At 44.8% G+C, this 102,487-nt stretch overlaps 2 protein-coding genes across 3 annotated transcripts; one reads left to right on the forward strand and one right to left on the reverse strand.

Moving 5' to 3' along the window:
• Window positions 1–38,370: 38,370 nt before the first annotated feature.
• LOC146964187 (cysteine-rich motor neuron 1 protein) lies at window positions 38,371–72,818 on the forward strand. Of its 2 annotated transcripts, none has more exons than XM_085767480.1 (15): window positions 38,371–39,088; window positions 43,156–43,317; window positions 43,602–43,775; window positions 51,188–51,430; window positions 55,355–55,540; window positions 58,305–58,508; window positions 59,408–59,536; window positions 60,034–60,187; window positions 63,580–63,701; window positions 64,916–65,134; window positions 66,294–66,509; window positions 68,180–68,401; window positions 69,186–69,308; window positions 69,751–69,929; window positions 70,360–72,818. In XM_085767480.1, the coding sequence occupies exons 1-15, from the start codon at window positions 38,791–38,793 to the stop codon at window positions 70,546–70,548; spliced, it is 2,820 nt and encodes a 939-aa protein (XP_085623606.1). In that variant the 5' UTR covers window positions 38,371–38,790; the 3' UTR covers window positions 70,549–72,818. The 2 variants fall into 2 exon arrangements, with proteins under 2 accessions (XP_085623606.1, XP_085623607.1); XM_085767481.1 differs by having other exon boundaries at window positions 55,355–55,534.
• A 748-nt stretch (window positions 72,819–73,566) lies between these two features.
• Window positions 73,567–101,743, reverse strand: eif2ak4 (eukaryotic translation initiation factor 2 alpha kinase 4). Its single transcript, XM_085767479.1, has 39 exons — window positions 101,366–101,743; window positions 101,112–101,227; window positions 100,198–100,300; window positions 99,918–100,091; window positions 98,189–98,269; window positions 97,945–98,096; window positions 97,767–97,867; window positions 97,502–97,659; window positions 96,381–96,919; window positions 95,405–95,520; window positions 92,922–93,076; window positions 92,374–92,813; window positions 92,220–92,286; window positions 91,724–91,813; window positions 91,512–91,634; window positions 91,318–91,422; window positions 91,077–91,137; window positions 90,903–90,982; window positions 90,707–90,808; window positions 90,561–90,611; window positions 90,209–90,445; window positions 88,655–88,730; window positions 88,222–88,343; window positions 87,831–87,880; window positions 86,884–87,052; window positions 86,148–86,264; window positions 85,942–86,007; window positions 84,619–84,789; window positions 84,403–84,537; window positions 84,051–84,158; window positions 83,568–83,696; window positions 80,382–80,468; window positions 80,115–80,224; window positions 79,965–80,023; window positions 79,550–79,653; window positions 78,313–78,381; window positions 77,320–77,364; window positions 76,223–76,338; window positions 73,567–73,985 (listed from the first exon to the last, which is right to left on the reverse strand). The coding sequence occupies exons 1-39, from the start codon at window positions 101,492–101,494 to the stop codon at window positions 73,928–73,930; spliced, it is 4,971 nt and encodes a 1,656-aa protein (XP_085623605.1). The 5' UTR covers window positions 101,495–101,743; the 3' UTR covers window positions 73,567–73,927.
• Between the last annotated feature and the right edge of the window lie 744 nt (window positions 101,744–102,487).

Raw genomic sequence — 102,487 nt, forward strand, 5'->3', positions numbered from 1 at the left:
TTTTCACAGCTACACACAGCATTAGGTTTCACCCTCACCTCCGTCTTGATCCTTGGTACGGAGGAAATAAGATGATGGGTTTTGTCCGCTCTGTGTGTGTGTGTGTGTGTGTGTGTGTGTGTGTGTGTGTGTGTGTGTGTGTGTGTGTGTGTGTGTGTGTGTGTGTGTGTGTGTGTGTGTGTGAGTGTGTGTAAGCACATGTGCTTGTTCTGGCATATGTGCATGATTGTGTGTGTTTTCTTATGGTGGTTAATCTTTTCTCTGCCAAACCATAAACTCCACCCACCCACCTACTCACACACAAAAACACTCCTGCAGACGCACACATCTTCTCTCGACACACTCGCTTCACTGAGGCAACCTCTATAAACAACAAAGCGAGAGGGGGAACAATGAATAATTCATCAACAGGTCCTCTGTAACTTTTCCCTCTGCAATGGTTATGTGATAAATAATTCTGGGCACAATGATAGAGGGAAATGATTAAGCTAGACTAACATTTGAAATGTGTTGCTTCAACTGCTGTGGCAGGAAAAACAGGCTGCCAGGGTTTGGCCAACACAGTCATACAGTGACTGTAGCTCCAGTGGCTTAGAAAGAAAAACACTGGGTCAGAGAGGGAGAGAAGGAGCTCACACTGATATGAGTAATGGCAAACAGCTGCTCGGGGCGGCCCGCTAAAAATACACACACACACACACACACACACACACACACACACATGTGTGACAGGTGTGCATGTGTGCGCGTGTGTCTGTAGCGTGCGCTGCAAGCTTCATTTCATAGATGAAAAGATAGATTGCATTAAATAGATGGTTAAAATCCAAGCGTGAAAGATTGTGTGCCATTATTTTTCAGAGGAGGGAGAAACAGTTGGAGGTGGAAGAAGCAACACCATCATGTACCAGTTCTCCACCTCAAGAGAATCCACTCCAAGGCAGATATATTTAGATTTATATAGCCAGCAAAATGTTTCTTAAAGTCATTTGCATAGCCTCATTTGTATTTATGATTAATCCTGCAGTGTCTCTGTGTACGTGTGCTTATATTGCTACCATACTGTCTCTATAGTATCCCTTTGTTGTTGTAACCTTTCTTTGTGTGTTCTGTATAATGTTGAGTAAATTAACTCAGTGTAGTAGAACTGTATGTTGCTCTGCTGTCATGCACGTCTTTGAGCACATTCAGTGTTTGTACTCAGCTTCACAGTTCACTCTTAATAACCCTCGAAGCAGCAGTTGACAAAACAATCCCTGAGTGGACTTGTCAGAAACTGATGCTTGATTGATGCTTCAAACTGGGATCAATAGTTCACACAGCAGGCTGGACTCAACAGCAGCTCACTAACTCAGCCTTCTCACCTCTTGAACATGTTTAGCACCATGAGAGGTTTGCACATCTGTAGTTCAATGGAAGCTGAAGTGAAAACTTTCAGGTGAAGACTGATTCAGGTGGTAAAAAGCGCAAGTAATAACTAACTAATGCTAGTTTGCATCGTGCAAGATAGTTTGATATAGAAAAATTAATTTCATGGTACACATGTTATGATGATTTTCAACTTCAACTTCGACTTTATTGTCCCCAGAGGGAAAATGCTTTGCAGGCAGGTACTGTAAAAACATAAAACATAGGAAGCACATTTTAGTTAGTTAGTTTCAGTTTATTTCAAACATGTTAAAATAAATAAGGGTAACGCTTTACTTGACGCCTATCTCTAGAATGCATTTTAACCATACTTATAATGAGTTACAATGCAGTTATAGCACTGTATAACTATAGTTATAAACACTCATAAATGATCATAATGCTTTATAACAATAATCTTAACACACTATAAAGCATTTTATCATGCCTTATAAGGTCAGGTATAATAATGCTTTATAATTGTTAGTAACTTGCTGACAATGCCCACATCGATAATGCATTATAAATATAGTTATAATGTGTTGTAATTGGCTTATAAACGTGTATGACTATAGTAATAAACACTCATACATTATCATAACAATAAGCATAACGCATCATAGAGCATTTTATAATGGCTTATAAGGTCAAGTATTATAATAGAGTTATAATGCTCTATAATGTGTTATAAGATCTTATGATAATGTATTATTGTTTATAATGATAGTTATACAGGCATTGTCAGCGAGTTACTAACAATTACAACGTATTATAATACCTGACCTTATAAGTCATGATAAAATGCTTTATAGTGTGTTATGATTATTGTTATAAAGCATTATGATCATTTATGAGTGTTTATAACTATAGTTATACAGTGCTATAAATGCATTATAACTCATTATAAGTATGGTTATAATGCATTCTAGAGATAGGTGTCAAAAAAAGTGTTACCGAAATAAGAAATAACAAATTAATAATTCACAGAGACAGATGAAAAATGAAAATAATTGGATATTTCATATCCGACAAAGGAGTAGCTACACCAGTTTGGATACAACACTGTAATGGGTATAAGAGCCTACACAAATACCCTGGAGGGCAATCGCTGTACTATCGTTAAACTGTTGAAAAAATAGAGTGTCATAACTATTTTTAAAATTTAAATTAAGTTGAGTAGTGGCTTGTGTTATAACCTGGTTATGTATTTTCATCTTTTAAAAAAATGAGGATTTTCATCTTTCTACATCTAACAAAGTCGTGTTTGTGGCTGAAAGATGTTATTTTAGTAACCACGGCTACAGAGGTAGGTACACCGCTGGCGGTGCCTGCACCATGTTTAGACTGTAACCATGACAAGATAACATGGCATGTTTCAGCAGACACTCCTATAGGCTGTATCAGAGTTGAAATAACAGCCTACAGTATATGGTTGCTGAGGTTGGACGATTTGTTGTGCAACACAAATGTGCACCGTCTGGTGACCCAGTCTGTTCTCCTACTGGTGGTCTAACAGCACCCTAATGATCGGAGGTGATACATGTTGATGGTGGTGACATACAATGTTATTAGATAGATGTGAAACTACTAGCTCAAGTTCAACCTTTGAAGAAAGAACAGCTTTTCATTTGCTATATCAGAAAGGAAACACATATAGTAGCTACAGTACCTACAGTCTTTGTTTGTTTCCAAGGAAACTCCATAGCAAACTCTAAACCTACAAAATAACAAACAACCACAGCTGTCACATTCAGTGTAGTGGAGTAAAAATACATTATTTCCCCCTGAAACCTGAGTAGGAGGAGAAGTATTAAATAGCAGAAAATGGAGAGATAATTACTTTCAACCACTGCTGTTCTCATCCTCGTCAGTGTTGTTGAAGTTAAAAACAAACAAACAGACAAGCCATCTGAAATAATGTAAACTATGGAGGTTCCTGGGGTTTGGGATGCAGTTTCACATCTCATCCTCTCTCTCTCCGTGTCCAACTGTCGGCGGGAACCCTGTGGAAAGGTCCACAGTCCCAGTAACAGGATCTGGAGAGGTAGGGTTTGGACACCAGGCAGCAAAAACAATCATCTGGCTTCTACTGGGAGTCGGAGCAGGCCCTCCGCCAACAATAACCACTCTCTCATCAACCCAGGGAGACAGAGAGAGAGAGAGCGAAAGAGAGAGGGAGAGAGAATGAAAGAGCAGCGAGGGGGAGTAAAACGTGTTTATCTCTGGTGTGTTGTGTAGGTGGCTGTGAGCGTCTTCACTGATGCCTCACTTGGGGCATCGAAACGTCTGAGGGACTCATGTGCGACCACAAAGAGGCTGTCTCATGACCTTTTGTTCTGTCACACGCACAAACACACACATACACAAACCGTCACACAATGAAAACAACACCAGGAGGTATCGCTCACTGCCACCGCGCTCCACACGCACACACACACACTCACGCACACACAAACACAACCACATCAACGTTTAACAAAAAAAAGTAAAATAATCTCTTATCAAGGACACATTGTAGCTTCTTCTCGGAAGGGTGAACTTTGAGTTTGCTTCCTCACACGCCCTCACCAAGCTCACACCAGACAACCACAAGGCGTTTATCTGCCTTGCTGAAGAACTCATACAAAAGGGTGATAAGGTGGTTTCTCTACATGGCTGTAATGACTGTGCATGTTTCTGGAGGAAGACCTGCTCGTATTTGGGTCTATCTCCAGTGTGCAACTGTTTTGGAAATTCGTAAGTAAGAAATATGAAGAAAGCATAACAGCACGCACGCAAACAAACACAGACGTAAGCGAGCAAACAAATTTAGTGTCCATATCCTGTTTTCTTTTGAATCTCTTCCCGTGCATATAGCTTTGTGTGTGCCTGCTTGTGTGTGTGTATGTGCATGTGATTCAAGTCTAACTAAAGGGATTAGGAGGGCCTGTCTTAAATATATTCTGTCTGGTTTCCCCTGAGGCCCTCTGGTGAGGACAGATCCCTGCTGGAGACCGACTCTGTCTGCATGAATCACAGCGTGGGTGTGTGTATGTGTATGTGTGTATGTGTGATCCTGCGTGTTTATATGTATCGGACTTTGTTTGTGCCTGCCTGCTTGCTTTGCCGTCCGTCTTATCCCTATTTCCCTAATTTCCCTCCGTCTCTGTTTTATCATTATTCTCAGCCTCACGGCCCAGAACTTCACCCAGAGGCTCCCTGCTGTCAGTGTCGTGTATACACCTATTATTAAAAGGCTATACTTTTGATTGGGCGAGTCGCATTGAAAACTGCTGTAAAACACCCCATAAATACACACCTGTGACCACACGGCAACTACTCACACTGGTACTTATGTGTCATTTGGCAGCTGCTGCTGTGCTACTGTTCAGACTTGGAAGAATTACATTTAAAGCAATTTGGCACCACTAATGTCTTGATTACCCAGAAATCAGTTAAGTCACCACTTCTGGTTCCTAACGCCGGTCTGTTCACAGCTCATTAGAGAGGAGGTGGGGAAAGCTGTCGTCGTCCAGTGGCATGTGAAGTCCACTACTCTTTGGGAACAGTCCAGTTTTTTTTGTTTTTGCAAATCGGCCCATTGCCATAATCCCTACAGTTTTAGGAGTAGGTTCATTACCTTTATTTGTCGGTGCAAGCTGTTTTTAGAACGGCGGAGCAGAGCCACGAGCTGCTCAGAGCTACGCTACGGAGGCTCATGGAATTTCTTGGTTTCCCTCATCAAACTCATCAAATACACAATCCAACAGCTCCAAAACGCTCTGGTGGACAAGTTGTGACCCACACATTCACCACGCTATGAGTTAATAATGGAAAGTTACAAGAGTTACAAATGCAGAGACTGCTTGCTGAAAAACTGCTTCTGACAGGAACGGGCAGCAGCTATTTTGCATGAATTTACCTCTAAAACAACTCTGTCTCGTAACGTTCCGTTATTATCTCATAGCGTGGTGAATGTGCAGGTCACAACTTGCCCACGAAAGTGTTTTGGAGTTGTTGGATTGTGTATTTGATGAGGGAAACCAAGAAATCCCATGAGCCTCCGTAGCGTAGCTCTGAGCAGCTCGCGGCTCTGCTCCGCCGTTCCAAAAATAGCTTGCACCGACAAAGTAACGAACCTACTGCTATGACTAAAGGGATTATGCAACATGTTGAACTATCTCTTTAATGACATTTCTTGAGCTCAAAGAGTTTTTATTTCATCATCTTTGAACAGGAATTTGAAAATTTCCTTTTGATAAAACAGCATCAATGCGTCTTCTTTTTTTGATATTAACAGGAGATTTTAGGCAATTTTGTGTCACCTAATGGATTGAAGTTATCCTTTAAAATTAAACCTGTGATGGGTTTCTGCTAAAGTGTCATTGAATAAAGGAATCCTGATACTCATCAAGTAGAGAACAGAGACTGCTCTTCTGTCTGATACAGGCTGTGGTGTTTGCCACTTGTGTCAGGGTTTAAAAGTTCAGCAGTCAGACAGAGGTTGAAGAGGGTGTTGCTGCAAAAGAAAAAAAAAAAAACATCTGTGGTCCTGAAAGTCTGAGTGTGGCTGAATATTAGGCGTGTGCACGTTATGTGCAGAAGCAAGTGCGACCCAGTTAACTTGGCTGCACTCAGACTTCCAACTGACACTTGTACAGACTCTTATCTCCTGTGTCAATCTGCAGGTCTGAGACCAAGGGGGTTAAGTCTGCGGTCGTTCCTGTCTTTCGATGTATCACGGCCCGTTTTTCACCACTGATCCACTGACCTGCCTGCTGCTGAGTTATAAGCTACACTCTCCATGGTTAAGACCACTCACTTATCACCACATTCAGCCCTGCAGATCTCAGTGTGAGGGGTGGGCGGAGGGTTGGAGGGGGGTGGGCTGCTGCTTTCACATCAGTAGAGTTTATCATGATTCAGACTGAGTCTTACACTGTGTTTACCTCCCCCGGCTCTCGCATAGACACACTGTACCATACTGTACCTAACATCACAGTGGATTATTAGATGTGTAAACAGTGAGGAGTGCAGAACGTCTTTGGTGCAGAGTTGAAAGGCAGAGCTTGTGTAGAGGCGGCTGTGGATCTCGCTCAGACTTGGAGTGAAACAGACCTTTCCTGTACAACATTTGTGGTCTGTTTCTGGTTATTTCACGAATGTCAGGTCACAGTGTTCCAGTGAGGTCCATGGCTGCTGAGAGGATTTGTCACCGCAGCAGGGACACATCCTGCTGACTGAGGACTCAGAGGGAAAATGTACTAGTTCAATTTTTACTGTGTCTGTCAATGAAATAAAGTTTAGGCAACAGATCAGAATCAGTAGAAGCGTGTGCTAACTGCTGATTGTATTCATCTGGTAGAAGTGTTGGAATGAGACTGAAGTGAACATGAGCATGCTAATTTTTTACTTATGGCTCTCGAGGTTGATTTAGAAAACAACAAGTCTGTGCACTGTAAACCAGGCAAAGCAAGTTTGCATCTGTTACAGGTTTTTTTCTCTCTCTCTCTCTCTCTCTTACCCCCCTCCTTCTCCCCCTCTCTCTCCTTCTCCCCTCTCTCTTCTCCTTCCTCCTCCGGAGCCTGCAGGCTCTGCCCAGGCTGTTTTGATTTTGCAGCGGGTGAGTGGCAGCCTCGACCCCACCTGACCCCCAGCCCAGCTTCTGCTGATGTCAGCATCTTGCAGCAGATTGGAGCATGCAGTTTTTAAACAAAGCCCCAGTCTCGGCCCTCCTGAGGGGGGCTCATCCACTCTATTCCTTAAAGGGACCGTACACCACTTCAACCAGTGGCTGGTTATGGTGTGTTTGCCTTTTTTTCCTTCTTCTTTTTTTTTGTCACAGCACGTGCTGCTGTTGTTCATGTCTATTTCACATGGTGAACCTAGCAGTTCTGATGTCAGCTTGCTGGTGTGGACTGACACTACTTTGTTGCATAAGCAATAATTATCTTCTTAAGGCGAAACACAACAAGTGAAACCAGTGACAGCCAAGCCTGGTCAGGATATCCTGCTTTGGCCTCTTTTTGTCTGAATGAGCTCTCTGTGGAGGAGAAACTCAGCATTATGAAACCTTCTCATAACTTGTCGTCTTATCTTTACTGCCTTTCTTCTCTCCCTTCTTACCCACACTCATCACATTCATCAGATTTATTGGCCTTTTTTTTTTTTTTTTTTACACTACAGAGTCAGAGTTTGGTAAACAGTTTTCCATTGTCATCTGTGTGCAGGTTTAAATAATTCCTTCTGTTATTAAATCAGTGGGCTGAAATAGCCAGAAACCTGCACAGTAACAAGTTAATGACCATGCCGTGACTGAATTGCAGCAGCTTGATATGTCTCAATAGTGAATGCAATACAAATATGCAAGTTTGGGAGTGTTTTTGTGTCTTGTGGGTTTTGCATGCTGCACTTTCTGTCTGTGGTCAGCTAACAGTTGGAGAAAATAAACCACACACACAGACACATGCACACTGCCATGATGATTCATAACAGATATAAGGGCATCATATCTATCTATCAGACATAGCAATAAGCAAAAAAAAAAAAACCGGCAGCCTACGCCCGTCAGTCTGCACAGGAACATAAAGGAATGAGTGAGTGCACAAAGAGGAGATCAGCATGGTTAGATCAATGTAAACATCCCATACAAATTCACACACACACACACACACACACACACTGAGGTCACAGTGCTGGCATGTCGTCTGCACCTGACCCAACTTCATTGCCCCTGTGTGCCCTCCCTGGCTGAATGTGTGTGGAGGTTTTGTGTGAACAGCTGGGATGGAGACTCCAGGCTCCAGGGCCCAGTCATCTAATATGTGCTGGCTGGCCCCGAGGTCTCCAGTCCTGAGGATACACCATAAAGAAGCTCTTATCTGGACTGGGCCCCTTTACATTGTACTGCTAATAAAACACCACAGAGACTCTTTGACTGTATTCTAAATCCTGGCCATATTTTAGGTAACACTTTGAGATCAAAAGAGTGACTCATTGAGGGTTTTGCCATCTTAATCTTTCTGTTATTTGTTTGGCTCGGACAAACTCTCATCCCTCCAAATGAAATTACACATGATGAATCAGTTGTTTCATGGACAACTGTCCTTCTCCATTAACTCTCCCAGCAGTATAAGGACTCCATTCTGGCTTGATAGCGTCAGAGTTATTTCAGGCTTTCAAATGTGGAATGGAGCACATCAGTCAAACGAACCTCCACACACTGTTTGCCCTTTGAGTCCACTCAGTCACACAGGATGATTTAAGGCCACCGCTTAAGTGTAATGCTACTATCACTACAGATCGCTGTGAATCACACAACAAGTCATTATCTAACACTGGCGCCACTGTCAGCGAAGCCACACAACACAGCTGACCATCTCATCATGGGATTCCTATTAGTTTTTGATTAGAACACTCTGGGTCAGTACACGTGTGTGGTTAAGAGGAGCATGGCAGAGATTTAGAGGGATATGTTAAAGAAACTGCACTTTAGATTCTCAAGATATAAAGCCCAGTTTTGATACCATTTATAGCCTAGTCATTGAATTGATTTGCATTCTGTCATGTTCTTTCTACGTGGGCTACTGGTGCAGTCAGTCTTTCTTGTAAACTGTGTAGCGACGCACAAAGCTTCCACTGAAAATGATGTGGCACTTCCTGAAACTGAGGTCACTCACAAGTTTATATTTGCATCCCACATTAAAGCCCCAGCTTTTATCTGTTTGAGTGGCCCTGTGAACAGATGCACCTTGTTGTGCTGCCACACCGACTTCTGATACATGCGCTCTTTTGAAGGGAAACTCTGTTACCCACCAGTAACCACAGGTGTCGCCAAACGGACTAAAGCTCCGTTCAGACCTGCATTAACATGCATCTCCAGTGATCTGAACCCATCACAAGCGGTCGAGTCCAAGTGTGTCAATCCACACCTGGCTTTAAAATGCGTCTCCACGTGCATCTCTTCTGCTCTAGATGGAAATAAACACGTACATGTTATTGCTTCTACACACTGAACATACAGATCCACTGTGTTGAGAGAGAGAGAGAGAGAGAGAGTGGGGAATGGAAGGATTGACAGAGTTAATCAAGCTCTTATGATAAAATACATTTTTTCAAAGTAGCTATATATTTTTTGGGGGGGTTTTATTGCCTTTAATTGATAACACAGTGGAGAGAGAGACAGGAAATGGGGAGGCAGAGAGGGGGAATGACATGCAGGAAAGGGCTGCCCGATGCGGGATTCGAACCGGGGTCGCCCGCAGTGAGGACTGTAGCCCCCACCGCCCCATGTTGAGGCTACAGTCCTCACTGCAGGCGGCCCTCTACTAAGTGAGCTAAACGCCACCCCATAAAATACATTTTTATCCATTGAAATAGCTGTGTTTCCGCTAGGACTTTTATTATAGTGATGGTAAACTGCCCACCAATCTGTACTCAGACTGTGTTATTCTTTCACCTGAGTTAACGAGGTGTAGACGAGTGAGCTGACGAGAGGAGAGAAAAGAGAGCAAGACAACATGATGCCTTGATATGACGACCCCGGAGGAAGGACTCAGCTGTGATGGAAAAGGACCTAAAGCGAATCGAGTACAGCTCTAACTGTGTAGTGGAAAGGGGTGCAAAGTAATGCTAACTGGTAGTGGAAACCCTGCTTGACATTGTTTTAACATCTAAAAAAAAGAGTTATCTTAAGCTAATAAGTCTACCTTTTCTCCGGTAAGTCACTGCCCTATTTTCAAAAACGACACTCCTTTAACTCTCTGACCTGGTGCCTGGGTGTTTGACGTGATGTCACTTTCAAAGCCGCACTCTTGCATGTAATTAACGTCGGCCCGCCACTCCTAAATGAATTTTTTTTTTAAAAGTTTAGTTCATAATAAAACTGTGTCAGGATCAATCAGATTGGGATTCAGAAGAGTCGGTGGTCTTTCAATGTGGTGCCACGCTGCCAACAGAACCTGGATTTAGAGCTGACACTTCTGATCATTATCATAATGCTGGTTAATACCAGGTACAAACAGGGCCTTGGCTGAAGCTGATGCACCCGATACTGTATATGGTGAGGAAAAATTAATCCGAGCTAATAGTAGAGTGAATGTTAGACTTACATTTGCCAGAGGCATCAATCCATTTGCCCAATGTGTCAAGACAATTTCTCCACATCAACATAAAAGCTGATAATATGTCAGTGTTGTGTTTGCAGGTTGGTCACACTGCGCCCCCAGTGGCAAGAAACATCAGTTACTGTGTTTTTAAAGATACCCAGAATACCCAGACCTGTAGGCAAAGGCTACATCTGGCTGTAGCTGGGTGCTGGCTGTTGGTGCTGCTTCGCTGCAGACTTTGGAGCCAACGTGTCTTCCACAGAGGTAGTGGTGGAGTGAGGCAAGTGACACTTGACCTTGTGGTCTCAGACTTGTTTTTCTAGCCTCCAGGCCACCGCTGCTGCCTCATATACAACACATAACTCTTTCTCTGTCTAGTCTGCCTTTCTTCCTCCTGGCATCTCTCCCGTGCCTAAAGCCGTCTGAACAGTCGCAGGAGATGACTCTGTCGTCCAGATCTCAGAGGAGGCTGGCCGATTGTTTTAGATCCTAATGAGCTGCTTATAAAAGCGTTGCTTCCTGTCTTTCCTTCCCACATTTTTTTTTTACAACTGTACTGAGTCCAAAATCAATTCCACCAGACAATATTAAGGAAACATTTCAACATTCTTATAAAGTTGATGCCTGTTCCCTCGGAAAACTTTCAGAAAAAGTTTTCCCTTTGAATCTGTGCCATGCTTTGCCCTCTGCGGACACCACAGAACCTCAGGAGAGTGGAGGGGTGAAGGTTGAAATAGTGAAAGAGAGTAAGAGAGGAAGGGTCACTGCTCTTGGCACAGTCCAGAGAAATCTGAGATCTAAGACTGCGAATGTGCCCGTGGCATTTACACTGATCCATTGTGTCATTTTGGGACAAAGGGACATTCTCAATGTCTTTAAACACTGAAAACACAATCGTAAACTCAGACACTGTTTAACTTAACCTTTATGTACATAGACACTTACTGTTCTTGTGAACATGATTTGCTTTGTTGAAGCTGTGTATAACCATAGATACATTGTTGCTGCATTTAGCCAGTGTGGGCTGTGTTCCTGCTGCGGCTGTGATGTTTTATTGGCTAAACAGGCTGGCTTTAAAACAGCCTGTCACGTCTGAGCACAATTAACGTAATAAGCATCTAATATTAAGAGTCATTACAAAGGGGCTATTAAATGGCAGAGGTGGTAACCGCAGTGTGACTCAGCACACACATATACACACACACATGTACACACATGTAATTAAATCTCCCATCCCAGTACAGTGAGCAGCCCTACTGCTGGATTCATGTCCTGACATGTACCCCGACCTCAGCAGAGAGGGAGGCAGCCTGGGGCTTGAATCCACACTTTAATAAGTTGTAACTCTGACACGCTGCAGTGGCTACAACCTGCTGCTGCCAGCTATCATTGTGAGAGTGTCAGAGTGATTTTAGAAGAAAAAATAATAATAAAAAAAATTAAATAAAATCCCTCAATTTTCAAAGGTATCCCCACTGGAACGGGACACAAACAGACGCAGCCCATGCGGAGTGAGTGTGTGTGACTGACATACGCTGCTTTTGAAATAACTCTGTCTTTTGGACTTGCGTTGCCCTCTCCTCCAGCTCCAGCACAATGTGCAACATAAAAGCCAGCCACTTCAGAGAGCTTGTTGAGCTTTCAACTTCAGCATACGCCTCCTGAGACCTCCACTCACTGTCAGAGCGCTCAGAACAAAGCACGCCGTCCACACGGCAGCCGCTGGAAACATTAGGCTGCAGTGTTTGTGTGTGTGTGTGTTTGTGTGAGGCTGTGAAAGATAGTGAGGAGGGCACGCTGCATTAATGCACGGAGATGCTGTTTCATTAAGTTGCTATTTATCCTTGTTTGGTTTCTAAGACGACTGGCATTGATTTGAATCGTCGTGTTGATGGTCAAATGCTGTTACACAGAGTGAGTTAGTCATAGCTGTTAATGAAATTTAACATGTCGCTTGTCCATTTGTCATGGACTAGATGCTTGTGCAATGATGCATAATATTACAATGTAAAATAAACAAGTCTGAACAGGCTATTGGCAGTTTCAGACAGAACTTGTCCATTAAGAGATTAAATCTCAAGCACCATCAAATGCAACCATAATACAAGACAGTTTGTGTGTTTATAAGATGCAGAGAAGGAAGAAGAAGAAGAAGAAGAAGAAGAAGAAGAAGAAGAAGAAGAAGAAGAAGAAGAAGAAGAAGAAGAAGAAGAAGAAGAAGAAGAAGAAGTAGCCTATGATGGATTGATGACATTTATTTTCCTTCAGTGACCACAAACCACATTGTAATGTGTCATCAGTAATTGATTGCCATATTCAAGTGTGCACCGGTGGCCACCAACAACACGCACATAGACACAGAGTGGTGTTTACAGTATGAAGACGTTGCCATTGCTTTGTTGCCCTCCACATCGTACCGACTGTAAATTGTTTGTACAGGCAATAAATGACACGGTGAGAGTATATGGACAGCTGGAGGAGAGAAACTGACTGTGGCAGAGCTTGAAAGCAGTGATGACAAAGATGACTATAAACACACCTAACAAAACTGTAATCCGCGCTCATTCAACCTAATTTGTCCCTTCCTTTTATGTTGTCCTTGGCTTGAACGCAAACAAGTTTTCAAAGGGAGCGTTTGACCCATGCTCTGCACCGTCCTCCCACACACACACACACACACACTCTCTCTGTCTACCCCTAGCCAACACACTCTGGTTTTTAAATCTCCTTGAAGATGGACACATCAAAGACAACAGTTGGACAGAGTGACCTGGGCTGACCACTATGACTGGAACCTAGTTTCTTTAAACAACCGCTACAGCAAGCCATGACTGGGCAGGTCACTTGTCTCACCACAGCATAGTGGGGGTGGGGGGATGGGGGGGGGCTCCTCTCACACCTGCACTTGTGCAATTTCCTCTGCGCTCCTCAGGTTCCTGCGCTCCTGTCTCTTGCAGACATGTAGCGCTCTTCTCACCTCCCCCCTCTTCTTCTCATCAGTCTCTCTTTGCCTCATCTGGGCGGCATTAGCAGGGCTGCTGACACGCACGGCTCTAGATAGTCTAGCAGCAACGTGCAGACCTGCTAAGTGTGCCAGTGGAAAATTCTAGCCTGGACCAAAAACCCCCAAAGCCAGACCACAACAATACTGCCACCTGGCTCAGGCAGCGGTGGAAGAGCTGTCCCAGCAGGACCCCCTCCCCTCCCCTCCCCTCCCCTCCCCTCTCTCCCTCTTCGGCCCACAAGAGTGCAGTGAGTGGTGGGGTGAGCTGACAGGAGGTGGGTCCTGACCCGTCACTCAGGTTGATGCATTAATCTGTTGACAAGCCCGGCTGCTCCCACAGCTCAAGCCTTCTCAGAAGAGACTGTGCTCTGAGCAAATTGGCCGTCCTCTGCAGTCAGAGCTGGCCTGACTCAGATCTATGGGCTTAGCTGTTACCTGAGTCGAGTCGGGCCAAGAGGCCGCCTTCCTCCCAGCCTGTTCCCCTAAATTATAGCCTTGCTCGGTTCATAGCGCCTCAGGCCAAAGTGTGTGTACAAATGCAGTGGCTAACTCGTTGCTTTACACATAAACACAAGTACAAGCACCAGCGCACAGAGGAAAACACAGAAAGAAAGGCGAGGGCCGTTTTTTTTTGTCCACTTATCTTTGAACACAGTGTTCCAGATCATCAGTTTCAGTGGCCTTGCATGTCCTCCCCTCCACACACAACTGTAAGCTGTAATTATCCTGTAATATAGCTGCCAGCAGTAAATGCTCAATTGTTGTATATTCCTTGAGGAAGAAGCCCTGAGGCGTTCCCACAACCTGCACTCACACCCTACACACTCTAACAAATGATGTGCTGGCTCAACGTAAAAAAATTGAGGTAACAATTTCCATGGATATTTTTAAGTTATTTCAACTTAACTAGTATTAAGTACATGCCACAAGACTTCTCTAGTTAGGCCAACTTAATTACTTAAGTACAAGCAACATGATTTCCCTTGTCCTCTACAAGCTTATTTAAGTCAAACCAACTTAATTTTAATTGTGTTAAAATTACCCCTTTTAGTTATTCTAACTTATTTATTTTCATTTCATTCTACTCAGAAATGTCCATGGAAATTGTTACCTCAATTTCTTTTAGTAGTAAGAACGTATTTATCTAAGTCAGAATATATCACACATTGAACTTTCAGTTTGATCTAACTGTTTATTCAAAGACAAGTCAGCATCTCACTCTACAGCAACAAGACTGAGTGTATATGATATAAAAAAAAGTAGCATTCATAAAATAAATTAAGAAACTTACAATATAAAATATCCCTTTAAAACAGTCTTTTGAACACAGCATACAATAAATTAGGAAACATACAATATAAAATAGCCTTTTAAAACAGTCTTTTGAACACATTTTGACAGTCATACTCTTGAGTCTGATTTTCCCATGAATGTTGACTCCAGGGCAGGCTGACAGTGGTGATCTGTCTTAATTCTTGGTTTATCTAAATAAAAAGAAAAGGCACAAATAAGTACAACATGCTAATTTATACAATTTGCACACAAACTACTGCAAAGAAATGGCAGTGCACACTCATGCTATTCTAACAACTAGCTTATACTGTAACTAGTCCTGTGGCATCTCAACAATATTTGTTTGTCAATGCAGTTGACAACTGCTGACAGAGAAACAGCATCTAGTGGTGAAAAACGATTTATTGTAGCCTACTAACTGTACTGATAGCTGTTGTGAATAAAACGAGTCAAGATTGTACTCACCAAGCTGTAAAGTTTGCAAATGGGTGTCTCCAACTCTGTGCTCTGGTCACTGGTGTCTTTCCAATCCTGTGCTTCCAACAGGCATGCCGCATGGTTCGCACTAAACATGTAGCAGTTAGCCTGTACTCAACTTCTAACAAAATACAGACACAGATTTTTAAGTTGTGCTAACTGAATACACCTCTATGTTAAGTTAAGGCAGAAATATCTGTTCAAAATTCATGTATTATTGAGTTACGACAATTTTATTTATTTTCATTTAGACCAACTTATCAAATTAAGTTATCAACTCATTATAATGTATATGCATAACAAACTTAATTTTTTAAGCAGAAAAAGCTCTTGATTTTGAGCTATACAAACTAACCCCATGAATCACTTTTTAGAGTGCACTAACACATCATACACTGCTGTGTATGTGGTATACCATGAGAACGTCTACCAACATTACAGCTAGCTTCAACCACAGCTGGTGGTAGATGGCAGAAATCATCCATCAAAACACCTTTGATGGATGTTAGGTTTGACCTGCCTCTGTTAACTCATCAATGTTTTTTCTCACAGATAAAAATAACCCCCAAAAATACAACTTTCTTTTGTGAATAATGAAATACTCTTAAGTTTCTGAATGTCATCGGTAAGTGAATTTAACGGGGCTGAAATGAAATTACACACTTGTGTGGTCCTGCTTACTGCCACATGGACAGAAACAGAAAGAGTACAGTACTACATCTCCATTTAGCCCTCAGCCAAGACTACAGTATGTTACTCCTTACACAAGTAAACAACTTTTGCTATCATGCATCTGTGAAGAGTGATTATAAATCAAAACATGAGCAGAGTTTTTGGACTGTCCACTAAATCCCTCCTCATCTGGCCCTACTTGATGAGTCATACATAATTACATATATTGTGTATTTATCATCTTGCAGAAAGCGAAAATTTCCCAACTTAACTTGTTCTTGTTCTTCAAACACAACTTTATTGAAACTGTGTTCCTCAGTTGAGTACAGGCAGCTCATGTGTGGAGCAGCACTTAGTGTGGTTGATTTGGTGCTGGTAAGAGGCCTGTCATTAGGCTGTCACACTTAACACGGTGAAATGTCAAGTCCCATCGCTATCAATAAGCTAAGTAACAATTTTCTAAGTTTCATTCCAGATAAAGTGGCCATAGGCAACAGTTATACGATTTTATCTCTAAGAATAAAAATCCATTCAAACTCTGCATAACTCTATTCTCTATGGAACGGAGTCATAATGTCTCTTCTTCCCCAAGGGCTTCTGGGAGTCAGGTTAATTACAGTCTTTCACACTTTAGAGAAAATGGGACTTTCTTACAGATAACGTGATCCACTCTGATGCAGTCCCTTCCATTTCAACGGAGAAACAGATCTGCAGCAGCAGTGAAATTCAGTCATGGCTGTCATGTGAATTATGCATCACAGATCACAGAGCATCACACCTCACAGTCTCAGAAACACTTTGCACTGCCTGTGGAGCACATGATGACGACTTCAAAGCTGTTTACAGAAGGCTCCTCTCTGGTCCAGGATTTATTGTTCATTCATTGTGCATTGATTACTGGCTTGTAATAGAAGCCCCGACATTGTTATAGGCACATATGTGTTTTCTCCCTTCTGTAATATAATTTTTCTCACCAAAGCTGTAAGTGTTGTATTTAGTATTCATGAGTGATTTGTGATCAGTCCGGTTTGTTTACCACTGAGGTCTTATGACAGTTTTGGATAGAGTTGAGAGATCTGGTTGGATGAACTGTCAAAATCAATCTGTTTCTATAGCTTTTATGACTTGAGGTTATCTTCTGTTATTAGTGTGGTGTGGTGTGGTGTGGTGTGGTGTGGTGTGGTGTGGTGTGGTGTGGTGGTCTGGGTTCAGTTCATCTAATGTGCTTCCAAAAAATACAACTCGGTGAACTTCTTGCTTACAACACATGTTTGTATAATGCTTTAATTTTTTACAGCATTTGTTGAAGGTATATAGTGTAGCCAGTTCAAAGGACAAATATTAACAAATAATGTTAGTCTCTTTGTTACACGCTAATGCTAGATGCAGCTATTAAGATACCATGACTGCACTACCAGTCAGACCAGCTCCTAAAGCTACACATACTGTACATCATATCAGTCTACCACTCATTGTCTTTCCACGTGATCTGACAACTATGTGGTTGAGCCTAATCTGTTATAATGGTATTTAACTGTCTGACCAGATCAATCAAAAGATTTTAAGGACTCTTCGCAGTTTACATGACACAAGTGTATTAGTTCATGCAGTTTAGCCAGAGCATATTGATTTAATGTACCACAAGTACAGAACATATGCTCTTGTTGCTCAGCAACACTATATATCCACCATCTTTCATACGGTGGATGGAATTTTGCCGATTTGTAGAAAAGAGATCATCTAGTGATGAGATCTCACCAGCCACCATCCCTGTCAATGTGTTGATGTTCCAACCCAAGGCTCAGAAGTCATGACTGTACATTACTACATGAGAGCTCAGCAGTCACGGTTCAGACCACCCATAGATTCAGTCCTCATCTTGAACTCAGCTACACATCTGTGAAGTTTTGTGAGTGGCTGTGAGTCAATCACACCGACAGGAATCTGTCCACACACATATTGACACCTGCAGAAGTACTCACAGCCACCTCCAGTAAGTGGCAGTACATTAGATGTCTGCAGCCAGGAACACATTTAACACGATGACACACACAGACTCAAAAGGAGAAAACAATACCAGCAACGCTGCCGAGAACAGAGATGCAAATATGAGTGAAAAAAATGTTGAAAGAGGAAACCAAAGCTGAAAACTTCTCTCTCTTTGAGGACATTTCTAATGCTTTGTGATAATTTTCAATTTCAAGATTCGCTTTCAACCATTTTCACTTTCAGAACTTTTTCAGAATCTTACATGCCCTAAATTAAGTCTTGTATTTTAGCTGAAGAGAGCAAGAGCTAGAGGGGGAGTAGGGATAAGAGAAACTGGTACAGAAGGAGACAGATAAGAAGAGAGAGATGTCACAGACAGAGACAGAAAGAGTGTGTGTACAGTCAGTGTTCGAGGTCTGGAGTCTTTGATGTTGGCCGAATAGTACCCACATGTCCAGCCCCTCTCTGCCAGGAAATTACAACTCCGTCCCCCTGGAGCCCCGCTGACTGCTGCGAGAAACACTCTGTGTTTGATGTTCTAAAGAGGGATCTCCAATGCAATTTAGCCTTTCATCTCTTTCCTCCGCTTTTGTCTGTGATTCATCCAGACCCTGGCAAAGTTACCAGTATTTTCACAAGTCAGAAGTAATATCACACTGTTTAGTCAAATAAATTGCTTGTGAGAAAAACAGAGAAATGCAACATTAAACACGAGGATAAATCACTGCAGACTCATATGTGTCAACAACAACAACAAAAACCTTCTCTCTCACCTCAAGGTCCAATTAGTAGCTCTTCTGGGGCTTTAAATCATATCAGAATTTCTCAAAATGTTCGTTTTTAAAGCCACTGTTTTGTGTTTTTGACCACATGGGGGCAGCACAACAAACTTTGTCAAACATATCAAAGGATATGATTGAAAGCTCCTGAAAAGCCACATATCAAACAGACTTTAACACAGGATGTGTTGTCAACTGCAGTTTCTAGTCATAAAGGCCTTCGTTTTGGAGGCTGTATCTTTTGGCTCTAAGTGAGGTGTGCTGTGCTGACTTCAGCTTTATTAACTAATTGTGGTGACCCTGAGCTAGCCAAAATGCAACACCCTCTTTCCCCTCCACCCTCTCGACAAGTGCAGTCCCCCACTCCCTCCCTCAAGCCTCTGTTTGGACCAGAGCTCAGCTGATCTGCCAGTGTACAAACTCTGGGTCCAACATCTGTCTTATTTCTGTTGTGGAAACAGTTTGGCACTTGGTTTGCATTGGACAGGGTTCAGTTTTCAGATTTTATACCCAAACCAAAAAAAGAAACTGTTTTTTCGGGATTCACGAGCCATCACTGATGGGTTTCATGGAGGCACAAACAGCTGTTTTGTGTTGCCCTCCATTTGCTCTGAGCTTTATTAATCAGCTCTTGGTGATTTATGATACTGAAACAGTCTTGCATTGGACTGAACGGGGAGGGATTACATATAGGCTGCAGGCTCAACTCAGGAGGGTGTTTGCCTTTGCACTGAGTGGGATTACAGTTTTTCTCGATTGCTAAGACACATTTCTCGAAAGCTTCTCTCATTTTCTCTAAACTGTGAACACAAACTCCAATTTTCAAGCTACATTCACAAAACCTCAGACTCTTCTTGCAAAACCAAACTTTCACCTCAAAACAGTTCAATCTGTGCCCAAAACTGAACTTTGTTGTCAAATCGTGCCCCGAGTGAATCAAAATTAAAAACACTACTGAGCAGTCACTAAACACTACATAGAAAAATAGAAAACACAACGCTCAGCACATGAAGCTGTAGAAATAAATGTTTATCGTCCACTGTAGCTAAATGCATGTTGCAAAACAAAAAACCTGTGCATTTACACTGTAGCACTTCTCTCCTTCCCTTTTTTTCACCAGCCTCCTTCCCTCTCCACATCCATTTCATCCCCTTTTCCTTCTTATTTTTTCTTCCCAGTTCATCCCTCCCTCCCTCATCCTTTCTTTCTTCACCCTGTCGTCTCTCATCTTCTCCTCTTGCAAAACAAAATACCTGTGTATTTAGCACTTGTACATAGTACAAAAAAAAGAAGTACAAAAACCAGAAATCTTGTGCATTTACACGTAGCACTTGTACAGTACAAAAACAAACATAATCTTGGGCATTTAGCACTTGTATGCAGTAAGCCTACGTAAAAAAAAAAGTACAAAAATATAGAAATGAGAAGTGCATAACTCAGCCACAGCATCATTTCTCTGTACTGGATCAGGCCACAGGACTTCATCCTGAACTGGCTTAGGCTATGTGTGCCCTCACATCATTGGACACAAGTGTTATCTATTTTGAGTTGTTGTGTTCAACCGGTGAAACTTGTGCTTTACTTGTGTTTGACTTTTGCCACCTGTGCTCAGCATTATGCAACACAGGTGCATCACAATGAAAATGTGTTGGTAAGATGTGTCTAAACAGGTGAAAGGTGCTGATGGTTTTGTCAAAAGAGTGACTGATTCAATCAGTGGGTTCAGGCAACTGAGAATTTGGTTCAGACAACAGGGTTTAGTGTTTTAGCAATTGAGAAAAACTGTAATGTTCAACAGGCTGTTGTTTGGTCAGAGGGAAGATTGCTTTTCAAATGTGGCAGCGCCCCACCTCCACTTCATATCACCACCACATCCCTCTCTGCCCACCTCTCTGTGACTGGTGTTTGCAACATTCATGAGGTTGAGTGGGAGGGCCAGGTGATAAAACCAATGTTTTTCTACTCTTGGTTTATTCCCTCTAATGTGACTGTGCGTATAATCCTTTTAGTAGTGAGGAAAAATAAATAAATGTGACCGTAGCGGATGACCCGACTGTTTTGAGGAGAAGGAGACCTTTTCATGATTTGGCCGCGAATGTCACCACCAATGTTGACATGGATTTATTTGGAGACACAGGTTTTTCTTTTAGACCTGGACCTCAGCCTGGACTCCCAAATTAAGTGAATAGCAGCTTGGCTCTGGTTGACCCTGACCAGCATTAGACCTGTCCCCTCTGACTCTGGTTAAATAGCCTCTTTGTAACTCTGCACCCATAAAAAAGCAGAATATATCAGACTAATAGCAGTGATGGACAATTGCCTTCTCTGAGGTGAGGCAGCTGCCTTTGACTTCAAATGCAAGCCGAAAGTGCAAAGCATGGGCAAGTTGCTTATGTGTGCAGTCACAACAAACAGTGTAATTAGCAGGTCAGTAAGAGTACTGATGAATGATGATCAGACTGACAATATTTGACAGTGTGCACGTATATCATCATTACCTAAGCCAAACAACAGCAGTCCATCTATAAGTGAGTTGTACTTCTCCTAATTGTATACGATTGGACTGTGCAGCCAGGGGATTTGTTTTGAGTTAGCCTCAACCTGAAACATATGGAGGACTATAATTTCTTGGCAGGCTAATGTGGCAAGTGCCTGACCTCTTCCTGTGCTTCTTTTGTTCTGTGAGGGGCTGGAAGGTATCAGGGGATTGCTTATCACTCTGACACAGGATGCCAGCAGGGGTTCATGGTGCAAGAGGGGAAGTGACAGTGTGGCACTTGCTTGTTTTCATGAGGAATGAGGCGATATTGTGACACACGGCTGTGCACCTCAACCAAAACAGGAACCGCGATGACGTCCCCAAAGATTGTCAAATGCAATAGGTATTTTTTTTCTGAATATTTGTGAAACACAGTTGTGCTGAGTGTAGCTCTTTTTAAGGTTGTTCGCCGCTCATTGTTTTTATCCTCACCTCGGTTACAACATTCATTGTATAACTGCACGAGACAAGTGCACGAAACATCTCAGCAGCAGGAATGGGGCAGACACACAGTCATGTACTGGGTTTGGGTGTATGTGCCTGACGAGGGGATGTGGTTCTCAGGTCAGGCACAGACAAGGGGGTTATAATCTCATTCTGTCACAGGTGCATTTCCCTCGAGTATCTGTGGTTTTACTCACACGATCCACACAGCTGTGTGTGTTTGTACTCTGTGCGCAACAAAGAGGCGACAGCTGCCGGAGTTTCAGTAAGAGAACTGAGTATAGTGACCAAAGTGATTTCTAGAGTTTGTGGGAAGATGCATGACTGACTTCTGCACAGAGGTGTTGCTATTAACTGACGCATGGCCTTGACTTTCTGCAAGGTGGTTCTTTCTTATCTTTTATTTACAAAGCACTTAATAACTTTTTTCATACGTCACTTACCGTACTATAACTGTTTTTAACCTATCCCTCCCACCTACACACATAAACACATGCACTAGAGGTAAGTATAAATATAAAACTGCAGAGAGGAAACAAAGGGAAATATCAGATTAAGTAAGTACCTAACAAAACTTGATTAAATGTCCTTAGTTACTTTCCACCAGTGGTCCATCCAGATGACTTCATAATTTCAGTAAATAGTATTACTCAGTCAATTCAACCCAAACCAGCATTAATGAGAGGAAGGATCATCAACATGCAACACTGTAACTTTGCAGAGGACATCACATTCTAGTTTAAAAGTCAAATACATAAATGTCAAACTAGTAAAAAGCTGTCCAAGAACAAGAGGAACACATCATGTAGAAAAAAAAAGTCAAAAGTCCAGCAGCTCATAAATCATAGCTGAACATGTTTGTCTTGTGACTGTTCTCCACAGAAAGAAGAACAGAGGTTAAAGCTGGTCAAACGTCTCCGCCCCCGTGACCTCTTGACCCCTGATCCTTGGGTCCCTTCAGTCCTCAGACCCTGGGGGTCAGGGGTTTGACCTCACTCACTTTAGCTCAGCGGGCTAATGGCCTGCCACTGTCACTGGCTGCCACAGTCTGACAGCTCTATGAGGCCTCATCACAATGGGCAAACTTGAGAGGCGGGGCAAAGAGCAGGCAAAGGGGCTTCGTCTGTGCACTTCAGATCTCTATATGCATTTGTGTGACACAACACTGATTTCTGTTATGCTAAACACACATGAACACAGAAGCCATAGTTTGAGGCATGAACACAGAGGGTTTGTGTGTTTATCACCAGTGAAAGCATGTGGAAGCATGTAACCCACAGAATATTAAAACAAGGGCGACTCTGGTGGTTATACGAATGGCAGTGCAGAGGGAGAATTGTGTGTGTCTGTGGTAAGAGGTCCTATGATGTTGAACAATGGTTCCTCTTCATCTGATCATGTGGTGTGTGTGTGTGTGTGTGTGTGTGTGTGTGTGTGTGTGTGTGTGTGTGTGTGTGTGTGTGTGTGTGTGTGTGTGTGTGTGTGTGTGTGTGTTTGTGTGCACGTGTGATTTTGTGTGCAACTGTGTATGTGTCGCTTGCGGTGCAGCTTGGTCACATGAAAATAGTGCTAATGAGGGACTACTGTTCACAGCTGGCACCAGTGGTCAGACCTCTGCTACGCACACACACACACATACACACACAACCAGAGATTTGAAAGTTAGCCAGGAAAGAACGACAGTGGCTTAGATTTTCACCAGGTTTCATACGTAAGGTAGGTTACTACATCCTGTCATCATGACTGTTGTCAGTTGAGAGCTTCAGCACACAGACACAGATGAAGTGTAGCCTACAGGTATTGGACACTAATGTTGATTTAGATCTTGCAGGCAGCAATGATGGCAGTGCTCTGTACATTTTTGGCCCAGACTGAAATACATCAACTACTGTGACATGAGTTGTCATGAAATTTGTAACAATATTCATGGTGCCCAGCGGATGAATCCTTAGCGACCCTTTAGCTTAACCTCGAGTGTCACAATAAATGATTCCCTCATTTTTCGGAAATGGCAACCAGCGGATAGGTTTTTATAAAACATCATCTTCTGGTCACAGTTTGATAGGACAATACTTTTATTCATGACTAAATACACACAAACACTGCGATATGTGCTTGTAGCAAATGTTAGTGCCAGCCAAACTAAGACAGGCCTTGTGACAGACAAACCTAGCAGCCTGCTAGTGACAACAATTTATTTTTCAGGACCATACCTAAGCCAAAAGATGCTTATAATTCTACCATGTGACCAGACACATGAGTCTACATGAAGGCTAATAATGTTGCTCTACGCAATAGTTTGCTAACATGCTAGTCTAAAACAACACTACAGGACGGTAATAGGGAGAGCCTGTGTATGTGAGTGTCTTGACCTTTCTCTGGCTTTCTTTATTGCATAAACAATATCACACTTAATGACAAACATTAAAAAGAAATGTTTTCTCTCAAAAGTTGCTCACATAAATATGAGAGAAATGTGTGGTTGTTTAGCTACAAATTATTACAAAATGTTCACCAGCTAAAGTTACTACTTTTGTCTGTTTGCCATGTGGAGCTGAGCAGCTTATTTCATGTTCTGTTCACTTCAGTTTTAAGGAGAGTGAACCAAGTTGCAGCTAAATGATGAGCTGCCCAGACCAGTGAAATAATATTATTATAAACTATACTGTAAATGAGAACTCTAAATTGTTCCCTTTGTTTTAGTGCAAAGAAGTATATGTATAAGATATTTAAATTTAATGAACTATCCTTTTACAAAACATATGAGCAAGATGAAATTACTTGGGAAAAATAAGTGCAACTTCAACAATATCATGCCTCTTCTATGTTATTTTTACACTACACACACCCAGATTTTACCCTCTGACGGGCCAGTTTTGGCCAGTGGGCCATACGTTTGACACCCCTGGTTTAGAGGATGCACAGACTTAAGTGACAAATAATTTTCTGTGATGACTGTAGTCACACAGTTAATGACCCTTTTCACATTATTACATAGTTTCCACATTTGATACAATGTTAATCTGAGAATATTGCTCACAGCTGATCTACATTATTAGTCAGAGGACAAAACAAGATTGAATAATGTCAGTCACAAAAGTATTCAGTTTAATGCATCAATGTGGATATATTTATTATTTACGTGACATTTATGTTGTAATATGGTGACTTTCCATTGTTAATACATCCATCATTTTGTTTTGTCTGCTTTTGATTGCAGGCTACAGTACATGGATCAGTATAGGAGCAGCCACAAGGGGTTTTAGTTATGGGTTAGTTCACACTGAGAGTATACACTTAAATGTTCTCACAAGAACACGCATTCACACAAGTATTCATATTCACATGTGCACACCAGCACATACTGAGATACAGGCAGCTGAGGGCCCATTGTAACCGTTAGTAATCACTGTCCCATTAGAGGGCTTTTGGCCATAGGGGGTTGTTTTAAAAACCCTAATCCCTTGTCCCAGCAGGAGCTTTTGCTGGCCATTGCCCAGCATCCAGGTGATACATAATAGGAGGGCAGTGGATGCCATTTTCTGTGTGTGTGTATGTGTATAAGTCTGGCTCACAGAGTTTTCTCATTGGAAACTAGCCAGCTGACAGCATTTGGCAGTGCCTGTTGAGTCTTTGTGTGAAAACTTTTCTCAGCCGGAGAACCAAACACACTGCGTAATTGTTGTTCGTGTCATACACAATCTACTACAATGTGCAGTTATTGCAGCCAGATGAAGATGGATCTCCCATGTTTGAGTCATTTCAGAAAACAAAGCATTTCAGGGCTTCTTTTGTGTTCGTTTGCTCTTCTGATGCCTAATTAGAGAGTTAGATTAAAGCAGCCAGCATGACTCAAGAGCAGCCGTCTCATCCCGGCTCCTTTTGATGGAGGGGATCCGCTACTTTAATTACCGGTCTTCATTCACTTATGTTTCACTCAAATTGCTCTGTGGTCACATGATGGGGATTAGCAAGTACTCGTGGTCATGGTTGGTTGTCAGAAGATCACATGGCTTCTGAAGCTCTGATCGCACAGATACACTAACTAACACAACACTTTCCCTCCTCAGCTTCAGCTCATTAACATATTATTCTGCCTGATGCAACACAAAATGCTCAAGAACTCAAGGCTATCAAAGATCTGACTTTTCTGTCTTCATGTCATTTATCAAAGTGCATATGTAAGAATCCCATGCTAATAAAACAGTGTTAGAGAAAAGGAAGGGGGGAATGAAATATTGAACAAAACTGCACAAAAGAACTTTGGATTTCTTCTCTGGATCCATGTGTGCTTCTGTTGTAACTCTGCTCTTCTGTATGCAACATCAGATCCTGCAGTTTGTCCATATAGCACACTGGTCAACGCTAAGGAAACCTAGGAGAGTGATCGCTCCTTGGCAGTATTTCTCCTAATGAAAACCATACACAATTCCCCTCGCCAGAGGGGAAGATGCAGTGCTGTGGAAACAGTAGATGAGCCCGAGGCCACGAGTGATACATTGCCGCCTAACCTTGAGGGACTGCTTGGCTGACAGTGGGATCAGAATAGTGCAATCAATGCCACATGCTGAAAGGAGTGAATGCATGCAGAGTGGGAATCCATCACATCTCCGTGACAAGACAGTCTTAAAGTTATGTTTCTGTTAAGAAATGTCTTGATATGGGGTTACTGCGTGTGAGTGTACACATGTGTGCAGGAGCAGAAATACAAAACAAGTGAAACAAAAGAGGAAAAAAAAAGAGAGCGAGTGCGGAAAGGCTATTAAAACCATGTGTTTGGGGCAGTGCCATACACCGAGGGTGCCAGGAAGGAGAGATGGCAGAGTGATTTTGCAAAACTGTGCTCTGGCTCTGGGTTTGAATCTGGGAGAGAGGTGACATAGAATTAAGACTTGAGGAGCAGAGATGCGTGGGGGGAGGACAGCCTGGCAAGCTTTGGTCATGGGGATGTGGAAATAAAGTTTTACATCCCCAGCTGTTTTATAGTGCCATTTACTAGAGAGCAGGTGCAAGGCTATTAAAATCTCCCTTTACTAGTAAAATCACATCAGAATGAATTACACAGCCGGTCTGTGTGACGACAAATAAGGAGTCGAAGCAGGGCAGTAGCAAGTGGAGATGAGGAGCAGGGGAGAAGTGTGGAGGAGTGGGGGAGTAGTCACACAGGGTCAGAGGGCAGTGCTGCAAAAGTTGAATCACCTCAAGTTCACAAACTTATCTGTTGTTCAGCTGAAGGTTGGACTCTTTGTCTGACTTCTTGTGCTGCACAGAGATGTGTGTAATTACTCCCTCAATTTCATACACGCATGCATGTGTGTATCTCCTCGCACACAAATCAGTGAGAGAGAGAGAGAGGCACTCCCTCTCACGCAAAGAGCCACGATTGTGTCAGTGCATCGGGCGTCCTGCCAAAGAGAGGGGGAGTGAAAAAGTTTAGGAGGGGGAGGGGCTCACAGGTGCTGAGCCTTAAGCCTGGGGGAGGAGTGGAGGAGGGAGGAAAAATCAGGGAGAGACAAGTGGATACATTAGGAGAGAGGAGAGGGCAGGGAGGGAGGAAGCCAGCAGCTCCTCCAGAACCTTCTCTCCTGCTCTGTTATTCTCCTGTGAGGATGGGTAAATGAGGGCCAGCACACAGTTTTTACGAGTGCATAACAGCCAGTGGCCTCAAACAGGACAAGGAAGCCAAGAGCACGCCAAGGCCTGTGACAGAAAAGGGCTCAAATGGAATAGCGTGACATCCGAATGTGTCAACAAAAGGAACTGCAGCACTTTCTAAAGATATCCGAGCCATGACATATGCCTGCCCGCTGCACCATGAATGCTTTCCGTGAGCTCATCCAAAAATGTGTGTGTGAGCGGAGGAATCGGGCTCGACATCAAAACGTACGTGTTTTGAAATATAATGTGCAAAGTTTCTTTGTATTTCAACACTAGTTCTCTCTTGCTTCTCTGGCCCCCACCTCAACTCCGAGTTCCATGCACACATGCACACACATTAAATTAACCCCTCTCAAAAAGAAAGAGAGAAGGAGTGGGGGCAGTGGTGGTGGGGGTGCGCGGGGGGGGGGGGGGGGCATGCTGGTAGATTGTATTTGCTCAGCAGAATTTAATATGAGCGAGCTGGAGGTGCTTTTCTTCTGGGGCCAATTCCCTGGAGACACATCCATCTCTGGGAGATGGTTGGGAGGACAAAGGAGGACTGCCCTCAAGGCTCAGCCCAGGCCTGCTTAAACATGCACACACATACACACACATTCACATACACACTCAGAGCGTGATCACACACGCAGATATCAACAGTTTCAAGCACACACATGGACGTGCACACAGATGCATGTATTCACACAAGCGCAGTGCTCAGACAGAGAGCGCCTTGTCTGACAACAACTACAGACTTGGTCAAACAGAGGGGGAGGAGAGGAAAAGTTGAAAGGGACACTGAGAGGTAGGGATGTATATTATAAAGTAAATGGATGAATTAAAGGAGAAGGCATTTAATAGAAAGTGACATGGTGGATGGAGGGGCTTGATATAGGTGGGGGCTGGGGGGGGGCTGAAGAGGAAAAATAAGAGGAGAAAAAGGGAAAGTGAGAGGAGGCTGAAGTGAGCAGTAATGCCCCATGACAGCGCTGTCAGTATGAGGAAGCAGCATGAAGACTTGTTTATATGCAGAGTTGTGGCAGGCTTGCCAGGCTGCTTGTGCTGCATTTTACCCCCCCACCCCACCCCCCACCTCCTTACAGTACACTCCACCAAAATTAACTGAACTGTCAGCAGCCGTCAATCATCCACCTGTCTGACAGTTGCCAGCACAGGTAACAATGGGTCGTATTCTCTGACATTTTACGATACACTGATAAAATGGAAACTTGAGAGCAGAATCTAAAAAAGCAACTCCTTCACATGTATCCCACTGACTTACCTCAGCTTATCAAAACCAACTGCAACCTATTATACAAATGTAATATGTAGTTTAGGGAATTGGGTAATTGTGTTTTGGTTAGTTGGTATAAAAAGTCGCGTAATCACTCTAGTGCGAACCCCTTGGAGAATTCATGCCCTGGAACAGCCCCTGGCCCTGCTTAGCTCATTTCCTGTTCCTGGCGGAGGCAATGAGGGATAATAAGCTCTACGCTACGCTTACTGCTCTTGATGATGTGGTCACGCAGCTCCTCATAATACGGCAATCAGAGGGGAGTTAGAAAGAGAAGGGGGCAAGACAGAGAGCTGTCTCACTAAACCCCCACCACCCCACCCTCTCCAATCCCCCTCTCTGCTGTGATGGATGTGACGGATGGAGAGAGGGTTCCTCCGGAGCGATGGAGGAAGACTGTGTTGAAAACATGTCATCAAGACCACAAAATGTGATGCAACTGAAAAGGGATCGCTCATCTTCAGTGTCTGAAGTGACGGCTGGGGCGAACCACTCCTCTGGTGTGGTGTAGCGTGGCACAGACAGCCAGTCAGATATAAAAGCTGCAATCCCCCCCAAGGAATATTGGCAAGACGGGGCTGTTGTCGACGGAAACTCCAAAAGATCACATTTCTAGCCAAGAGGTGGTTATACAAAGCTGTCAGACAACTGTGATGGGTTGTGAAGAGACAAATAGGAGTGTACACTGTCAGTCGCCAAAGTGTGCGTCTAATAAAGTCACACTCTTTCTTTTTTTTTGTCTTTTTTTTGTCTTTTTGGGTTTTCAAAACAATTACAACAAGCTATAACGCGTAAAACTTTGCTGCGGCTGTTAAATAAAAAATACTCCACAAAGAAACCAATAAAATGAGGGGGGATGTGAGTGATTCATATTACAATCCTGCAGCTTGAACTAAACTTGAGTGTGATTGCTACCGCAGCTCCACCCCCCCCCAACAGCTCTCCCAAAATCATAAACAGATCTTCAGCTATTCTACAAATGGTGGTTCTGCCTGGGTCACACTGAGCCCAGCCGGGTCGCAGATACCCATGACCAACATTATTACACACTTACCCAATTACCTAGTAAGCCTGGGGTGGGGGAGGAGAAGAGTGGGGCACACACACCACACTCATGCATATAAGAGCGTCCACACCACCCAGGGTTAGCAGGAGGCTACAGGGTCGTCAAGTGCACAGACAAGTGTGGAGAGTGGATATTGACAAAGTGCACTGAGTTGTGACCGGGCTTGGCCTCTTCCCCAGCTGGCTCTGGGCCACGGTACAGGTGCCACTCCAGATCAACCCCCACCTCTCCCCAACACACACACACACACACACACACACACACACACGCCCTGCACCCCGTCACGTATCGCTCTCCAGCTACAGTGAGCCTCCACAACAGGTGCAGTAGGTTAGGCTGCAGGCCCCGACATGCAAGGAAACAGACTGTTATTGTGGGCCTTCCTTCCATCATCTCCCTCTCTCTCTCTTTCTCTTTTTTTTCCTTCTCTCTCCACCTCTCCTCGTCCCAACAGCCCCAGGGAGCAATCGAGAGGGTCCAACCTGAACATGTAACCTGAGCGCAACTCCTCCGTATTGTGCAAGGATGTTGAAAAGAGGAGGTGGAGGGAAGCGGAGGATATGTTGCACATGCAGGGGATTGGGCGGCTTGGCAGCGTGTGGTGTGTGTGTACTTGTGTGTGTGTGTGTGTGTGTGTGTGTGTGTGTGTATTTAGTGTATTTTGGAGGCAGTAAATACAAGGAGCGTGAAATGATAGATTCCCAACCCTGTGGCTGGCTCTGGTGCAGTCAGTCGCAACATTAGCCACACTGCTTTCACTTGCTGACAGTCAGATGGTAATTCATCCCAGCGTCTAGTAGTGACAATATAAAAACACACAAGAGCGCTCTGTGTATGCTGCTTGCATGCATTCAGCTGTGCATACAGATGTACATAAAGTTAAAGGCACAGTGCCAGTGGAGAGAGAAAAAACACCCCAAACAAACACAAAGTTAAAAGTTGCCATTCACAGTGACTGCTCTCTACTGTATTTTTGCACAGCAAAACTCTGCAGCCTACTGCATTTCATTATGAGAAATCCAGATGTGCTCCTTGGCTGCCAGTGAATGTCTTCAGCTGTGTATGACACTGTTGCTGGCCTCCCTGCACTGAGCGCAGACAGAGAAACGTCGCCTCAGGCAAAGCTTTCTGCTCTCTCTCTGCCATCTCTCTCTCCCTTTTGCTGATCTCTCTCTCCTTTGTCTCTTTCTTTCACCCTCCTCCAATTACTCACACTTCTCCCCGTCTCACCTCTCACCTTTTTGTTTCCCTCCTGCTCTGAACCGTCTGGTGTTGCTTTTCACCTTTCTCCCTGGCTCTTCCTCCCTCTCTCCTGCTCCCTCTGCCACTCTTATCGCATCATCTGCAAAGACAAAGTTGGTCTGACCAGTGACAGGTATAGTCAGAGGGCATGTGGGAACCTGGCTCCAGAGAGTCTGCCCCTATACCTACTGACACCGGCTCTGCCTCTCTGCCTCTCTCCCCTCTCACACACACACACACACACACAATGTCTTTTTGCAGCCTGCATGGAGGACAAGTCATGTCAAATGTCAGCTCGCAAATTAGTCAAAGTCTTCAAAGAGAGCGAGGTGTTGCTAAGATCTGTCGAGCCAAACATCAACTCAGTCAATGTTTTGAATGAGTAACACACCTCAAGGGCTCAGAAGTGACATTTCAAAGCTGTGCTGCAGTCCATCTTGTCTTCTTCTTCTTTTCTTTTTTTTCTTTTTGCTGAGACATACACAGAATATTACGAGAGCGAAATTGATCACAGAGTCATGGCTTTATATGAAACTGAACTGATTTTACACCAGTTTAAGTTTCAACAGTGATCTAAATGCACACCTCTGAGCCTTCACACGAGTGTTCTCTCTTTCTTTGGGGATCACTGTGAGATATTTAGTAATAGTAAAAGTTGTAACACTTTCTTTGTGAAGTTAACACTGACCCTTCTGTTAGTTCTTCTTTTCTTGATGATCAATAATCAGCTCACTGTGCTGTGAAACTAGATTCTTACCCACTTCTTTGCAGTTGACCTTAAAGAAACCCGCCAGATCGCTTAGTTGTGTCATTGTGCCCTCTATTGATGTAAACAGGCCATTACAGAATGAAAATAAAATAAAAATGATCCATTTCTATTTAAAACACTGTATTATGTATCTATCTCATCATCTTTATCTCCCAGCTATAGCAGTAGTTCACCAAAAGCATCCAAATCCACATGATCATCAATAGGTTTGGTTAAATAAAATTAAATAAATGCAATTGTTAAGGAGCAAGATGCATCAGAGTTCACCTAAAGCAGACCTGATCCCAGTGATCTCAGTGACCTCAGCCAGACAGGTCACCTGTGATGGCTGTTGTTGGGCTGCACAGTGGAACGGCTCTGCCACAGCTGACAGCCCACTGTCTAGACAAAGAGCAGACCCCTTCCTAGTATTGTTTGTTGGTGGTTAGTGGTGGGAGAAAAACAGGAAGAGTGTGTGACTAAGCCAGTAACAAAAAACAAAAAAAAAACCTGGCCCAGGAGGAATAAAGGCTTCCTGCCTTTAGATGTTTCTTCTCACATGAGCTGTGAGGCAGGCAGGCAGAGTTATTGTCAGGTTGATGTGTCTCGTGATAAAATGAGCCTGAATACCAACATGAGGTGAGTCTCTGGCTAAGCTGCAATACCTACATTGCATCACATGGTGGCAGCACCACATTAAGAAACAAAGAGGTTATTTCAACAACTTTTCTCAGTTATTGCATGTTAAGACTTAACCCCAGCGGCTCTCTCAAACCCAGGTTTACTGACGCACAGTACTGTCAAAACAGGATATGTTGTGGATCGCAACCTGTGCATTAATAATGCCAAATGAATTCAGAATTTCTGTGGCATATCTTATTCTTTTTCAGAATGATGGGCAAAAATATCTTGCAGGCAAGACTCAAAAACAGCTCTATAACTTTAATGTCATCACCTTGAAGGAAAAGCTTAATATATGTCTATCCACCTCTTAGATAAGAAGATTGATACAACACTCATTTCTCTACAGTAAATATAACTGAGGCCAGCTACCAGTTAGGTTAAATCATGCAGCACAGAATATATATATATAAATGGTAAATGGTCTGTATTTATATAGCACTTTACTATATCTGTAACGATACCCAAAGTGCTTTACAGTACACATTTTTATACATATATGTGTGTCTGTGTGTAATTATGAGGCAGACTCACTCTATGGAGGGGGTCATTCCTTTTTTCTTGGAGGCTCTACTGTAAAGTAAGGTTAGCTGCTTCCCTGTTTCCTGTTAGGCTAACCAGCTGCTGGCTGTAGAGATACAGATAATCATCTTCTCTTCTAAATCTAAAAAAGAAAGTGAGTAAATGTATCTATTTCCCAAAGTGTTGGAACATAAAGCACAAAAAAGGTCTTCACTTTATGAAAAATAATTACCACAAATCACCATCTCCTTCATCATCCACCCCCAGGAAGTAAAAGTTCATATCATCTGAATCTCGTTTTTATGTCAAGTAAACAGCAAGTCTAAGGATTTTCAGAGGTGTTGTTACACTCTCCCTCTCATTTGACCTGTATCTACTTTCCTTTGGCCCATGTGACGGCAAGTACGTACACGCCAGCTATGGTAATGATGTCAGCTCGTTGCTTCACCTTCATAAAGGTCAGAGAACTCGCACATTTCTCGCATTCTTGCTCCTGCTGCACGTCCTTCCCCCCATGAAGACAGGAGTAAATCTGTGTCCCAGACATAACATTAAGCAGTGATCATTTTCCCCTCACAAGGTGGTTGTTTCGCCTCAATGTTTGAGTTAGTGACACTGTAATTATGTCAGAATTTACAGCTGAAACACAGGCGGCGACATTCCTCTGCCAGCTGGAGGTCTGCCTGTAAACCTGGCACCTTTACCTGAAGATCCTCCCACAAAGCCCACTGAAGCCACTGCAATTATCCCTATGCAGCCACAGGTGGATGTTTTTATGTGGAAAGGCAGAGCAGAATTGGATCGTTAAATTAAGAGGGCAAACTACAAAGAGACAAGGTTAATTGTGTTTCATTAATAAGCTTCATTAGTTTAATGATTTATTATGGAATAAACAGTGCATAAGTGCCTTTTACCTCAAGATGAATGAACCACTATATTCAAACATGAGCAGAGAGCATGACAAGTATCTCAAAGCAGTTTATAACAGGACAGAAAATCTGGGTTACAGCCTCACCCTCTACTCATGTATTGTAACCGTACACCCTCCAAAGCTCACAAGTTCACTAGTCTCAACAATCCCATGTATGAGAGGGAGGAACACACTGGGCAGGTGATGTGGGAGTGGGACACCAGGGATCTGTTTTGGTTCCAATCCACCAAGGAATTCAGCGGAGATTTAACTTCTGAGGGGTCCACTTAACGTTAACTTAACCCCCCTGCAGCACGACAGGAGCGAGCAAGAATGCCACTTATTCGTCAAACGAGCTGGTGGCAGGCTGATCACTCCGCAAGGTCACAGGATCTGGTGGGAGAGGGGGCTGGAAGGGAGAGAGCGAGAGGCCCAGCGTGATCTACGGCCAGAGGATTTGAGCCATGACTGCAGGAAGGGTCTGGGGCTGAGTCATGATGACTCAGGGTGCCAATCGAACCCAGAAACCTCATGAGTCGTTGCAGCCCTGATGATGTTGGTTAAGAGAAAATGTTGACTTGACTAGGAGTTGGCTCGAGCTATTCTACTTTATCCATGCTATCACCAACAATAACACACTGATATTTACCATCTTAGCTTGGCTTGTTATCTTGTTCTTTTTAAAAACTGCACACCATACTGTATGAAACAGAGACGGCAGGGAATGCCATTGGTTTTACAGGAATTAAATAAACCAAATGGAAGTATTAGACAAACTGAGATATGTTAATCTCATAAAAAGAGAGAGTCAACTGATCACCTAAGTCATTAGGGCATATCCTCTTGGAACCATGAACAGTCTCTAGCTGTTGAGATATCCCAGCCTGGATTGAACTGACAGAGCACCATGCTGCTGGTGTGGCTAAAATAAAGTTGATCAATCCCAAGTATTTGTGACAGGTGAAGAGCTTCTCCTCCAACACTTGTCCAATCAAATCTCGTCTGTCTGGCACCGCCTCATGAAAACAAGCGAGAGCAGATGATAACACAGATAGCAATAATTTATATGTCATTATATATGATGTATATATAGAGAGAGATGTACCACTCACTAGGCAACCAGGCATCTATATTTATTTACAACCTTTCCCCATTATTCTACAGACTACAAGGACAAAGTGGCATACCTACAGTAACCCTCTGGGCTGTCTGAACTCACTGAACCTTTTAACGTTGTAGCAGGGGCTGCTTACAGCCAGAAGGAGAAGGAGGAGACTCATGTATCATTGTGTTGCTATTCTGCTGCTGTGATGACACTGGGGGTTCTGTGAGACGGGAAGAAGAAGACTGCAGGAGACCTGACAGTGTCAAAACACATTATTATAGTCCCCGCAAGGAAAACAGCAACTGGACCAGACCTCACAGAGAGAAGGAGAAAACACAGACTGTGAGAGGAGAAAGGCTGAAGAGAAAAAGACAGGGACAGAGGAGAATAGAGGCCATCAAAACAGCCAGAGGACAATATGAATAAGGAGAAGAAAAAGTTCAATGTTTTTGGAAACCACACCTGGGGATCGGCTCTGATCTCTCCTAAAATGAGTTACTCTTTCTGTTGGATTCCTCTGACTGTTTCCGAACAGTTTCTGCAAAAGTCCAAACAATCGAAGAGTGCAAAGTGAGAAACAAAAGCACTTGAGTCCCTCTGGATGGCAGTAATGGAAAAGAGTAATCATCTGTGTCGATTATTTCTTCAATATGGTGCACAGCCGTCAGTTTCAAAGGGAAATCGCTCTGTTGCGTCTGTTAATCATTTTGGCTCTTTTTCTGAAAGGTTTCACTTTGTTCACACCTCTTTATCTTGTTTTTCTGTTTTTTTGTCCTATTCTGGCTGTTTGGGTTAAAAAAACAGATGACCTCATCTGTTCTGAGTTTCAAACAGGCCATTCATTAGTCTATGTGTTGCTTAGCCGCACTCTAAATGCTCCATATTTCCGCTGTTTAGTAGATGTCTGAATGGCTTTGAAACTCTTTCAACTGTCAGTATGCATTGCCATTATGGCCCCCCTCACACGCCCCCACTCCTCACCCCCCCTACCACCACCCCTTGGCCTGGATCTGAAAAGTATGGCTCAGGCCAGCACCCTGCGCTCACAGATAAGCTATGCAAGGGTGATAACCACCACTGTTCACTTGGAGAAAAATCCTCCAGAGTACACCCTGGTGACTTGTAATCAGGTGTGCCGCACGCTATCCACTCGACGTGCACTCAGCTCGTTCTATCACACTCCTCATTGAGCCCCGTGTCACCATCGGCCTCGCACTGCCTGCTGCCAGTTAGTTCATCTCCAAACCATCATTCACACCCATCGACATCCCAGAAACACCTCCTCACCACCGGTCTGACGCCTCTTCAGCAGGAGGGTGTAAATCAGCCAGCTGCCTAGGGCTGCGGAGAAATGAGAAGCAACAGGAGTGGGTGACAGTGAGAGGTCATCTAATCTGTGGGACAGAACCTGTTCCCTCCACCCCCACCCAAACCCAAACTCCTACCATCTGATGGAGGTGGGATAACTGCACCACCTGAAGCTGTATCCACAAGGATGGCAATCATCAGAGCAGGGACTACAGCGTAGGAGAAGGTGAAGCAGGCGCTCCTGCTGCTGTATTTTCCCAGAGATCTGTGACTCAGAGCGTCATTAGCACACACACACTACAGTTACTAAGACCCTGCAAAACGCTTTTCACTGCCCCACCTTTTCCTTCTGTTTGCTCCATTCAGAGACTCATGCAAAGTCACCAACACCCAGGCACATGGCACCCCACCAGATTGTGCTCTGGTCTTAGACAACACTGCACGACACTGATCTAATTAGCCATGTTTGGACCTAATTCTGCACTTATTTGAATGGTACACAAAGTCAGAATGATGGATAAACTAACTCTGCTGTTTGATGTCACATTAAACAATTGGGAGGTTTCCCAAACACCACATCAATGCGATGTTGGACACAGTGCATATGTTCAGATTGAGTCTAATGAGGGTGTATCCTAGTTTGGTGCCACTCATTGTATTGTTTATTCCTGCCCCTGATAGGAAGAAAGACGTCTTTTGTGATCTCCCTGTTGCAGTTTCACACAGTGTAGATAGATAGAAAGAAAACCAGACGGTGCTGTGGTGACTTCTCATCTGGCCAGAGTCAAACCTCTGGTCCACCACAGCAGGACGAGGGCCCTCTGAGAGCAGCCAGCTGGCCCCGTTTGAAAGCACATCACACAGGCAAATAGGTCAGCGCTTGCTGGGCCACAGCCTCTGTAAGTGAATGGAAACCGAGGCTCTCCAAGGTCCTGGTCTAATCTGCCGTCGACCAGCAGTGGGTGTCCGGCCAGCGGTCAGTGGGTCGACCCATCTGACAAGAGCTTTAAGGAGGGGAACGGGGCGAGGGAGGGTGGAGGGCAGAGCGGGAGGACAAGAGCCGAGTTGTGTTGCAAGGGCTGATTATGCGTACTGCAGGGCCGGTTTCCTGCATGTTGTGTTTGTGTTGGAGCGGGTGGCTCCAGGCAGATGTTGCAAATGAAGGAGGTGCTGTTGTGTGTTGACATTATGGGAGAAATCATCCCAGATGACATCTGATTGGTGTTTGAAGAGGAAATGATTCCAATGAGGAAGAAAACCCAGCACTGGACCCTCCTCACACTTCTCACATGTGATGACTTTCTTTTGATTGGTTTCCATTTATTCTTATTATTTGCTCAGTTGCGGTCACCTTCATGTAAAACATACTGACGTGTTAACCTAGACCGGCTTGTGCCATAAATCAGTAAAAGTGCTTAATATCTTTTTTGCAGCCTCTGGATTACTAGTGCCGGTGACATTGTCATGTTCAGCCTCCAGCTGTGTCCTCTGTCCCCCCCATGTACACCATCCATCTGTCAATGTAAGCACAGCACCACCCCATCACACATCACATGACCTTTTACCTCCCTGAAGCCACCTGCATACACAATCTAACACCTAAAACACAACTAAGCACACGCTCATGCACACACACAAAAGGTTAAACTGTGGAGTGATATATGGCCTTGATAATGTCTGATAGGTTTTATTATGAGGCTTTGACAGACTTAATGGCTGCATTGTTGAACCGAGATAGAGAACAATAACTATAGTGGTGACAAGAGCCATGTGACATAAAAAAATATATGCTATTCTACTCTACCGCTGTGGTTTCATATACCCAACTACTTTCTGGTATTGGTCATTTCTGGATTCATGGGTGCTAACTGTGTGAATTCCAAAAAGTATTTTTAGTTAATAAGCTTCAAATTTGTAAATTGCTTTCAAAATTACCTTCATTGTTTCTCTAAATCCCAGAGCACGAGGCAGAAGAAGGGAACTTGCATTCGAGACATTCAAAGTTGCATCATTGCGCAACCCGGAGACGAGTTGCGAGCGGAGATAAATCCGTTCAAATCCTCCCTCCTTTCGCTTCTTGTGACTGGTCGGCTCCCGTGTCAGTCAGTGGGGGGGAGGGGTGCACCGCTAATTTCTATATGCCTGTATGTCAAATTAGAGCTCAGTCAGATTGTGTTCTGGTGTGTGGCTGTCAGCAGCGAGCGAGCCTCAGTGGACGTGTCTGGGATTTCTGCGTGTGTGTGTGTCTGTGGAACAGATGAGACGCTCTGGACGTGCGTCTACCTGCGTACACTGACTGAACCAGCTGCCTGTGGATATTCGCTGCCCTGCCACTGACTGAAGACGCATCCGCACACTTCCAATCCAGACTCGTGGTATTTTTGCTCTTGGAGCGAGCTGCGGCGTCACAAACAGCGCGCCCCGAGGGGAGAGACTTCTTCAGCAAAACTTTAAAGGAGACTTTGGGTAACTTTGGCACCATCCCGGCAGCTCGTGTGTTAACACCGCCGTGAGTTCATGTGGTTTACCGTCTGACACAAGCGAGGAACGATTTCTCTGGGAAACTTAACAGAAGGCGTTTGAAAACATGTTCAGCAAGTGTTCCGTGGTGATACTGAACGTCCTCTTTCTGGTGCGGGCGCTCTCGGCTCACGAGTGCACGCCGTGCAATCTCCGGACTTGTCCGGTCAAAGCCCCGCACGGCTGCGACGGTGGCCGGACCTTGGCCAGGGATCCGTGCGGATGCTGTGACCAGTGCGCCCGGCTGGAGTGGGAGCCCTGCGGCGGACAGGACTGGACGCACGGCTACTGCGCCCTGGGTCTGAGCTGCGCCTCTGTTAACAAAACTGGACCTGCCACAATCCCAGAGATTGGAGTATGTAAAGGTGAGTGAAAGTGTGTCATCTGTGATATATCCAAATTGTCTGTGTGTTTGTTTTTGTTTTTTTATTTATTTATTTATAAAAAAAACAGAAGCAGAGAAAACATATTAATGCTGCTGTTGAGTGTGCATCAAAAGAACTGTAGGTAACCATCAAGTGGCTTGAGGGCATCACCATTCAGCTGTCAGTCCAGCGCTGACTGCAGTGATTGTGTCACTGTTTACCTTGTCTGTGGCAGCCTGGAGCAGGTCCCCAGGTCTGAGGGGCTCTTGACTGCCAGCAGAGGAGTCATGTTCAGCTGCTCTTTCTTCCCCTCAAAGCTTCATTCACTCTCAGCTTTGAGGCGCTACAATAAGTTTGGCAGCAGTGATTTGGCACCAGGTTACACTTGAGCTCTAGTTAGGGTCCTGCAGCTTTGTGTTTCACAGCTCAAAGAGACTTTCAAAGGAGGGGCGGTGATTGGCACCCAATAATGAGGATTGTCTTTTTAAACTTTGAATACACAGTAATTTAAGAAATGTGCAGCCCCCTTTTTCCATTCTGTGTATTGTTTGTGTGTGTGTAATGGTTTGACAGCGTGATTGCAATAGTCTCCAGCAGATTCTCCTGTGACTCCACAGTGCTGTGCTGTGCTCCGCTCTGCTCCTCCTGCCAAGCAGAGCTGGGCTCTTGTACAGTGGATGTGCTCATTTTACGCATAATTTGAGCAACTTTCGGAGCTTCAAGGAGATGCGCCGGGTGTCAGGTTCCTCACAGTTAATGAAGTTTAGCAATGGCCTTCCCCCTGAGGAGCAAATAACCGGTGGGAAGACCCTCCACCCCACCCCCCTTCCCTCCATCACCAGCAGCAGCTCCTCCACCTGCACCCTGTCCAGCCTGTTTGGAGGTGATTGAAGAAGACTGATGGGATTGAGAGAGAGAGTAAGCAGCTCTCAGTGGGTGTGTGGATCTCCTGACCCTGCCCTCCCCATCATCCATCCGCGGGGTGGTCCGAGCTCCACGAGGAGTTTTTTTTTTTTTACCAGGGGTCTCCTCCAGCCCTCGGGCCTTCCCAGGAGACGCCGCTGCTGATTGTGCCCCGTGTACAGGTTATGGGCTGGCGTCTGGAGGACATCTCTGCAAATTAACAGCTTTGGAGTGAGTGGGAGGCCTAATGGCTCCTCTGATTGAGTGGTGCCTGTGGTCCCGTGACTCCAGGGGCCTCGGGGACACGCCGCTGACCCCTAAATCAGACACATACACACGCAACCTTAATATCCCAGAGGGTCTAGGTGGGGGTAAATCAACACCTCCCCGGTGTGTTTTCAGGGGCCACAGTAGGCAGGCTGCTGGAGGCTGATCCCAGATTTCCCTCCTCTGGCTGCGAGGGTCTTAAAGTGATTAGACTCGCAATCAGGAGTAGGGGGTAAATGTTTCCGCTTTCTGATCCCCCTGCCTCTGCTCACAGTTTTGATTTTCTGGGTGGTCAGAATCTGTTAGAGTGGGGATGCAGCAACATCAAAACACCTTGGTAATGCATCAGCAGTCAGTTTTTATTCTGTTATCGTTCACTGGTGTGACAAGATTGAAAAACGTAGTGGAAACAACAATTGTAACCGCTGGGGGCTCCTGCTGCCAAGGGGGATCTGCAATAGTCATTGCACGTTGAGTTTTCCAGACTTGAAAATGTTATGTAAGAAACCGATATCAAAAGGAATTGGAAATGAACTGTTAACCTTGTGTTTTTTTTAAACTGTGGAAGTATTTAATGGCATGTTTTGTTTCCAGTAATCTAAATGCGTTTGAAACAGAGTAACCAAAAATAACTGCATGAGCTGCCAAGCTCAATACCAGAGATATTCAAATCAAATTTTCTCATGAAAGGAGTTTGGCATTTTAAATGCAGAAGCTGACAAAAATACATAAAAAGTGAATGAAATGTGGAGGTCTCAGGTTGCACCTTGTGTGTGATGAGCCGTCCAGGCTGCTTTTAGAGAGAGGCCTTTGGTTTTACACCTCATTGTATCGGCTTCGGCGATCGCCCTGTCACTCAAGCGAAATGATTCAGTCTTTGCAGCTGACTTGTTTTGATGTTCTCATTGTGTTTCTGTGACTGGCCTCCCACACCAAGTTCCCCTGAGCTCCACAGGCACTTAACATACCACGTAACAAGAGTGTCTGTCTTACAGGGGACGCAATGTCCACTGCACTCCTTCACATGCCTGCTACTTCTCCCTTCCTCTGGTATTATCTAATGTTTCAAAGACTTCCTTTTTAGCTCGCTATCAGCCAGAGGGCCTCTAGAGGTCAGCTTTCCCATCCTGGCTCAGGATGCCAAGACATGCAGTCTCAGTGGCTAAGAGAGGAATCCCCCCAGGGATGAAGCCGTAGACCTTGGCTAGAGTCATGCCAGGCCAGATAATAGATTACCAGGGCCAGACCAGATCGGACCAGGGTCAGGCTAAAAGGCTGAGACGGACCAGCTCGGAACAAATGGATCCCACCGGGGTCAGGCTAAAATTAGATAATGACACAATGTTTTCAGTGTCCAGGAGTTCATTAATTGTTTTGACTCCTGCCTCCTCCATGTGCCAGATTCAGCACCCCACACAGACTACCTTCATCTCAAATGAAAATACCCTCCCAGGCACAGGAAAGCCTCAGGATGGAAAAAATGTGGAGGTGAGGATCATTCTAAGGTGAGAGGAAATCACAGGGAAAGTTTTGGTGCAGTTTATTGAAAAGGGTACTTGTCCCCCCCCCCCACCCCACCCCTCTGGTCTCACTGGCTGTCTGGGAGAGCTATTAACAGAACAGGCTGGCTCAGGTTAAAGGTAGAATTACCCTCACCTCTCTCATTAGCTGCTGGTTACCATATGGCTGGTTAGCACCCTGCATCACCCACCACTCATCCACATTATCGACCCAGAGTTGGGGAAAGTGTTTTTTTTGCTTGTTCCTGCACACTGATTCACTTAAAACAGTGACATTTGTTACAGTAAGAGTCTGGCTTTCTCTTGTAGAGGAATCTCTGTTTCAAATTAACACGGATCAACACATGTGATTTATTACGATTTACAGCTTTTGAGCAGCAATTCTTTCCAATCACTTTTGCTTCTCTGCCCCCCTCCGACTGAGAATAAAAAGGAATCTCACTGCGTGGTGCTTTATTTCAGGAAGGATCGCACCAGTAGTCAGGTAAATATACTATGAGGTGCTGGTGTTTATCTTGGACAGTTAAACCTTTTCCTCTTGTGCATTGTTCTGGTGCGTAGCTGTTTGGAGAAGAAAGCCGGCGTATTATGATAAGCTCCAATCACGCTCCCATTCTGTTGATGTGAGGCCTGGGATCTAAATGTTTGGGAAGGGGTTACTCTGTGTTACAGTTGGTCTCATCCTGTTTACTCTGCTGCCACTCAACAACAGCCACGAAGCAGGGCAATGTGGGGCTGTATGTGTGTCTGTGCATGGATGTGAAAGGAATACTGTGGTTAATGTGTACGTTGGGGCCCTTTTTAATCTCCAGGTTTTTGGTGGCTGTTCAGCTCACATGGTGCTGATATTATACCTCCATGCATTCCTTCCTGTCATTAAGTTTTGTCCCAGTTGGACTAAGTCTGGAGGTGCCATCTCAGGGGGGGTGTGAGGCTCGCGAGGCCAACGAAACAATATGCGGTGTATGGTGCAAGTGGCGCTGGTACAGAAGAGGCGTTTCTGGCAACCAGCAGAGATGGAGGCCCTGGGAGGGCCCCATGCTGTGGAACAAAAGCAAACAAATGGGCTCAATGGCTCAAGTAGCCTGGTACAATGAGGAGGGGAGGGGGAGGTGGCAGCCCCCAAAAATACACTGGTCAGTTCAGTAACGGCCGTGCCAGGGCAGTGTGTTGCAACAGAGAGCCGCGAGCTGGCTAAACCCTCGGCCGCTTTTGGGAAACAAAATCTCGGTCTCTGGCACATTCAGACATGTGATTACACTTCACCTTCAACTCTGTCCAAAGTCTGTTTATCCACAGAGCGAAGTGCACAAGAGAAGTTCATGTTCTTTCCCAATCCTAATGTTGTCACTGATGCCCCCCGTCCCCTCTTTGCAGTTCTCCCTGACCAACCAGAGGCAGGCCTGGAGGACGATCGCTGTCCCCTGGTGACGGGCTGCGACAGAGCCGGAGGACAGTGCGTGTGCGACGCCCGTCACTCCTGCCTGGGCTCCTTCTCCTATCAGGACCAAGAAACCTGCATGAAGGCCAGTAAGTCAGGTGAGCCCCCCCCCCCCCCCCTCCTTCCATCACACACACATGTTGACACACACACAAGCACAGAAGTGGGGGATAATGCTGTCCATTGAGAGGGGCTAATCCATAACAGATGTGGCTCTGAGGTGACTAATGCTACTTACATATCATAGTGATGACACACATGCTAAGGCTTTGTCTAGTGGTTCCCCACTCACCCTTGAGTGGTGCCATTGTGTGTGACTCAGTGATGACTGTGGTTTGTGTGTGTGTGTGTGTGTGTGTGTGTGTCAATGGCTGGATTTCAGAGGGTCGGAAGCACGAGCACCGGGAGAGACACAGAGAGAAGTATGTGGGACCATCCAACCCGGCCTGCATGTTCTCTGGGTGTAACCTGACCGCCGAGGGCTGTGTGTGCGAGTCTCAGAGCTGCCACCACCACTTCGCCTACATCAACCGCAGCCAGTGCCAGGAAGCCGCAGGTAACCTTCAAATGACCTGCAACTGGAAGTGACAACCACACAGCAGGCATCCAGCAACTCTGCTCAGCTAATATAGAGAAGCATTGTCTGAAATAGATACAAATATGACGTAAATCATTTTTTTTTGTGCAACATCTGTAAGATTTTAGATTTTTATCTTCCTCTATGTATAATAGTGATATAAAGTGCACCACAGCTAATAGGTTTTGCTTGTCTCATGTACAAATCACCTCTGGGTGGAACATTCCTTATGTCCCGGCTCATTATGCCTGAGGGGAAGCATATTGTCACTGACCAATGAAAACCGTGTGAGTCTAAAGTTGGTCAACTTCAATTTTAAGCATGAGGGGCCCTAAAGTTCAACAGCTAAGAATCACACAGTTAACCCTTTTTTTATCATTCTCCCTAAAAACCCCAAAGCTGAACATGCACACCACACTTCACAATACATGGAGGAGAGCCAGATCGCATGATTGATGTCAGGAAAAGAAAACAAGAGAGAAAGATGTAGAGAGTGAAAGAGAGAAGGTGTGAAGCCGACTGACGTCACAGCAAAAACAGAGATTGCCTCCATATGAATAACGTAGCCTACAGTACAGAGAGGCAGATGAATGTTTGCCCCCCACGCAGGGTGTGGGGGTGGACGGTGGGGTGGTGAGAACACCTCTTTTTTTGAATGAACTGTGAGAGCAGAGGAATGTGCGATTGCCTCCGCTCTGAGCCGGCTCCCAGATCGACACTTCTCAGTGAAAGATGTTATTGGCACGACGAGTTGAGTTTCCTCATTTGGATGGCGAGGCGCCTGCTGCTGCTGGATGGGCAGGCGTTAAGTGTCGGCTGCCCCCCTCCTGAGTGACATTTGCAGAATAGAGCGGCAGCGCCACCGGGTGAACTCGATGAACCTCTGTGTATGTTGGGTAAACCTCATCTTAGTGGAGCCGGCGACGGCGTTCCGAAGCGACGGAGAGGTGGCGAGCGTTATTGGAAAACGGTTTGGCGCTATGGTGACGAGCAGATTAAGCCAAAAGCATGTGACTGCGCCTGCCTGTGTTTTATATCCCCCCCCCCACCACCACCACCACCTCTCTCCGTCTCCTGACATTTTCAATTGAAGAGGAGATCGAGATTATTTAGTCTACAAATAACAGAGGTTATTACAGAACATTTCCAGTGCAGCTGTGTGGATGCTTACTCGGTAAATCCCACAGGAAGTGTGTTCATCAAACATTATATTGTTTAGACGTATCATCACCGACTGTCTAGCGCTCCAATGAAAGACTCCGGTGCGACTCTTCTGTGTTTTGCAACTGCCTCCTCTCAAAGTCTGAGCCCGATGGATGACAGTTTAAACTCACACCAGTGAAAACTGTAAACAACATTTTTCAGCAGCTTATGAGTTCTCACCACAGCACACACCCACCCCCTTCTGATGGCCCCTCATTAAGTGAGAGACCAGGATGTGTGCGTCTGTTGTGTCTGTTAAGTATGCATCATGTGCATTGTGGAAATTGTGGAGCGACGCACTTATCTGCAGCTGTTTTTATATATAACTGTGTGTGTGTGTGTGTGTGAGAGGGTAAATGAGGCTGTATATGGGAGCATCTGAGCCTGCGTGTCTGTGTCTGTGTTTGTGCATGTGTCTGCGTGTGATAATTATCTTGTTTGTCTAGATGTCTCGGCAGAGATTTTTCCTTTGTCTGTCATCAGCAGGAGCTTCCTCTGCCACCGGCCTCTGACTCTGCAGTTAGAAAGGATCGCTGCTCGCTCACTCTTGTAGGACTGCATGGTGACAGGTTACAGCGACCCCCCTTCCACCCCCCACAGGCTCTTATTCAGTCTTTTAGCTAAAGTGTGATGGAAAGTGCATCCTGTAAAGTTGATCTCATCTGCTCCGTGTCCCAAACCTTTGGATCCTCTTCTTGACACTCACACATGGATGCAGTTTGGCATTTCACTTTCCCTCTGACTCACTCAGTGGTCTTGTCACTTTATCCCTCCGCTGTGACTCACTGTGATCTGTTAAAACTCAACATGTTTTTTTTTTTGTTTGTTTCTTTTCACCTCATCACTGCCGGCTCTTGATCAGCTAGATTTGCCGCCGGTGCACGAGACGGCTGATGTAATTTGGCGGCACATGTTCAGTCAGAAGCAACGCGGTGCTCGAGACATATCACCCACATGTCGGGGAGTAAAGAGGATGTGATAAGTGAAGGAGAAGGAAGAGGGGGAGGGAGGGGGGAGGGAGGGGGGAGGCAGACGCCGGAAGATAGGAAATCACAACAGAGGCCAACGGTTTTGTTGAGGTATTTGTGTCAAGCACAGGCCCTCAGAGCCTTGGTGGGGTGATGTTTGGTAATTTTACACTCCGAGACAGTTTACATATTTCATTCATGATAAGACCCCTAACGGCTATTTCAGAGGAATTCCCTGCTGTCGCTCTGCTGACGGGAACAGGCAACGGCAGTCTGGGGAGGGGGGGCGGCGGCACCCGCGATGATGTCACGACCCGTTTCTCACAAATTCCACGAGCCCACCTATGCCACCTCGGTCCTGCCTCTCCCTCTGCCCTCTGTGAAAGGACTGTTAGTTCAGCTCGGCTGCAGCCTCTTTGTGGCAGGGCTGTTCCAGGCCGGCCAGACCACTGGCTGGAAGGGGAGCGAGACGTCTCAGTGCCGTGTGTGTGTGTGTGTGTGTGTGTGTGTGTACGCTGGTGGTGGGAGGAGGGGGGGGGTTAGTGATTTCTAAGAGGAAACAAAACTCTTGTGTGGTAATCAAGACAAAGAGCTTCCCTTACAGGCATGGTGGGACTGCCGTCATCCCACTCAGTCCTCATGGTCAGCCGCGGACCAAACCAGCCAGCGTCTGGCCAGCAGGGAGGAAGCCAAGACACACACACACACACACACATGAAGACCTGGCTCTAACCTTCAGCCCATTCACTAAACGGAGGTTGAAAACCTCAGCTTATTGACCCAACCATAACCATTAACAAATCAAAGCCGCCTCCACTGCAGCGCAGGTCGACTCCTGTTGTTCCCAGACACATTTACTCCAATCACCAGACGTTCTTGTTTCCCCTTTTCCCCTCTTAAAGGGAACACGTCCATATGGCTGGGATCCATATATAACTCAACTGCTTCTTCCACAATTTATCCAACAGCTGTCCACACCCCAGATCTCCCATAGAGTGTTTTCTACATTTGTTACAGATTATAATTTTTTTAGGTACAGTCTCCTCTGAGAGGACAGTACACGTGACATCTGTTTAGTTTTGCTTCGCAGTGCTTCATGTATATCACCCTGGAGCACGTTCACCCTTCATATATGCATTCTGAGCCAGATACAGTGATAGACATAGCCTTTATCCTGATAGAGTCCCTCGTGCTCTCCGTCACCAGCCTAATCTCATTGGCCATCGGACGTTAAAGGAAAGGGTGTGTTTCAGTGGAATGCACACATGCTTAAGTACACTCGCCACGCACACGCGCAAACACATACACCAATGCGCAAAATGTGCACCCACACGTGGACATTTTGTCATTACCTCACCCCAAACACGTCGGTTCACAGCTGCTGCAGCGGCGGCGGCGCTCAGGACACTGAGATCACGTTTTTTTTTTTCATCTGCAAATATTTAGCCAGAGCCAGAGACGGCAGAAGGCAGCGCATGCCGACACCCCGGCTACCTCGGGCTTCTGACCACGGTGTGAAGTTCCCACCGAGCGTTTCATCCAGGTGACCCCGTCTGCGCTCTTTTGGCCCAGAACCTCCTCCCAGACCCGCGCCACTGTCCTCACACACGCCGACGCACACACACACACACACGGCGAACAATGGCGACTTTCTCGGCCCGCGACTGCTGGTGGGCTCCGGGCCAGGCCCCCACAGCTTATGCGAGAGACACGGCCCTGATGTGTCCCCCTCACGGAGCAACTTTATAAAACCTGAGGACAGACCAGAAACCCACGGAGGGCAGCTGGACTGAGACAGCTTTGTTCTCCTCTGACTTGCTTCCAAAGTCAGTCGGTGAACAGAACTTGCATTGTGCACTTTTTTTTTTCCATGAGTAAACTCAGGCTGTCAACACAGCGTCCTCTGCCTGGCTGAGCCGCTCCGGTTCGGAGAAAGACTGCGCTCCTTGTATCCGAGCTTAAAGGGAAGAGAGGGAAAAAACCCCATTTAGGACTGAGGTGTTTTTCTTTCTTCACGGAGCTGCTGAGATGCCAGAAATATGCATTGTTTACAAAAGAAGTTGTTCTGCGGTATGGAAGCAATTTCTGTATCTCTTCCAGACCAGCGTCAGGTGTGTGTGTGTGTGTACTGTACCTGCGCGAGTGTGTACGTTGTTGCAGGTTGTTGCATTGAGGTCAAAGGTTTCCCATTCTCTGCTATCTTACAGTTGTACAAGAGCACATGTTGCCTAATCTGCAGAGAGAATTTATCGCGCATACCAAATCAGCCCTTTTGTGTTTGTGCAAGCTGGAGTATGGCCACCATTGTGATATGAAGATTGGTTCTGTGGTTGCTGACTCACTAATTACAGCCATTTCTGCTCTGAGATAGAACCCAAACAGCGCAGGATAAAACCCATTTGCTGCTGACTTTTTCCATCCTCCTCCGTCTGCCCATTGTGCTTTTAAAATGTGCCTGCTAGAAAATTATATTAATTGGACTTGCAAGGGTCTGGACCATTTCCACGGATGGATACAATTCTATTCATTTGAATGACAATGGTATGTCTGCCAGCTGCTTTTCCCAGCACACTCTAACCCCGGCCATTATCATGACTGAAAGAGTAATCAGCTTTCTCCGGGACACATACAATACACAGAAAGTGTTTTTTTTTTTTTTTTTTTAACGTTGTGCAGGATCGTCCCAAAGCATTTTTTCGACGGCTTTAAACAGCGCAAGGTTTTCATATGCAAAACTGGTTTTCAACTGAGCAGCGGCAGACTGCGTTAGACTTTTATTGGAAGTAAAACATTTGCTAATCAGCGCTTCCAACTGAAGTTTATTTAACTCCAGCATAGGACTTAGGCCAAGAACCGTTAAAAGGCTTGTAGCCTCCCTTAATTCAAGGGTTTTTCCCTCATTTTCTATGACACTATTCAGCTACGAGGTTTATCAATGAGCGCTTTGTGGTGGCCCTCACTGTTCCCAGGTTGCCTGAGCAAACAGTACAGTACAGATACCTCACACTCCTGCTGTATTTATCTGGAGCCAGAAAAATTCAACATTTCCCTTATCCTCAATTTCATCTGTCAGAAATCTTACCCCCACCCGCCAAATACAGCAGTCACAGTCTTACAGCACCTCAGCTGGGTGTTTACTCTAGGTCAGGTAGACATCAAACGGCTACTTAACCGCAACGCCGGCCCAGCGTCAGGTCGAACTCGAAACCTGGATGGTAGTGAGAATGTACAGAACAAGAGGTCCTGCTCTGCTGAGTAGGGGGGACTTGGCACAGCAAGGGTCACTATCAGGGGATCAGGAGTCTGGACCCTGAGCTGCTCTCCGTTTCAGTTTCCCCATCTGGTGGGCAAAAACCAAGAGGGATCCATTTACAGGTCTTCAAATGTCAGGGATGAGGCACATCCTCTGAGAGACTTGTGTTGCACGGCGGAGCCAGCACCAGTCTGCTAAGACCATCAACAAAACTCAGCTTCTGGAAACGCCACCAAAAAAAAACCCAGAGCACTGTTATGCAACCGCTCACCTCAAAAACCATATGTATGCAGAGATTCTTCAAGTATTCTGCACAACAAAAACCTAATCACTTAACTTAATGTTCTTCTGTGAAGGTCTTTTATTGACATTTCCTCCTTTTTTACATGCTGATGATGATGATGATGATGATGATTTAAACCAGTCAGTGCTGCCATTCCACTCTTTCTCTCAGCTGTCAAAGTGTGTGTGTGTGCGCTGGTCTTTTAGCTGGGGATCTGGGAAATGACTTAGTGATTGACCATTATAGGTCGGGACACGAGTCTGCTCTCCCTGCACTGTATACATTACAGTGACACTGAGAACCAAAATAAACACATCTCTTTGGTTGGGTAATCCAATCTTTGTAAGGTAGCTACTGTTCTCATACAATGTCTGCACAGAGGGGCGCTCCACTTTTCTTTTCCTGAACGGGCTCCAAAATACACCCCTGAATCCCCCCCCCCTCCTCCTTACTGCCCAGATTTCCAGTGCCCCTTGCACTTCTTTCCCACCTAACAAGGGGTATCAGAGCTATTATGTTGGCTCTGGCAAATGAATAGACAAACACATCCTGGTATGCTAAGTGAAGGGGAGATTCTAAACTGGCATGAAGAAAGGCTCTGTCGAAAGTTGGCCGGTATTAATGACTGGTTGTAGAGCGCGAGGGGGCTGTTTGGATTGCGAGCCGGTCGGGCCGGGCTGGGTGGGATCGTCGGAGCGTAGACAGGATATGCAGAGAGCCTTGTCGTGTCTACAGCGCCGCTCTCACTCCTCCGACAGGATGCTGTAAAGCTGTCACGGACCGAAGTGAGGGATCTGATGACTGTGCACAGAGTTTGTGTTGGGTGACTGTGTGAACTCGGCTTTGAGACCGTAACATGAGCAGAGCCGTTCTGAAGTGGCTCAACTGACACTGCGAGGAGGTGGCAGCCCACACACACACACACACACACACACACACACACACACACACACACACACACACACACATATATACAGTATATATATATATAAACACACATGCACCCCCCTCCTCCTCTGGAGAACAGTGTGGGCACTGTCAGAGTCCAGAGCAGTTGAAAGTGGTGTCAGAGAAGAAGAAAAATTAAAAAGATGCTGAACCTATGTCACGTTTCTTTTTGTTTTTTTGGTTTGTTTTGTTTTTTTAAAGGAATACTTAACCCAAAATCGATAATTCACCAATTGTCTACTCAACTGTCATGCCAAAGAAGGGTTTGGAGAACTTTCGTAGTTATCACAACATTTTAGGAGTACCAGGGGGGGTTCAGCTGGCAACGGATTTTCATAATGATGGCGGATATAGCTCACTTTTGAATCATCCAAAACACACTATGAAACATCCAAATACCTCCATACTGCTTGTCCATACTGACCCAAGTGTCCTGAAGGTACAACATGAAAAAGTTTTTTCGGAAAAAAATAATTTGATCTCTGTTTGCGCAAGATTTGCTGCGAGATCGAACAGAGATCAAATTATTTTTTTCCAAAAAACTTTTTCATGTCCGGACCCCCCCTGGAACTCCAAAAGCGTTTTGATAACTCCAAAGGTTCTCCAAACCCTTCCTTGTCATGACAGTGACTAGATGATTAGTGAATTGTTGATTTTGGGTGAAGTATCCCTTTAACATGCATGTTCTGTTTGCTCACTTGCATCTCAGTGTGAACCATGTCTGTGTGTTTTCCAGAGGAGCTGAGGTGTGCCGGGGTGACCTGTCCCGCCCTGCAGGTGCCCTCCTGCCCCCACGGATCCGTCCTGACCAAGAGCTACACGCCCCCTGCCGGCTGCTGCCCCTCCATCCCTCCCCAGTGCACTTGCGACCCCGGCGTCTGCCACAAGCCCCAGTGCCCGAGCGGACAGCGGGCCGTGCCGCTCGGCCAGGCCAGCGGTCAGCCAGGAGACTGCTGTGATGTCTTTGAGTGCCAGAAAGGTGATTACTACACCGAGCTGCACAATACACATTCTGTTTGGATTGGTCTCCCACTGGGGGTAGCAGTGGCGCAGTTGGTGTGAGATTCATCGCCTTTGAGGAGGCAATTATTTTCCTCAGGAGTAAGGTTTTCCTCCCTGCTGACCAAATGTCCACAGATGAAAAGGAAAGCTGCTGATTGGATAATTACCGTTGGGCTGTTTATCGGGCTTGGCCGATGCCTCCTGGGGTGGTAAGGGGGTTGGGTTCCAAGACGTGTTTTTTTCAGCCAGTGTAGCCACAAATATTTATATTGCTTAGAACATAGTGGGTCTTTCTAAGCAGGTTGCTGCTCTGAAATGTGCCTGTGCACCGTTTTGCCACCGGATGCGAGAGAGACAGTAGAAATACAGGAAGAGAGGAGAAAGGGAGAGCAGATGTGGAGGATCATTCACACACAGGGAGACTTCAGCACTCTGCCGTGGCCCAGAGGCAAACCAGGAGAGTCAGGAAGGCAGGGAGGGGACCTGCGGTATTGGTCTGTTTACTCTGCGCTCCCAACAAATATTCGCTGTTTTACCAACAGAACAAATTCCCATTCTGGCCCCTCCACATGTATAAATGAGTGCCGTGTCCTGGAATTAATGGACTTAACGAGCGCAGTGACCAGAAAAGTGCTTAGGCTACGAATTTGCTCAACAGAAGTGCAGTGTCAAAGGGTTCCTGTCTGGTCACACATCCAAAGGGAAAAGGTTCAACAGTTCATTGATGGGAATGCTTTTTATGTGCTCCAGTCTGCCAGTGGGGAGGGTAATCGAGTCCGGCAGGCCAGCGGGGGCTGAATGGCAGCCGTGGGGGCCATGGGATCAGTGTTTTGATAACAAGTGTCTGCTGCTCTTTGGGCCTGGGGCTTGATGCCTTTTGTGCTGCCTCCACTGTCTGTTAGGCCTGCATGACTGCGCGCCGTGTCAGAAAGCTCCACAGACGGGGACACGGACAAGGACACGCACTGGGCCCCCTAGTAGCCTCCCCGGTCCTGCAGAGCCCCCCCTCCCCTTCCCCTTGCCTGAAAGTACCAGCTACAAATACTGTACCTTACACATACTATGCTCCTAGCTGCTTTTCAAATACCATACCTATCCTGTAATGGAAGGCACTTTAACACGGGCCCCCATTGTCTGTGAGTGTGAGGCTTGGACTGATTAACTTGTTTCCATTGCCCACTTGGCGGCGGGCTCATATTTAGCCCGGGTCAGTGTGTGCAGTGACAATAAGCTCCACCTGTGAGTTTTGGCCTCCGTCGACAATAGACTCTTTCCACTGTTGGCCGGGGAGCGGCTGTATCTGGGTGGCAGAGCGAACCTGGCAGCCACCGTCCTGACCTCACGTCATCTGATGTTACAGATGATCCTGATGTTTATCAACACTTTGGCTGGCACATAACTCTGCCCCCCTGGACACAGAGCAGGTTCCACCGCGCTCACCGCACATGTTCCTTTGAGACCCGCGCCAGTGTTGAGCAACAAGGCTGAGATCAGCACACTAAGTGGTTCTCCAGGAGCTCAGCTTGAGTTTGTTCGAAACACGCAACAGCCTGATGAGTGGTTGTGTCGATGACAGAGGTTTAACTCGTATTTCTACCACCGATCAAACGTATCACAGCAGAGTTGATTTTAATGAATCCCATCGCTGTTAATCTATAGACAGAGTCACGTTCCCTTGTGGTTTGGCTTTTTTTGGCCTGTAAACCACAAAAAGCTCCAGTATGACAGCCCATTATGAATGATTTAGAGCAGCCTAGGTCAGTGTTTTATGGCCCATCCATCTCCACATCCAATCCTCATCTCAATTTAGAGAAGACCGAACATCACAAAGCATGACTGGAATTTAGACTCAGTGCCGCAAGTTGTTTTAGGGATTACCATTAACAAACACTGCGGAAATCACATGTGAGCATCCCCTCATGTGACTTCCTATTGCTTCTGTGAGCGTTAAAAAACGTTGCCCTGCCTTTTGATTTCGACCAGCTAAAGTGCTTATTGCATTTTCTCTGCTTGGTTTTGCTGCACGCAAAGCATGGGCAGCAGGAATACTGAGTTAGAGGGGGGGAGTGGGAGAAAGAATGAGAAGGAGGAGGAGGAGAATAAAAGATGAACAAATCCCCACTCCACTTTCAACTCCATTGGCCCCACCTGCTTCGTGTTAGGGTGCAAGCGCCGGTTGTCGGGAGGCACAAGGTCACCGGCGCAGACGCTCAAAGGTATGGCGTACAGATGCCGCCGTGACCTCCGCACTCGTTCATACACAGCAGCGGCTCCACATCTGGCTGCATCTGCGCAATACGTTTACCGACTTAACAAGCGCAGCTTACCCCTCTACGAGTCTGGAGACGTTCTTACATAACCGCATTGCCTCACTTCCCTGGTGTCGCACCATGTTTGATGAGAAGTTGCTGTGTGGTTATTTAAGATCTTATAATGTTAAGTCACCCCGAACTGCTGAGTGAACATGTGATGTATAATTACCGCTGATCGCGTCATGCTGCAACCTCCCTGTTAGTTTGCCAGATTCTTTTGTTTGCTATTTATTTAGCTTTTCTTTGTCTTTGTTATTCTCTCCACTCACATGTACACTACACACATCCATGCCAGTGCTCAAACACCTCAAGTGTGCAAAGAGCAGGTCAAGCTTTTCCCATTTGTGTTCTGGCTTTACTGGGCCAGTTTTTTTCTCACACACAAGATCAGACCTTGGTTTTCCGGCAGTGCTGTAACTAAGCTCGTTTTATTTCATAATAGGTTTAATGCAGTTAAAAGAGGTTCTAAGAGTTTGAATTCTTTCGGGGGAGGCAGCCAGAGCACTGATTCACTCCACCTGCCACCAGCACACTGAGCCCAGATTCTGCCAAAATCCTCAGACCCACTACTGTTTTCTTTTACTCTGCACCGCAAGAGTCCAGCGCCTTTTCAAGACTTGATAGATCCCTGTGAAATCCCCGCTCATGGACCCGGCCTCATTGTCTGATAAATGCCATTCCACCTCAGAGGCTTAGCCTCAGCCGTCAGTGTCTACCTCAGCACCATTTGGCCTCGGAGAAACATTTCCATCAATAGCAGGAAAAATGAACGGATGTTGATGCGTCTGTAATTGATTGTATACAGTAGCGACGGCCTCTCACTGATCAATCTTGACACTTGTGATGAAAAGTGCATTTTTCTGTCATGAAGTCATGAGGAGATGGATCTGGTGTTAATCTGTTCTCTGCCAAATGTGAGGGACACCTGACAGAGCACAGTTGAGTGAGTGTGTGCTAAATGTTATCATCCCCACATGGTGCTCAGTTTAAAGGGATAGTTCAACATTTTGGCAAATTGCCCCATTGCCATAATCCCTATAGTTTGAGGAGTAGGTTTGTTACCTTTAATTGTCGGTGCAAGCTATTTTTAGAACGGTGGAGCAGAGCCGCGAGCTGCTTAGAGCTACGCTACGGAGGCTAATGGAATTTCTTGGTTTCCTTCATCAAACTCATCAAATACACAATCCAACAACTCCAGAACGCTTTTGTGGACAAGTTGTAACCTGCACATTCACCACGCTATGAGATAATAACAGAACGAACGAGTTGTTTTCAAGGTAAATTCATGTAAAACCGCTGATGCGCGTTCCCGTTGGGGGCAGTTTCTCGGCAAGCGGTCTTTGCATTTGCCTCGAAAACAATTCTGTCTCGTTCCATTAACCTCCGTAGCGTAGCTCTAGCAGCTCGCGGCTCTGCTCCGCCGTTCTGAAAACAGCTTGCACTGACAATTAAAGGTAACAAACCTACAGTACTCTTAAAACTATAGGGATTATGGCAACGGGCCAATTTGCCAAAATGTTGAACTGTTCCTTTAAGGGTTGTGGCATCTGTCTGATTCTAATTCCTCTTTGCCTTGTTCTCCTCCTCAGTCTCTCCCAAGTGCGTCCACAACGGGAAGGAGTTCTCCGAGGGGGAGGTGTACCGCATGGACCCCTGCTGGCTGTGTCAGTGCAGAGGAGGAATCTCCTTCTGCTCCAAGGCAGAGTGCGCGGAGCTGGACTGTGAAAACTTCTACATTCCTGAGGGGGAGTGTTGCCCTGTCTGCATAGGTACATGTGTGTATTTAATGTTTTACTTACATATGGCGACTCCATTCTTCATTTTGCCCAACATGACACAGTTAACACTGGGAGATTCTGATTTGCAGTTGTGTTTTTGAGGCCACTGGTGATGTGGCATACAGAAAGCCTGTGCAGCTGGCTGCCAGTGTGGAGAGTAGATGGAGGAGGGGTAGAGGAGGAATCAAAATCCACCTTGCCTGACACTTACCTCCAATAACCCTACCTTAATGGCTTCCTCATATAACCAGCCTCTACAGTTGTTAACATACCTGGCATAGAAGAAGCGCACTAAAGAACCAGCCAAGGATTCATTTCCACTGGGGAGACCTAGGAACATAAAAAGCCTCTTTTTTAGAGTGTACAGTTTGGCTGTGTAAGATCTGGCTCAGGCTTAATAGTGGGGACCCACTTAGAAAAACACATCTGCTCCAAGCCAGGTAGAGAGCTCCAGTATGTGCACTTTAGATTGTTAAAAAAACGGGGTTGCAGCGCATATGGCAGCCACATTACAGTCTGCCAGAGGCCTGTGGATGAGACGGTAGCCAGCGTTGGCCTCTGCCTGCGTGGCTACACTTGATCGGGCAAATGAGAGAGAGAGAGAGAGAAAGAGACAAAGACAAAGAGCGAGGCTGCAGAGAAGATCATGTTAGGTCAGTGTTGGAGGTACACCTGGAATGTGCAGGCATTTAGATGGTATGGAATGCTTTCATCTTTTTTCTTATGGAAAGCTGCTCATACTTACTGCACGGCTCGCTGCAGAGAACATTGACTGGAATACTTAAAGTCTGGATTAAGAGGTGTACAGTATGTAGGTTACGTGGTTTTGATTACCCCTAAAGCTGCACTACCGAGAATCACATCAGATACACTAAGTGGGAAGGGGTTGCTTGCGATGATGAACCCACAGTGAATTATTACCTCGCTGCAGTTCCTCTTACCTCTATTGCATATAATGTTTTGGGTTTTACAGCCTACAACTTAACTACTCTGGATCATTCTTACCAGTAACATTGTTCACAGCAGGTCAGCCAGCTGCTTTTAACAAAATAAACCATAAAGGAAAGTAAATATTGGACTGAGATTAACTAGATGGTCATAAACATAAGACCAAACGTCTACTCATTTTACATTGTGTTATTAGCTTTTGCTATTTGATGACATGTTGAGGCCAACAGACAGATACAGTATGATAGGTTCACCTCACCAAGTAACAGCACATCAGTGCTGTGTTTGCAGCTTGCACTAAGTCACCAAAAAATCAATGGAGGCAGCTTTAATCAAGAAGTGATTTACCACTGGTCGTCATCTATAACAGTATGTTATCACAGCTTCAAGAGTATCACTTTTCCTGAGAAAACACCAGGATTTGTCAAATCTTTAAGAATTAACAAAGTTATCTTGACTTGGGTGTGAAGGCAACAACATTTTAACAGAAAATAAACTGAAAGAAACTCTTACAATTGCACTATGGGAAGTGTAGGCTTTTAGGAGGATATGGAGTGGTGAGGAGAAGAAAGAAAGAAAGAAAGAAAGAAAGAAAGAAAGAAAGAAAGAAAGAAAGAAAGAAAGAAAGAAAGAAAGAAAGAAAGAAAGAAAGAAAGAAAGAAAGAAAGAAAGAAAGAGCTCAGTTGTATCAGTTTCAATCACTCTTGTTTTAAATCTTGCAAGTCTCCCACCTTCATGGAGGTGAAATGCTAAAATCCCAGATTGACCCTTTTTTAAAGTTTCATCATCGGGGTCATGGGGCTGTATTTGGGAAGTGTGCACAGTGAGAGAGAGGGTGAATAGATCCTGTTCAGGTTAATCACAGCCAGATGGATGGAACCCAAACAGCCAGTGCTCAGCTGGGATCAGATGGGTTAAACAGGACTCCTGTGTAAAGTATACAGCGCCCTTTCTCCCTCTGACACAGATCAATAGGATGTGTAAACACACAGATGTATCTACACACCTTCATTTGTTTCACTCTGACAGAAAATGCTGAGACCACCTTCTAACCTCTGGTCCCAATAAAGGTGGAACAAAAGCAATTACAGCTGTTTATTGTAAGCGGGGGAAAAAAAGCCTCCACAACAGGACTCGGCTCGATACGTCACCTCACGCTGAGCTGAACGTCTGCGCTGATTAGCTCTTAAACTGTCAAGCTTTATGGTTCCTACTAATGGCTACAGAACCAAAAGAAGTGCTTTCTTTGCTTTGGAGTGAGATTTATGGAATCGAACGCCGACCTGGCCGTTGACCTTGGTGGTCACAGCTGAAACTCCCAACGATGAGTTCAGGCTTTTAGCCAAAGGGTGAGCAGACACCATGGAGACCGGCAGTTATGAATGTCATCACCCTCGCTGTGTTTCCAATTATTAAATCTCTCTCAGGATGACAGCGATACCCCGAACCTCGTCCCGTCTCATTTCGGCTTTAATCCCTACATATGTTGTTGCAGAGTCAAGAGCCTCTCCCCACTTCCAAATGTAAATAAGTCGTCCCAATTCAAACATGTTTCGCTCTCTCGGCTCTTGGTGACAAGCCAGTCTCGGTATCATGTTAGCTCCCTCACGGAGTATCCTACTTCCTTCAGCTCTGTTCTCACTCTGTCTCCTGTGAGCTCACTTACAGTAGATGAAGGTGTGTGTGTGTGTATACATTGGACTGTAGCTTTGGGTTGAAGTATTCGTGATAGCCAAACCAAACTATACATTATGACTGTGTCTCACTTTGTTCCGTCACCCATAACACCGTATGTCTGCGTCTCTCCTCTCAGATGTGGAGCTGCTGTCGATGGACAGCACGAAGGCCAGCTGCTGGGTGAATAACAAGCTCAGAGCACACGAGGAGCAGTGGAAAGAGGACGACTGCACCTTCTGCCAGTGTGTGGATGGAGAGCCCCACTGCACGGCCATGGCCTGCAAACAGAGCTGCCAAAACCCTGTCAAGATCCCCGGAGAGTGCTGCCCTTTCTGCGAAGGTATGAGGAGCCGCGTCGGTGTTCAAACCTTACACTTTTACATTCATCACATCTAATATATCGGTGGTATCTGTATGAACATTAGCCCACATACCACATGTAGGAGGCTCCAGCAGCTCTGCTCCAGAGGCCGCGTCGCCATGGGCTCATTAAAGAGGAGGCCACAGAGCATTCTTCAAGCTGCAGGGTTCTTTGTGTTCCTTTATTACCCTTGCCCGCCAAAATGAGACCCACCTGTGTGTGTGTGTGTGTGTGTGTGTGTGTGTGTGTGTGTGTGTGTGTGTGTGAGGCTGCGGTGTACTTTTAACACAGGAGGCTGCATAATTGAAGTGGATCCTTTTTTTGTGAGCGTAATTAGTAACGGCTCGTTGGGCTGCTCCTCCCACCGAACGTGGCGAGAGACGTTTGACGGGAATAGCTATGGTGTGTGTGTGTGTGTGTGTGTGTGTGTGTGTGTGTACTTGTTTATCGTGGTTTCTCAATAAAGCTGGCCCCGATTCAAGAGGGTCCGGGCAGCGCCACAGTCTGACTCCAGTCCAGGGGGACACTGTGTTAATCCCAAAGCTAACACATGAGAGACATTCAACTTATTAATGGGAAACAGTTCCACACAATAACCCAGAGACGTACAGTATAATCCCCCCCTCGCAGTGCGACCCACCCTGGGGTAATTGCTCTACATTTATCTTTAATCACTGTTTATTCCAAAATAAGAGCAGTGTAAATAAGTAGCTATTACAGTTGGCACAAACAGCATAGGAGAGGTATTACACCTGCGGGGATCTTAGCATAAACCAGGAAGAATTCATAACGGGATCATTTGTTCTTTGCATGAGAGCCACAGTAGTCCAAGTCTGTAACAAAGTTCTCACCCTCCATCTCCTCTTTTTGTTCACCAGAGCCGTCTTATGAGACCGTCAGCCCCATGCTTTGTCCTCCCCTGGAAAACTGCTCGCTCTCAGGGACCGAATGCCCCTACGGCTTCCAGCAAGACAAAAATGGATGTCTGCTCTGCCAGTGTCTCAACAGTAAGTTTACTTCCTCACTCACTCCATGTTGGACCTAAAGGGTTAAAGGGATATTTCAACATTTTGGCAAATTCGCCTATGGATATACCGTGCAGCTTACGTCTCTGCCCCGCCAATCTAAAAACAGCTTGCGCCGACAATTAAAGGTAATGAACCTACTCCTAAAACTATAGGGACAAATTTGCCAAAATGTTGAAATATCCCTTTAACGTTTCAGGGAGGCGCGAACATGATACATTTCCTTTGACTTGCTGATTCTTGCATCAAAGCGCTGGACGTCCAACATTGCATTTACCTGTTTACTTACGCTGTAAAGGAAACTTCGGTTTTGACATGTTCATATTCATCACCACATATTTGCATCCATGGCTACAGTCTTTGCAAAGTTCCCTGTCGCAGGAATGTTCCCGCGAGCAGCCCCATAGCAACTCACGCCTTCTGCCTTTTGATGGATTGTTGTGCCCATGATCAGATGACCTCTCCCTCAACTCTTCCAGATGACTCCTGCCCCGAACTGGGAAAATACTGCTCCCTGCAATGCCCGATGGGATACGAGAGGGACGATTTTGGCTGTGAGGTGTGCGAGTGCAGCATCCCCATGCCCAAGTGCAGACCTCTGACCTGCACTAAGACCTGCCCCTATGGATATGTGTGAGTACACCCACTGACCCCTCATGTGTAGCTGCGCTCATCCGTCATCTGTTTGTCAGCCGGTTTTAAAGGCATCTGTGGCTGCGAGTGACATAGCATGCACACACTTGAAGCAGCTACACACTTTGCTCTTACATACTCATAGGACAGAAAACCTTAGAGAGATATTTCAACATTTTTGCGAATTCACCTATTGCCATAATCCCTATAGTCTTAGCGGTAGGTTCATTAACTTTAATTGTCAGTGCAGGTTGTTTTGAGATCGGTGGAGCAGACGTGAGCTCTGCACAGCGCACGGTATTTCCATGGCTCCCTCATCGAACTCATCAAATACACAATCCAACAACTCCAAAACGCTCTGGTGGACAAGTTGAATGTTAATGTTAATGGAACGTTACGAGACAGAGTCATTTTCGAGGTAAATACATAACCGGAACTACATTCCCGACATACGTTATACGTTATTATCTCATAGTGTAGTGAATATGCAGGTCTCAACTTGTCCACTAGAGCGTTTTGAGGTTGTTGGATTGTGCTTTTAGTTTGATGAGGGAAACGTGGAAATCCCATGCAGCTCGCGTCTCTGCCCTGCCGATCTCGAAACAGCTTGCACCGACAATTAAAGGTAATGAATCTACTCGTAAAACTATAGGGATAATGGCAATAGGCGAATTTTCCAAAAATGTTGAAATATCCCTTTGAGCATATGGTAAAGTTCTGAAAAATAAAGTAAGAATGATCATTTTCATACTGAACAATGTACAATGTGGAACAGATTCCATAAAGTCATTTTGCCCCAGTTACCACCTGCATTTAATTTTCTATGGTTTAATAAGTACAATGCAGCAAGAAGTTCAATATGTATATTATCATGTGGTGCTCAGGGGCCAGTGTCTGTTAGTCATGTTCATTTGGAAACACTACAGGCCATTACAACAGTAGTTTGGCATGCATGATCAAAGGGCCCACCTTGGTGGTCAGTCCCAGGTCGCTATGCAGGTTTGTGTTTGAGTAATTCACTTTGCGGTCCACACTGGCCTCTGAGCCCCCCTCCCACCCCTTGCAACTCCTAATCCCATTTAACCCAATCAAACATCTGGAAGCGCTCTCTACTGGGATGTTTGGTCCCCAGGCACCACTCTCGTTTCATAAATCATCACCCCCATCTCAAAACAACGATCAAAAACACATCACGACAAAAGCGGCCTTTATGAAACGTGTACAGTTTGGGATTCTTCTGGTATCTCGGCCGCGCTCTCTGGAGCCACAGCTCAAGATGAGCCAGAGGAGGAGGAGCAGGGAGAGGAGCAGAGAGGAGAGGAGAACCTTGTGGGGAAAAGAGGAGCAGGAAGTTCTGGCTTTATCCTTCATAAGCAGCTGTTTAAGTCCACCCTCAGAAGTCTGAAATCCTCTGAGAGCTTGCCAGCCTCCCAATGCAGATCTGTGTCCTCACACAGGAACCCTGCATGCAGCCACCACAAAGAAACAAAAGGCACAAAGGATCACTGTGTTTATACTGGTTGTATTGATGACATCCTGTGAGCACTGTAATGTACATAGTCAGAACTGAAGGTGCAGGGACCGTGTAGAGAATGTGTAGCCATTGTGCTGAACCCCCCCCCCTCTCTTGTTTTAAGAGTCCAGATGAAAGACGCTCTCAGGATGGCTCTTATAAGGGAAGTTGTTTTTTTATGGAACATCAGTGTGTTTTCCGTCCTCCATAACTCAAAAACCATCATCCCGACCACATGGGTCATGAATGGCATTCTTCTGGCCATCACGGTTGTGGCACACTGGAAATTGTGCCGAGCCAGCAGTCCCAGGGCCAGGGGCCCCAGCGCCTCCCCAAGCCCCTCTATCCCCCTGGAGCCCAGAGCGCTGCTTGGCATTCCACACACCATCTTTAAACAAAGCCTTGCTGTAAGGTCGCAGCTCTTCTCTGTCTCTGTATTTGTACAGTGAGGCACTGGCCAACCCTCACAATGTTGTTTCAAAAGCTGTTATTGCTGTTTCAGCATAGATAGGGAGCTCCGTCTGCTGAGCCCGACGTGCTCTGTCCACTTTATGAGACACAGCGCCGCTCATGGGGTCGAGGGCTTCTTTTATTTATGTCGCCCTGGAAGATGAAGATTAATGGGGTAATTACCGAGGCCAAATGAGACCACTGCCTCATTAAGTAGGTATCATCACTTACCTGGAGGGAGAAACGGAGAGAGGGAGAGGATGAATCAGTGAGGGAGGAAGAAAGAGGGGGTAGAGCAGAAGAGTAGTATAGATACAGGTCATTCTTTCATCTGGTTTGGACAGTTTATCAACCTGCAGGTTATCCATGTTTTATGAGACAGATAATTGGATCCAACTGGTCTATTTCCAGCCCCTGCTGCCCTTTGTACCACTCTCCCCTCTCTGTATGTGAGGATATCCCTTTAACCCTGCTCCTTCTCAGGTTTCTCCTCTCATTTAAGATTTTCCTTTTTGTTTTCTTTACAAATAGCCATCGACTGATACATAAACATCAGAAGAGACTATCTGTATCTCCCCTCGTGCTTCTCCCCAATCAGCATGCCTACATTGGCTCTTATCTGGCCCCTGCTCTTGTGTGCTTTTATATGTCCGCCAAAGGCTTTCGGAGCAGTGGAGATGGCAGCAGGGAGAATTGAAAGCATCTGAATTGGCTTTAGATTTCTCCGTTTGGAGTTTTCTGGGTTGGTATGATGTGCAAACCGCAGGGATCTCACGTGTTGGCCTTTTTATTTGGCGCTCTTCAAAGGCAGCTAATATAGAGACGGGGAAAGCAGGTCCAGATGCTGATTATGCCAGACTTGAGCATCTGGGTCTCTGTATCACAACACCATGTTGCTCCACAGACGTCTCTTCCATCTCGCAGCTTTAAAGGGGACATAGAGTATATTATGGAAATATCACTTTTTGAAGGCTCTTTAACATATATTTGGGTGTTTGTCTTGCCTTTTGGCCCCCATAATGTGAGAATTGACAAGAAAATCTGTAATTTTCAGGCTCCCTAGGTTGAAATCCATGTGGTTTTATGAGCTGGCCCCTCAGTCCCTACCTGGGACCGGTAGAGGGGGTGGGGTGGGACAAGCAGTGGTTCATTTGCATTTAAAGGGACAGGCACTGAAACCAGCCGTTCTGAACAGGGCTGTTTTGAGAGGATGAAAAGAGCTGTGAAGTTTGATCCTTGGTATTTTGACCAAAGCATGTCACAGACATGTCTTTAAGATACCTGGGAACTATTTTAATTTGTGGAAAAGGGGCATGATATGTCTCCTTTAAGCTCTGTTCGCCTGCTGCTGCTGCTTTGACTTTCTAACATGCTTTTCACATCCCCGAGTTCAACGTGCGTCATCACGTGTGTGTTTGTGGCTCCGCAGGAGGAACAAACACGGTTGCGAGATGTGCCGATGCGTCAAGTGTCCCCCCTTCACCTGCGACAAGCACTGCAGCGAGGGCTACCGACAGAACAGGAAGGGCTGCTCCATCTGCATGTGCAAAGGTAACGAAAAAAAAAAGCCAGCCTCTCTGTGCAGCCTGAGGTCAAACGCTTGGTTGTCATTACATTTTTCTCATGTGTATTCATTCATGGTCTCCTGAGAATGAGCCCTGCTTATTGTTGCAAGCTCTTGACCTTTCATGTACCACCACCAGACCATAACGCACATTCATAGATTATCGTGACATTTACTGAATACGCTCCCCAAAGGATAAACCTTATCACAATATACTCGAGCAGTTTAAAGGGCAGAGGATGGAGGATGGAGATTGTTGAATTTCAGCCACTAAGCCACAGCTTTGATTTCCTGTGACCTTTTTGCCGCTCCGCCACAGAGACTTTTATGTTTGCTTGTTTGGGTTTTTGTCTGTGTTTAGTTTTTTTATTTTTTATCCAGGGTCAGTCTGTGCAGCTCTAATTAGATTCCCTCAACCCTCAAGTTTAAAGCAAGTGTGCAGATGCCCATATTTATGCCCCGCCACATTTCATGTGATGTGTTTATTCTGCCAGTTTTTTGCTGGATTATAAATATTTCACTCTGAAATATACCAGTGGCTTTTCGTGTATGGTGGGGTGATCAGTGCAGCTGGTGCCTCATCTCCAGAGACACACAACACAGCAGCACCGCCTGTAAATAAACCACTGTTTACCTGATTTTGAAACTCTTGGATCAGTCTCTTTACAGACTCCTAAAATATTAAAGCACAGGAAACTTTTTTGGGAAGGAAGTTATTTTAGTGTGTTTGTATTTTTGAAAGATTTAAATAGAAAAGAGGAGGCACCTAAACTGTGCAGCATTGTTCTCTACAGCCATGCTGAGTTTAACACACAGTTACAGGCAACTTGGTCTCTACATAAGGTGGATGTGTCCCCAGCTACAGCCTTTTTAGTTTTTTTGTCAGTTCAGAGGAAAACATGGGGAAATGATTGAGTTTTATTTGTGGTTGGAACATAAATTCATTATTGGGAAATAAATATACAATAAAGGAAGATCAAATATTTCTAACAGCTGGATATTCGAGTACATGGAACCATAACCACCGAGCTCTCACTTCAGCCTCTAATGAAACTGGACCGAGGACAATAACACTGACCCTTCTCACTGTAAATTTCAGATGTGCTCAATGAAATTTCCACAGCAGGCTTCTGTTCCTTTTCTCAACAAGTCCTCAGTCCCACTGCAGTAATGTCTGTGCTTTTCATGTCTGTGTCTCCAGAGAGCGGCCATGTCCCCAGCACCACCGCCCCGGCACCGACGCCCAACTACTGCCTCACCTCCAACGGGCACCGATACGAGGAGGGCGACGGCTGGCACGACGGCTGCCGCGACTGCTACTGCCACTCTGGACGGGAGATGTGCGTCCTCATTTCATGTCCCGTGCCCAGCTGCTCCCATCCACTGGTCAGGCCCGACCAGTGCTGTCCTACATGTGAAGGTATGTGTCTGCAACTTCAACCTGACGTCTTTCATCTCCGGGATTAAAGGATGATTTCTGGTTATGAGTGTTATTATGAAGTTAAGTATGTGAATACAGAGTCACAGAGAGTCTGAGAGACACTAGACAGTCAGGCAGGCTTTAGAGAGCTAAGATAACCCCAATCCAAACTAAGGTTTTATGGCTCCTCTGCTGACCATACATGTCAGAGTTACTCACTCACTGATTTCTTGTGCAATGGGGGATTTTGGCATCATAATGGCTTTCACTGACTGTTATGGCTTCATAACAGCCAAACCTGCTGTGTTCTGATCTCAGCCTTTACACCTTTTGAGACAGTGTTGTCATAACCAATAAAAACGGCATCCAAAACAAGAAGAAAAAACCCTTTTTTCTAATAAATTCTACCATCGGTAGAAGGTCAATCTGAATTCAAGAGGCAAGCATCACGTCAAAACAAGTCACGTCATTCAGCATATCCTATTGTATAGATTAAAACTTCGCTCTTCAGAATTGGATGCAGTTCGGTCACTTGGATGCGCGCACACACATCTGGCACGACACGGTACACGGTTGCCCAAGCAACTCATTTGGCTGCGGATCATTCGCTGGCGTTCGCTGGCCACTTCACCTTGCAAACACACACACAGTCTCTGTCTGTTCCTCTAAAAATGGAAGGCACACTGATCCACACCCACACCTTTTTATCCACAGTCCCTCCAACTCATGCGGGATATTTATGGAGGAGTGACTCAGTTGGCTGTTTAAATATTTAGGAGTGAAAGAATGTCTACAACTTTCAGAAGCTACACACACTTTGCAGTCGTGGAGGGGGGGGGGGGACAACAGGCTTTAAGTCTTTGCAGATGTCCGCTGCCTTGCTGGACAGAGCTGTTTTCAAATAAATTAGTGTCAAAACAACAACTTGGACACCGCCCCAGGCTTCTCTTAAATGGACATGAGTCTCCATCCTCATCCCAGTAATCGATGACTGTGTTTATTCTCTGAAGATCTGTTTCCCTTCATTGTCGAACATGTTTTGCTCAGAGCCGAATGAACCAATGTTTATTTGTCACTGAAATCAGAATGCAATGTGAACTTTATAGCAGAACACTTATGATCGTTTCTTTCCCGCCCTTCTCCCTCTTCTGTACTGTAGATGAGTCGGGCAGCGGCCAGCCAGAGGGGATGGACATGGTGGTGTGCAGGGCACCTGGGGGGGAGTTCTACGTGGAGGGAGAGACCTGGAACCTGGACGAGTGCACGCGCTGTACCTGCAGGAAAGGACGTGTGCTGTGCGACACAGAAGTGTGTCCACCGGCTCTGTGCCAGACACCAATCAGGAACAAGGACACCTGTTGCCACATATGCCAAGGTAAGATAAGAAAGAGCCAAGTTTATTTATTTTTTGGTATTTTGGAAAGAATGGGTCTAATCATTTCAGGCTAACGAAGGGGTTGTCAGAAGGAGACGTATAAAGTTGTTTTAATGTGCTATCAGCATGTGGCTTTGGAAGGTCTTGCATGTTGCACTCTGTCGGGCAGTTTTATGTCAGGCACACAGGCTCATAAAGAAACCAGCCAGGACCGGTTGGGTTTACATAGTGATCCTCCAGGCAGGCAGGCAGGCAGGCAGGCAGCAGCACATGTGGACTGCTTTCACCCAGCGGCCCACACCAGAGGTTCATCCAGCTCTAACTTTTTGCAGGAAAGGCAAGAATGTAACTAATCTGGCTGCATCTGTGCCCGCGCTGATGGATATGGGAATACACTCTGACACAAACGTCAAAGGCAGACACAAAACCACACGCATATTTTATTTAGAACTGCACCCAAACACTCGCTCTCATCTCTCTCTCTCTCATACACTTAACAACAACATATCCCAAGCACTCCCAAGCATGAGGCCCACAAAATCAGCAATGCATGACTGCGCCTGAGAGCTGCTTCTTGGGAATGCCGGCAGGCCTTATCGCTGCATCTCCCCTGACAAAAGCAGATTGTCAGAGGCCGGCCTTTGATATATGTATGGGCCTGGTCACCAGGAATGTGGAAATAAGACACATCTCACTGACAGGGCCCTGTGATGTATGGGGTACAGTAGGGTAGGGGGGGTGTGCACATGCTAATTAAGTCTTTGGTCATGAGAAAGGCCATAGATCTCAGGCCTGCGTGGATCTGATGGGAGAGGGAGATAAGGCCTGAGGCTGGTCTGACATCTGCCATATGGAGTTACTTGTGTTTGTGTTTAACATACAGTAAAGCATCTTATCTGTAAAGAGCCAAGTAACATTTATGGATTGAGATGTTATATAGCAGGGTTGAATGCAGGAGGCCTCTCCGCGCAGTTCGGCGCAAGTCAGACTGAATTAGGTTTTTCACTCGATATTAAACTATATTGCTAACTTTACACTACATTGAAAAGAAGCTGGAACACAGCTAAATGTCTCATCTTAAAGAGATAGTTCAACATTTTGGCAAATTGGCCCATTGCCATAATCCCTATAGTCATAGCAGTAGGTTCATTACATTTAATTGTCAGTGCATGTTGTGTTTCGATTGACGGGACAGAGATACAAGCTGCTCAGCTAACGCTACGCTACGGAGGCATAATATTTCCAGCTTTCCCTCATCAAATACACAACCCAACAACTCCAAAACGCTTTTGTGGACAAGCTGTGACCTGCACATTCACCACACTATGTCTTCAGAGTCAAATGCATAACCGAAACTTCATGTCAGACACGGTTGCTTGGCGGAGTGATTTAAAAAGCAAGTAGTTCTGAGTATTTGCTTCATGTGTCGTAATGTTACATAATTATACGCCGATGAGGGAAACGTGGAAATACCGTGCAGCTCGCGTCTCTGCCCCGCCGATCTAAAAACAGCTTGCACCGACAATTAAAGTTAATGAACCTACTCCTAAAACTGTAGGGATTATGGCAATAGGTGAATTTGCCAAAATGTTGAACTATCCCTTTAACATTTGAACTATCCCTTTAACATTTCACCATTAACCCTGTTTTGTGTGTGTGTGCTGCCACAGAGGAGACGCTGAGCCCCTTGCTGCCAGTCAACACCAGCCAGCAGGAGTACTGTATAACCAGCGATGGCGACGTGCTGCTGGCCGGAGACTCCTGGAAGGCGAACGCCTGCACCAGCTGCACCTGCAACAACGGCACCATTCAGTGTTTCTCCCAGCGCTGTCCGGCTGCCAACTGCAGGGTGCCCGTCTTACGCAAGGGCCAGTGCTGCCCACACTGTCTCGGTGAGTATTTCGGTGCGTCTCAGCAAATAGAGAGCCGCCCTGTGCCAAAGTTTGCCTGTAGACCGGAGTGTTACAACACTAAAAATACATGAAAAAGTGAGTGTGCAGCTTATATTGGAAACTAAAATGTGGTTTATGTGACGGCTCCACTCCACACAACTGTCAAAGCTGTGCAAAGCGACCCGTTCTCATTCTTTCTTACCAGCGGTCGGAGGCCAATCCTGACGCTGGGAAAGTTCTAATTCATAATGCTACATGTCAAAAAAAAAAGGAGGGAGTAACTGAGAAAATGCCTGAACGTGTGTGTATGTGTTTGTTCATTAGACCTAGCCACTCCGGCGCTACATGGGCAAACACAACCATTCGTAACAACATTCCATGTGACACACACACACACACGGCCGACTCAGAGTGAAAACATTCCTCGAGCATCCGCACATTCACACGTGTTTCCTGTCCCCGGCTGAATCGGCCCACAACACTCTCTCTGTGGCGGCACAGGAAGGCAAAGCTCCATGTCAGCTTTTCCTATAGAGGAAAACGGCGGCATAGGCTCCCATTGTTCACGGTGACATGAAGCCGTTTCCCCGGGCCCTTTTGTTTTTGTTATTTCCCCAGTGGAAAACAGAATTTTTTTTTTTTTTTTTTGACGTAATGCCTTCACAGGGTGCTACGCTGGAAGTTAGGAGGACGGTTCTTGTAAACACGGCTTATCAATTGAGAGTTCATACAGTAACTCACAATGAGATGTGTTGTAACGGGTCTTGAACCCTGTCTTTAACAGAAATCACCACCTCGGTGCCGGTCATGGTGTCGACCAACGCCGCCAGGACGACGGTCACGGCTACGTCGGAGAGCGCGGCCTGGGTCACCACTGTCACTGTGCCGCCCATCATCGCCGAGACAGGTACCCGCTTGTTACATCTCCAGCTGCTGGGCCATCCCTCCACAGATACACAGCTAATGTCTTCATTACTCATCTCCCTTCTCTTTCACACACCGCCTATTAGTAACCCCATCCTAGTTATTTGGCATCATGGTTGTACTCTTCCTGCCAATCCTTGTGAGTGTTTATACTAACGTGGGGGGGGGGGTGTTTGGAATGCCTCAATAAATCAGTGAGATATAAACTAACTGAAACAATAATGATAAATGGACGTTGGCTAAACATGAGCTGTGTTGGATCCTCCAGAATTAATGTTTCATTGTTGAGCTGCCTGCTTAAACAAAGAAACAAGCTGTTTTGAATTTAGATTTGATACACTGGCAGGAAATAATAATGACAGTATTGGAAATGTGGACTGATGGGAAGCTCCAATTTAAAAAAAAATGCTGTCTGCTTCCCACAGATGAGCCAGGTTTGGGTGAGAATTACCCCAGCCAAACGGAGATGGCGCTCATCTACCAATCAGCCGCCTGGATCCTGGCAGGTCTCCTCCTGGCCATCATCATCTTCCTCATCGTGGCGTTACTGATCAACAAGAAGAAGAAGTGGGTGCAGATGTCCTGCTACAGCGCACCAAAGAAGGTGAGAAGCACTGGGATAAAAAAGGTGCTAAATTATGCAGACTGCCTCTTATAAATAGCAGCGGATGCAGTCTGTGTGTGTGTGTGTGTTGGTGTGTGTGTGTGTATGTGTGTGTGTGGGTGGGTCAGGGAGAGTTTTTGCTTGATCCTCCACCTTCTGCCACAGTCGGTGGTAAACCTGTCATGACAGCAGGATTAATGTAGTTTTCCTTTGCCCTGCACTTTCAGCTGGAACAAGGTCACGTCTGTCACGTAATCTCCAAATCTACCATGAAATGAGATTACAGTAGGGACTGTTTTCACAAGTATTACTTTAACGAGAGAAGGCTCATTTAAGGTAGATTAGCCAGCTTTTCACGAGCTTCTTTCTGACGACCTTGTCACCGGTTCAAACAAATTCCCTAACTTGGTTTTCCCTTTCCCCTCATCAGACGGTGATCCTGAAGAAGCACGTCAACAAGAACTCGGTGGTCTACATGGAGCCCTCCAAGGAGAACAAGTTTCAGAACGTGAAGAACGACTGCGGCATCATCCACTTCTCCCCGGACATGGGCTCCCCCTGCGCGGACAAGATGACCATCCCCCGGGCCAAGCTGAGTCACAACTGGACGTCGCGCTAGAAGCCGCGCCAGCCGGGACTCTGCAGCTCGGAGCTGTCCGGCACCTCCCACTCTCTCTTAACTGCTGTATCCGACGTGATTTCACGTGTCCGCGCACAAACCGGGCGCCGCCACGTCCCCACCGTTTTTTATTTTTTTTGACAGTAAAAACCCGAGGACGCTCTACGAGAGACAAATCAAGCGCCCTCGGTTTCTTTCATCATGTGTCCATATTCTTCTGTGTTTGGACCTTTTTTGTTTTCTTTTTGGGCAGAGTGAGACGTCGGGAGGTGGATGGACGGGGTGGACATGTAAAGGACACGGCCACTCTGGGGCTCTGCTTTAAAAACAGAGAAGGAGGCAGCCAGAGAGGCTCCTCTTGTCAGAATCAGACTTTGACTGTGAACATTGTAATATTGTTGCTTAGCGTTGCCTCCGTTTGAAACTGGAACTCGGAGGCAGTAAGAGGAGCATAAAAAGCTTTAGGAGAGGAGTCTGGGGCTGAGTGCAGCAGTGCTTCGTGGATGTAATTATCATCAGCAGCAGCAGCAGGGAGGCCAAAGGAACTGATAATGCAGTTGGATCAAATGGAGTTCAGCAGCCAAATCAAGTCAACAGGCTTTATGTAGACCCCCAGATCCAAACCCCTGCTTTAGAATGTGTGGTTTCCATCTTAGTTTTTGTATATTTCTACAGTATTTGTACTAGTTGTAGTTGTTATCGGCCACCTCTTGTTTTACTTTTATCACGAGTGTCTCCATGGGGCCAGACTGAATCATTTTGAAAACATTCCCCACCTTAAGGATGTCGTGGAAGGACATGCTTCCCGTATAATAACCTTGTTTCTACCTTCAGATGACCCGAGTCATTCCATCCATACAACAAACCACAATTTGTACGAAACGCAAAACGTTAATTCTCTCTCTATCACCGGTCGGCGATCCAGCAGCCAAACGTCTTCGACTCTCCTCTCAGCCTCATCTGACCCGGGCTCCTCCAGGAGGAACCGGCCCCTGTCAGTTGTAATTCATCATCTCAGAAATCGCAGTGGAGTCGGAGTCGAAGCGGAGCGATACTCATCCAGGATGAATGTCATTTTATTGACAGTAGACGAGAGAAGACGGCGCCAGATGCTTCATCTGGACCGGTGAGGAATGGCTTTGATATCACGCCATGCCTCACTTCTTAACTTCATTCACAGCTCTGTGTGTGCGCGTGTGTGTGTGTGCGTGTGTGTGTTAGGTGGAGCTACTGTTCACACCGAATGTTAGTGATGGTTAGTTATTCTTTTTTTTTTAAAGCCTTAATTCTATAGCCTTAATGCTTTTTTCTTTGTTATCTTGTGTTCTTTCTAATAACTGTGTTAGCCAATATCATCAAATACAAAACAGTAATTTATTCTCCCATTATTAAGATGAACAGATAAATGCTGTGCAGAGCCGCTGATGGTTCTCATCAGCTCTTCATATACTGGTGACTTGTGTGATGTGGGGAGGTGAGCGTTCAAGGGGAGCCTGTTTGTAACTGTACATAATGGTACACATTACAACATCAGAGCATGTTAAAGAGACGTAGCACTTTTTCTTTGGAGCCAGTGTTTTTTAGAAAGCCCACTGCAGGATTCTTGAAGGGATAAAGGCCCTAATCAGGGATTTGATAGGCATATTAAGCACACCACTTAAACCACTCAAGTGAACACGCTGTTGCAGCTACAGGCTCCGTACCAATCTGATCAGTATGGAGGAGGATGGAATCTGAGCAGCATTACGAAACAGTTTTCATAGGAGAAAGAAGAAAAAAAAAGGTTTTGGATCGGAGTTCTCAATCCATTGCCAATTTCTCGATACAAAGACCATTCTGATGCCAAAATTGGTTGGAGACCAATTAATATTGAAGTGTTTTAGTAACAGTAGATTTGTGTCTGTCTGAATCATGACCATGTGCTTTAAAATGAAGAGGTGACTGTAAAAGCTTACGCAATTCTTTGTTCTTCTATGTGTTTAAAAAAAAAAGTAGTTTAAATTAGTAGAACAGAAGAGTACCTTATTTATTTTTTCACATAGCTTTATTTATTAATACTAAACTATAGTTTGAGATTTTTTTTTTTTCTTTTTTGAAAAATGAACTTTTGGTAGCCAAAGCTGCTGTACATTGTAGACCATTTACCATTTCTATCTGCTATATTCTATACAACCTTATTTATTTCACTGTTGCAGACTTTGTAAATATGTTTCCTAGATGATGAACTGTAACATTTACACTTATTTTGAAAAATAAATGTGTGAACCAAAGAGGCCGCTGTGGATTTCAATGATACTGAAACTTGGGTGGGAGCATAAAGTCCCCTAAAGTGCTGTGATGTCATCCAACGTGGTATCTGTTAGTGGTTTTTTTACTTCACCCACAGATTTGCAGACTCATGCACATCTGGTTCTGAACTCCTGCTCCAAATGGGAATTTGTCTTCTCTTAGTTCCTTTGAATGTGATCGTTTTCTCCTGCTTACCATGGCTGCTCTCTTATCTCAGTAGCACAAGCAGATGTGTTTAGTGTTGGTGGCTTGTTTCTGAGGAAGAGGGGGGGTCCTTTGAGATTTAAGCACTAGCGAAGAGCAAGTAGACCTCTCATCCATCCGACGGGCTAATAAAACGCTGGAAAACGTAAAGACAACCAGCCAAAGCTGGAAACCTGGATAATCCTCAGTGCAGACTGCACCGTTGTTTTGACTTGTCCATCAAAGCTGGCTCATAAACTTCAAGGTGAGGAAGTTCCTCCACAAGGATCAATTAAGCAAACAGGAGAGTCGGTTCCCAGACCCTGAAAATGTAAAATCCTGCAATTCAAAGCCTCTGGCCTTCTGAAAACAATAACTGAAGTACGAGTATGAGCTGAAATAAGGAGATCATGATTTTATATGGATATGGATATGGTTGTAAGCTATGTATATTATCCAGACCATTAATCACCAGGAAACCTCAAAATGAAAACAGCTGTGTTCTCACAGAAGTAGATAGAAAGCACACATCACTTCACAGCGTGTGGGAAACATTGATTTATTCTGACTGTCCATCTTGTTGCTAATTAGAAATGTAAAACTATTGTATTCATGACACATAGTCTTCAGTAAAAAGCCCTTTCTCTTTCAAAAACCACAAGTCTATTAAGGCAAAGTCCGGTAAACCTCTACTTCTGTTTTAAGGAACTCGGATTGGAGTTTGGGGAAAGTTATGGAGTTTTGGCTGAATAGTTACCATTCAACATTATTAGAAAAAAAGTCTTTGGGGCTCACTCTTTCCACATGGAAAATATATGAACTGATCAGTCTTCAAGAAGATTCAGTAGGTCCATGGATGGAGAAGGTCTCTGAGAAGATACAGAGCTGGTTGTGTCCACCTTGGTTCTCAAAGCAGGATCTTGTAGTAGTCGTCCTTGTAGCTGTACAGGACCACCACAGCCATCCTGCAAGAGGACATCCGTCATGTTAAAGGTTTAAAACATAGAAAAACAAAAACAAATACACTGTGGAGGGTTTCCACATCTCAGTCATGTTACCATGTCAAGAAAAAACTAAAACTTGCACAGAAATAAACATTACCTAAATACTGAAATGGAAAATCTATCTTACATCTTCTTTATGGTCACGATCACTCCATTTATTTCTATAGATTACTTAATTATAACATAATATAAATTGCAATTTAATGGTCATTAGTTCATAATTAAAGTGCAGTTACTTAGTGGAGCCCCAAGTAATGTCACTTAGTCATCACAGTGTGATTTCAGTTTGTTTTGGTTCATGTCCAAATACCTGCAAAGCTAATGACATCAATCAGCCACAGTTGAGCTTATACTGTAAGATTTGAAACGTAGGAAACTGGAGTAATTACTAAACATGTGTTAGCATGCAGTATTAGCATTTAATTAAACTGGGGCGTCACATCCAAGTTTGAAAGTTCTGATATACAAACCAATAAAAACAAAGACAAAATCTGTGTGGACATTGTTGTCCTGTGTTACTGAATGTGAACTCAAAAAATATGAGGTTCTACTCACAACACAACCTTCTCTAACCATACAAATTGTTAATTTCCCACTGCAGTTTGAGCTGAAGAGAAAGTGAAGTGACCGTGAAGCCTTGGGGCCATGATTAGTTCCTGGTCTTCTGCAGCCAGGTGACTTCAGCTCACTCACTCATCTGGCCTCAGTCGGCCTTGCCCCACATTTGACGAAAACAACCAAACAAACATTAACTGTCGCACTAAATGTTTCCATTGTTGCCTCCATGATGCTTGTTTATTGGTTAAGAACCCCCCCCCCCCTCCCCTCCTCTCCTCTTTCAATGGCAAATCTAACACACAGCAGAGACAGGAAATAAAAACCAACTGTTCTGCAGAGGGAGATGGGACAGCAAAGAGCGAGGCTTTGATTTCTTTTGTTTGTTTTGTTACCATCTCATTCATGAAAGAAAATCCGTTGAATCCCTGGTAGGTTGGCTCTCTATGGGCATTCAATAGCATCTTAACACGAGAAGCTCAAACACTGAGGATTTAGTTTGGGATTTGAAAAAAACATTTCAATAGGAAGCTTGGGAATATGAAGCGCTCCGTCCACAACCACATGAGTGGAAGACGTTAACCCCCCCCCCCCCCCCCCCCGGTGCTGCAATCTTGGTGTCAATCAAACTTGGGTGTTAAGACACAGACATCAGAAGACCAAACAAGGAAAATCCTTCTCAAGATTTCACCTCAGGAAATAGGATCAACTGAGGATTTAATGTTCTGCAAGGCGGTAGTTATCCGTCTAACAGCTCTCTTTGAAGGGCTGACTGTCACTGTTACACCTGGAGTGTGTGGGCTTGGTGGGAGCACTGGAGTGGCAGCAGCCCATAAAAGGAGGTTTACCCCTAAGTGGTCTTTAATGTATTCTGCTGTTTGCTTCGGGTTTCATTTGAATAAAAATAACAAAGTGAGAAGTGGAAGGAAACGTGGCAGTGAGCGGAGAGACGAGGCTGTGGGTGTCTGGCTCGTCTTCCACCAGGGCTCCTGCTGAGACGAGACGTCTCATGAGCATTTGTTCAGAAAATGTCTGTACCGGATCAAGTTCCTGTTTTTTCTTCACTTATGGGGGGCGAAGTTAAATTAAAAACATTTGACTCTGAAAGTGAAAAAGTGAAACTTTCACTTTTGGGTCTTCCCACAATTTTTAACAGTCTGATTTGTTCCAGATTTATTCAAGTGTTCTTAGGTATCAAAATCATTTCTGTCATTCGTTAAAATCCAGAAATGTCCCAAGAACCATCAGATAAATTGGCACAAATTGTTGTATTGACGTTCGTGGCCCCCAAACAGTGAATCCTGCAGACTTTGTGGTGAACAAAATGTCTTGACAGCTTTTGGATGGACTGCGATCAGATTTGATCCAGTCACGTTCATCACAGCTGTAATAACTTTGGCGATGAAGTTTCAATCTACCCTAAACACTTAGATCGTGCCTGAACATCATCATTGTGAGCCTGTTAGCATGTGGATGTTAGCATTTAGCTGTGAGCACCGCTGCACAGCCTCACAGAACCACAGACTCTTCAGTTTCATCCTCACTAGATTCTAGATGCCACGCTGGCTCGTCTTAGCAAGATCACTTCATGTGCACAAATGTCACTACATGCAAACATCTCCAGATCAAAGATGCAGACTCACTTTTTCACAATTTTGAATTGGTGGATTTCATCACAGATGGATTTCAGGTAGCGCTGCTTTGGGAGACGAGACAACAGAGTCTTCACGCTGCTGTTGAACTGCTCTTCATTGTCAAACTGAAAAAACAGAGAGAGAGAAAGAGCAGAGGTTAACACACACAACACGGTGCGTACAAGCAAAGTGACAAAATGCTGCAAAAACACATCGAACTCAGTGACATTGAACAAAGCCCGGTGCAGTTGGTTTTTACTGTCAGAAATAGTGGCGACTGTCCAACGACACGCCTCTGGAGCCGTCGTTTTCTACACGTCTGCTCCCACTTCAGAATCACAAAGGCAGAATGCGTTTTGTAAGAATGAATGGAGTTCTTCATCCGCAGCCTCAGAGTATATTTTTGCATGTCAAGTGTAGCAGAGCAGCGAAGCTACAAAGCTACAGTGGCTTTCTACATTTCCTTAGCTCCTTGTGTGACTCGGGGTAATTTAGCCATATCTAAAACAGGCCTTTCCTGCACGCCTGGCTCTACACACTGTGTATTGTCATGTGTTTTATACACCAAATGTGTTTTCTTTGACACATGTGCTTTGAGGCGCTGACTATATAGGTGGCCCATTCATTTATAGAGTGGAGGCTTTTGCTTATATAACACCAGTGTTAAAAGAGTTTTCTTCATGTTTCTTAGCACAGCATAATTAAAGTCTTCTTTTAACCCTACGCTGAAGGGAACCCGGGTTTTTATGAGTGTAGTTTGGTCAGGAGTTTGGAATGTGAATATTAACACCCTCTTAAGTGTGAGTTTTTGTAAAGCGTATTGCATGTCTGTTGCGTATGTGAGCCTTGTTAAAGGAGTGGAACGTATTGACCCTCCAGCAGGTCTCCCTGGCTGCCAGAAAAAGGCCGGGGTGTTCCCTCACACCGCTCCTCGTCGGACAGGACTGTACGGAAGGAGACGGGATCCCCTCTTCCTGTCTGGAACCCTGACCTCTATTGGCCGTTCTTTCCACTTCCTCCTGCTCCCTCCCCACCCTGCGTTACAATGCAGCTTTTTTTATTAACTCTGCAGTGTTCTTGATGAAGCCAACGGGGGGGGCACCGACCTCCAGAGACAGGAAGTTGATCAGCGTTTCCTTCAGCAGGTCCACCTGTGGGATGGTAAAGAACGCAACAAAACAAGCAAGGTTACGCTCGGAGCACAATGGAGGCTTATCTCCCACTGCAACCATTAACACAAACTGTACAGAACAACAAAGGTGTCACGCTTTTTGACAGGAGGAGGCCACGTAACAGCCGAGCAAGGCATTCATGACCAAACTAAAAATACCAACTGTTCAACAGGTTGTGTAATTCTTTCAACACAAGATAATCCAGACCACTCTGGCATCAGAAAATTACTCATAATTCAGATTTCACAATGCTCTCTCTGGGCTTGAAAGCACTCCATGTCCCTTTTCCAGGAAGGGACTAATGACCCCCTGGGTTTATCATTGGAAAATGAATACTGTTGTGTGACTGATGGACGCGCAGGCTCATGACAAGTGCTGACATGCATCGGCCAAGAGTTACAGCTCAGCATAAGTGCCTACTGGAATCAAGGTGATTATGGCTGTTATGGTTCAATAACTCATATTCACTGTTGTGTCGCTGATTGGTTCCAGAGCCACGACAGGAATGACACATGTATTTAGAAAATGCTACAAATGTGGTAAATAGGACACGCAGAGATGATTTACACTGAGATTATCTGGCCATAAATCTACAGCGGTACCACAAATAAACTCAATATGGCAGCCATTTACATCCCCTGAAATGACACACTGGCTGCCTTCTGTTCAGTGTTCATTGTTCTGGAGCCAGCAGAGTAGATTCGCAGCCATCTTACCTCCAGCTGGGGATTTTAGCGCAAGGCGAATAACTATAAAAGGGCTGCTCCCAGTGATGTTTACTGTTTTAGCTATCAAAAGCTTTTTTTTCCCTTGCTGTGTGATTTCACACATGAATTCAAGAGATAAGGTGGGAGAGCTAAAATAAAAAAAGGGGGGTGGGGGGATGGGATTGGGAGGGATAAAGGGGTAAACAAACAAATGACTTACCGCCAGAACCTCAATGTCATTGCTCTTGTTCTGCAAATTGCTACCAAGATTCTTTAATCTGGTTTGGATCTGGAAAAGAGAGATTCAGAGCAGAACAAAGGGAAAGGGTGGGAAATAATCAAAATTGTTCCCATGATCAAAATAAAACGGCAAGGCAAAAAAAACCCCATCTTTACATGCTTTTTATAAGCAAACAACTGGCCTGGCCTCAAGTTTACAGGCACCACATTCTTTATGGCCAACGCAACAATGTTTAGGCCTGACACGCACAGATACATGAAGAAGAAGGAAAGACGGTCACATAGAGAATACTGCCATGCAGAGAGATTACAGAATACAGTACTGGAGACCACTCAGGGACTGTAATCCACGATATATAGAGTAGAGCACAGGTATAACAGGGCGACCTTTCTTTATATCCAAAAATAAACACTAAACAACTTCGGCTTCAAGTCAGTTTTCACTTTTCAGGCCTCAGTGAAGCTACGTTTTTATAAAATGTTTGAAAGAAACGTTTGAGCAAGTAGATATGAAGACTGCAGTGTTGTCTGAATGTCCACTGGTAAGATAAAGATGAGTAAGGTTAAAGGGATAGTTTAACATTTTGGCAAATTGGCCTATTGCCATAATCCCTATATTTTTAGGAGTAGGTTTGTTACCTTTAATTGTCGGTGCAAACTATTTTTAGAACGGCGGAGCAGCTGGTCAGAGCTAGGGAAGCCAGGACGCTAATGGATTTCTTCGTTTCCCTCATCAAACTCATCAAATACACAATCCAACAACTCCAAAACGGTCTCTCGTAGCGTGGTCATAGGTCTCTATCTCATAGTGTGGTGAATGTGCAGGTCACAACTTGTCCACCAGAGCGTTTTGGAGTTGGATTGTGTATTTGATGATGAAAGTACTTTTGACATTGACTCTGACTTGACTTTGATGAGGGAAACCAAGAAATCCCATTAGCCTCTGTAGCGTAGCTCTGAGCAGCTCGCGGCTCTGCTCTGCCGTTCTAAAAACAGCTTGCACCGACAATTAAAGGTAACAAACCTACTGCTATGACTGTAGGGGTTAAGGCAATGGGCCAATTTGCCAAAATGTTGAACTAACCCTTTCAGGACGATGGTTGGAATGATGCATTGACTTTCTAATGTAAGGATATGAAGAGCACCGAGTGTCCTCACAGTTATACAAAGACCAACATGTGTGTGTGTGTGTATGTGTGTGTGTGTCCATCGCAAACCTGAGTCTCGTAGCGGCGTCTAGCACTGGAGGAAACCTTCTCTGGGCTGATGACGTTCACATTCATGTTCATGGTGCCACTGCTTCCGTGCTGCTCTGAGGAGCCTGGAGACAAAACCAGATGTTCATTCTCACATTTCTTTAGACCAGAAGACTTTTTTTTTTTACATTTTCAGTATCTACCACTTAATCACAGCTCTCAGTCAGGACCACAATGACAACTGATCATCTCTGCATAACAAAGGTTTAAAGGTCAAGGTTCTGATGCAATACTAGGATCAGTATTGTTGTGAGTTCTCTGCTCCATGCAGAACAGAGGGAGGACTGTTTTCATGCAACACTAAGGACTTGGGGTTACAAACGATACAGCATACAGGAGCTGACGGTAAACAGGAAGATGGGGCTGACTACGGTACCTGTGGTGCTGAGCTGTGATGCTTTGGGGTTCTGAAGAGACATGCCTTCAGAGGTTTCTCTGCAGGAGCACAAGGACAACTTTTATTAGAGCGTCGTCTTCACATCGTTCACAGTCACCAGAGCAGCACGTTCCACCAAAACCTCTGTACCTGTTTCTCTCCTCGCAGAATTTGGTCCGACATTTCTGAATGATGTGGTCCGCCAAGTCTGTCTCAGGAATCCTTTTCTCCGACTGTCTGTCCTTCTCAAAGGATTTTACCTGAGGACAGAGAATGAAATGTCAACCTTTTCATAATTCCCTCTTATCAAACAGTAATCTGCAATGATATCAACAGAAAACTTGTTTTTGAAACCTGGTCTGTTGCTGCAAATTAGACTTTTCTGAACTGTATTGAACAATACTGGTGCTGGTTTACCTTCACATAGTTTCCCTCCTTGTCTGACACCAGAGCCATGCAGGTGATGCCAGCCAGCCTACAGTGGTCCAACAACGTCTCCTGAGACTGAACACACAAAATGACAAATTGAACACACACACACACACAGTGTTGGTTTAAAGGGACTTTTTGTAAGTTTTCTCTGCAGCTAAACATATAGTTCGCTGTCAGGAGCGGAAGATGGTGATTGATGCTTGGCAAGTCATTGTTCTGTTTACAAGACAAGAGGTTATAAAACTCGCTCTGAGCAGAGCTACATCTTCAGGGCAGACTGGAGGCCACAGTGAGTCTCTATCAGAACGTGAGGAGACAGGCTGGGGCTAGCAGGTTAGCATGCTAACTTCAGCAGAGGAACAATGTGATAGAAACTGGGGTTAACATTGCTGTTGTTTTCCACCACTGTGGTGAGTAAGAGAAGGAAGCTGATGCTAAACAGCTGTTGTTACTGCTGATGCTGGTGAAGTAGTAATAGTGAAACTTACAAATATCTCATTCAAAACACGTGACTCAGCAGAACCAGGGGTTATTTCTGAACATACAGAGGACTCTTCATATCTACACACATGAACCATTGACTGCTGCTAGAATCCTGCTGCATAGGTTTAGGAGGAGCTCGACTTTTGAGAACTGCAAACTGCTGATAGTTTGTTGCCCTCATACAAGTTTCACAGTGTTTTTCCATTAAATAAATTATATGTTGACTCGAGAAAATCCTTTGTAATTACACCACTGGCTAGTAAATAAAGTGTCACACATGCTCATAGACTGCAGTTAGGTGCAAGCAGGCACTGAATAGAAATAAACACAGGCTGCTAACAGCAACCAACAAAGTCCATTCACACATTGGCAATATACAGGCACATTTCAATAAACTAGAACATGATGGGGGTCAGCAGTCTTCTCCATGATAGTGCAGCTACTGAACCAGAGACCATTTAAAGGCTCAGGAGTTAGGTTACAATACTTTTCACAATATTCTAACTTTTGATTTACTGATTTTTGGGTTTATCATTACAATTAAAAGAAAGATCTAAGAAATAGTTCAGTCTGTGAGTAATGAATCTATATAGTATATTAAGTTTCACTATCTGAATTGAACTTCTGAAATAAATGAACTTTTCTATTATATTCTAATTTATTGAGCTGCACCTGTAAATGCAATTAATTGCATGTAAATTGCTTCACATCTTCATATATTGTACCTTTACAGATTGGAGCTCATTCTCCCAAAACCTCACTACACTACAGTAGTGTGCACCGTGCATGGGCTCACAACCAAAGCCAATGTCTATTCAGGTAGTATACTCATCCATGGCAGTGCACATGTACAAGTAGCCTATGTTGTATATGTTTGGGTCGGTCCAAAATATTCTCATTAACTGTATTTTTCCTTCTCTGGAAGAGCAGCTAACGGTGGAACAGAACAAACCCAGCAGTGTACCACAACTGTGTGTGTGCATAAGGTTTAAAACTTCCTCTTTTTACACAACATTCTCATTGACAGAACAGACTGAGTCAAAGGGAAGTGACTGCCTGGAGGCCAACGGGCAGCTCTGGGCCGTGTGCCTTAGCTGACCCTATGTGTTAGGGCTTTGCCATATTTGGCTAATAAAAACTAAAGAGTGGAACCGTCTCCCGAGGATGAATTAAAGCTGCAGATTCCATCTGTTAAGAGTCCAGCATGTGAAAGGTGTTAACAAAAAGTCTAGGAAGGAGGTCCGAACAAGGCATTCTCACCGATCTCGCCACCGGTCAAGGCACCAGCCTGCATACAAAATCAAGAACGCACACAAACACTGTTGATAATTTGCAACTTAATGCCAAACCCAAGCTTTCCTAATTGCTTCCAAGGGCTCAGGGGAAGAAGGAAAGAAGGAAGCCAATCATATTTGTCCTGGGCCAGAACAAAAGACAATGAGGACCATTAAAGCAAATACTTGAACCACTGCAGAAGTGGAAAGTTAAAACAAGACGTTGTAAAGAGTAGAGGGAGGAAAAAACAAGGAGCATTTAAAATGTGGGCACGGGGCTATGCCAGAAGGCGTTTTACACAAACACACAAACAGGCCTGAGATCAGTTTGTCACATAAACATGAAGAATGTGACATAGGCATGGCATCTGGAGTTTTGGAACAGAGTATAAATAAGTTCACTTTGAAGGGACTGATCTGAGCCCGTTTGTTCTCTAATTACAGCACGGTTTGCGCTGACAAGAACTCTACAAAAAAAAGCTTTATTAGAAGCTTGTCTAACAGACGATGTCGTGTTGCTCCACGCTAACGCAACCGCAGCTCGTTTTCTGGCATGTTCACTTTTTCTGATACGGTTACGAACGATGTATCTGTTGCTGACGGACAGGAGGCTTTTTCCCTCAGGAACGCAAGTCAGGTGTTCCCTCTATGGGTGGGCCGAGGTTACTACAGGTCAAGAAGTCCTGGGGAGGTGAGCTTGCTATTGGATTTAAAAACTCACAAACACAAGAGTTTACACATGCAACAAACACGAGGGCTCAGTTACATAATCATTAATGGATAAACAAAAAAAACCATTGAAATCCCTCTGTGCTGCTCTACCTAAATCCTCTTTCTAGATCTTTTTTTTTTTCCTCTTTCACGAGTCCGGAAGCAACAGAAAGGGAGTGACTTAGTGAGCAGTGGACTGTTTCCTTTAGCAGAGATATATTTAGGCTCTCGCCTTAATGGGTCTTACTTAACTAGGGTTTAAGTAACTGTTATGCATTTATACTGCAATATTGCTTACACACATGCCAACTCTCCAAGCTTTTTCTAAAATAATCTGATCCGAATCACAGATGTTGCTCCATCTTTTATCCAAACAGTGACACAGAGACAATTCTTGAACGCAACAATAACATTGCAACACTTTGTGGATGAAGATTTCACTCTATCCCACTCAAACAAACAAGGTGTTAATGTTCTATGAAAAGAAGCAAAGTATTGGCAGCGAGGAAAAAGACTGCTGGAAGTGAACGCAACTGCAAACAATGCAGGTTTTTATGACCTCGGGGAGTTACACAATGCATTTTTGGTGCATAACACGGAATAGTAAACATAGCTTTGTAAACAGGAAAATCCAAATTGGCTTAATTTGTGTTTTTTTCTAAACTGAATCCAGTCAAACAGTGAATGCAGGACTGCTGCTAACCTGTGAGACATCATAGGCGATGTCCGCAGAGATACCGGTGCTCCACAGCTTCTGAACAACACTGATGGCTTTGGACATTGAAGAGTGTCCCACTGGGACCACGAGGGCATCACAGGAGCTCACTGATGGCTGAAGAGAAAACACAGAGAATGTAAACAAAACAAAAACAGTCAAATAGTGGAAACATTTGTAATAAAGGAGTCATTTCAAAGTTCGTCTCCATCTTTAAACTATATGCAGCTTTCATCTGGGCATCGCTTCCCAATTCTGAATCTGGAATATAGAACATGATGCTCCTCCAGAAATAACTTAATGGCGTCAAGAGTCACAGTGATCATAGTTATTAACATGTTTCTAAAAGTGGCTGTGTGGCGGCCGACTGCTGTAATAAGGCATCATTAAATATGAAACTCTGCCTGCTGCTCCTTCATTACAATAATCAAGAATGTCAGATCTCATTATGTGTGTGTCTCTGTCTCTCACCGGCTCCTCCATGTTGGCAATAGCAGCACAGACTTTATCCAGGGCCACACTGGCCCCTACTGCAGAAGGGACTGGTACTGTGTGAGCTGGCCCTCTAAACTCCATGATCTAAAAGCAGAAGAGAACAAACCATATGAAGATACCACATAAGACTGCATCATATGGAATTAATGTAGCACAGACAGAAGACCTAGATTCAAGGTGGAAAAAAATATGGTTCACATATAATACATACATACGTGGAAGGAAAAGATTTGCCCACGTAAAATAATAGCTGCAGATTTTTGCCATATCTCCAAACCACTTTTATGAGTTCTAATATGCAGAATGATGAATGACTGTAAGAACCTACCAAGTGGTCGTAGCGCCCTCCAGCAGCCACTATATCTGGCACAGTCCGCTTGCGTTTCCTAATAAAAGCCACAAACTGGAAGATGACCCCAGAGTGGTGCTGCACCTTGTAGACTAAACCTAAGTTGACCACCACCTGCAGAGGGGACAGGTCTACGTTAGAAAAAGAGAGAACATGAACACGCTTTCAAGCTGCATTTATCTATCTAAAAATCACCTGCAGTTTAACTCCCAGTCTGCGCAGAAGCGTTGTGAGCTCCTCCAGGTCCTTGAGGCCCTGCTTGGCGAGCTGGGTGACGGCGGTCTTCTGTTTGGTGAGTGATGTCAGCAGTGGCGCCAGGTCCTGTAGATCCCCCTTCTGTTCTATGTATTTGTACAGTGTCTGCAACTGGGGTGGGGGGGCGGAGGGTAACAAAGAGGGGGAGAGACCTCAGTGAGTATGAGCGTGCTGCTGGAAGGCTGATTCAGGGTTCACGCTCTCTTGAAATCATTTTCCAGGACATTTTCAGCTGCTACAGTCTGACAGACATGTTATTACACCATAAACAAACACCCCCTGTCCCATTCATGCTTTGAAAAAGTATTTTTGTACCTTTTTTTGTATATTTAACCAGTTTGTTTCAATGTTTATTCCTCTCTCTCATTCTCTCTCCCAGAAGTCTGATTTAAAGGGATAGTTTAACAGTCAGGACCTGCACATTCACCACGCTATGAGATAATACGAGGCAAATGCAGAGACTGCTTGCCGAAAAACTGCCCCCTACAGGAACGCGCATCAGCGGTTTTGCATGGATTTACCTCGAAAACAACTCTGTCTCGTAACGTTGTGTTATTATCTCATAGCGTGGTGAATGTGCAGGTCACAACTTGTCCACCAGACAATATTTGATGAGTTTGATGAGGGAAACCAAGAAATCCCATTAGCCTCTGTAGCTTAGCTCTGAGCAGCTCACCACTCTGCTCCACCGTTCTAAAAATAGCTTGCACCGACAATTAAAGGTACTGTAACAAACCTACTCCTAAAACTATAGGGATTATGGCAATGGGCCAATTTGCCAAAATGTTGAACTATCCCTTTAAAGATGTGCAGTCTTTGGCTCTAGCTTATCTATGAAATGACCTCTTACATCCTTAGAAATTATGACAAATATATCACAAAAACATGTTGTTTTTTTGTTTATAAACCAGGCCTATAACAGCTCTCTGCTGCTCCTCGATCTGTAACACAGCAGAAGAGACAATAGGACCAATCCTGGAAACATTAATCAACTCAAAATCTCTAGTTTTCTTTGGAATAGAAATCCTTGGTGGAAAAAGTCAAATAGAGCTCTAGTAGCTGATGTCATGATGTGATGAATAATTTTCCAGGACAACTCGAGCTTTTCCAGGACATTTGACTTTTTTTTTCTAATTTTCCATGTGTTTTCCATGACTGGAAAATTGGTCAACGATTTTCCAGGTTTTCCCTGGTTTTCCAGGACACATGGGAACCCTGCTGATTGTTTCTACGAAGAGGTCACGACCTCCGGTGGACACTCACACTGTTGGTTGACAGTGAAAAGTTGCAGAACTTCGCCTCCACCTCACGTTTGGTCAGTTTTTCACTCTGAAGCAAATACACAGAAAGAAAGAAAAAAAAGGTCAGGGAAAAGTTATACTTCCATATTTGGTGAAAAAAACACTACTGTATATGTTTGAACCAGAATATCAACAACATCTGTGATGCAGGTGTGGCCTTGCACTGACCATGGCATCACACAGTATGCTGGAGGCCTGGCTCAGTTTGTCCTCGGGGACGCCGCTGTGGAGCAGGATGGCTTTCAACAAGCTGGTGTGGTTCAGGTAAATGTTGTAGTTCCTTTCCTGCGGTCACAAAACACAAGCAAACACACCTTTAACCCACTCGGCCGCAATTACTGACAATACCACAAGCACTACTGTACGACGAGCGCCTCAGTGAATAATAACCACCGTGTCCGGCTGCCCTCTCATTCTGTCTGACTCACATATTCTTAAAAGCTTTCACACAAAGAGCTGGGTGCTGGAGAGGAACTGTGAGGGATGGAATAGAGGAGGGAGCCAAGGTTGACTGGGTTTGTGCGACATGCACAGGAATGCTTGCGACTGGAGACTTGACGCAGCACTGGGACACGCAGGCAGGAAATGGACTGAGCTGGGAGGGAGGGAAGGAAGTGGACAGAGCTGCTCATAACAGATTTATTATGTAAATAATAACTACAGTGTAAATCTGTCAGGATTATACACACTTTGGTATGTTAGGAATGTGAGGCGGGAAGTAACACGGGAAAAAACAACAACAGGACCGGGTGCGATGGTGGCATCCGAAGGGAAGTAAAAAGAACAATGATGCGTCCAGCACATCAACACACTGTTCTGTGAAAGTGTGTCGAGACAGGGCAGCACAAACTGTCAGCTCACTAGATCATTTCAAAGACAGTGTGTGTGTGTGTGTGTGTGTCACCTGTAGTGCAGGGAATTCCTGGACTATTTCAGAGATGGTGTAAATAGTCTCAGCGTCAGGGAGCAGGCTGTTGGTGACGGGTGTGATGATGTCAAAGGCGCACTCCAGGAGCTCCCTCGGGTGAGCGCGGTCCAGCTTCCTCGGGCGGAAGACGCGTTCAATGCTGTACCTACAGGGACGACAAAGACAAACAGACACACGGTGTTTACTCCCAATGTGTAGGTCTCGTTTCCCGAGAGATTCAGATTATTTTAAGTGATGATCCGAGCGCATTTAAATGCTGCAGTTCATCTGAACACAAGCCTGACTGGTGATTAAGCTGAAGAACTTTAATTTGGTGGAGACAATGAAGAAACCCTAAAGCTCTAGGTTTTATCACAACATCACCGACTTAATTATTATAACCGTTTATATTAAAGTATTTCATCAAAAGACAGAAACGCAACAGAGTACTTAATTAAGGCATTTAGTTCCCTGGTTTGTACTGTTAAAGACAGAATCATCTATAATACACATAATGAACTTGACTTTTACTAGATAGTGGCCCCTAACTTAAGATTTTAGGAGCACAAGCAGAAAATTTACGGGCGCACAGTAATTTGACTTGCAAAGCAAATATTCACATTTCCTTTTCACTGTATTATTGATAACTTCTTTGATGAGGATCCTCATGATACTCTAAATCAGGATTTGCCTCTGGTACACTAGGATTAACAAGGAGGAAGTATGCACCAATGGTTCTATTAGCCAACAGCAAATTTACTGGTCACACATGCGCAAGCAGATAAACAATTTACTTGCACTGTCTCAGATTTTAGGGGCAAAATGTCCCCATTTAGGGGCAGCCTGGAGCCCTGGGAGCTATTATCTACTGGATGAATCAATACTAATTCATGGATAAATAAAGCACTGCTCACATGAATATGTGTTAAATCATCAAACTTTACCTTTTCAGATGAGTTATGTTATTGCGAGCGACGAATCTTGCAAACGCCATCTAAAGGTGAAAAGAGAGATATTGGGTGCACTTGTATAATGACAGTGAAGTCAGTGTGTGTACCAGGCTGTAATCAATCACAGTGTGGAAACAGCCATTTAGTCCTCAGGGTTTCCTGAGGTAGCAGGATCTCAAGGCAGCTGCTGATTGCAGCCTCACGCTGTGTGTGTGTGTGTGTGTGTGTGTGTGTGTGTGTGTGTGTGTGTGTGTGTGTTTGCATTTGCTGATGCATGAATAGTCAGATAATTAGTGTTTGTGTGCATGTGCAGACATACACACCTGTGTGTGTGTGTGTGTGTGTGTGTGTGTGTGTGTTATATGTGTGTGTGTTCTGGGCTCACGCGAAGGTCATAGGGCAGTGTAACCAGCATTCCGCTGTGGTCCATGAAGCAGGCCAGCTCGCTGCCATCATACAACTTCCTGTTTCTTGGGAGGAACAGCGGTGTCTGGAGACGCACTGATCCTAAAGACAAACACTGTGTATCACTGCAACATCTGCATAAGATAACATAACCCTCACCCTGAGAAGAACCGATGCATGCGAGCAGATACAAAGCGTGGATAAACAAATAAGTACAGCTGGACATCATCAGCGGTGTGTGTACAAAAATAACACTGGCACCTGCACAGAATGTGAGCGGCCCAACAGTGCACTTATTGTTTAGCCGCCGCTCGCTGGAGCAGATGTTGGGGCGCATGCAGCAGGTCAGGAGTCCAAGCGGTTTGCCGCACAGACTCCCTCACGCACACATCCACCGAGCGTAGTGTACTCACCGTGCTTCTTGAAGATCCTGGTGATTGTTTCATACACATGCTGCTGCAATTTGGCACTGTTGAAGCTGAAGCTGCCCTGGAGGGAGACCAAACAAACACTCTCTGTTAGGGATCAGGGGACATCGATTAAGCACTAACAGGCCTTCTGCTGCTCTCTCACAAACCCACAGAGGGCTCGGTGCAGCCGTTCATATGACTGCAGTGACATCTAAAGGCAGAGATGGGAAACAGCTGCGTATAATTGTGAGACTTATGATAATCATTATTATTTTATAGTTTTTTAAAGATATTTCTTTTGGCTTTTCACTCCTTTATTAGATAGAACAGTTGAGAGAGACAGGAAATGGGGAGGCTAAGAGAGGGGGAATGACATGCAGGATGTGGGACGCCTCTATACATGGGGCGCCTGCTTAACCTCCTGTGCCACTCGATGCCCCCAGACTTATGATAAGTAATAACAATGATTTGAATGACCTGTGTGTCTAAGTTCAGTGGTTCTTCAATTCTATTTAAGCGAATTCAGAAGAAACCCTGAGCTTTCTCATGACCTTGGCTGGGGTAAATCATTTTCCTAATGGGAAAATGTGCTTTAGAATTAGTTCTGCACCAGATATCCACAAGTAAACCTTTTTAGTAATCTACTTATCAAATCCAATAAGGTAGACATGCTTTATTCAAATATGTTTACACTAAAAGCAGCCATGTCGAGTTCAAACCTGCTACAGTGTGGCCACAGGTAACATGAAAACATGGTCACAACTATTATTATTAATATTATTATTATTATCGTTTTTATTATTATGACCGATACTATTACCGTATTACTATTATTATTATTTAATTTCTTTCTTTATTACTGCTATTACTATTATTGTTATAATAACTACCATTTATAACCACATAAATAACCACATTCATATAGTGGTATTACTACCTACTGTTGTAACATGTTATGTCAAAATGTCATGAGAAAAAAGTATGATGAAGATAATGTATTCTGTGGGTAACGGGGGCGGGACTAGATAAGCTTTTGCTTCTCCTGCTTTCCCTTTCGGCCATGTGTATTGTATTATTTGAACTAAGATAATGTGTGATGATGATTATCTAACTGACATGCCCGAAATAAACAAACAAACAAATAAATAAATATATTACACTTACACTATAATTACATGCACACACACACACCTTGTTCACACTTTGTATATACTATGGCTGTCCCGATTATCATATTTAGATAATCGAGTATTCGCAGACATAAAATCGATCGATTGGGGTGCGATCATAACGTCTGACGTGGAGGACATAATGTCTCCAAAACTTATCAGGCAGGTTTTCATGATGTCAAGTAGCCTTCTCATTTCAACAATTGCCGATGAGAACCGGTGTCAAAAAAACTATTCGATCATGGACTTCATGGTCGATTACCATGGCAAAGAACAAAGCTTTGAAGCTTCAATTTTTTTGAGTCAGCCCTAGTACAGTATATACACGAATGTATGTGCACTACGTTGTTTGTTTTGTCTTTCACAATAAATAAATGACCGCCCATACCTTATGAATGTCTATGTCGTAGGTGTAATCCATGACGGGTGAGGGGTTCTGAGCGAACAGCTGGCCCACCATGGTGCGGTAGGCTTTGCCGTTGACGTTGGCCATGGTGTGCTGCAGCACCTCGTGCAGCTCCGACTCCTCCATCTGGGGCGGGGGCAGCAGATCGCTCTTCAGCAGCTCCTGGGTGGTGGGCCGCAGGGCGGGGTCATGGTTCAGCAGCCACTGTATCACCTTCCTCTGATAGACGCAGAGACAAAAGACACACAGAGGTTTTCTAATGTTCAACTGGAATTTCAGGGTGCAATGATTCCTGTCAAAACTGCATTTACAGCCCTCGCCCCCTCCTCCTCACCTGTTGTGCTCGCTCATTCACAGTAAAGTCCTCTGGGAAGAAGATGGGCTCCTGCAGCATGAGAAGAGATGAGGTGAGTAAGACCCCGTGCATATCTTAAATCACTCCCCTTCTTTATTTCTTTCTAGCTCTGAAAGCGAACACACCACACGTAGCTGGCTCAGGACAGAGATGCGCTCGGCCCCGGTGGTCATCGGCCTGTAGGACATCTCAAAGAGGATGATTCCCAGACTGAACAGGTCGACTTTCTGAGGACAGAACAATACAACACGCAACATTATGAAACTCAACTTTAAATAACCATAATATATGGTTATCAGATGGAAGATGTTGAATTCGTACTTGGTTGTAGGTGGCTTTAGTATTCCCTTCAACCTCTGGACTGACGTAGAGGGCAGTCCCAACCATGCCTGTCATGTTATCTGTGGACGGTGACGCAAAAGTAACACAAAGCGTTGAAACATTCACCTCAGGCACCACAGTAGTCAGAGGTCATAGTGCTTTAACAGTTCATACCTGTTGGGTCTGATTTGGTCAGCGCAGAGCCACCCTCATCCACCTCAAATTTACCTGCAGCCTGAAAGACAGACACATTTTCTCCATCAGCTCAAAAGACTTCCATCTATCTAACTGTAAAAGCCACATGTTGGATATGTGCAACCAGACAGAGCAGCATGGTTTCAATACGTCACAGAAAATCCATCACATTAGCAGCTTCTCCCGGCCTGTCAGCAGGGTGGAGCTGTTAACTGCATACCACGTTAGCGGGATGGTCCGTAGCCAGGCCGAAGTCTCCGATCTTCACGTGGTCCTGTGAGTCGAGGAAGATGTTGACAGGCTTCAGGTCCCTGTGGATCATCCCCTTGTGGAGGAGAAACAGAACGAGTTACGCTTGGTCGTGGTTGATCAAATCACGGTTTTGTCTTTGTTTATGTCACCGATGTACTTTACCTGCTCGTGGATGTAAGCCAGGCCGTCCAGGATTTCCCTGAACAGCCTCCATAGGCGAGTCTGGTCCTGATGCAGGCCGTGGTCTATGGTGTCTCTTAAAGTGCTCTTTTCACAGTATTCCATCTGAGGGGGGCAGAACGCATGTATGTATTTATCTGTGGGGTATCAGAGACCTCTAGTGGCAACAGTGGAGCATTGTGGTGCAAGCTTACTTGTATGTACAAGTAATGTGCTATGAGGAGAGGTCGATCTGAGTCCGTGCTCTCTGTCGTTTCAGTCGCCGGCCTGGTGCTTGGCACAAGCTGAGGAAAGATGAGTTTTTTTAAACTGTGAAGAAGGCACTGACAAAGATGAACTATATTAATAAGCTAAAAAGATCAATAAATAAATATGTTAAAGGGATACTTCACCCAAAATAGATAATTCACCAATCCTCTATTCACCGTCATGCCAAGGAAGGGTTTGGAGAACTTTTGGAGTTATCAAACCGCTTTTGGAGTTCCAGGGGGGGTCGATTCAAAGGTGGGCTCTATCCGCCGCCATTATATGAAAATCTGTTGCCAGCCGGATCCCCCCCGAAACTCCAAAAGCGTTTTGATGACTCCGAAAGTTCTCCAAACCCTTCCTTGGCATGACGGTGAGTAGATGATTGATGAATTATCTATTTTGGGTGAAGTATCCCTTTCATAAAAGTAACAATATTCAAACCTGAGACATATCGTCTGTGCTTCCATCACCATCTGCAAAGATGATCTCACTCTCACTATCTGACGGCCTAAGAGCAAAAAAAAAAAAAAAGGTGAGGAATCCATTCTTGGAGCAGGACCAAGTCTTGCTGTGGAAAAAAAAATACAAAACTTACAAAAAAGAGGCACCGAACACATCCTCTTCGTCATCATCATCGTCATCCTCGTCATCACTGGACTGGTGTCCACTACACTTGGCGCTGGAGGACCTCTCAATGGAGGTGGACCACTCCACGGAGCTGGACAGGGCCGGAGGCGGGGCGACGTCCTCCACGTCGTCAAGGAGACCGAGCTCGTTGAGGCGCTGCGGGGGCGCTCTGCCCCGCGGGGGCTTGTCGGCGGTGCTATGCGGCTCGGAGCTGTCGGTGTTGCTCAGCACCCCCGTGGACGGAGTCTCGTGCCGCTCGATCCACGCGTTGTAGTAACGGACGATGTTCTCGTGGTTGAGGCGCGAGAGCAGCGTCACCTCGCCTTTGATCCGTCTGAACTGCTTGCTGGCCGGGTTGACCTGGATGCGCTTCACGGCGTAGTAACAGCCGTCCAGTTTGTTCTGAACCTGGAGGTGCGGGAGAGGGAAAGAGTGACACAGCGGACAGGATGAAATCAGTCTTTCCGGTGTGACGTCGTCTCACCCTAAAGCTGCTACAGGAATAAAAGAAGGGACCTTGATTACGGCACCAAACGCTCCTTTTCCCAGAAGCTGCAGCTCCTCAAACTCATTGAAGTAGCGGGAGAACTGCCTCTGCACGCCGGAGCTGAACAGAGCATTGAGGATGTGACTGCGTGGCATAACAGATGATGCAAAGTCCACAGCCAGATCTGAGAGGAGAAAGAAAAGTGTTTTCACTATGATTTTCACAACAGCATAATGTATGGGATCAATTCTGACCAGAAAGATGAAAACATTCAAGGATTCAATGATTTTTATTGTCATTTTTGTTGTGCATTTACATGCACAAGAGGACAAAATTTTGTTTCTCAATCAGTGAAACACCATCAAAAAATTAATTGTTAACATGTTGAGGCTACAGTCCTCACTGCAGGCAGCCCCAGTTCGAATCCCGCTTCGGGCAGCCCTTTCCTGCATGTCATCCCCCCCCCCCCTCTGTGCCATTGATTAAAGGCAATAAAAAGTCCAAAAAATATAAAAATAAAATCTGAATAATAAATATCATAATAAATGTAAGCACGAACATCATAAGAGACTAAATAAGTAAGTCTTTAATCAACTACAAATAAATAATTTAATCGGCAAGTTGTCCTGACAGAAAATTACTTCAAATTGACTCCAGAAAAATGCTTTGTGTTCTGTTTTCTGCTTCTCAATTATGAGGATTTGCAGAAATGATGGCAAATTATTCATTAACACAATTAGGGCTGTTGTTCAGACAAAATAAGCTTCTGAAGACGCCACATTAAGTCCTGGGAAATTATGTTTTTTTTTTACTGTGTGTATCTGTAAACGACTATTTTTTATGTTATGATGATTCTCCAATATTGTCAACGTCTAAACAAGTCAAAAGCATTTGGATACCATCTATATGAATTGGTACATTATTGCACAATTGGACTTTGGTCATCTGGGATTTTGAACCTCTGACAGCCTGATTATGCCACTTGGGAACCAAGGGTATTTTGGATTTGTTTAGGCTCAATTGAATCTGTAAAACGCTCAGCAGAGACAGAATGTTGGTGGGAAAGTCCTGAAGAACTCACAGAACTTTCTGTGGGTTTCAAAAAATTGGTGACTTTGATTCCAACACTGAGCAAAAAAGAAAGTGTTGTGAAGCCACTACAAATTACAACAAGATAATTATAGCTGCTGCGCAGCAATGGGTCGGGTCCGGGCTAATTTTGGAAAATTTAGGCAAATTCTGAGCAACAAACAGGAGAATAGGAAGACAGAACTGTTGACCTTATAATGCTCAATTTGCACCAGTTGAGGATTGAACCCACAACCTCGGGAACCAAAGACCATTGTCTATCGCACTGAGCTAATTGACAAGTGGCAGTTCAACAGTGGCTACACAAATTGATTAAGCCATTCACTGTCGCGCAGGCAGATTTGAAACCACAGTAAAAAGAAAAATCAGTTTTTGAGGTAAAATTCTGAACAAAAATCTGATAAAACATAAATTGCATCTTGACAGCATGGAAATGTTGTCCAACCCCATGCCAGATCCCATTTATTATCAGATTTTTGTTTAGATAACAGAATTTCTGACATTTTGACCATTTCATCACAACAGCTGCCCGGGCACTGACTCCCTGAGTGGATAAATGAAGCTACACAGCAGGTCTCACTACCACCCAATTAGCTCAGCGAGTTAGGTGTCAGAGATTGTGAGTTCGAGACCCAGCAAGGGTGATGATGATGATGATGACAGATCAAAATGTCAGATCTCCTCAACATGAAACACAAGACAGTTGTACTAATGGTGGCATCACAGCAAGCCTCTAAGTTTAAAAATCCAAATAGCTTGGACTGGACCATGTGCGAAGGCTCCTAACGACTCATAGTAGATGTTCAACAAGTACATATTATTATTTTACCTCAAAAACTGATTTTTCTTTTTACTGTGGTTTCAAATATGCCTACACGACAGTGAATGGCTTACTCAACTTGTGAAGCCACTGTTGAACTGCCACTTGTCAGTTAGCTCAGTGCGATAGACAACGGTCTTTGGTTCCCGAGGTTGTGGGTTCAATCCTCAACTGATGCAAATTGAACATCATAAGGTCAACTGTCCTGTCTTCCTATTCTCCTGTTTGTTGCTCAGAATTGCCTAAATTTGCCCAAAAGTAGCCCGGACCCGACCCATCGCTGCGCAGCAGCTATAATTAATCAAACTTGTTTTTTCAATCCAAACTGCCGTAGAATGTCTGTCAATGTCTTACAGAGAACATCCTGTGACTGCTTTGTGTTAACATTGATATACTTGAAACATTTGGTACTGTATTTACCATGCAGAGATAATATTGAAAACAGGATCAGTGTGCAGTTCTAGTACAGCCACCTTCAAAAACTTAATTTCTTGTAGAAACCTGTACTTCTCTTGTTTGTTGATTCAAATGTATGTCACAGAATCGTTTTACTTGGATCTACTATGTTTAACTTGTGTTCAAAGGTGTTTCTGCTGTTATCACCTTCTGGGCTGGCATCCTGGGACTGAGGCATAGTTCTAGGTGAAGGAGGCTTGAGGAAGGAGTGGTCCAGCAGTTGCTGGGCTGTCCAACGTTCAGCATCATTCAGGCACACACACCTAGGACACAGAGACACATACAGTAATGGACATTTCCACTGGACAGGAAGCTCTGTCATTCATCTGGAAAATTCCCCTCTATTGTCCTAATCCTCACTGTGTTAGTGGTTGGCTGACAACACCACACACACAGACACACACTGACCATCTGATTTAGTTTGTTGGAGTGGAGCATCTCTCGTGACAAAAACTCTGAACAAAACATCTTAAATTAAAAACCATTTTAAAGAGGCAGCACTGTTAGCTAACAGACAGCCTATAAAACACAGTGACCCCCGGGAACAGACCAGCGTTGCTGCATGTTTACAACAAATCACACATGCTTCAAATTAGTCCCCGTTTTAAACATATTCTTCCTCCATTCCAGGCACCCACTGGTTTCCATTCATTTCTGCACAATGAAAATCAGCTATGTGACTGTTATGAAAAATAATTAATTTGTGTCAATTTTCAATAGAATATCTCCAAAATATATGATGGTTCAAGGGTACTGTCAGAATTTATGGCTCACCTTAATCTTACATTGTGGTAGGTTGAATAATTTTGTTGGTGAGAACAAAAAATAATAATTGGGTTATTGATTAATTTATAAATAAAACAATAATTGGTTGCAGCTCTATGCAATAATGGTGAAGCTTTTAAGATTCCCCCAAACATTCTATTTGCATTTCCAGATGTATGATGCATGACTAGTCTGGACAGCTGGAAGCCAAATAAATCAGATATCGAAAACACTGCAGTGAGCTCTGGAAAATGGTCAGCACTAATTCTAAGTATTGGTACGAGATTTCCAGTAAATGCAATCTAGTAGAGTCTAGTTAAGTTATATAAGAAGCTGGCAGTGTCCCATCCCTACATACTTGTGGAGAAAGTCCTGGAAGTCGGCAGGCAGGCTGCCGGGCACTGCGACTGGATACTCCTTGACTTCCTTCCCCTGACTCAGGGCCAGCAGCATCAGCCCCAGGTTCCACACGTCCCCCTTTTTGCCTGTTTTCATCGGCATGGCCGTATCCTCGGAGAAACGCACATGGGCTTGTTCGAAAATGTCCTCTTTGCAGATATCGGCGAACCTCTTGGAGAGGCTGTAATCGGTCAATCGAATGTTGCCCTCGGAGTCCAGCAGCACGCTGGAGGCTCCCAGCTGCTTGTGGACTACGGAGTTGGAGTGAAGATAGTCGAGGGCGGAGAGCAGCTGCGCTGTGTAGTGGCAGAGTTTATCCAATGGTACCGGAGTGTTGCTGAGCAAACTTTGGTTCAGGGTGATCCCAGAAACATGCTCCACCAGCAGGTTGACCACGATGCAGTCCTCCTTCTCTGTGGAGCTCATCGCCATGTACTGCACCAGGTTCGGGTGATCCAGTTTCAGGAGGGAGCTGAACTCATTTTCTGCCCCGTGGATCTACACAGGAATTCAAGTTGTAATTTGTGGCTTGTTTTAAAGGGATAGTTCAACATTTTGGCAAATTGGCATAATCACCATAATCCCTATAGTCTCAGCAGTAGGTTTGTTACCTTTAATTGTCGGTGAAAGCTGTTTTTAGTATGGTGGAGCAGAGACGCGAGCTGCTCAGAGCTACGCTACGGAGGCTAATGGAATTTCTTGGTTTCCCTCATCAAACTCATCAAATACACAATCCAACAACTCCAAAACGCTCTCGTGAAGTTGTGACCTGCACATTCAACACGCTATGAGATAATAACGGAATGTTACGAGACGTTGTTTTTGAGGCAAATGCAGAGACTGCTTGAGATGACTTTGATGACGGGAAACCAAGAAATTCCATTAGCCTGAGCAGCTCACGGCTCTGCTCCGCCGTTCTAAAAACAGCTTGCACCGACAATTAAAGGTAACGAACCTACTCCTAAAACTATAAGGATTATGGCAATGGGCCAATTTGCCAAAATGTTGAACTATCCCTTTAAGGAAGTATGTAGTGGATATGGTGTTCAGACTGAACTCTACAGCTTCTTCTCTACTTGCCTGCTTTTTACAGTTCTCAATCTTTCCTTTCTCCTGGCTGGTGAAGAACTTGCCCATCTTCTTGCTCCAGCGTAGCGACCACTCGTAGATCACAGCAAAGTCTCCTGAATTTGCCTCGAATCCATAGTAAACATGACGGCCAAGTCTCTGGCTCTCCCCTGTCAGAAACATGGACACAGATACAAATGTATACCAAACATCTTCCTGGCAGCGATATGAAGCTACTTTACACCAAAAGAGCCACATGGTCTCCGACGGCTCTCACCTAAACCTTTCCCTCTGTGGACAACAAGTTCCCCAAAGGTGCTGCTGTTGAAATGAAGAAGCTCCTGCGAGCGATGGTTGTCCTCATTAACCGTGTCGCGCCTGGTGGAACAGACCCAACTCTTAGTAATATTTCTTAACCATCAGAAGCATTTTTATTGTTTGTGTAAAGTGCGTACCTGTGGCGTGTATTCGAGGTAGTTCGCCGGCGGTTACCAATTCCTTTCTTGGCTTCGATCAGTTCAGGAGGAGCTCCACCCGGGCTGGGAGGGCTCTTCCCCAACAGGGAGGGGTTAGCAGTGACCGGCTGCTCCATGGTCTCAAGGCGCTCCTGTCAATGTAAACACCACAGGAAAGGAGCATTACAGCTACAAATGTGCTTGACTGCTTTTCTATGGTGATCAGTAGAAAGGTGCGACTCACTTGTTTGGCTATTTCCTTCCTTCTCTTTTCCTCTCGCTTCTCCTCCTCTCTTCTTTGGATTACAGCCATGATCTCTTTCTCCTACAAGGATGAAAAAAAGTCAACAAACAGTCAATGTCCTGTTCAACCTGAATGTCTGTAGGTTGTGGGGGATTAGTTATTTCAGTAGACATAAACAGAGTCCCTATGAGTCATACTATCAGTATTTGACATAAGTTCATAAACACTACCACTCAAATGTTTTAGAACAAGCTGATTTTTCCAGTTTTTTTTATTGGAATTCAAGCAGTTCAAGTCCAGTCAACAGCTTGAAAGGTAAGTGGTTAACTGCCAGAGGTTTTCTTTTAAAAAGCAAGGTTACCCAAAACTGAAAAATTATGTAAAAAAAAAGAAAAAGAAAGAAAAAGAGGCATGCCTGGGCCACCACCAATGAACTACAGAAGACTGGGAGAAGGTCTTATGGACTAATGAATCAAGATTTCAGACGAAAGGACGGTTCCTCATTGTGTGACATCAAATGTCAAACAGAGGATGGTCTGGGGCTGTGTTGCTGGATCCACTTGTACAGAGTGAAAGACACCCTGAACCAAAAGGCTACCACAGCATTCTTCAGCGCCATGCAGGACCCTCTGGTATGAGCCTAGATGGTCAGAGGTTCATCCTACTGCAAGATAATAGCCCAAAACAGTAAGTCCAAGCTATGCCAGAACCACAGCTTAAAAACATGGAGTGGCCACCAGCACAGTCTCCAGACTTCAACCCCATCGAGCTGGTTTGGACAACTTTACACTTCTATTTTTGTACTAATAAAATAAATGTGATGTAACTTCTAAATGAGTGTTGAAAGTATTGCAGGTCTACTGTCAAACTTCAAAGAGGAGCCAGGCCAGCTGAGCTGAGCTAACCGCTAACGACCATAGGCTATTAGAGCGGTGTCCAGCTCAGAAGAGTGAAAACAAAGCCACCTACAAGTGCCACACACACATGCATGGGATCTTCTGCAGCAGAGCTGGGAAGAACTTTCTGAAGAATATTTCATTTCCATTGTAGAAAGAATGGCACGAGTGTGTTCAGCTGTATGTGCTAAGGTGGCTACTTTGATGAGGCAAAAGTTTCGAATACAGTTTGGTCTATAAATTGATTCAATGGTTTCTTTTTTAACTTCAATTGTTCATTTGCTCTATGCTGTCATTTCATTCAGAGTCCAATGAGACATTATAAGCTGCATCTTTTTCAATAAAAGACTGGAGAAAACTGGAGTGTTCTAAAACGTTTGACCGGTAGTGCAAGTCAGACAAGTTAAGTAAAAGCAATCCAGCTTCAACAGTCACTTACAGTCTATTAATCCAATGCCACTTTCTTCAAAGATTTGCGCTATCTTTGATAAAAGACTTTAAAAGTGTGCACTGTGCAGCAAAGTTATATTATACTGCATTTCTGTGTGTGGGAAAACCAAATACTAGAATTTCCAGTCATTTGTTTCATTTATAAATTCATTATCTGTTACTCATTGATGATTCTTCACTGATGTATTCTGGTTTTAATTCAAAGTGATAGTGTTGATGATTTGATTTGAGTTGCACAGAAGGATCAGATAATCTTAGTAACTTAGGAGAAAATCAAGGTCCTTTGTGAATGTTCCTGTCAAATGACTTAGAAGTAAAATTAGCTCAGAGGCCCTGATGAATGCTAATCTGAGCATGAATAGCTCTCTGTGTCCCATCCTCACCGTCTCCTCCTCCTGTTTGCGCTGCTGGTCTATCTTCTGCTGCTCCTCCAGGGCTCGTTGCTCCTGCTGCCTCCGCTGGTTCTTCAGCATCTCCTCGTGGAAGGAGCTTGATGGGGGCTTGTTGTGTTCACTCAGGAAGCCCTGGATGTGGTCCGCCAGCTCATAAATCATCACCTGGGTGGACACATACAGAGGTTCATAGTAGTCTGTGTGTTGTGTGTTTGTGTGTTGTGTGTTTTGCGTATATGTGTGTGTGTGTGTGTGTGTGTGTGCCTCTCACCTCCCCACATCGCACTGCTGCCAGCTTGTTGAGTTCGCCCTGAAGGGTCTGGAGGTTTTCGTTTGAGAGGCCTTTGGCATTCTTCAGCTCCAACTCCGGAGGCCTGATGGTGCCCCAAGATATTATATTACTAAGACTGAATGATCACTAGTAAACACTGAGACGACATTTAGAGCTACACACTTAAATCTTTGTACTGACTGTGCCTGGATTACTTAACAGGCACATGGGATGTTTGCCCTGGCACATTGAGAGAAATATGCAAAATTCTTTTCTAATGAGAAATTGTGGGTAATCTAATCTATTCCAAAGGATCCCCATCTTGATAATTGTCTTTTGCATGAAACTACCCAAAAGCAGAATTAATCGGGAACTATCAGACTAAAGAAAAAGTAAACAAGCGTCTGTGCTTGACACTTTTCAACATTCTCGCTGCAGCCACATGTTGGTAGGCAGCGCCCTATGACAGCTGACACCAGTGTTGCATTGAATTGGATGTGTGGATTAGATTACATTTTTAAGATTCCTCTGAAATCTGTCTTGTATCCAAGACACAAAAAGCAATGTTTCACAAACAAGAAGATGAGGTTATAAATTACTAGTGTCAGGTTATGTCTTGTGGTACTACATGAACATAAAACTCTTATAAAACTATACTTAGCCTGCATATAATGTAATATAAACAAATGTGGTAACACTATTACCATCTGCAATCACTTTAATGGTTTGTTTTATCTTATCTGCACTGACTTTCATTCTAGAAATGAGTATATGGAGCTTATGAAGATTAATAGTGAAGCTTCACTTTTTGTAGCATCTGGTCACTGTGAGCGTGAATGCCTCACAGTGCAGTGGCAATAATGGCCATTGAGAACACATGGCAAAAAATAAAAGGTCAGGGGGTCAGTACTCACACGTCTGGATATGTGGGAGGACATCTGACCTGCAAGTCCACGGTCGCGTAGCATTCCTGCCCGTTGTTGAGCCCGCTGGGCCGCAGGCAGAGGTGCACCTCCGGGGGCCTCTTAACCTGAAAGCAGAGCCAACCAATCCTCAGTGGAAAGCCCCTCAGTTAAACACAGGTAGTTGTGACATATGTCAGCTCGCAGGCAGCCATCACCACCAGCCCACAGAGGGACACGAAGCTAACACCTCTTAGCTAACTTACCTTCCACGGGTCGTTGTTCCGCAAATCCTGGAAGTCATCCCCGAAGATAGAGGCGAGGGCTTCTAGCTCATTTTCCTGCTGGACCGTGTGGTCGTCTGTCCCATCTGCTGCTGTGTGCTGACCGCTCATTCTTCTGCCTCAGCTACATGGCAGTCCCCCTCCTGTCCCCGTGCCCCCCCCCACACAGCCGTCACACAGAAGCAGGAAGAGGCCGCTCCCTCCGCCCGCCGCCCTCCGTCCCTCCGGAGCCTCGGACCTCAACACGCCGACACTTCGCTGTTAGTTTCCTACTCAGCTATCGCCGACCTGACACACGGGCGACCATAACATTGCTGCGAGTGGCGCATGGCTGTTTCTGTTGCAGCAGGGCTGTGTCGCAGGTGAAACGTCATCACGCTGCTTGCGTTTCTCCGAAATGGCCACTAGAGGGCGGGAACGAGAGAGTCGCTTATAGTTGGTCCATAAATCCAAATAACTCACTGGAGAAAAAACTCTGTAAGTCAAAATATATTCTCAACTACTAAAAGAAACGTTCCCAAATCAGGAACTGTGAATATTATATGATATTTCATCATTTATTTGGTTGTAAGCAAGCACTATTATAATGACATTAAGCATTCACTGTTGTTTTAATAGGCCTATTTTGTATTTTACATAGTGGGTATAATGGTGCATCTTGGAATTTCATATGTTTTGTATGAAAAGTTCATGTACAAACCTGGTACAGTCCAAATACAAAGTAGGAGATTATAGTAAACTGATGACTGATGACTCGGGGAACAGCATTATTGAGGCTTTGACAAGCCCTGATAGGAGCTGCTATAGGTAGCCTATTCCTCCAGGCTTAGAAAACACTGGTGGGACAGCCTGCTTATGAATTATGTGGAGAAATGATTCTCTGTCTTTAAATGTCTTTTTTTCTCTCTCCTTCTTAAATCTGTTTTAACATGTCTGTTGTTGTTGATATGGACCACTTGTTGTGTCTGCAATAAAGATTAATAATAATAGCTATCTTAAATGTAGTGATGAAGCAATACGTGGTGGAATCAAAATGGAAATGCTCAAGTAGAGTTTAAGTCTAAATTAAATTGAGCTTTAGCTCTCTTTTTAAGTAAATATACT

Source organism: Trachurus japonicus, chromosome 22 (genome assembly GCF_045865225.1).
Source record: "Trachurus japonicus isolate A0001 chromosome 22, Traja_1.0".
NCBI lineage: Eukaryota > Metazoa > Chordata > Actinopteri > Carangiformes > Carangidae > Trachurus > Trachurus japonicus.

Coding starts and splice junctions, on each gene's coding strand:
- LOC146964187 (XM_085767480.1), top strand. CDS start 38,791: ATGTTCAGCAAGTGTTCCGTGGTGATACTGAACGTCCTCTTTCTGGTG. Junction 65,135..66,293: donor GTGCTGTCCTACATGTGAAG/GTATGTGTCTGC, acceptor TCTGTACTGTAG/ATGAGTCGGGCAGCGGCCAG. Junction 68,402..69,185: donor GTGCTGCCCACACTGTCTCG/GTGAGTATTTCG, acceptor TGTCTTTAACAG/AAATCACCACCTCGGTGCCG.
- eif2ak4 (XM_085767479.1), bottom strand. CDS start 101,494: ATGAGCGGTCAGCACACAGCAGCAGATGGGACAGACGACCACACGGTC. Junction 91,814..92,219: donor GCACAGACGATATGTCTCAG/GTTTGAATATTG, acceptor ATCTTTCCTCAG/CTTGTGCCAAGCACCAGGCC. Junction 88,344..88,654: donor CAGGATCTTCAAGAAGCACG/GTGAGTACACTA, acceptor GTTTGTCTTTAG/GATCAGTGCGTCTCCAGACA.